At 40.2% G+C, this 144,179-nt stretch overlaps 1 protein-coding gene across 3 annotated transcripts; it reads left to right on the top strand.

Annotated features, from left to right (window-relative positions):
• Nucleotides 1-30,669: 30,669 nt before the first annotated feature.
• Nucleotides 30,670-143,561, top strand: syk (spleen tyrosine kinase). 3 transcript variants are annotated; one of them, XM_052019902.1, is made up of 14 exons: nucleotides 30,670-30,950; nucleotides 76,222-76,687; nucleotides 86,438-86,598; nucleotides 93,842-93,980; nucleotides 99,032-99,113; nucleotides 100,704-100,753; nucleotides 105,964-106,032; nucleotides 113,674-113,764; nucleotides 115,735-115,912; nucleotides 122,715-122,918; nucleotides 124,081-124,270; nucleotides 125,688-125,828; nucleotides 132,053-132,165; nucleotides 139,090-143,561. In XM_052019902.1, the coding sequence occupies exons 2-14, from the start codon at nucleotides 76,286-76,288 to the stop codon at nucleotides 139,163-139,165; spliced, it is 1,896 nt and encodes a 631-aa protein (XP_051875862.1). In that variant the 5' UTR covers nucleotides 30,670-30,950; nucleotides 76,222-76,285; the 3' UTR covers nucleotides 139,166-143,561. The 3 variants fall into 3 exon arrangements, with proteins under 3 accessions (XP_051875862.1, XP_051875864.1, XP_051875863.1); XM_052019903.1 differs by lacking the exon at nucleotides 30,670-30,950 and adding an exon at nucleotides 37,122-37,276; XM_052019904.1 differs by lacking the exon at nucleotides 105,964-106,032.
• Nucleotides 143,562-144,179: the final 618 nt, after the last annotated feature.

The raw sequence follows: 144,179 nt of genomic DNA, 5'->3' as shown, positions 1-144,179 counted from the left end.
GACTACTAGTGACCCCAGCTGGCAGAATCTGGATTTGCTTCATCAGAGGCTCACTCATTTGTAATCCCAAAATACTGTACCTGGCACAAAAATAATGTTGGGATGTGACTAATTAATTAAGGTTGAGAAATGCACAAGAAATGGTTTAGTCTAATGTTAGTGCACATGACTTAAAATGTTTTGTACAGTTCCATTGCTATTTTGTCCATTTAATTGATTTGCAAATGTCAGGAGAGTACAGCTCTGTTTACAAAGCAGGGAGAAACTTTCACTGTTCACTTTCTTAGATGAATTTTAAATTGGTATTATTGTTACTTTTCTAGAATCTCGCATCTGTACCACATGTTAAGAAGAGCGAAATTGCCCTTAATGGAGGAATAACTAGTAAAAATAAGAAGCAGAAGAAGGAGTGGTCTATTCAGCTCCTCATGCCTGCTCCACCATTCAATAAGATCACAGTTGATCTTTTACCTGAGTGCCACTTTACTGCACTGTCCTCATATCATTTGATTGCCTTAATATCTAAAAACCAATTGATCTCTATCTCAGCCACTGAGCCTCCATAGCCATCTCCGGTGGAGAATTCCAATGATTCACCTGCCTTTGCATGAAGAAATTTCTTCTTAACTCTGTTGTGAATGGCTGACCCCCTATTTTGAGAACATGACTCCTGGTTCTAGACAATTCAGCCAATGGAAACATTCGCTTTGCACTCACATTGTAAAGCCCTGCAAAAATGTTACACATTTCAATGAGACCAGGATTATTCTTTCCACAACATGTGAATGGTATTGGGAAGGTTTGGATGAGACACTTAGATATTAAGGGATCAAGATAAATGGGATTACTGCAGGAAAATGACACTGAGGTAGAATATCAGCCATAATTTCATTGAATGGCAAAGCTGATACAAAGGTTCGTATGACCTAATCCTGCTTCTATTTCTTATGTGGGCCTGGGAAGTATTATTTTTAAAATTGTTCTCAAACTTTTTTTTGCATTTCTGTTATGTTAATCCACATTTGACAGAAGAAATCTAAGAGGATCAGGATCCCACTTAGAAATAGGACACTGTCTGTAACTCTACTAAAGCAGATCAAATGTAAGGTTCTCTCAGCATGCAGATGGTGATGCTTATAAAATGGCCTTTCTGCTCACTGGAAATTGTAGCATTAATATGCTATTGCTCTATCCTGAACTAGTCATGTGTGACATCATGGTCTCTAAGGCGGAGGTGGATTAAAGCTATATTGAAAGGTCAATTTAGATTGTGTCCTCAACTAACAGGATGAAATCATAAGTTTCTGGGTGAGCTGGAAGAGTGCTACATGATGAGTCTGGCTGACTTTCCTCCTATCCTTTCCCCGCTATTCATACATCTTTTGTTCCTCTCTAGCTCACAACATCCATGGTTACCTGTTTCACACTGACATGGAGACAGCTCAGCAAAATATTATGTTATCAGGTAAACCAGAACTGCAACTTTTCTTATCTATGATGCATTTAGATTATTACAGCTCAGGATAGAGTGAGCTTTAGGAACTTCTAGAGGAAGGAATTTTGGAAATGATTTGGTCAATCACACCTGATCTACACTCTGAGTTTACCATTCGCGGTAGGCATTTCATCTTTATACTATTCCAATCACGTGGTGTGATTACAGATTAATGACTACAGACGCTGGAAATCTGGAGCAACACACAAAGTGCAGGAGGAACTCAGCAGGTCAGGCAGCACCTATGGAGGGAAAGGAACAGTCAACGATTCAGGTCGAGACCCTTCATCAGGACTAGAAAGAAAGAGGGTAGAAGCCAGAATAAGAAGGTGGGGGGAGAGGGAGGAGCACGAGCTTATGGGTGATAGGTGAATCCGGGGGGAAGATAGGTAGGTGGGGAGGGGGAAAGTGGGAATGATGCGAGAAGCTGGGAGGTGATAGGTGGAAGAGCCAAAGGGTTGAAGAAGATGGAATCTGATAGGAGAGGACAGTGGACCATGGAATAAAGGGAAGGAGGTGGGGAACCAGAGGGAGGAAGGTGTGGGTGATGGGCAGGTCGTGAGGGTGGGGGAGGGGAAGGAGAAGGGGTAATGGGGCCAGACGGATAAGGGAAAATAAATGGGCAGGGGGAAACAGAGGGGAGTGGTTACTAGAAGTTAGAGAAATCATTGATGGTGTCAAGTTGGAGACTATGTGCCACGTGCTAATGGAAGTAAGAATAGAAAGATCTGGCAGATGAATGTGTGGCTGAGTGACTGCTGCAGGGGGCAGGGCTTCAAATTTCTGGATCATTGGGAGCTCTTTTGGGGGAGGCATGACCTATTCACTAAGGATGGGTTACACCTAAACTCCAAGGGGTCCAATATCCTGGCAGGAATAATTAATTTAGCTGTTGGGAAGGGTTTAAACTAATCTGGCAGGGGGATGGAAACCAGGATGTTAGGATACAAGATGTTAGGATAGAGGAGGAAGTTTATAGAAACAAGTCCAAGATAGTGTGCAGTGAGGATGGTAAGAAGGACAGGCAGATGAAAAGTCAGGATAATTTGCTGAACAATAGAAGTACAACAAACCAGGATGTTAGGATACAGGATGTTAGGATAGAGGAAGAGGTATATGGAAACAAGTCCAAGATAGTGTGCAGTGAGGATGGTACGAAGGACAGGCAGGTGAAAAGTCAGGATAATTTGCTGAACAATAGAAGTACAACAAAATCAGTAGCAGATACTGGCCTAAACGTACCATATTTAAATACACGTAGCATTAGGAATAAAGTGGATGACCTAGTGGCACAACTACAGATTTATAAATATGACATTGTGGCAATCACCGAGTCATGGCTTTATGACAGATGTGATTGGGAACTAAATATCCAGGGGTACACAGTGTATAGGAAGGATAGGTGAGTAGGCAGAAGGGGTGGTGTGGCCCTGATGGTTAGTAATGATATAAAATCAATAGAAAGGAAGGACATTGGGTCAGAAAAAGTGGAATCCTTATGGGTGGAGCTAAGAAATAGCAAGGGTAAAAGGACAATAATAGCAGTTATATATAGGCCCCCTAATAGCAGTCAGGATGTGGACTATAAGTTGCAGTTAGAAATAGAAAAAGCATGTCAGAGTGACAACGTTAAGATAATTATGGGGGATTTTAACATGAAGGTGGATTGGGAAATCCAGCAAGGCAGTAGATCTCAGGAGAGTGAGTTTGTGGAATGTCTACGGGACGGCTTTTTGGAGCAACTTGTTGATGAGCCCACCAGGGCATCGGCTGTTTTGGATTGGGTGCTGTGTAACGAACCGGAGGTGATTAGGGAACTAAAGGTAAAGGAACCATTAGGAACTAGTGATCACAATATGATTGAGTTCAGTTTCAAATTTGTGAAGGAGAAGCTGATAACTGGTGTATCAATATTTCAGTGGAACAAAGGAAATTACAGTGGCATGAGAGAGGAACTGGACCAAATTGATTGGAAGAGTAAGCTAGCTGAAGGGATGGCAGAGCAGAAATGGATAGAATTTCTACAAGAAATAAGGAAAATGCAGGATAGATATATTCCAAGAAAAAAGAAGGTTTTGAATGGAAAAAAGGCACAAATGTGGATAACGAGAGAGGTTAAGTCTAAAATAAGAGCGAAAGGAAGCAAGAATTAGTGGGAAAACAGAAGACTGGGAAACTTTTAAAACCTGCAGAAAGAAACTAAGAAGGTCATTAGGAAAGAAAAGATGAATTATGAAAGGAAGTTGGCAGATAACATTCGAAAGGATACTAAGAGTATTTTTAAATATCTGAAGAGTAAAAGAGAGACACAGATTGATATAGGACCAATCGATAACAGTGCAGGAGAGATAATAATGGATGATAAAGAGATGGCAGAGGAACTAAATGAGTATTTTGCATCGGTCTTCACTGTGGAGGACATCAGCAATATACCGGATAATCAGGGGTCTCAAGGGATGGAACTGAGTTCAGTTAAGATCACTAGAGAGAAGGTGCTAGGGAAGCTAAATGGACTAAAGACAGATAAGTCTCCCGGACTGGATGAGGTGCATCCCCGGGTTCTGAAGGAGGTGGCTTTAGAGATTGCGGAAGCATTGGTGATAATTTTCCAGAAATCGATAGACTATGGCATGGTTCCGGAGGACTGGAGGGTTGCAAATGTAGTTCCGTTGTATAAAAAAGGTGGGAGGCAGCATAAAGGAAATTACAGACCTAATAGTCTGACATCGGTGGTGGGAAAGTTATTAGAATCAATCCTCAAGGATGAGGTTATGGAATACCTGGAGGTGCAAGGAAAGATAGGTCCAAGCCAGCATGGTTTCGTGAAGGAAATATCCTCCCTGACCAACCTATTGGAGTTTTTTGAGGAAATCTCAGGTAGGGTGGATAAGGGAGAGGCTATAGATGTTGTATATTTAGATTTTCAAAAGGCCTTCGACAAGGTGCCGCACAAGAGACTGATTAATAAGATGAGAGTTCATGGAATTACAGGTAGGACAATAGAATGGGTCGAGCATTAGCTGGTTGGCAGAAAGCAAAGGGTGGGAATAAAAGTATCCTGTTCTGGTTGGCTACTGGTTACTAGTGGTGTTTCGCAGGGGTCGGTGTTGGGGCCGCTACTTTTTACTTTGTACATTAATGATTTGGATGATGGAGTAAATGGTTTTGTGTATAAGTTTGCAGATGACACCAAGATAGGTGGAGGAGTAGGGAGTATTGAGGAGACAGGAAGGTTGCAGAGAGACCTAGACAGTTTAGGAGAATGGGCAAGCAAATGGCAGGTGAGATTCAATGTTGAGAAATGTGCCGTTGTACACTTTGGACACTGAAATAAATGGGCAGATTATTATTTAGAAGGGGAGAAAATTCAAAGTACAGAAGTACAAAGGGACTTGGGGGTACTCATGCAGGATACCCTAAAGGTTAACCACCAGGTCGGATCGGCAGTAAGGAAAGCGAATGCTATGTTGGCATTCATTTCGAGAGGTATAGTGTATAAAAGTAGGGAGGTGTTGATGAGGCTCTATAGGGTACTAGTGAGGCCTCATTTGGAATACAGTGTGCAGTTCTGGGCCCCATATCTTAGGAAGGATGTGCTGATGTTGGAGAGGGTTCAGAGGAGATTTACAAGGATGATTCCCGGAATGAAAGGGCTTACATATGATGAGCGTTTGTCGGCTCTTGGACTGTACTCACTGGAGTACAGAAGAATGAGAGGGGACCTCATAGAAACATTTGGAATGTTGAAAGGACTGGACAGAGTAGATGTGGCCAAGCTGTTTCCCTTGGTGGGTGAGTCCAAGACCAGAGGGCACAGTCTTAGAATTAGAGGGTACAGGTTTAAAACAGAGATGAGAAATTTCTTTAGCCAGAGGGTAGTGAATTTATGGAATTCTTTGCCATGTACAGCAGTGGAGGCCCGATCATTGGAGGCGTTTAAGGAGGAGATAGATAGGTATCTAATTAGTCAAGGTATCAAGGGATATGGGGATAAGGCTGGAAATTGGGGCTAGAAAGGAACAGTGTTTTGTTTTTTCTTCCTTCAGCTCATGGAGCAGACTTTTTCCCCCATTTCTCATTTCTTTTTTCTTTTTCTTTTTCCCTTTCTTTTCTTTGGAGCAGACTCGATGGGTTGAATGGGCCTACTTCTGCTCCCTTGTCTTGTAATCTTGTGAATACGAGGTGTTGTCAGCACTGTAATACGTAATGTAAATTGGCTATGGATAATCATTTCATTAGTATAGCTATTCCATCATGACACTAAACTACAACAAAGCATCCTTTGCTCACATTGTTCATCGCTGTTATCACTTTAAATGATATTTGTTTTGCTGTCAGCCTTACCTGTGTTGTATTTATAACAAGGTATGATTTCCACAGTGAAGCACACATTACACAGATACAATAAATTGCCACGTAGTGACTGATAAATTAATTAACTTACGTATGGAGGAGCCTTGACTTAAGTAAAACCCGGTGAGTTACTGATGCGTGCTATTCCTGTCTCAAGCACTTGCTGATTTTAAATCAATGGCTACAGGTCAGACAGAATTTTTTTTCCTTTAGCTCATGGAGCAGACATTTTCCCCCATTTCTCATTCTAATAACAAATTATAAAAATGCTTGTCTAAAAATGGTTTCACCTTCACTAGCAGATAGTCTGGAATAGGAAGTGACTAAAATGCATTAGTTATGTTTTTTTGTTCTATAAAACAAAAAAAGTTTAACATTGGATAACACTTTTAATGCTGGTTGACATCCTAGAACCCTTCTACATATTACTGAATATGAGTTTTGAAAGGAAGAACTGATTCACGGATGAACACTCAGATGAATCCTTTGCATGGAATATCATACCTACTGCAATAATTCTGTCATTTTGGTAAGGAGAGCTCCAGTGTGAAGTATAATAATGGCCAAAAAAATCTTCAATAAACAAAAGGGCACTTTAAAGTGGCACTGCATCAGTCTTATGCAACACTCCATTGAGCAGAAGGTGAAAAGCACTATGTACAATAGAACACTACTTAGGCAGTAACTTGGGTTCGAGGATGATTGGCTTCCACTCCATTTTTCCATTTGGATCCTTGGATGACTGATGAGCCAACATGCACACTGCAGACACTCCCACACAGCACATCTTTGATGGAACTGGTGGGTGGGTAGTTTGGGAGGTGGTACACTCCTTTTTGCCTTTTGTGCTGGGCTTCTGTGTGTTCCCAACCAATGGACCCAAAGTTCACAATACCACACTGATTGTTCCTTCTCCGCTTTAATAGTTATGGGTCAGGTATTCCCAGGAATCAATGGGAATGTTGCATATTTTTAAGGACATCCTTGAATCTTTTCCTCTGTCTACCTGGTAATCCCTTCTCATGACAGAGGCTGGAATAAAGTGTCTGTTTTGGGAATCTGATGTAAGGGACCTGATCATCCTAGCCAATTGTATGTAACTGGGACCCCAGCGCTGGGGATGTTGGCTTGGTGAGGATATGGACATTGATTCACTTATCTTTCCAGCGAACTTGCAAGATTTTTCAGAGACAGTACTGGTGATATGTACAGTGGTGCGGAGTGCCTGCTTTAGTTAGTCTGGTCTCAGAAGCATTTATGAGGTCAGGGATCACTGCTGTCTGGTGGACCATAAGTTTTGTGCCAAGTTTGAAGTCATGATCTTCAAAATCTTTTGACCTCACTCATCCAAAGACCACACTGGCAGGGTGAAGATGGTGGTGATTTGCATCATTGATGTCTACCTTCACAGAGGGATGCTCTTGCGATATGGCAAGTAGTCCATGATATCCAGCATCACACAATAGACCTTTATTGTCACAGGGTGGTGTTTTCATTTCAGATTCCCAGCATGCACATGTGTCTTTCTGATTTTCTGCAAAAGGAGACAGTTGTGGTAGTTGGAAGCCACAATGATTTTGGCCCTAGGACATCACTGCAGAATGAATGAATCTGTGGTTAGCTTAGAGGAAGTGGATGAGTGCACTAGCTTAGCTGGTGACCTCTCCCATGCAGTTGGCACTTATGTCTTACTAAAGTGAGGTTTTTTGCTCTGCAGAAAGCTATCCAATGCTTCAGCTTCAAAAGAAGTGTCATATATGGCAGGTAGCAAGGTACAAATAAAAACACTCAATGTAGAATTACTGCATATTTCATTCTTTAAATTCTATAAAAAAATCCTAAAGGTCTTTAACAGATCTGCCCATTTATCATGCATACATGCAAAAATAGAACAGCAGTAAACCCAAAAAGGATGTGGTCCGCTATAGCATATGGTCAGTAGAATCACTACATTTACGCTTACCTTCTTTATGCGCGCAACAGCAGCTTGAAGGCTTGCTATTTTTTCAGAGTTGTTCCATTGCCAGTTGAACAATTCCACTTCAAAGAACTCTTATTTTACTTACTTTTCTGATCTCATGTGGCTCACATTAGATATAGGGTGTGGATTTGGGGTGAGGATGGGGGAAGGGAATGGTGCCCTGATGTACTGGGTGCAATTAAATCCTAAATGTATTCAACAACAATGCCATTTACAGAATGTCTTAATGTTGTAAAACATCCCAAGGTATTTCTCAGGAGCAAGATCAAACAAAGTTTGAAGCTAAGCCATGTAAGGAGGTATGAAGGCCAATGAAAACTTGGTCAAAGAACACCTTCCAGGAGGAAAGCAGGGTAGAGATGGAGAGATGCTAAGGAAGGGAATTCTGAAACTGAGAACTTTGGCAGCTGAAGCCATGCCTGAGTTGTAGAGCTATTAAATTCGGAGATGAACAAGGGATTAGAATTAGTGTTCAGGTATCTGAAAGGGACCTATGGTTAGAGGAGATTACAGAGATGGCATGGAGCAAGACCATGGAAGGATTTGAAGACAAAAATTAGCATTTTAAAATCAAGGGTTGTTTAACTGGGACCAAGTGTACATCAGCAAGTGCACAGATTATCGTTGAAATGAACTACACATGTTAAGACAAAGGCAAAAGAGCTTTGAAATGATTTAAAATAGTGGAGTAAGTAAGTAGGATAAATTCTCATCCTATCAGATTTTTAGATGCTGGAAACACACAAATCCGAAAAGTGCCACATTTTGCTTCATTTTATTTCAACAAATGAAAAGTTTGCGTAGTTTTTACCCTGTTTGCTAATATTTGAATATGGATCTCTGAGTTGGAAAATTTATCTATATTAAACAGAAGAAAAAGTTTTCCATTGAATGTAAACAGCACTTATCTAAGTAAATGTGAATACTAAAAGGCCGGTAAGTAATAGAAGTTTGAAAACAATTACATTGTTTGTGCAGAACTGCATCTTGGAATTCTTGTACCATACTTATAACACTGCATTTGTATTTCCAGAGGGAATACCTCATTAACCAACCACATTCCTCACACCCTAGCACATATCATAGCTGCCTGGATTAGAGCATATGGAATATGAAGAAAGGCTTAAGGTGCTAGGGCTTTATTCACTGGAAAGGAGGAGGATGAGAGGAGACATGATAGAGGTATATAAAATATTGAGAGGAATAGATAGAGTAGACAGCCAGCACCTCTTTCCCAGGGCACCAATGCTCAAGACGAGAGGGCATGGCTTTAAGGTTATGGGTGGGAGGTTCAGGGGAGATGTCAGGGGGAAGTTTTTCACCCAGAGAGTGGTTGGTGCATGGAATGCACTGCCTGGGGTGGTGGTGGAGGCAGATACATTAGACAGGTTCAAGAGCTTGTTGGATAGGCATATGGAGGAATGTGAGATAGAGGGATATGCGGGAGGAAAGGGTTAGATAGTGTGAGGGTGGTTTGATGGACGGCACAACATGGTGGGCCGAAGGGCCTGTTTTGTGCTGTATGGTTCTATGGTTCTATGGTATATCCCCACCAATCTTCCAATTTCCCACATACTATTTTTTTCTTTGGTTGGATATTCTCATGAAACCTGAAACCTGATACAATGTAAGAATTATTATTCCTTTTCCCTCTTGGAAGTACAGCTTGCTACCTGTTAGCACCCCTACACATGTTTTGAAAGGGAATCCACTTTCAGGGTTTTGTTTTCAGAAGAAATACCTGTAAAATTTACAAACCCACACCTAATTTCCCTTGTCAACAAATAAGGTGGTTTATAACTTTCCATGTTGCTGGGGAGCACTGATATACAGAGCCCCAGAAGTGGCTAACTACTTTTTCCATTGTGCATGGAGGGAACATCCTCTATACCAAAGGCTCAGCTCACTTGAAGATGGTTCCTGTGATCTCATGTTCCCAAAGTAAATGGTTTAGTAGATAATATATCCTGAAAAAGTCAGCCTCGGTTTCTTGTGCTGAACATGCAATATATGTATTATAGGAGCAATTGTGCATTGAACTCAACTTCTGAAATTTAGTTCCATCTACCCCATTAACTGTACTCCCATGATTTCCCACAATTTGATTTCTTCAAGTTACTCTCTCAACTTTGGAGTGTCATATTAGTACTTCACCTGTTCTGCCAGCAAGCACCTTAAGGTAGTTACATAAAATTAGGTCTGCAGCATAAATTAGATGAGCATAATTAAGGCCAATGAAGCAAATAAATCAAGGTGAAAAAGATCTGAAAACCTACAAACCCAACATTCCAGTCAAAGCACCTGTCTGTGCTTGATTGTGAAGTCTGGTATTGGCACTAACTCTGACACAGTTCATAAGGCCAAGGAACTGATAATATAACAAAGCAAATAGGAGCAGGTGTTGGCCATTTAGCCCCTCAAGTCTACTCTATCATTCAACAAAATTGTAGCTGAACTTTGGCATCAGCTCCATTTTCTTGCACTAGACCCAGAACTCTTGGTTTCCTGAATATCTTTCTTTAAGGATATTGCCCAACCGAAAGCAATTCCTTCCTTATCTTTTCTGTTGCTAAATATTAATGAATAACCTGTTTGACTCTTTACTGAAATCATCAAAAAGCAAGAAACATGTTATGTATGGGCTAAAAGGTCCCATTTCTGTTCTGTACAATTCTATGATGCTAGAATAGAAATTGAGGTGTTGTGCTTTTTTTGTAGGCTCAAAATAAATGTAAGCAAACTAATTTAGTAGGGAGATAGTCTGTGATCAGTTTGAGTCCTGCAACATCTTAATCTCTCCATGCTAACTCATGCACATTCACCATCTGAAGGCTTCTCCTCTATTTAGCTTCTAGATTACAAGTGGTGCCAATGCATGTTTGGAAGTTGGGCCTCTCTTCCTAAAAAGATAAAGTCACATTTTTTGGCACTTGAAACGAAGGAGTGGAACAAGTGTTAGCTTTTAGGGTGAGGCAGAGGTAGAGCAAAGATTAGCTGCGGAAACCAGCTACATTTGTGATCCTCTGCCATAAATTGTGCATGGGTGCCTCCTGTAAGAAATATCAGAGAAGGCACAAAGTATGAAGAAAAAAGTGGAATGAAGCATGGCACAGTAATTGTAGGAGAATAAAGGGAAGCAGTAGGGATGGGGGAAGATGGGGAGCATTGTGAATAGGGAGGCAGTAGAGGTGTACACAGAGTTACAATTCATACCTTGTGAGTTTATTGAATGCCCTCTATGTTGCAGCCATACCTGAGAGCTACAATTCTGGCACGAACCTCTCTTGAAATATCTGCCAACTGCTGTTATTCAAAGGGTTTTCTACCCATTAAGTGATGGAGGGACAAGAAGATAAAATAATCTCTTTTCTTCTCTACAGCCCAGATTGGAGCTTCTAATGTCGCACCAAAAAATGAAATCTGATCATCAGTTTGCACCCATTTATTTCTTCAGAAACTTCCCTCTTATCTGAATCCCTCTTTGAGATTTTGGTTGTCTGTAAGTAGCAATACTGAGCCCAGATTTCCGTTGCTTCCTTTCCTCCAACCGCCCTCACAATGAATAGTGTGGGTAACTGCACATTGAGCTTGTAATGATGTGGCAAAACCAGTTTCATTTCTTGGTGCACAGATTCACAAAAGATTATGTTCTCATTCTGATAGGCATTTTCTATAAAGATATGCAACCAAGAAAGCATCGAATTTAGTTCTGGGTCACACAGGCAAAACGCATCATAATAATGTCTGCATCTACACTCTGGATCTGAAATTTGGCTTTATTGAAGTCATAGAGTAGCATAGCACAGAAACGAGCCCGTCAACCCATCACATCCATCCCGATCTTCTGCCCATCTACACGAATCTGATTGGTCCGTATTAGGTCAGTACCTTTCTATGCCTTGCCTATTCAAGTGCTTGCTAAAGGTCTCTTAAGCGTGGTGATTGTATCTGATTCCACCATCTCCTCTGACAGCACATTCCAGATATCAACAATACTCTGTATAAAAAACTTTCCCTTCAGATCCCCTTTAAAAATTCTTCCTCTTGCTTTAAACCTATACCCTCTTGTTTTTGAAACCCCTGCCATGGGATAAAGATTTTGACTATCTACCCTATTGATATTCCTCTTATAATTTTATATACCTCTATCAGGTCACACCCCCAGCCTCCTTTGCTCCAGGGAAAACAAGCCCAGCCAATCCAATCTCTCCCCATAACTAATCGGGAGCAAGAGGCGAACGAGTGGAAGCAGCTGAGGAGTTTCGAACAGATACTTTTTTTTCTTCTAACGGTTCGGGGATAGCGGGGAGTAACTGTGCAGGCGCGTGATGTCAGTCGGTAGCACACGAACAGTTTAAAAAGAAGACTGCCATAACCAGCGGGCAGCATCGGAACGGGCAGCGGAGTGAGTGGGAGCAGAGTGTTTTGGGCTTTGGCTCAAGGGGCTTCGGCGAAAAGGGGCAAGGTGGGAGAGTAGCTGGTAGGTAAAGGTAAGGTTTACCTGTTATCTGTTATAAATTTTTAAGTAGGATAAAACTAGGTAGGGAAAGAACTAGTTTAGCTGGAGGACATGGTGGTGTGCTGCAGCTGCTTGATGTGGGAGCTAGTGGACCTTGCTGTGGTGCACGATGACCACGTCTGCAGTAAGTGCTTGAGGCTGAAGGAACTTCGACTCAGAATTGATGACCTGGAATTGCAGCTTCAAACACTGTGAAGCATCAGGGAGGGAGAGAGTTATGTACATCGGGAGACAGTCACCCCCCCCCTTAGAGCAGGTACTTCTGGGGTCCAGGAAGTAGGTAGAAGGGTGACTGTCAGGGGAAAGAAAAGGAAAAAGAAAACGAACAGACAGACAGTGCAGAGGACCCCAGAGGCTGTTCCCCTCAATAACAGGTTTTCTGCTTTGGAAGCTGTTGAGGGGGATGACCTGCAGGGATCAAGCAGCAGTAGCCAGGTCTCTGGCACTGGGGCCGATCCTGCTGCTCAGAAGGGAAGGGAGGAAAGAGGAAGGCGGTAGTGATAGGGGACTCGATATTCAGAGAAACAGATAGGAGGTTCTGTGGAAGTGAGCATGAATCCCGGACGGTATTTTGCCTCCCAGGTGCCAGGGTCCCGGATGTCTCTGATTGGGTCCATAGGATTCTTGAGCGGGAGGGAGAACAGCCAGAAGTTGTGGTTCATGTTGGTACCAACGACATAGATAGGAAGAGGGATGAGGTCCTGAAAAGTGAGTTTAGGGAGCCAGGCAGAAGGCTGAAGAACAGGACCTTAAGGGTAACAATCTCGGGATTGCTGCCAGTGCCACGCGATAGTGAAGGTAGGAATAGGAGGAGATGGCAAATAAATGCGTGGCTGAGAAGTTGGTGCAGGAGGGAAGTTTTTAGATTTTTGGATCATTGGGATCTCTTCTGGGGAAGGTGGGACCCGTACAGAGAGGACGGGGTACACCTGAACCCAAGGGGGGCCAATATCCTTGCAGCCAGGTTTGCTAGGGTGGTTTGGAAGGGTTTAAACTAGTTTGTGAGGGGGATGGGAACCAGAGGGGTAGGTCAGAGGAAGAAGGGGTTGGGGAAAAGTCAGATCTAACAGGCAGAGCGGCTTTGAGGAAGGAGAAGCAGAGTACAGGGTATAAAAGTAGAAAGGTGGATGGGCTAAAGTGCATTTACTTAAATGCAAGAAGTATCAGGAATAAGGGTGATGAACTGAGAGCTTGGATAAGTACATGGGACTACGATATTGTGGCTTGTGCAGAGACTTGGCTGTCACCAGGGCAGGAATGGATATTGAATATTCCTGGTTTTCAGTGTTTTAAAAGGGATAGGGAGGGGGGAGAAGAGGAGGAGGGGTGGCGATACTGGTCAGGGACACTATTACAGTTGCAGAAAGGGTTGATAATGTAGAAGGATCCTCTCTAGAGTCAGTATGGGTGGAAGTTAGGAACAAGAAAGGAGTAGTTACCCTCCTGGGAGTATCCTATAGGCCCCCCAGTAGCAGCAAGGATACTGAGGAGCAGATTGGGAGACAGATTTTGGAAAGATGCAAAAATAACAGGGTTGTTATCATGGGAGACTTCAACTTCCCAAATATTGATTGGCACCTGCTTAGTGCCAAAGGTTTAGATGTGGAAGAGTCTGTTAAGTGTGTCCAGGACGGATTCCTGTCACAGTATGTTGACAGACCAACCAGAGGGAATGCCATATTAGATCTAGTATTAGGTAACGAACCAGGTCAGGTGACAGTTCTCTCGGTGGGTGAGCATTTGCGGGACAGCGACCACTGCTCCATAACCTTTAGCATTGTCATGGACAAGGATAGGAGCAGAGAGGACAGGAAGATATTTAATAGGAGAAAGGCAAATTATGAGGCTATAAGACTAGAACTTGAGAGTGTAAATTGGGATGACATTTTTGAAGGGAGGTGTACTACGGAGATGTGGTCGATGTTCAGGGATCTCTTGCAGGATGTTAGGGATAAATTTGTCCCGGTGAGGCAGAGAATGACTGGTAGGGTGAAGGAACCATGGCTGACAAGAGAGGTGGAACAACGAGTTAGGAAGAAGAAGGCAGCATATATAAGGTGTAAGCAGCTAGGATCAGATAGGGTACGTGAGGAATATAGAGTAGCAAGGAAGGAACTTAAGAAGGGGCTGAGGAGAGCAAGAAGGGGACATGAAAAGGCCTTGGAGAGTAGGATTAAGGAGAATTCCAAGGCTTTTTTCTCATACGTGAAGAGCAGAAGGATGGCTAGAGTAAAGGTAGGTCCGATTAGAGACAAAGGTGGGAGGATGTGCCTGGAAGCTGTGGAAGTGGGTGAGGTTCTCAATGAATACTTCTCTCCAGTATTCACCAAGGAGAGGGGCCTAGATGACACTGAGGACAGTGTTGGTAAGGTTAATGTTCTAGAGCATGTAGATATCAAGAGAGAGGATGTGTTGGTGCTGTTAGAAAATATTAGGACTGATAAGTCCCAGGGGCCTGACGGAATATTCCCCAGGCTGCTTCGCAAGGCGAGGGAGGAAATTGCTGAACTGTTGGCTAGGATCTTGGAGTCCTTGGTGTCCAAGGGAATGGTACCGGAGGATTGGAGGGTGGCAAGTGTTGTCCCCTTATTCAAAAAAGGTAGTAGGGATAGTCCAGGGAATTACAGACCAGTGAGCCTTACGTCTGTGGTGGGCAACCTGTTAGAAAGGATTCTAAGAGATAGGATCTATGAGCATTTAGAGAATCATGGACTAATTATGGACAGCCAGCATGGCTTTGTGAAGGGAAGATCTTGCCTCACAAGCCTGATAGGGTTCTTTGAGGAGGTGACCAGGAAGATTGATGAGGGTAGTGCAGTAGATGTGGTCTACATGGATTTTAATAAGGCATTTGATAACATTCCTCATGGTAGGCTTCTTCAGAAGGTCAGAGGCCAAGGGATCCAGGGAAGCTTGGCTGTGTAGATTAGGAATTGGCTTGCCTGTAGTAAGCAGAGGGTTGTGGTGGAGGGAGTGCATTCAGATTGGAGGGCTGTGACTAGTGGTGTCCCGCAGGCATTGGTTCTGGGACCTCTACTTTTTGTGATATTTATTAATGACTTGGATAAGGGGGTGGAAGGCTGGGTTAGCAAATTTGCAGACGACACAAAGGCCGGTGGTGTTGTGGATAGTGTGGAGGGCTGTCGAAGCTTACAGCGGGATATTGATAGGATGCAGAGCTGGGCTGAGAAGTGGCAGATGGAGTTCAATCCGGAGAAGTGTGAGGTGGTACACTTTGGAAGTACTAACTCCAAGGCAGAGTACAAGGTTAATGGCAGGATTCTGGGTAGTGTGGAGGAGCAGAGGGATCTGGGGGTTCATATTCACAGATCATTGAAAGTGCCTCACAGGTGGATAGGGTAGTTAAGAAAGTTTATGGGATGTTAGCTTTCATAAGTCGTGGGATCGAGTTTAAGAGCCGCGAGGTAATGATGCAGCTCTACAAAACTCTGGTTAGACCACACTTAGAGTACTTTGTCCAATTCTGGTCACCTCATTATAGGAAGGATGTGGAGGCATTGGAAAGGGTGCAGAGAAGATTTACCAGGATGCTGTCTGGATTAGAGAGTATGGATTATGAGGAGAGACTAAAGGAGCTGGGGCTTTACTCATTGGAGAGAAGGGGGATGAGGGGAGACATGATAGAGGTATACAAAATATTAAGAGGAATAGATAGAGTGGACAGCCAGCACCTCTTTCCCAGGGCACCAATGCTCAATACAAGAGGGCATGGCTTTAAGGTGATGGGTGGGAAGTTCAAGGGAGACGTCAGATGGAGGTTTTTCACCCAGAGAGTGGTAGGTGCATGAAATGTGCTGCCTGGGGTGGTGGTGGAGACTGATATGTTGGGCAAGTTCAAGAGATTGTTAGATAAGCATATGAAGGAATTTAAAATAAAGGGATATGTGGGAGGAAGGGGTTAGATAGTCTTAGGCATGGTTTAAAGGTCGGCACAACATGATGGGCCAAAGATCCTGTATTGTGCTATATTGTGCTATGGTTCTATAACTAAAGTCCTCTAATCCAGGCAACATTGTAGTAAATCTCCTTTGCACTCTCTCCAGTGTTATCACATCCTTCCTAAAGTGCAGCAACTAATAGTCCCAATGCAGCCTAACCAGTGTTTTGTACAGTTCTAATATTCTATAACCCAATCTATGAAAGCAAGCATGGCATATGCCTTCTTCACCACCCTATTGACCTGTGGTGCCACTTTCAGGGAACAATGGACTTGGACCCCCTAAGTCTCCCTGTTCATCAACATTCCTTAGTACCCTACCATTTACTCTGTGTGTTCTACTCCTACTTGACTTCCCAAAATGCATCAGCTCACACTTATTGGGATTAAATTCCATCTGCCAATACTCCACTCAACTTTCCATTTGATCTATATCTTGGCTTAGACAACTTTCCTCGCTATCCACACCACCACCAATTTTCGTGTCATCTGCAAACATACTAATTGTACCTCCAACATTCACATCCAAAGTCAATAGAACTAAATTTCAAAAGCAGGTATAATATATGTGACCCACTATATTGCCCTTTTTGCAAAAGATTAATTAATACCTTGTGCAAATTAAATAACAGCTTTGTCTATTCTCTTGAAATGGTCCAGTTTGATTCAATCAATATTCTCAGTTTGGTTTGGCTTCAAATCAACAAGGCAGTTTCAGACAATATAAACATTGAATTCTCTGAAAGTCGCTTATGATCACAGAAACAAATAGTAAACTTGTGCGGTTATGTTCCATTGAAAGCAAAGTAGTTGCAGACAAAAGAAACCACACAGCAAACAGATGGCATAACTTTCAAATGTGCTGTCAGACTCCTGTTGTTCATGAAAAAAAATACAACATATTACAGATGATGAACTACCTGAACATTTACATTTTGAATCTACACTGGAATTGTAAAAGTAAGTCTAAAAAGACATCAATCATAATGAAAACATCATTCTCCTTATTCCTTAGTTAGATGAGCATAAGGTCCTTCATCAATCATGGCAGTGGTGCTGTAACTTTCCCTTTCTGCCTTAAATAAGTGGAACAGAACAGTACAAGTTCACTGTATGCACAGTGTTCCTGAGTGCTCCACATGTTGAGATCACTGGGTTGGTTACTTTGGTAACTTTGACGATTAACGTGTCTTCATTTAACTACTAATATGGTTCTACCTGTGTCTGAGAGACCTGCAGCTGTGAAATCTGCTCTCTGAAATTGGCTACAAGATAAATAAACTCTATGGAACATTTTTGCATGAAGACTTTGCCCTTTCGGGGCTCTGTAAAATGTTTTATGTTGTCCTTATAACCACCAGATTATAAGGACTGTGTTTATTTCTTTGATTTCACCATCTGAAAAGTATGGATAATAGATTCAAAAAACACAGGATGGGAAATGTCACCCTCTGTGCTATCATTCAAGCAAAGCACTTGATGTTTCTGACTCTTGACTACCAAAGACTCGGTTACCATGACAAATAATAATGATGAGTAGAACAACCTTGTCTGGCATCTTGGATAAAGATTGAAGCAGGGGCACTTAATGGCAGGAGTGAAGTGATGTTTCTAGGGAAAAGCACCAAATGTCAGTTCGTGTAATTGAGTATTTCAGTTAAGGGCCTCCCATTGTAACCTGTCAAGTATCCTTCCAGTATTAAGAAAATATATTACCATTTGGGTTGGTTTTATTATCCTAGTGGTTCAAGCAGATTGTGTTTTTTTCTTTAGCTATATTTCACAAAGAGCTTATCATTAGTTATTGTATTTATTAATTTTTCTCTTGGTCATCTACAGTCTACCCATATTCATGCCATCCACAAATGAAGTGGTTAAAAAGCACAAATGCATTTTGTACTGAAAGTCATGTTTGTCTCACCAATTAACAAAGATTTCCCATTCTGCTATTGGCCCTTCCTCACAGGTTGCCCTGAGGCTCTGAAATCCATGTGGGTAGCCTATTAACACAATGATTTTGCTGTGATCCCTCATCTAGCTGCAAGTGAGGAATATCAATATTACTTGGTAGTTGTGTACCTCTAAAATATGCAAATTTGTATCTGTGTCTTTGTTGTCACAAATCAGTGTTTGCCACTCTTCCTCCAAGCTCAACCATAATGTAACAATTGTCTTAAAATACTTATGGCTCCTATATCAGCTTGTGATAAAAATGCCATCAGTTAGTGTATAAGTATTTCAAACTTTCAGATGGAGGATGAGTGATGGTGTACAGATGGTCTGCAGAAATGAATGGATCATGTAAATCATATTCTTCTTAAAGAGCAGAATATGCAACACAGGCTAATGCAAAATACTGTGAAGCAAGAAATGCAAATTGTACAGTCAGCATGGAGATGAATAGATGCCATTTATCAGGATTTCACTAAAGCTTGACTGAAAGAAATGTTGATGGTCTTAAAGAACAATGCCAAGAATCTTAATTTTTCTTTGGATTTCCTTTCTAAAACAACAGGATTATTTTTGAAGTCTTCAATATTTCATAAAGCAAGTATGTTTCTGGCCACAAAACATTTCTGCTGCTGGGGTGGGCCTTCAAACCAATATTTCAATGAGGTCTAAGTATTATTAAAAGTGAATTTTGTTTTCACGATCAATGTAGATGGAGTTTTTCTAACACAATATAATAGAATCATGGAGTCATAGAGAGATACAGCATTGAAACAGATCTTTCAGCCCATTTAGTCTGTGCCGATCATCAATCACCCATTTACATTTATCCTACACCAACACATTTTATTTTCCCCACATTCCCATCAACTCCCCCGAGATTCCAGCACTCACCTACGCACTAGGTGCAATTTATACTGGCCAATTAACCTACCAACTCGCACACCTTTGGGACGTGGGAAGAAACCGGTCCTTGCAGAGGAAGCCCACAGGGTCACAGGCAGAACATGCAAACTCCACACAGACAGCACTGGAGGTCACGATTGAATACAGGTGGCTGAAGCTGCGAGGCAGCAGCTACACTGTGTCACAGCTACACAGATCTACACTGCTACACAGATCTGTCCCACTGTGCCACCCCAGAATTAATGGAGCATTGCAAGGTAGAAGAGAAACCAAGTGACATAGAGTTCATCACTTTTTGTAGTATATGTAAACTTTAGACCATGTATTTTATATGGCCCTCAGGAAGAAACTCAAAATTTGGAATTCATTGCTATTTGTATATCTATGTTTGTAGACAAACTGTGATCCAGTTGGACAACAGAGTAACGTAATGCACCTGCTTTGTAATAATGAAATACCGACCGGAGCACTCAATACATAACAGAAGCTTGAATACTTAACACGTATGTAGGTTAAATGTTCTGCTTTACAAGTAAACCATGTATATATGTATTGATGTATATACATTCTGCCTTAATGCAGTTGTGAAGACTTTACACACTGGCAATGAGGATAGGATTACACGTTGCTTTTGTTTGATATAAAAACTGAAAATGCTGGAAAAACGCATCAGATCAGGCAACACCTACAGAAAGAGAAACAGTTAACGTTTCAGTTCTGAGACCCCTCATCAGAACTGAGAGAGAGAAATTAGTTAGTCTAAGTAGCAGAGACAGTGGAGGAGGGTGATGGGTGGAACAAAGGGGAGTTTTACTAAGAGGGTGAAATAATGTGGCACTAAAGGGGCAATTAAGATGAGATTAAACTGCTTTGTCCACTCTGTCTACACTTCTTGCTGCCTCAGAAAAGCAGCCAGCATAATCAAAGACCCCACCCTGGAAATTCTCTCTTCTCCCCTCTTCCATTGGCAGAAAATACAAAGCTTGAAAACACGCACCACCAGGCCCAACACACCACAAGACTCTTGAATGGACCTCTTGTATGTTAAAGATGAACTCTTGACCTCACAATCTACCTCAATATGCCCTTGCACCTTATTGTCTACCTGCACTGCACTTTCTCTGTAACTGTAACTGTAACACTATATTCTGCATTCTGTTATTGCTTTATCCTTGTATTACCTCAATGTACTTATGTTTTGAAATGATCTGTATGGATGGCTTGCAAAACTAAGTTTTTCACTGTATCTTGGTACCTGTGACATTAATAAACCAATACCAATTCCAATATGTTATTATGTAAGCAAAATTAGATAAGAATTTAAGACATGCAGCGTAGGCCATTCAAATCAGATTATTGGTGATCTTTTGCCTCAGCTCCACTTTCCTGCACTAAGTCCCTATCCCTTGATTCCAATAATATAACAGAACAGTTTGTTGACAAAGCTGGATCCAAGAAATTATCAAAGACAAAAGCACTGGGACCCCTATTGTTTGTAATGCTTTGGATGTGAATGTAGGAGGTAGATGAGTAAGTTTGTAGATGACATGAAAATTGGTGGAATTGCTGATAGTGAGAAGGATAGCTGTAGGCTGCAGGATGATATTGATGAGTTGGTAAAATGGGCAGAGAAATGGCAGATAGAATTTAATCCTGACAAGTGTGAGATGATGCATTTCGGGAGCACTATTAAGGTTAGGAATATACACCATGAATGGTTGAGTCCTAAAGAGTATTGAGAACCAGAGGAACTGTAGTGTAAAAGTTCAAACGTCCCTGAAGGCAGCAGCATAGGTAGATAAGTCTGTTAAGAAGGTATGCAGGATACTTGTCTTCATTAGCAGGGCCAGAGAATCTAAGAACAGGAAGGTTGACTGAGATAAAATGACAACTGAAGTTTTTGAGAAAGCACTTTGAGCAACATGATAGGTTCACTTTTTTTGACAAAATCCCCTTACTAGTCATTCAAAATATAATGGACATAAAATCCTGAGAAGTTTGTTATTGGTTGTTTTCTAACCAATTATCTTGTTCTTGATCTGTACATTCCCCAACTCGACAGTTCTGATTTGCTTCTGTTATACTTTTGAGTCAATAAGTAAAGACCAAGGGCACCTCCAACAGCCATGTCCCAAAACAATGGCAGCAATAGAAATGTTGCCACAGGAAAATCACATTGAAAATCTCAAGAATGTCACAAGGATAGCTCTTCTCAGGCAGCACCTCACAGACAACCTGACTGTCCCCAACCAACACAAACAGTAGAATGTCCACAAGGTGTGGACTGCCCTGAAGTTTACCATACTTAGCATCTGTGAAAGGAGTTAGCTTCTCTAACAGAAAACACCAGGATTGATTTGATGAGAATGACAAGGAAATCAGGAACTAATTAACTGCAAGCTCAAGACATTGTTGGATTGGAAGATCCACCTCAGCTCAAGGGAAAAGAAAGAGCTTCATAGGCATCTGAAGTCCAAAAGAAAATCAGTGACTCAAAGAACAGATGGCGGGTGGAAAGAGTGCAAAAGATGCAGCAACTCAGTGATAATCATGACATGTATGGATTTTTCAGACCTATCTCAAGCAGCTACATGCAAGGTCCATCTCAGGTTAGAACCAAGGACAGGGGAAAACTTATTAAGGACAGAGAGGCAGACAGAATACAAGATCAATCATGACACCTCATTCAATCATGATACTGTCTTTGACATGAAAAGCCTGCAGGAAGCTAATGTCCAGTCTCTCCACCATCCCTGACTGAGAAGAAGTTAAAAAGATCATATGCCAACTTAAAAACAACAAGGGCTTAGGTGTAGCCAGTATCCTCTCTGAACAGCAAGGCTTGGGAATAGGTGGTATCCTTTCCGAAGTTTTAAAACTTGTCTGGGGCAACTTCTGTGACAATTTCACGACCTTACCTCTTACATCTGGGTAGGGCAGGACATAGCTGAGTATCACATCGCATTTCAAGAAAGGAGACAAATGTGATTGAGGTAACTGCAGAGGAGTCTTCCTGCTGTCTGCCACAGGGAAAGTCATCAGCGAGGTCCTCATCAACCACCTAACTCTAGTGCCGAAGAGCTGCTCCCTGGATCATGGTGCAGATTAATCGCCATATGGGGCCCATTTTGACTTCATAAAAACCCCGACAGAACTATTTGGGGTGCAGATTGATGTTATTGTGCTCACAGTTTTTCTAATCCTTTTCAGTCGCACTGCTGCATTCCAGCTCCAACAAACCTGCTGCTGGAGTGGAGCAAATCTACAAGACTATTGGGAAAATTTACAACCTACAGCACCTTAAATACTGAACCAAGGTAACCACAACCTCAGCAGCTGAGCTGTAGTATGCAGAAAAATATCGGCTTTTGAGTTCTGAGGCTGAGCCCCCAGTCATTATCAATGTATTTACCAGAGGATACGAGAAAATGGGCCTTAAACTCAACATCCACAAACAAGGTCCTCCTACAACCTATCCCCACTGTACAAAACTGTACATGATAATAAAGGTCCATGATGAAACCCTGGAAAATGGAGAACATTTCCCATACTTCAGCAGCCACCTCTCAGCAAGGGCTGAAATCAATGATGAAATTTACTATAGCCTTCAGCGTGCCAACACAGTCGTTGACTGACTGAAGAAAAGGGAGTTAGAGGAAAAAGACTTCCAATCTGGCACTCATAGTCTATGAGGCAGCAGTGATCCCTGTCTTCTTATATGTTTCTAAGACCTGGACTACTTACGGCAATCAAATCAAGGCACTGGAAAAATACCACCCATGCTGTCTCCACAAAATCCACTAAAGTTACTGGAAAGGTAAGGGAACCAACATCAGCACTGTCTCCCAGACCAACATTGGTCATGCTCAGCCAGCTCCTTTGGGTAGGACATATCACTCATGTACCCAACACCAGACTCCCAAAATTGGCACCCTGTTCTGAGCTCTGTTGTGGGAAAAGAATATTTAGTAGACACAAGGAAAAAAGTTCAAGGAAGTTCTCAAAGCCTCCTTGAAAAAGTTGCAACATTCTCCATTGACTCCCGGGAATTTCTGTCCTGTGAGAGCTCAACTTGGAGAAGCACTCCGGAACTTTGAGTCTGTTCATTAGGGACATGCAGAAGCACAGCTTAAACAGTGGAAGGTGTGCATTACTTCCTAAACTACCCACCCATCTGTCCTGGCAGATATTTCCTGTCCCATTTGCGGCTGTATCTGTGGTTCCCATATTGGCTTCATAGTTACCTCAGGACCCACAGAACTGATGTGGAAGCATATCATACTTGATCCCAAAGGGCTGCCTACAAAGAGGAAGAACAATCTTGTAGAGATACCAGTAATGTTTTTGCAGTATTTTAATATTATTTTCTTACCAATGTAGTAATAGCTCAGTAATGGTCCAGTTAAGCCAGAAAGGAAGTGCAAGACCTGGCTGATGGATGAAAATCAGGGGAACAATTCTGAAATCTTTAAGCAATTGGATGAATTGTTTTTTTTCAAACCTGGCAATTCTTCTCTATTTTCTAAGTTAGTTATTTAAACCTTGTAGTCCATCAGTGTGAATCTTGCTCACAGTGGCCAGTGGTTTCAAATGATCAGAATCTGAGACATCATTGACTTCAGCAAGGATTCTAGGCCTGTAGATTAGGTAGCAAAAGGTAATTTTCAAAAATTATTTTGTTTTAGTTTAATGCTTTTAATTATTTTGAAGTACCTTCATTTTGTTCTTAATCTCTTTATCTGAAGTTTTTTTAAAAAATTAAAACTTATAATAATGTTTAATTTTTTAATTATTTCTTTACAATTTATTATTTTTAAATGCCAGAGACATCTAAAAATCCATTAAAATCCATGGCAGCTTTCAGAGCAGGGAAAGCTCCACACTTAACTCTACTTTTGGCAAAGCCTGTCAAGGCTGTTTTGAAGGTAGGGCCTTGCACTACTGCTTGAAGTCGAGTTGAAATCCGCACCATGCCATCCAATATGAGATTGTGGAAGGCCATAAAGATCAGCCTTAAGCCAGGTAAGCACATGCAGGAAGTGTTGGAATTGATTTGGGACAGCAGACCTGGTCCAACAAAATACAGCCCCTTGAATATTCATTGTAAGTATTTCTTACTCCTTTAGGTGGCACTATGGCAGCTGCTTCTAATATTATTCTTGTCAGCCCATGATTCATACAACCATCTTCTTCTGCTTCTTCTTATGAAATCCCTCGGGATCGAAGTTAACTTGTTTCCACTCCATTTTGTGGGTTCTGAGATAACCAATGAGACCAAAGAGGGAACTAAAGTCTTCCCAGAGGAGGGAGGAAGTGCCTGATTGGAAGGGCAGATGGGTGGTTCGGGAGGTGGTGCACTACTTCTGCTTTTACGCAGGGCTCCTGCATGCTCTCAATGCATGGACTTGAGATTGTCAGTCCTTTCCTGTAGGCTCCATCTCTACTTTTATCAGTCATGTGCCAGGGATTCCCAAGAGTTGGAGGCGACATGCAATTTCCAAGGAAGATTTGAACACATCCTTGCATCTTTTCCTCTGTTAATCTCTTTCTGTGACAGCGAATGGAGTAGAATATCTGGTATTGGTATTGGTTTATTATTGTCACTTGTACCGAGGTACAGTGAAAAACTTGTCTTGCAAACCAATCATACAGGTCAATTCATTACACAGTCTGTTTTGAGAATCTGGAGTCAGGCATGCAAACAATGTGGCAAGCCCATTGGAGCCAAATCTGCCCGTTGGTGTGGGAGAGGACAGTGATATTGGTTTGCTCATCCTTCCAGTGAACTTGGATAATTTTGCAAGGGCAGTGTTAATGTTATTTTTCCAATGCTTTGAGATGCCTACAGTAGGTAGTTCATGTCTGAGAAACGTACAAAAGAACAGGGATTATTGCTGCCCAGTAGACAATGAGTTCTATGTACTCATGCAATAGCTATTATTTCACTGTCAGAACATGCCATCTGGGTGACTGTCGACAAAATGCTTATTATTGTCATATTTTCTCCCTGCAACTGATATGTCTAATGTTCAAAATAATAGTTTAAACCAAAGGTAACTTTCAAAAAATACATTTTAAACATATTAATTTTCTTTTATACATTTTAGTCTCTTCATTAATGCTTTACTTGAAGGCCGCAACTTCTTCCAAAGACTGAGCTAGCACTTAATGATTTTGAAACTGGAGAACTGGAGAAGGTTTGGGATTGGAGAAATGCAATCCAAAGACATGGCAGGAGAGTGGTGGGATACTCTCCACTTGACTGGATGACTGTGGTTCCAAGAATACTCACGAAGCTCAGCACCATTCAGGACAAATAGGCTCACTTGAATGGCATCTACATATGAACACAGAACATAGGACAGTACAGCATTGGACAGGCCATTCAGCCCATGATGTTGTGCCAATCTTGATACCGATTTATACTAAATGTCCTCCTCCTGTTTATCATCCATATCCCTCCATTCTTTTCATATTCATGTGTCTATCTAAAAGTCTCTTAAACTCCACTAAAGTGCCTACTTCCACTACTACCCCTGGGAACCCATCCTAGGCACTTACCACTCTCTGTGTAAAAAACCTGCCCCTCACATCGGCTTTAAACTTCCCCCCTCTAACCTTGAAAGCATGAGCTCTGGTGTTTGACATTTCTACCCTGGGGAACAGATTCTGACTGTCCACCAGTCTATGCCTCTCATAATTTTAAAAACCTCTATCAGTCTCCCTTCAGCCTTAGGTGCTCTAGGGAGAATAACCCAAGTTTGTCCAACCTTTCCTTATAGCTCATACCCTCTAATCCAGGTGGCATCCTGGTAAACCTCTTCTGCATCCTCTCCAAAGCCTCCACATCATTCCTATAATGGGGCAACCAGAACTGCATGCAATACTCCAAGTGCGGTCTACACTAATGTTTTCTATAGCTGCAGCCTGACTTCCTTACCCATATACTCAACACCCCTACTAATGAAGGCAAGCATACCATACACCTGTTTTACCACCTTATCCAGTTGCATAGCCACTTTCAGTGAACTATGGACCTGGACGCAAGGTCCCTCTGTACTTCAATGCTATTAAGGGCCTACCATTAACCATATACTTTCTCTTTTCATTCGACCTCCCAAAGTGCAACACCACACACTTGCCTGGATTAAACTCCAGCTGCCACTTCTCTACCCATATCTGTAACTGATCTATATCCCGCTATATTCTTTGATAGCCCTTTACACTGTCCACAACTCTGCCAGTCTTGGTGTCATCCACAAACTTGATAATCTACCCTACATCTTCATCCAAATCATTGACATATATAACAAACATCAGAGGGCCCAGCCCTGATCCTTGGAAACACCACTGGTCATGGACCTCCTGCCAGAATAACAGTCTTCCACCCCTACTCTCTGTCTTCTATGGGCAAGCCAGTTCTGAATCCAAACTTGCAATTCACCCTGGCTCCCATGCATCTTTATCTTCTGAATCAACCTACCATGAGGGACCTCATCAAATGCCTCACTGAAGTCCATATAGATAACGTCCACTGCATTACCCTCATCAAGCACCTTTGTCACCTCCTCAAAAAACTCAATCAAGTTTGTAAGGCATGACCTGCCCTGCACAAAGCAATGCTGACTGTCCCTAAGCAGGCCATGCCTTTCCAAGTGCACATAAATCCTATCCCTCAGTATCCTCTCCAGTAGCTTTTCCACCACCGAGGGGAGGCTCACTGGCCTATAATTACCGGGATTATCCCTATTTCCCTTCTTGAACAAAGGCACCACATTTGCTACTCTCCAGTCCTCTGGGACCTCGCCTGTTGCCAGTGAGGACACAAAGATCCTTTTCAAAGCCCCAGCAACATCGTCACTTGCTTCTTTCAATATTCTGTGATATATGCCATTGGGCCCTGGGAATTTAACCACCTTAAATGCTTTTCAGAAGACCCAGCACTACCACCTCCTTAATCTCAAATGTTCCAGCACATTAGCACGCCCCACTCTGCTTCACTATCCTCCAAATCCTTCTCCTTGGCAAATACCAACACAAAGTACATATTTAGTACCTCAGCCACTTGCTCTGACACCAAGCTCAAATTCCCTCCTTTATCCTTGAGTGGACCTGCCTTCTCCTTACTTATCCTCTTTTTCTTAATGTAAGTATAAAATGCCTCGGGGTTCTCCTTGATCCTGCTCGCCAAGGACATTTCATGGCCCCTTTTGGCCTTCCTAATCGCCTGCTTGAGCACTTTCCTGCTATCTTTATATTCCATAATGGCCCAGTCTGACTTTAGCTTCCTAAACCTTACATATGCTTCCTTTTCCTTCCTGACTAAGCTTAGGACCTCTCGGGTCATCCAAGCTTCCCTTACCTTACCATCCTTGTCCTTATTACTTACCAGAACATGCCAACTCTAAACTCTGATCAGCTAGTCTTTAAACAACTTCCACATGTCAGACGTGGAATTGTCCAACAGCAGCTGGTCTCAATCAATGGCCCTTAGCTCCTGTCTTATCCTGTCTTAATTTGCCCTCCCCCAATATAGTACCTTCGCACAAGATCCGGTTTTATCCTTACTCATAACTATCTTAAAACATAATGAGTTCTGGTCACTATTCCTGAAATGTTCACCCACTATCAGGTCTGTCACCTGGCCTGGCTCATTTCCCAAAACCAGGTCCAGTATTTTCTCTCCTCTTGCTGGACTCTCCACATACTGTTTCAAGAACCCTTCTTAGATGCACTGAAGAAATTCCACCCCACCTAAGCTTCTTGTATTAAGGAAGTTCCAATCAACACTAGGGAAGCTAAAGTCTCCCACCCTGTTGTTTCTGCATCTTTTCATAACCTGTCTACATATCTGTTCCTCCACCTCTTTGTGGTTTTTGGGAGGCCTATAGTATAATCCCATCAGCATAATTGTACTTATCCTATTTTTGAGCTTCACCCAAATTGCCTCTGTGGGTGAGCCCTCCATATGTCCTCTCTGAGTACTGTTGTGACATTCTCCCTTATCAGTAATGCAACCCCTCCACCTCTTTTACGCCCCTCTCTATCACGACTAAAGCAACAAAAGCCAGGAACTTTGAGCAACCAGTCTTGTCCCTCACGCATCATGCATCACCTTAAAAATTCATTCCCTCCACTACTGGTGCACAGTGGCTGCAGCATGTACCATCTACAAAATGCACTGTGGCTATACACCCTGGCTAATTTAACAGCACCTCCCATACCTCCTACCTCTACCACTAAGAAGGACAAAAGCTTCAAGTGCATGGAGACACCACCACCTGCAGGTTCCTCTCCAAGTTGTGCATCATCCTGACTTGGAACTAAATCGCCACTTCTAAATCATCACTGAATCTAAACCCTGGAACTCCCTCTGCAACATCACTGTGGGAGTAACTTCACTGGAAGGATTGCAGTGGTTCAAGTAAATTCCAAATTGAGGGCAATTAGGGATGGACGATAATTGCTAGTCTTGTTAGTAATGCCCAGATCCTGAAAAAATTATAAATGGAAACAGTTTGCACCTCTATAAGGTCAGGAATTTCCAACAGGGCTAGTTTAGGTTTTTCAGGAAATGTTTCCCTCTGCTTGGCATTTCAAAGAATGAGGAAAAACCTTTTTCAAACATATAACACAAACAAGGGGATGTAGCTGCAAAATAAGGGGCTGGTCATTCAAAACTGGGGTGTATTTAAACCTCTTCTCTCAAGGTAATGAATCTCTGGAATTCTCTGCCCACGAGGGTGGTGGAGACTACATCACTACATCATTAGGGAGTTGAGGCCAGCATAGATCAGCCATGATCATATTGACTGGCGGGGCAGGATTTAGGGGCCTGGTAGCCCATTCCTGCTCCTACTTTCTTGTGTTCTTTTTGTATTGATCTGAACAAGTGTCCAGACTTCCATGGGCAACAATATGTAAAATGCATGCAAACAAAAATTAGGATCAGGTATGTCAGATTCCATGACATTCACCTTTATTAATGTTCTGCATCACTGCCCAGGAGGTGCAGTTTGCCAGGACCTCATCAAGAGGGGAAAATTACTTTGCTGAGGAGACTCTACTCTCCGAGGTTCTTTGTGAGATTTTTGGTCCTATTATTATGCTTCTTGCAGGTATTATGCTTCTTGCAGGTATTATGAAATATCTTCACACATTTCCTCAGGAACCTATTACATTATTTTGTATTAGCCTTGAAAACATTTCATTTTGAGATATTTACTAAGCTCAGAAATGAGGGCTGAACAGTAACACATTTTAATATATGCAGGAGGAAGTGGAGGAGGAGGTTCTTCATGTTTCTGTTTTCCCACGAACTTGTTGGTTAATAAGTTGCGTTGAAAAGCATGGGCCTGTTTGATTGGTTCATGTGTATTGGGTGTTGTTCTTGCTTAGTTCTTTTTCTGAGCAATGTCCTGTGAAGCTTTGTTAAGCTTCCTCTCTATATCTGAGCTATATATTATGATTAACCAAACAGATATTAATTATTGAATCAATTATATTTGGGTGTCACAAACATTAGGAACATGTGACAATTTTGAGTGTAAGGTTTTCAATTTCATATTTTCAAATTTCAAGTGCATTTTTGAAGTGAATTGTCATTCCTGTGAACCAAATGCAAATTTCATTTCATTGAATTGTTCAGGTCAACTTCAACACTGCTGACCATGACCTTCTCAATGCAAGGAGGGATGGACAATAAAATAAAAACAAAAATTGCTGGAAATTCTCAGCAGGTCAGGCAGCATCTTGGGAGAGAGACACACACAGAATTAATGTTTCAGGTCAAAGACCTTTCATCTGATTAAAGATGATAGGCCTGAAGTATTAACTCTTTCTCTCTCTTTCTACATGAACGTCGCTTGGCCTGCAGAGTATCTCCGGCATCTTCTCTACTATTCCAGACTTCCAGCATCTGTGATTATTTACATGTCGATGGACAAATAAAATGCTGCTGTACCAGCTTTGCATTCAGATAATTTGAGAATTCATTGTAGCTGATGCAAAAATATGATAATTAAACATTATTAGTCTCACAGGCAGCAGTTACAAGTTATGTACGATGACAGAGCTGAATGTCCTATAATACAAATCTCAAAACATAAACAAGATTACTTAAGGTTTGTTGTTGTGGAAGGATATTCTCAGAAGTGTAAGAGTATGATTTGTTGAATTAAATATACCAGTGTAATTAAATATGATCCCTTTGATTATTTTCAATTTATTCATTTTTGGGGGGATCTAGACATTGCCAGGAAGGTCAGCATTTATATACCTATCCCTAATTAAACCTGTTGGGTGTGATAACAATTGTATTCACAACAAATTAACTATCTTTTGGGCAGATCTGCACCTTTTAAAGTTGTGAATTGGTCCGGGGATACATTTCAGGCGAGGTGTGCTTGTCGATTTTTGAAAGGAGGAAGTTTTCGAAATAAATTGACTTGGGGAAGTTAGAATGAGGACTGGACTCTAGACTGAAAGAGGAAGTAACTGCCCTTTTCTGCAGCTCTCTCTTTCGGTGTCCCAAACAACTGAAACTTCAACATACATTCGGGGGATTAAATTAAGAGTGTGGAGTGTTTGTTTCTTTTCAAAAATTCCCGCCGAAGAGTCGTTGAATCCCTCATGTTCTTCCCTAAGGGTTGTTTTGTTGTTGAGGTCTGCATCGTTATGATGTAATTTATATAATTATCAAAAACGGAACTTTAATTTGTTATCTTTTAATATGAGCCGATCGGCTGGTGACTGAAAAGCAGAATCGGCGAGAGAAGGCGACACAGAGGTAAGCACATTGGAATTAAGGAACACACCTAAGGAAAGGCTGGGGTCTATAAATGGCCCCATTTGTGTGCATTATCTTAACATCACCTATGGTTATGCGATTTTGAGAAAGCTAATCATAATTTTTAATTTTTAAAAAAGTTAATGTTGTCTTTTCCAAGTTTTAACATGTTGTATAGTATATTCACAGAACCTGCGTGTGAAATAGCGTTTACAACATACCAATTTAAACCGACTTTCCCTCTGGCACTTCTGCAGCCAGAGGAATGGGGAAGTTGGCTTGTTGCGAAGCCTTGCCCCCGCATATTGGTTCTATGGCCAGAATTAAACTGTACATTTTTTATGACAACGAATAAATTCTGAGAAGTTCTTTGTGCGATACAGTCAACTATCATCTTAGCAGGAGGACTTTGATCCAGTGCAGTTGGCAGGAGCGTTGATTGTGTAGCTAGAAGGACAAATTCCACTTGCTGTAAACTTTTGGAAGACCATGGATAGGTCTGGAAATGACACTGACGCGGACAAACCTGATGTAATCATTGAACAAACATTTAAGTGGTTGTTCCACAATATTTCCTAAGCCTCTGAGAATTGAGTATCACAATCTCAATTATATTTTAAAAGCAAAGGACTAAAAAAATGTAATAAAACAGAAAAGGGCCAACCAGTGTTAGCGGAGAAAGGCAACAAACTGGCTTCTTAGACAGCGAATTTTCGCCCACCAGATGAAGGATTAGCAGCGAGAAGTTAGCGCGACTGTTCTCTCTGATTTATTCCATGTGGCACACTTTCCGTTTTCACTTTCGTTAAATTCGTCGTTTTTTCAGGGCAGTTAATCTCATTCAGCGAAAGCGGTATTATTAGTAGTCGAACAAGTTTGTTGGAAACCAAAGTTTGGTGGGGGTGGGGTATTGTTTGGGAGGCTAGTCTGCATCATTCGCCAATCTCCTTCCAGTTAAATGTAGTTTGAATTTAATGGTTTGCTCATCGTGTGGGTCAGTTTGGGGCGCTGGATGGGAGAAGCGTTAGCAGTCAAGGTCAGAGAGCCCACAGCATTGGTAAGGGGAGGGTGAGCAGCCAGAAGTCGTGGTCACATCAGCACCAATGACATAGGCTGGAAAAGTGAGGAGTTCCTGCAAAGTGAGTTCAGGGAGTTAGGCGCTAAGTTAAAAGATATCTTTATTAGTCACACAGTGAAATGCATCTTTTGCGTAGAGTGTTCTGGGGGCAGCCCACAAGTGTCGCCACGCTTCAGGCAGCAACATAGCATGTCCACAACTTCCTAACCCGTAACTCTTTGGAATGTGGGAGGAAACTGGAACACCCGGAGGAAACCCAGGAGGTCACAGGGAGAACGTATGAACTCCTTACAGACAGTGGCTGGAATTGAACCCAGGTCTCTGGCGCTGTAAAGCATTACACTAACCGCTACACTACCGTGCCTGCCCATAAGGGACAGGACCTCCAGGATGGTGATCTCAGGGTTGCTACCCGTACCACGTGCGAGGCAAGAAATAGGAAGATAGTGCAATTTAACACGTGGCTGAGGAGATGGTGTGGGGGAGGGGGGGCTTCAAATTCTTGGATCATTGGGCTCTCTTCCAGGGCAGGTGGGACCTGTACAAATGGGACTGTTTGCACCGAACTGGAGGGGGACCAATATCCCTTCAGGAAGGTTTGCTAGTGCTGCTCGGGCAGATTTAAACGAGAGTTGCGGGGATGGGGGTGGGGGGAGGTGGGTGGGAACCAGAGTGGCAGGGCAGCAAGTGGTGTGGCTGTGGCGAAAGTAGATGTTAAGCCTATAAAGACAGAAATCGACAGGTTGATGAGCATGGTGGGACTAGTGTTCTGAGATGCATCTATTTCAATGCGAGGAGTATTGTAGGTAAGGCAGATGAATTAAGAGCATGGATCGGCCACGTGGGATTATGATGTTGTAGCCATTAGTGAGACTTGGTTGCAGGAGGGGCAGGACTGGCAGCTCAGTGTTCCGGGGTTCCGATGTTTTAGACATGATAGAGAGGGAGGTATTAAAGGGGGAGGGGTGGCATTACTCATGAGGGAAAATGTCACGGCGGTGCTCAGAGAGGACATATTGGAGGGCTCGTCTACTGAGGCAATATGGGTGGAATTGCTGAATAGGAAAGGGATGACCACATTAATGGGACTATATTACAGACCTCCCAATAGTCAGCGGGATATAGAGCAACAAATTTGTAGAGATAGCAGACGGTTGCAAGAAAAATAAGGTTGTGATAGCAGGTGATTTTAACTTTCCACATATTGACTGGGACTCCTATACTGTCAAGGGATTGGATGGGATAGAGTTTTCAAATGTGTTCAGGAAAGTTTCCTTAATCAATATGTAGAGGTCCCAACTAGAGAGAGTGCGATATTGGATCTCCTCTTAGGGAACGAGACAGATCAGGTGACAGAAGTGTGTGTAGGGGAACACTTTGGATCTAGTGATCATAATTCCATTAGTTTCACAATAATTATGGAGAAGGATAGGACTGGTCCTCAGGTTGAGATTCTAAATTGGAATAAGGCCAATTTTGATGACATCAGAAGGGATTTGGCAGGCATGGATTGGGATAGGCTGTTTTCCGGCAAAGAGATGCTTGGCAAGTGGGAGGCTTTCAAAAGTGAATTATTGAGAGTTTGGAATCTGTATGTTCCTGTTAGAATAAAGGGCAAGGCTAGCAGGTTTAGGGAACCTTGGTTATTGAGGGATATTGAGGCCCTGATAAAGAAAAAGCGGTTCATATCAGGTATATGCAGTTAGGACCAAATGAGGCATGAGGAGTATAAGAAACGCAAGAGAGCACTTAAGGGAGAAATGAGCAGGGCAAAAAGAGGACATGAGGTTGCTCTGGCAGACAGGGTGAAAGAGAATCCCAAGGCTTTCTACAGATACATAAGGAGCAAAAGGACAGCAAGGGACAAAATGAAGATCAGCGTGGTCATCTATGCATGGAACTGAGAGAGATGGGAGAGATCCTAAATGAATTTTTTGCATCTGTATTTACTCTGGAGACAGACACAGACTATAGTACGGAGGCAAAAGAGTATTGAGGTATCCGGACGAGTATCCGGATTACAGAAGAGGAGGTGCTGGGTATCTTGAGGCAAATTAAGGTGAATAAATACCCAGGGCCCAAGAAGGTGTTCCCTTGGACCTTGTGGGAGGCTAGTGCAGAATTGCAGGGGCCCTGGCAGAGATATTTATAATGTACTTAGCCACGGGTGAGATGTCAGAGGACTGGAGGATAGCTAATGTTTTTCCATTGTTCAAGAAAGGCTCTAAGAATAAGCCAGAAAATTATAGGCCAGTGGGCCTGACGTCAGTCATGGGTAAATTATTGGAAGGTATTCTAAGGGCAGGACATGTATGTATTTGGATAGACAGGGCCTGATTAGGGATAGTCAACATGGCTTTGTGCGTGGTAGGTCATGTCTAACCAATCTTAAATTGTTTTTCGAGGAGGTTACCAAGAAAGTCAATGAGGGAAAGGCATTATGAAAATACGTTTAGAGTAACTTGATAAAATTAAAAAGGAATGGGAAAGAGAACTCCAGATACTTTTACCCACAGAGACATGGAAGAAAATTCTTCAATTAGTTAATACATCTTCAATGTGTGCTAGGTACTCTTTGATACAGTTTAAGGTGGTTCACAGGACCCATATGTCCAAGGACAAGTTAGCCCGTTTTTATTATCATGTAAAGCCTATATGTGACGGATGTAATTCGAAGGTGGCTTCCCTGACACATATGTTTTGGTCTTGTCCCCCTTTGGAAAAATATTGGAAAGACATTTTTAATGTTATTTCATCTGTATTGAACGTTGATTTACAACCTCATCCTATTACTGCAATTTTTGGGTTACCAATGATGGAATCTCGCCATTTATCTGCTTCTGCTCGTCGTATGATCGCCTTTGTCACATTAATAGCCAAGCGATCCATTTTGTCCCACCACTTTTCGGTGGTTTTCTGAAACTATAGCACGTTTAAACTTAGAAAAAATTAGGAGTGGTACTGTTGATCCTTCGCTTAAATTTGAGGAAGTTTGGAGTCCACTTATTCAATATTTCCATATGATATAAGCAGACCTTTTTCAGATCTCTTTCAATAATCCTTGAATACAGAGGAGCGGAGTTTATGACATTATAATGATTTTTTTAATTGAAGAAATATCAGTCCAGTTTTTTTTTCAAAGTTTTTGGTTTCTTTTGGTTTATTATCTTTTTTTTGATTTGGGGGTTCTTTTCTCATATAATTAAATCTCTTTTCAATCTTTCCTTTTATATTATGTTCACTTAAGAGAGCGGGAGGTCTAGATTACTTTCTTTTACTCTTTGTGATTATATATATTAACTGTTATGATTTTTACCCTGATCTCTTTGCACCATGTATTATTACTGATGTTATATATATTTTGTACTAACCTGAAATTAATAAAAAGATTGAAAAAGAAAGAGGGAAAGGCAGTGAATGTTGTCTACATGGACTTTAGCAAGGCCTTTGACAAAGTCCCACATGGGAGGCTGCTCCAGAAGGTTAAGTTGCTTGGCATTCAGGATGAAGTAATCAAGTGGATTCAACATTGGCTTAGCGGGAGAAGCCAGAGAGTGATAGTAGATGGTTGTCTTTCTGACTGGAGGCCCAAGTCTAGTGGTGTGTTGCAGGGATCAATGCTGGGTCTGTTATTGTTTATCATCTATATTAATGATTTTGATGATAACGTGGTAAACTGGATCAGAAAATTTACGGATAACACCAAAATTGGGGCCGTAGTAGACAGTGAAGAAGGCTATCAAAGCTTGCAGCATGATCTTGACCAGTTCAGTAAATGGGCTGAAAAATGGCAGATGGAATTTAGTGCAGACAAGTGTGAGGTGTTGCACTTTGGAGGACAAACCAGGATAAGACTTGCATAGTGAATGATAGGGCTCTGAGGTCTGTGGTGGAACAAAGTGACCTGGGAATACAGATCCACAGTTCCTTGAAAGTGGCGTCACAGGTAGGTAGGGTCGTAAAGAGAGCTTTTGGCATTTTGGCCTTCATAAAGCAGGGCATTTGAGTACAGGAGTTGAAATGTTATGTTGAAGTTGTACAAGACGTTGGTGAGGCCAAATTTAGAGTATTGTGTGCCAAATTTAGAGTATAGGTGACCAGAACAAAATTTACAAAGATGTTGCCAGGACTTGAGGACGTGAGTAATAGGGAAAGATTGAATAGGTTAAGACTTTATTCCCTGGAGCGCAGGAGAGTGAGGCTTTTCCCCCCAAGGTTGGGTGAGACTAGAACTAGAGGACATAGGTTTAGGGTGAAAGATGAAATATATAAAGGGAATCTAATGGGAAACTTCTTCACTCAGAGGGTGGTGGGAGTGTGGAACGAGCTGCCAGCAGAGGTGGTAGATGCGGGTTCAACTGTAACATTTAAGAGAGGTTTGGATAGGTACATGGATGGAAGGGGTTTGTAGGGATATGGTCCGGGTGCAGGTAGATGGGGCTAGGCAGAAGATCAGGTCAGCATGGATTAGATGGGCCGAAGGGCCTGTTTCTGTGCTGTGTGACTCTATGACTCTAGTCGTGATGGGATTGGAGGGAGGTGGAAATACACACTGCTGCAGCAAATGCATTTGATGTTAATTAATGTTCTTGTATGTCGTCTGATTCATCAATTTGGTTTGTAAATATTGCGTGCAGTCTGACTGTTGTAACCGGAAACCATCTTGTATTGGAACAGGGACAGTGACTGGCAAAATTTTAACTCTGAGCGATTTAGGCCTTTTATTTTAAGTACTTATCATTTGCATCGCGCCCTGAACAATTTGAGCTATACCCCAAGGAAAATTCCTCACTGGTGTTTAGAGTCATTATTTTGAGGATGTGAACCCAAAAGGATACAGATTACAATTGCAGTTACAAAGAGTTTATAGTTTTACATTTACGTTGGAATGACGGGTTATTTTCTCGCTTCCTCGCTTCTTTCTTCTGTAGGCACCCAGCGAGATGAGAAAATGCCACGTTTTTTTTTGCGTTGAACGGTGACCGCACTACAAATGCACGGCAATAGTTGTGAAAGGCGTAGGGACATTTTCAGTTCGTAAAAGGCGGGCTATGCATGCAAGCCTTTCTTTGGGTCAATCTATCGATGCACAATCTATAGTGCAAACGTTGAGTTCAATGGTAGGAACATACTATTTGCGTTTTGGCTTCAAAGGAGCTCTCTCACCTTAATCTCAGACCCCAGCAGGAACCCATACATTTCGGTGTAGTGCCCAGAAAGTGCTGCACCATCACGGTGCAATCTACAGGTAAGATATAGTTGCAGTTTAGTCAGCTGAATTTGAAAGATCCAGTGACACTTTTTTTCTGCAGCAGAGCTGTGGTTATTAAGGAAACAAGAGTATTTGATTAATTGTCTCGTTGCTATTTATTGTTGGCCACCATATTATGAGAATAGTTACATTATAGAAGTAATTCCTTAGTTTTGAACACTTTGGGATTGCCTGAGGATGCATTTCCTTTTAGGTTTCTTGCCAATGTTAACCTGCATTGGGGCCCGCCTTGGCATTGTAAAAGGTTGAATATGGAAATGTTAATCTCACACATTTTTCAATTTGCATGTGAAAGTCGGGTGGCGTCAACGCAGACGGTCTGTTCAACCACCTGATCACCGGCAAACACAAACCTGCAATCCTTAGAATATGGGGACAATCTCTTCTGGATTTTGTGAATATTTACATATGTAATTGTTGGGGAAAAACTTTGTCTATCCCCATATTCAGATGTGTACAGTTTTCTCTTCAGCAAGGCGAATAGTTCTGCCCAGGTAATGAGAGTGTACTTCTGTCTGATTGCAAACCAGTCTGCATCTACCGATTTAGATCATTAGCTGCAATGTGAATCTAGCATTATAAAACGGGGTCTCGACAGGGGGTCAAAAACCAAGGGGCATACATTTAAAATAATTGGTAGAAGGATTAGAGGGAAGATGAGAAAAGACATTTTTCACCCAGAAAGCGCTGGGGTTGGGGAATTCACCGCCTGAAAGAGTGGTGAATGCAGAAATCCTCATCAGATTAAAAAAAAACTTAGATATGTACTCGAAAAGATCCAGGCTGGAAGGTAGGGAATGCTGGGTTGTTCTTAGTGCAGAATGGCCCCGTGTTGTAAGTTTCCTGTGATTCTGTCAACCCTCAATTTAATTACTCTGAGAAAAAACACAGCTCATTTTTAGCATGCCAGCTTGTTGTATGGGACAGAGTGACCTGTGTAAACTGAAATGACCTTGGGAGAGGGAGCAAGGTGAACTGGTGAAATCCTGTCCACCTCTGTGTAATCCAGGCCTCCAGCCTGTCTCACTGCTCAACGATGATGTTAGGCTGGAAGTCATACTGCACTGCCTGCAGGAGTTCCTCCGCGTACATCTCCAGCCTCCGCGTACATCTCCAGCCTCCGCGTACATCTCCAGCCTCCCCGTCATCTTGTTAGTTAATGCTGAGGAAAACCAGTTCCTATGATGTTGATGTGAGCCCTTTATCACTGTATAAATAATTCTGGCTAGTCGTGCATTGCCTTCCTCCATCAAGTATATAAAACTGCTTAAGCGCTGATTCATTCTACAGAGTCATGATTAAACAAGGAATAAGAAGTCCAAGGTTATTTCCTAAATTGGGCATGAATGTAGAATCTGAGGAAAATAACAGAAGTTAAATTTAGCTGACAGTTTGCGTTTTGCAATATTTTAAGAAAATGGAAGTGTGGGCAGGTGGATTGCAGGATTTTTTTGGCACACAAGATCATTTAAATATTCAGTGAATTTGTTTTAATGCTACATGACCTGTAAGTTTTCAGTGAATCTGATTTAAACAGAGCAGGTGCCATGTATAATCAGTGAATAGAAGTCAATGTACAGAATTTGTATGTTCTAGAAAAGCATACTTGTTGATTTTAAACTAAAATTTAAAAGCATATTTTTCCATTATCTAGAACATACTTGGAGGTTTAGCCATTGATATTGAATTTGCAAGGGAGCGTGAATTTATTCCACAGCTTCTACTCCTATGATGGGTAACATTAGGCAACTGTTAGTTTAATGGAAGTAATCTATACTTTGACAGTTTGGATAGAAAATACATTTGCATGATAAAATTATAAGCTAATTCCTCAATGAATAGAAAATCTACTGCAAAAACTTCTGGTGTATAGTATATTCCTTTAAACATTAAATTAATAAGCATTTTCTTTCATTTTTGATGATTTATTAGATATGGCAAAATGATGTGTGTAAACTGGAAAATTTCCACCAGTCATATGATGCAACTAATATTGGAAAATAAGTGTGGTCAATAAGAAAAGATATCACTAATTTATCACTATTAATTTTTGTGACTGACTCTTTTTAATATGATGCCAATGTAATCACTTTTTAATTTACTTGTGATTGGTACCAGTGGAATGGGATTTTGTTTAACTATATTGCAGAAGAACACAATATGAAGCTTACACTGATAAATTATTTAATGACCACTTATTATGGAAGTCTTTTAACAAATCATACAATAATAATGTTTTAGAAATACGATAATGCTTTGCTTTTGGTTTCATTCTCAGGACAAATCATAATTAACTTTACAAAATGACTATTGTTCTTAAAGCTGAGGAATAATTGAGTTGTCAATTGTAAATATAAATACAGATGGATATAACTGATATCAATACTACAGATTTTAATAGTAAATTGCAAATTAATTTACATTTGATTAGTGGGTTATGTAATAAAAGATATGAAAGTATCCTTACAATTGCAATTAGGAATGACAAGGACACTGATTGTCAAAACAGAGAAGCTGAGACCAATCTTAATTTAAGGTTTATGGGATAGACAGCTTCTTGAAATCCATTGATCTTAAAGTATGAATTTTAATGCTACTGAAAGTATCACTAAGTAATATCAATAATTGCTTCTACATATTTTGTTATAAAAGTGATATTTTACTGTGAACATTCTCATTTGCAGACAGTTGCATATATTTTTTGAATGTCCTTACAACAAAAGTGTTTTAAAAACACCAACAAAATTTTCAGTGATTTGTTTGTTGAAATTAACATGGAGTTGACCTTTCATGCCTGTTTAATACTTGGATGAGCATTAACTTGCGTGAAATTCAGCTTTTGTTATAATTTATTTTCCATTGCATTACATGAATGATGGGAATTAGTGTGTTATTATATCAAAACCTGACCATTAGATATTCTAAAAATATTGCAATTATTTTGATTTAATGCAACTGGATGTCATTGATTAATAAAATATGTGCAAAGTTGTCTAACAGTGTTAATGTGCTAGACACAATATATTTTTGATATTGTATAAATGTAACATTTATCCTTAAAAAATCTCCTTAATTGTACCGTACAATTAAATAACTTTAATGAGAGGTAACTAAATATTATTTAAGTTAAATGTGCATGTGCACCTTCCCTTACTGTGCAATGGTATTTGTACAATTTGCTCCCACTATTTATATTCAGATATTTCATTTTGTTTTACTAAATATGTTCCAAAAGATTTTAAGTTATTACATGTCCAAAGAAATTTTTATTTTATATTGGGAATAGTTGTTCCTCTATGTGCAATTGTTTTTATGTATATATGATTCAGTTTATTTTCATTGAGAATTTAACTACACATATAAGCCAAATTTAAGTTGCCATCAGCACTGTTCTTACTAACACTTAACACTTGCTGTCACTTTTTCTTGATTCATTGCAGTAGATTAGGTAAATAAAAAGATCCTCAAAAACTTTTGCTGATCCGAAGAGTAAATATGAAAGAAATGTTTAGGGTGAAGTAGGAGATTTATTTACTTTTTTTTTAATGGAATTACATATACCAATTATGTTTTATTAAAGGCTGCAGTCCTTTCCTGTCCTCATCCCCACACCCCTCAGAGCCCTTAACAGAGCTAGAAATCCCGTAAGTCTCAATCAGCCAGAGGCCTTGTGGTCTTTCCATTGGGCCAAAATGTCTCAGGCTAACCTGGATCACTGGAAGATGGGGCCACCCACCAATGCAAAGACCAGGAGATATGTCTCCCAGTGCACACTTGCCTCACTTCCTATTGGGTGTTTGGAAGATTGGCAATTCAATGATCATCAGAGGTTTTTGCTAATCCTCCCACCTTCCAAACTGGAATGATAGAGGGGAAAAAAACTTCAGATGATGTAAGTCTGAAATAACAACAGAAATGCTGGAAATACTCATAATTCGGCAGTATATGTGGAGAAAAACAGAGCCAACGTTTCTCCATTTCTCTCTTCACAGATGTTGCCTGATTTGCTGAGCATTTCTGTTATTTTCTGTTTTCGTTACAGAAATCAGAACCATAGAACAATTAGAGCACTGCAGGAGGCCATTTGGCCCATTGTTTTCAGGCTGGCTCTCTACAAGGGAAACTCACTAGTTCCATCCCTTCGCTCTATCTCTGCAACCATGCAATTTTTTCCTCACCATATATTTATCCAATTCCCTCATCAAGGCTACAATGGAACCCACCTCCATCACATCTGAAGGTAGAGCATTGCAGATTCTAACCACATGCTGTGTAATAGAAGTTTTTTTTTCTCATATCACTCTCTTTTTTCCCCTTTATTTTGTATCTGTCACCTCTAATCCTTGACTCTTCCACTTTGTCCAGATCCCTTTTTACTTTATATACTTCTATCAAGTCTTACCTCAGCCTTCTCTTCTCTAATCTGTCTTTGTAAATATAGTCCCTCTGTCAGGAACCACTCTTGTAAATCTTTTCTGGATGCTCTCTTATACCGTCATTCTTCCTGTAATGTCGCAGCCAGAAATGAGCACGAAGTTCACTGCTGCTTCTCAGTTGTAGAGATCAATTCCCTGCCACCATGTTTAAAACAAAATACAGTGAAAACAGGAAGATTATATTGTATTGCTATTGCTTTTCAAATTATATTTATGTTGTCAAACTGAGATTTAAAGTTTAGATGCATTGCAATAGTTTTGAAGCTGAGCATAAGCCTGGAGTCTCTTGAATCTACAACGATGATGGTGTTCTTCCATAATCAAGAGATTTTGGACTTGAATAATAACTATGTTCCAGTCTGTATTTGATTCAAAAATTGCAGCAACAAGGACCTAAACTGTGTTGTGAATCAATCACTTTGTTGTCACTGAAACTTTTTGAATATACCAACATGAACCTCATAGTTGGAACCAAAATAGCAACCCAGGCCAGTGTTAAAACAAGATTTTAACCTGTTTATTTCCTTTGTAACGCCGTAAAGCTAGGACATGTCGTTTCTCAAATATACTGCAACCAAAATAATGTACATGTTTTGAGTCCCTTTGAATTTTGATGCACAAATAAAATTGATCATCTCATTTGTAAATGTGAATAACAGCAACAAGGTTCAGACAGGGCCCGTGAGGAATATAGGGTAGCGAGGAAGGAACTTAAGAAAGGGCTGAGGAGAGCTAGAAGGGGACATGAAAAGGCTTTGGCTAGTAGGGTTAAGGAAAATCCCAAGGCCTTTTTCAAGTACGTGAAGGGTAGGAGGATGGCTAGGGTGAAGATGGGTCCGATTAAGGACAAAGGTGGGAGAATTTGCCTGAAGGCGGCGGAAGTGGGAGAAGTTCTGAATGAGTACTTCTCTTCGGTATTCACCAGGGAGAGGGGTCTTGATGACGCGGAAGGGAGTGCTGGTAGGGGTAATGTTCTCGAGGTTGTTGATATCAAGAGAGAGGATGTGTTGAATTTGTTAAATAATATCAAGACAGATAAATCTCCGGGGCCTGATGGGATTTTCCCCAGGCTGCTTCGAGAGGCTAGGGAGGAGATTGCTGAACTGCTGGTAAGGATCTTTGAGTCCTCGTTGTCTACGGGGGTGGTGCTGGAGGATTGGAGGGTTGTGAATGTGGTCCCCTTGTTCAAAAAAGGTAATAGGGATAGGCCAGGGAATTATAGACCGGTGAGTCTCACGTCTGTGGTGGGTAAGCTGTTAGAAAGGATTCTAAGGGATAGGATTTATGAACACCTTGAGAATCATGGACTGATTAGGGACAGCCAGCATGGCTTTGTGAAGGGAAGATCTTGCCTCACAAGCCTGATAGAGTTCTTTGAGGAGGTGACCAGGAAGATTGATGAGGGCAGTGTGGTGGATGTGGTTTACATGGATTTTAGTAAGGCATTTGATAAGGTTCCTCATGGTAGGCTTCTTCAGAAGGTCAGAGGCCAAGGGATCCAAGGAAGCTTGGCTGTGTGGATTAGGAATTGGCTTGCATGTAGAAAGCAGAGGGTTGTGGTGGAAGGAATGCCCTCGGATTGGAGGGCAGTGACTAGTGGTGTCCCGCAGGGATCGGTTCTGGGACCTCTACTTTTTATGATATTTATAGATGACTTAGATGAGGGGGTGGAGGGCTGGGTTAGTAAGTTTGCGGACGACACTAAGATAGGTGGTGTTGTGGATAGTGTGGAGGGCTGTCGGAGCTTACAGAGGGATATTGATAGGATGCAGAGCTGGGCTGACAAGTGGCAGATGGAGTTCAATCCGGAGAAGTGTGAGGTGGTACACTTTGGAAGGACAAACTCCAGGGCAGAGTACAGGGTAAATGGCAAGGTACTTGGCAGTGTGGAGGAGCAGAGGGATCTGGGGGTTCATATTCATAGTTCATTGAAAGTTGCCTCACAGGTGGAAAGAGCAGTTAAGAAGGCCAATGGGATGTTGGCTTTCATAAGTCGCGGGATTGAGTTTAAGAGCCGCGAGGTGATGATGCAGCTTTACAAAACTCTAGTTAGGCCACACTTAGAGTACTGTGTTCAGTTCTGGTCGCTTCATTATAGGAAGGATGTGGAGGCATTGGAGAGGGTGCAGAGGAGATTTACCAGGATGCTGCCTGGATTGGAGAGTATTGAATATGAGGAGAGGCTTAAGGTGCTAGGGCTCTATTCACTGGAAAGGAGGAGGATGAGAGGAGACATGATAGAGGTATATAAAATATTGAGAGGAATAGATAGAGTAGACAGTCAGCGCCTCCTTCCCAGGGCACCATTGCTCAAGACGAGAGGTCATGGCTTTAAGGTTATGGGTGGGAGGTTCAGGGGAGATGTCAGAGGGAGGTTTTTCACCCAAAGAGTGGTTGGTGCATGGAATGCACTGCCTGGGGTGGTGGTGGAGGCAGATACATTGAACAGGTTCAAGAGCTTGTTGGATAGGCATATGGAGGAACATGAGATAGAGGGATATGCGGGAGGAAGGGGTTAGGTAGGGTGAGGGTGGTCTGATGGATGGCACAACACGGTAGGCCGAAGGGCCTGTTTTGTGCTCTATGGTTCTATGGTATTCAAATTGCGTCTTTAACGCTGTGTTTCACAGGGGCATTATCAAACAAACACTAAAGGGGAGTTGAGCTGAATTAAGTTCACTGCAAATATTGGTTCTAAATAGAACTGCTGGTATTCATCCACTCACTGGTAAGTCCTATCTGCAAACATGGCCTTTACAAACTCACTAATATTACCTCCATCAAATGGGAAGAATTGTGGAGCACTGTTCTTGAATTCAGCTGCCCACAGAAATTTGTCTCCATCTTACACTTGCTTTGTGACAACACACAAGCCATGATCTAACCAATGGTCTACAACAGAGCTAATCTCGGTCAAGATCAGTGCCAAGCAAGGCTGCGTCATTGCCCTCACACTTTTCTCAGTGTGTGTTGGACCTCACTTCTGCTAGGTTTCCTGTTGGAGTGAAGTTGAGTTATAGGACTAATGGTAAACTGTACAGTCTGCACTACAGAATCAAGGTTACCCCAGTCTCTGTAATCAATCTACAGAATGCAGATGACAGTTGCCTTCAGAGGCCCAGCTCCACACCAGTGTCAAATCATTCACTGAAGCATGCGAGAGGATGGGACTTGTACTCAATGTCTGCAAGACAAAGGTTGTCCACTGGACTGCTCCTGCTGTATTTTGTTTTATTTCAAAAATAGACTTTATTCATAATAAAAAATATATACAAAGGAAGAAACGGTGCAAAACCCTTTTACATTCATGGTTGTTGCATTCAGTAGTGTAAACTTTTAAAGAAAAAAACTACAAACATAGCACCATTGCCACTCAAATGGCTCCCTGAGGTGATACCCCTTTAACTGTTTGAGGGGCTTCCCCACCCAACTCCACCCCTTCATGTGCAGTAGCGGAAGGAGCCTATTCAGTGGTCCTTCCCCACAAAGCCTTATCATTGGCTGCACCGAGCTTCAGTATGTCCCTCAGCAAGTACTCCTGCCAGTCAGCAGCATTCCCTTACGGACATCTCGCTGTGTTGGAAGACCAATAAGTTTTGGGCAGAAGAAAGGGCATCCTTCACGGAGTTGATGACCTTCCAGCAGCACTTGATGTCTGTCTCAGTGTGTGTCCCTGGGAACAGGCTGTACATCGAGAGTCCTCTGATACACAGCTGCTGGGGATGAACTGGGACACGGACCCTTGCATCCTTCTCCACACCCTCTTAGCAAATCCACAGTCCATTTCTTCCCCACCGCAGCCATCCTGAGGGCAGTGTACATTGGGGGTGATATGTCATCTGTAGAGGAAAGATCTGACTGTGAGGCACCTCTCACCGCCAGTCAAGTGAGGTCTTTGTACTTGTTCGCCAGATCTGGTGATGAGGCGTTCTGCCAGATGGTGTGAACCGTTTGCTCAGGGAACAAACCCACAGGATCCATAGTGTCCCAGTCCTGCATTGTGTGCAGGGCATTATGTGCAGGACATTCTGCACTGACCACTGCCTGATGGATTTGTGGTCAAAGGTGTTTACTTGGAAGAACTCTTCCACAAAGGATAGGTAGTGTGGCAATGTCCAGCTGACTGGGACGTTGTGTGGTAACAGGGCCAGGCCTATCTTCTGCAACACCAGGGACAGGTAGAACCTTAGCACGTAGTGACACTTGGTGCCCACGTACTTTGGGTCCACACACTGCCTGATACAGCCCACACACAGGTGGTCATCAGGATGAGGGCAACATTGGGTACACTTTTGCCCCCATTCTCTGAGGACTTCTGTAGTGTGACCCATCAGACTCGCTCCACCTTGGATTCCCAGATAAACTGGAAGACGTCCCGGGTGATTGGCAAGGCAGAGGAGTGGGAGACAGGCCACACCTGCGCCAAGTACAGCAGTCCTGAGAGCATATCGCACCTGATGACCAAGTTCTTCCCAGTTATTGACAGAGAACGCCATTTCCACAGACCCAGTTTTTGGTTTACCTTTCCAATCTGCTCCAGCCAGTTCTTGTTACACGCCTCAGCCCCTCTGACCCAGATCCCCAGCACCTACGGGTAGTCTGACCTGAAGGTGAAGGGGACGTTGGATTGGTCAGGCCAGATTGCTCCCACTCAATGACACTGCCTTCTGGCAATAAACATTAAGGCCAAGCCCCTTGAAAAAAATGAACTAATTCCCATACCTTGGCATCCACCTCTTGGTGAAGCCGGACATTGATGATGAAATTTGCCATCACCCTTAACATGCCAGCACAACCTTTGGGTGACTGAGGAAAAGGGCATTTGAAGGTCAAGACCTTAAACCTGGCATATAGCTCATGGTCTACAGTGCTGCCCACCCTCCTGTATCCTTCTGAGACCTGGACTACCTATGGCAAGCATGTCAAGGCACTGGAAAGATATTGCCATCGGTGTCTCTGAAAAATCCAACAAATTCACTGGAAGGATAAGTGAACAAATATCATAATTCTCTTCAGGGCAACTTCCCCAACACAGAGACTTTAATCACATTCAGTCGGTTTCATCAGACAGTCCCTGTTGTCACTCTGCTCCATCAGTGGACTCCATGCTATGTCTGGCTATGGAGACCCAGCTCAAATGGGGCAATCTGTCTCTGCAATCATAACATCATAAATCCTACACTAACAAGGTCTGCTGCTGAATCAGAATCCTCAATCATCACATTGGTAGAGATTTGGTGGAAAGAGCTAAATTAAGTTGTTACTCTTTGGCACACATATTTTACTTTATTTTAGTGTTTTAATGTGTTTTTTTAATGGACTTAACATTGTTTTTAATTATTTAGTGTTTTAATGTTTTTAAACATCTCTGCATATCAGAAACATTTAAAACATCTTTTCAAACCTTATTGATGGGAGCTGAGACTCAGCTCCAGTCTTGCCTCCTGCCAGGGGCTGACAGGATTTTCCAAGGTTGGCACCTCAGAAGTATGCTGCCAGAGGCCTCAAATGCCTTGTTGACACCTGAATGGGGAGTCCCAGGACAATTGGACTCATGCACCTGTACAAGGTTATTCTTCTGTGGCATTCCCTCAGGATTGAGGATGACTTGCTGCTACTCCAGTTTTGAGGGTTCTGAAGTGACCGATGAGGTCAATGTCTGGGAACAGGGAGAACATAGAATGCAATGGTCACATGTCTGGGGAACAGGTTGACGTTGCTGAGCACTTAGATTTTACAGAACATCTTGAAGCAGGAAAGAGGATTTTAATGATTTCACAGAGCTTGCACAAAAGGCAGGGGTGCAAACGGCAGAGCCACTAAATTTGAGGATGACCAAGAGGCCAGAATTGGAAGAGCACAGATATCCTGGAGGAATTTACATAAAGGGAAGGATGAAGTTATGGCGGGATTGGAAAGTGAGGGTAAGAATTTTTAAATGAAGTCATTAAGTAAGTCAGAGATAATTGTTCAGCAGGACTTAACATGCATTAGGTGAACAATAGATTTGCTGTATGCTGAAGATAAGTAATTTGACAGTTTATTTGTGGTTGGATGATGAAGGGAGATCTATTGAGGTGGAGCTGGTGTTGTGTCTATATGTGTGAAACTTATGTCATATTTTAGGACAGTGTTGCAGAGGAGCAGTCTGTATATGAGAAGTAGAAGGGCAGAAAGCATAGAAAGGGACCAGGAGAGGGGACACCAAAGTTTATGGTGCAGTTGTGGAAAGAGAAACTATTGTAGGCAATTCTCTGGCTAAAGGTTGAAAGATAGTATTGGTACCTGGTCATTTCACCCAGTTGGATGACGGTGAAGGCCAAGCCCCTTGGAGGAGGATAATGACATCCTTGTCAATGGCTGTGGATAGAACAGGAAGGAATGAGAGGGATAGATTTCCTTTGTCATAATCATGAGTAACTTTGATAAGAACTGTTTTGATACCACGGCAAGGAGATTTCAAACGACGAGTGCCAGAAAGATGGACATAATTTGGAAGGTGGCAAATTTATTCAAGTAATTTGGAGAGCTTAGGGAGGTTGGAGATGGGGCAGTAGTTTGTAAAGAAGAAAGCGTTGAGGGTTTCTTGTCAAGTCGCAATAGTTTATGGGAAGGGGAATGACAAAAAGAGGAAGGAAGGGAGGTTGGGTTGCAGCAGTTAAGTGGGAATGGGGCCGGGAAAGTAGGAAGTTGGTCTAAAATGGAATCAAAGAAGGCCTGAGGAGTGATAGGAGAGAAACTAGAGGAAAATGAACAGTGCACATGGCTCATCATGGTCCATATTTGAGCTGACTAAAATAGGCAGAAGATGTTAGATTAGGAGTAGTCATGTGGTGTGCTGAAATCATATGAGTATTGGAAATGTTGTTTATTGCATCCTTGCTAATGGCACAGGCAGTGTTAGGAAAAGCAATTATGAATCTGGTGAATCTTGCACAGAGCAGAGTAACATAACGATAGTGAAGGCTGATTGATCTCCTAAGGTATGAGCAATGCAAAACTTTCAAAACATCCCCCAGGTCTGAAATGGGGAAGCTCACTTTGTTTAATCATACTTTCTTACATGCAATGCAGAACACAGACCTTTGGTTACTCTCTTCTAGGCACAGTGTCCATTTCTGCAATTTTATTGTAAGGTTCTGAAGGGCAGTAATTTGCAAATTTGTTGTTAAATTCTCATGGTATATCTTTAAATAATGGATCAGAACTTGCTGCCAGCAGGAAGCTGTCTGCGCTCACTGCTAATTTGCCAATACAGAGGCAAAGCTGGTGCATCACAGCTCCAGCAATCATGTTCAAATCTGACCTTGGGTGCTGTCTGTGTGGAGTTTGCATGTTTTCCCTGTGACTAGATGGGTTTCCCTGGTGTACTCTGGTTTCCCCCACATTCCAAAGATGTGTGGCGCTGGTAGGTTAATGGGCCACTGTGAATTGTCCCCTTGTGTGAAGGTGAGTGGAAGAATTTGGGGGAATTGATGGGAATGTCAGAAGAATAGATTATAGGGAAAATTAGTGGCGGAATGGATTGCTCTGTAAACTGGCATAGACTTGATGGGCTGAAATGGCTTTGTTACATGTCATATGGAAGTATTATTCTTTGCCTTTACCACTTGCCCTGATTGTCAACTTGTGCCCTCCCAATTCTAAATAATGAAGTCCTGCATATTGTTGGGCCTTTCATACAATGTAATGTCGTTATGTTAGGCAGATCAGCGCAAGCTCCACCTACAATCCTAAGTCACAGTTTATAACTAGGGAGTTGTCCATATAGGACAGAGATGGGGAGAAACTTCTTCACTCTGACAGTGGTGAATCTTTCGTATTCTCTACCCCGGAGGACTATGGAGGTTTGGCCTTATGTTCATTCAAAATAGGGATCAATAGATTTCTAGATATTCAGGGAACTGAGGGATATGGAAACAGTGCAGGAGGTAGAAGGTCCAGCATTATCTGGATGAATGGTGGACTATGCTCAAAAGGCTAGATGTTCTACTCCTGCTCTTAGTTTTTTGCATTCTTACCTACAAAGTGGCTGAAATATCTTTGACAGTTGGTGGAAGCCACTTCCACTGGACAATCAGAAGCACTCGGATCTCAAAAATAGACAAAAAAAACTGTTACAAAGTAGTCAGAAGTTAAAATTCAGTCATCTTCAACACTTTTAAACAATTAAAAACATTAAAGAAAACATTGCTAATTAAAATGATTAATCATTTTAACTCAACCTTGTCTTACAACTATGTCACCTCCCCCCATTGAAATGAATGGCCTTGCTGTTTTTGGCACCAGCCTAACCTGGCATCTCCGCTGCACTAACTGCTGGGAGTTGCAAGCTCTACATGGAGTCCAATGTCAGAGCACAGCTGGGAAATTACTGGTGGAGCTTGGTCAGCAAGTTCAGGCAGTGGGAGACTCCAGACATGCTGACAATTAGGGAGTAGATGATGGCAGTCCACACTGAACATGGACCGTCCCTGATTACCTCTGAAGATCGTTGCCTGCTATGTTATCACTATCTGATACACTTTAAATAGAATGTGGAAAACCTTCCTCTGTCCTTCTTGCCAATGGAACCATCTTTAGATTCAGAATTGCAGAGATACAGCAACGAAATAGACCCTTCAGCCCATCAAAGTCCATGCTGACAATCAAGCAACTATTTTTACACTAATTCTACCCCTAATCCACTTCATGACTTAAAGTTCCCATTAACGCTTCTCTCCCCCACCTCCCAGATTCTACCATTCACCTACACACTAGTGACCAATTAACCCACCAGCCTGCAACTTTCAGAGATATGGGAGGGTGACCAGAATACCTGGAGGAAACCCATGTGGTCACAGGGAGAACATGCAAACTGCACACAGACTGCATCCCAGGTCAGGATTGAACCCATGTCACTGGAACTGGGTAGCAACAGCTTTTACTAGCTGCGCCGGCTGTGCCACCTTAACTTCTGCATGTTTATTTTTTAAACACCTTTTGAACTTTTATGTGTCTACTGGGGTAGAAAGCATCCAATAAAAACAGAATTATTCCTTACTGCATAAAAATGAACTTTATCTGAATTTGTTTACTTAATGTTTGAATAACTCATTTAGCTTTGTGGATGTAAAGCCTAGGTGATTATGTTTCTGCTGACCTTACGCAGAAGGAAACTTGACAAGAGTATTTTGAAGAGGCATCCTCAATAGTTTTTAATGTTCTGTACAGATGCATCCATTTCAAAGACTTTGTGTTTTGTCTTCAGGGACCTATTAGCAAATGTGATTCAGCAAAGGGATCTAGTTTTCATGAAGAGCAAACTGATTTGTGGACAAGCCTGTACGCTGATCAGCATCAGTTAGAATGAATTTGGGAATTTTGAGGAAATCTCATTGTACATTATTTTCATTTATTTTCAGGATCTGGGTCACTGGCAAGATCTACAGTCATTGTCCAAAGTGGGTCTGGTGGGCCAGCTTCTCAAACCCTGCTGGTGGTTTTATACAACTGAGTGTCTTTCAAGGGCATTTCAGACTCCAGTTAAGGGTTAACTGAATTGGTTTGAGAACAGTCATATAATGGTAAAATTGGTAAATTGTTTTATTATTGTCACATGTACCAAGGTACAGTGAAAATATTTGTTTTGCATGCCATCCATGCAGATCATTTCATCACATCAGTGCATTGAGGTCGTACAAGGGAAAACAGCAGCAGACTGAAAAATAAAGTGTTACAGTTACAGAGAAAGTGCAGTACAGGTACACAATAAGGTGCAAGGCCATAACGAGGTAGATTGTGAGGTCAAGAGTTAATGGCAAAAAATTAATAGCATCAATTTTCTTTTAAAGGACATTAGGCTTCATTTTTATGGATATCAGTATTTTAATTCCAGATTTTAAACCTTATGTAAAATTTTAAACTGCCTTTGAGTTCACATTCCCTGGATTAATAACCCAGCCCTCTGGTAACCAAAGCAATAATTCACAATATAACCACTGACTATTGCACTACCATGTCCTAAAAATAAAGACACTATAGTCATTACATGTGCCTATTTTAGATGTTGAGTCTGATGCCAGTTGTGTGAAAACAAATTAATCTTGACTCACTGGAAGAAAGAAGTGCATTTATATAGCACTTTTCACCATGTTTCTAAAGCCAATTAAATCGTTTTGAACCGTAGATTCTTTGGTAGTTTGGGAAAATGTATCACCAATACCCACCGTAGTAGGCCGTATCTCAAATAACAATGAGTCGGGGTACAGGAAGGAGATAGAGAGCTTAGTGACATGGTGTCATGACAACAACCTTTCCCTTAGTGTCAGCAAAACAAAAGATCTGGTCATTGACTTCAGGAAGGAGGGTGATGCCACATGCACCTAGTCTACATCAACGGTGCTGAGGTCGAGAGGGTTAAGAGCTTCAAGTTCCTTGGACTGTGAACATTACCAAAGCCTTGTCCTGGTCCAACCATGTAGATGTCATGGCCAAGAAAGTGCATCAGTGCCTCTACTTCCTCAGGAGGCTAAAGAAATTTTTGGCATGTCCCCTTTGACACTCACCAACTTTTATCGATGCACCAGAGAAAGCATCCTATCTGGATGCATCACGGCTTGGTATGGCAACTGGCTCTGCCCGGGACCGCAAGAAAACTGCAGAGAGCTGTTTCAACACCTCCCAGGAAACCAGCCTCCCCTCTATGGACTCTATCTATACTTCTCACTGCCTCGTAAAGAAGCCAGCATAATCAAAGACCCTACTCATCCAGGACATTCTCTCCTTCTTCCCCTCTCCCATCAGGCAGAAGATGCAAAACCCTGAAAGCACGTACCACCAGGCTCAAGGACGGCTTCTATCCCGCTGTTATAAGACTATTGAACAGTCCCCTAGTACAATAAGATGGGCTCTTGACCTCACATTCTACTTTGTTATGGCCCTTGCACCTTATTGTTCTATCTGCACTGCACTTTCTCTGTAGCTGTGACACTTTACCCTGCATTCTGTATTGTTTTACCTTGTACTACCTCAATGCATTGTGTAATGAATTGGTCTGTCATGAACGGTATGCAAGACAAATTTTTTCACTGTACCTCAGTACAAGTAACAATAATAAACCAGTTCCAGTTCCAATTTCTTATGATTGTATATTTCCTAACACTTGTAACTGTGGTCTGAAGTGGGCTGTCCATAAATTCCCCACACTGCAATCCAATTTCACAACCTAACCTGTCATGTGTTGGTCATAATCATTTATATTTTACTTCCTTGTATGCCAGAATCATTTTTTAAACATATTAACTTGAACAAAACTCTAGAGAAAAGAAAGTATGGGATAAAGAGGAGAGAAGTGGCAAAAAAAAGGGGGAAGTAGAAGTGATATGTTTTCGTCATCAGGAACAACCAATAAAACCCTTGAAAGGGTGTGAAGAAAACTGAAAGTCATGTGGGCCAGATTAAGTACAAATTATTAGACTATCACTGTAACTTGGAGGTGAAGAGGAATAGGAGAAAAGTCAATAGGAAGGACTCCAAAGTTAAAGTCGGGTGTTCTAGGACTGTATAAAGTTGATGTGGGTGGGGTGGAGTTGATATGGACTGTTTAATGAATGATATAAATAATTTAGTGCGGCTGCAAATGAAGTCCCAGGGAACCCATGAAACACTACTACCTCGTTAATCCTTTTATTTTTCATTATTTATTTATTTTGTAATTTATTGTAATTTTATGTCTTTGTACAGCGCTGTTGCCACGAAACAATAAATTTCACGTCATTAATCAACCTGATTCTGACTTGAAGGGTTGACTATCAAAAGAAAGACAGCGGAGGAAACTGCTATGGGAATGAAGTTCCAGGAAGTGTGCAGGGTCAGTCATGTGGCAGGAAAATGCAAGCAGCAGTGACATTTAATATGATTCATGTGGTACAAGAGACGTACATTGTCCCAGGAATGGGTTGATTCTAGCTGAGATCCACTGACTGAAGCAAATGATCAGTTCAACTGATTGGCCAACCAGAAGCACCATACGTAGTAGCAAATGGGAATGCAAATCGATCATAGTTACTGCAATGGTTAAGCAGCTGAGCAAGAAAAGTGACACAGCAGCTCAGCCTGTTGTTTGGAGGCAATCCCAGAATTTGCAAGCTATAATCGAGAAAAGATCCGATGTTAACTTAAAACTTCTATTGAAGCAGAATGACAACAACCAAGCCTTACAGTTTTGATGTCAGAGCAATCCGGAATTGGAAAATCAAATTTGAACTGAAATTGAGTAGAATGAGCATCTGGTCTCTGAAGCTTTGAAGAATAAAAATTGTTCTTGTTGAAACTTATTTAGAGGGATTGCAGGATAAATGTTGGTGACCTGCTTTCCTTTGTTGGTGATTGTAGAAGTATGGGTCATGGTCTCTGTATATTGGGGTCATAGTCTGTATACATTAGGGCTGAGATGAGGAGAAACTTTTTCCCTCAGAGTTTTGTAAATCTTCAGAATTCTCTAGTCCAGAAGCTTGTGATGCTCAGCTGATAAGTATATTTGAGATAAAAGTCAATCGATCTTTAGGCAAATAAATCAAGGGGTGTTGGGATCCAGCAGGAAACTGGAGTTGATTTAAAAAAAAGTTCAGAAATGATCTTACTGAACGCCAGAGCAGGTTCTAGGGACCTTGTGGCACGATTGTGCTTCCTTCCCATATGTTTTTATGCTAAAGGGAACCTGTATGATTCCAAAATTAGGAAAGTTCCTGAGAATGTAAACATTAAAAGACGGATTTCTCAGTTGGTGTAGTTGGAAAAGTGGGCTATTAAATTATTGCTATTAAAATTATTGAGTGAAATCGTACAAAAATCTTTCACTCAGATTTTTACCCCAGCACTAATATGGCCTACTTGCTTGTAGTTGAAGAGAAGAGACCATAATATCATAGATAAAGGAATTGCATAATTATTAAGATGGCAAAATAAAGAGAAAGGATGAAGTTCTTACGACATGATAGCTCCTAGCTCCAACTAGTTGAGATATCACTGCCATGGGTCCAATGGCCTAAATGACTACTTTTTTGCACTGTAAATTGTTTGATTCCATAATTCTAAACAGTCCAATTTGAAGCTTTGTACTTTGCTTCCTGAGTTGTGATAAATATTCAGAACTCCAGTTGCAATTTGTGGCTGAAAGTAACTCGGGTAGAGTTAAAAAAAAAGCTATGAATATGTTAATATATAACATAAAACCACCTATGTTTGTTGGCTTCTAACTGAAGAAGTATTCAGAAAATATGTTTCCTTATCTGTGAACAGCCAGAGAAGTACTTTCTCCTTGTTTCAGAATCAGCATAAATGGCAATTTAAGCTGTCAGATGTCTCTAGCAACATTGATCCATTCTTTCGAATGTTTTCTTCCTTAATCCTTTCATAAACCAAAACCCTGTTTTTTACATGAAATGTGCAGCCACTATCTTTCCATATCAAGCAGACTAAAGACTTTGGCTGCTGGATTGATCCTACAAGTTTTGAGTAATCATTCCCCTCACCAGCCCACCATGAGAGATGATCAGCCCAAGTATCCATAGAACAAATCCTTGAAGTCTCCCAGAAAACTCAGCCACTGGCAGAAATAGTGTACTTTATGCTCATTACATGAATCCCCAGAACCACAATGGAACCACAATGGAAATTTACATGATCTCAAGCTTATGAAGGGTAGTATAAGTGCAGCTGGCTAGTGGTGTATCAGAATAGCAAGACTAATGTTAACAAGTGCACAGCTGAGGGCTTCAGAGCATCTTAGCCATAGCAGGCACAGTCTCAGCTGCCATTGCAGAGGTAAGAGTGGGTGGCCTCACTTATGGTGCAAATGTATGGCACTTGCTCATCTTGGGACCACGTAGCCTCCCTGTGTTGCAAATAGTCTGGTTCAGTTTGAGATTTGCCAAGCAGGGGGATGGAATCTGTGGGTAGGGACTGGATGTTTTGAAGGGACTGAAAACAATGACTTCAGTCTTCTAAATATTTAGCTGGAAGAAATTTCTGCCAAGGGACGGCATGTGGATGAGAAATAGGAGAGAGCCAAGGGTGAATTCCTCGGGGATACCAGTGATGTCAGCATAGGTATGGAAAATAATTCATTACAAGTAATTTCTTTGCAACAATAGGATAATACAAATGGAGGCAGTCATGTGCAGTGCTGCCCAACTGGAAACATAAAAAACATTATTTATTGCTCTGAAATGGGGTGATTCATGCTTTAACAGAGGCAGGAACACGATTAAAGGGATTCGGACAAAGAGCTTTCAGAAAATTAGATACGAATTTGGGTGGCAATAAAGCAGTCAAGGACTTAGGAGTGAAATGGGAGAAAATGCAGTAAATAGACTTCATTCTGGGTGCCAGTCTTTACCTGGAGCATAGGCAAGTCAAATATAAGCTTCTCTCCTTTACTTCAACACACGTCTGTGAACATATTGAAAAAAAACACACAATAATGCGTTTTCCATGTCTCCTTTTATCTGTCCTTACGGCCTCCCTGAGTAAGCCTGTCCTGTGATTAGTGTTATAGTATGGGCCAGTGATCTCTGGATATTCCTCTGAGATGCTCCAAAAATGTTCTCCACAGAACTCTAACAAGTGGGTGGCAGATAAAATCAGAAAATGTTGTCTACTTGTGAAAAGTAAGTTTCATTACCTACTGTTTACCAATTAAAATTGATCAAGATTAATAATTACATTTGATCATAGGAATACTTTACTGTGGGAATTAATTTAAATGAATTAATAACTCATGTTGGAGCATTAGATAAATGGAGAATAAACAGCTATGCACAAGTGAGTTTTCAATAATCTGTAAATCCCAAGAGCTTTCTGAATACTATAATGGCATACTTTATTTCGCATAATTATCTCTTTCCACATAAATCGTTTATGGGCAGACAAGTATCCAGGATAAAACATATAGTAGGAATAAAAGTAGATGTAAAATTTATATCTTTCCAGATTTTTAATTTTGAAATCACTGATTCAGTATGCTGACATAAAGCAATATATTTATGCTGATAAAGTCTGCACTCTGATATAATGTGGATTTATTTTCAGCTGGTAACTCAGTATGAATGTGCATTCTGAATCTAAATTGTATAATTATGGATCCAATTCTCACTCATTAATTAAAGCATTCTTTTATGAGCTACCTTGGCGAAACAAATTGTTGCACACAATGTGTAATCAGTGACTGAAGTGATGTTAATATAATGTGACGAGATAAAAAATACTGCTGGAGAAGCTTGAGGGAAGGTAGAGTCATGGAGTCATACAGCAGGAAAGCAGGCCCTTTGCCCACCAGGTCCATGCTGACCATCAATTACTATCTATTCTAGTTCTATTTTCCAGCCTTGTATGCCATGGTGTTTCAAGTGCTTTTCAGAATACTTCTTCAATGTAGTGAGAGTTCCACCATCCTCTCAGACAGCATGTTCCAGATATCAATCAACTTCAGAGTGCAAGAATTCTTCCCCAAGTACTTTTTAAATCCTTTCTTAAAGTTAGCAATGAGATGTTTACTTCATATTTTCCTTTCTGACATGTAATATTTTGCTGATTATTGTTTGGCTTCAACTGGTTTAGTTTTCCAATGACTACATCTTTGTCATACACTTTCACCATGTGATGATTAAAGCAGGGGCACATTTCTGCAATTCTCTGATGCAAATGCCAGGAAGAATTTAGAAGGAAGATTTGTTGTTATTTATGCAAAACATTTCATATCTATTTCAGATTGCCCCAAAACACTTTATATCAAATGAAGTTACTTTAACATTAATTGTGTTCTATTTACATCACTAATAAACATTTTTTTTGTATTTGGAATCTCTAGTTCTTTTTTCACCATCTGATGCTTTCTGCAATTAATTTTGCAAGTTTCTTCTTCATGTCCTCATTAAACCTAGTAGAAAGTTCTTCTTGTTATTTTTTGTAGGGCCTAGAGCTTAAGTTGTTTTTTGCAATTAATAAATCAATGCACAACTTTCCTTTGTGTAGAACTCAGTTTATTTATATTTTTAATGCAATGTAACTCTGATGAAAGAAATCAGGATGTGTTTCATTTCCTGATACTGTGTATATGGGACATATAGGGGTCAGTTTTCTTATTGAAGCAAATTGGCCACGGGGCCACTGCTCTACTGTCTACTAACTTCAGTGAGAAGCTCTGTTGATTTTGGTGGTGAAACCATACTTGCATGAGCCAGTCAACCAAGTACGTAGAATCAAAGTGCTCATAGGTATCTCACTGCTAAGGAGAGTGGTAAAAGGAATGGGACAGCTGCTGAAAATAGGCAGTGGTACCTTTGAAAGAGGAAAGCTGGAAGTGTCAAGGGTAAAAAAAGCAGCATATTCCACACCAAGGAAACTTTGGTGGGCTATTCCATCAGCAAGGAGATGAAATTAACAAAGATTTAGAAGCTCCAACCCTAAACCCTGAAGAAAATATGATATCCATATCTGCTTCCAGCAAATAATAATGATACAGTGATTGAGTGGTGTAAATGGTGCCTCCCAAACTGTACGAACCATGGTTTGTGTTTGGACTTAGTAGCAGATGAAAATTTAAGATTCAAATATTGCAAATCAGTGTGGATGAAACCGTTTGAAATAGAGTCACGCCATCAGCTGGATATTTGTACAAAACCCACCCTGATTGTTCAGGGTATTGAATTCTGCCGGATGGGTGATTGAATTGTTATTACTGGATTCTTGCATATCCAGTCACGGATGAGGAATGCAACCAATAAAATTAAAAATCTGCATTAAAAATCAAAAACCTGCAGATGGTCGAGATCTGAAATCAAAACAGAAAATGCTGGAAATGCACAGTATCAATGGAAAGAGAAATAAAACCAACATTTCAGGTTGAATATCATTCATCAGAAGGTATAGAATACAAAAGCAGCAAAGTCACTTTGAAACATAAATAAGTAGTGTTTAGGTACCAGAGTATTGTGTCTAATTTCGGCCATTATATTTTAGGAAGAATGTGAAGGGCTTGGTGGGAGGTGGGGATGCAGGGTGGAATCAAGGGGAGGGGTGCAGAAAGTATTTTCCAGTCTCGTTCCAGCCATGAGAGATTTGCCAGGTGAGGTTGGGCTTGTTCTTGCAGCAAGGAGGATGAGAGGCGATCTTGTCTACCTGGGTTTCTTCACCCTTGGTTTACCTTTCCTATCCCTTCTCCCACCTGATTCCATCTGCCCTTCATCCCTCCCCCTGTCTGGTTCCACTTATCACCTTCCAGCCTCTCTCACCCCTCCATCTCACTTCTATATACAGGCTATCTTACCTCTACACCCTCAGTGCTGATGCAGGAACTTGACCATCCCTTTGCCTCCAGTGATTCTACTTGACCACTGAGTTCTTCCACCAGTTTATCTTTTGCTCCATATCCCCAAATCTGCAGTCTCCTGTGTCTCAACATTTATTTCACCTTGAGAAATCTCCCTCTGGTCTGATGGGTGCAGCTCAAGGGATGAGTTACAGAATGGGGTAGTTACTGGTAGCATGCTCCATTGGTGACAATCTTGAAGTCACTTGTCCTGGAGACATCTTCTTTTAGTTTCAAGTTCTTATTTTTATGGAGGTAAAAATAATTATAAAGATCTTCATTTACTGTCAATCTTTGTGCCTGAGTATCCCTTTCTACTTTTACACAGCTAAAAATACCATTAACTCAATGACTGAAAATCTGTGGCCGTACTGATGCATTCTCCCTATATTTTTAGCAGCAGGAGTTCCACAAAATATCTGGAATCAAGGCTGATATTTGGATGCAGTGGTACTTCGTGTTGAGCTGAATTATTCAGGGAACACTTTGGAGTGGAGTTTCTCTCAGCCTTAAATAGCGTTCAGTAAAAACCTATCTGTAACAGGACTCATCGTGTGTATGATGATACTAATGGTGGTATAGTGATTAATTTACTGGATTACTGGACTGATACAAACAATCCAGAGATGTGAATTCAAATTGTACTAAGGCAGCTCAAGAATTTAAATTCAGTCAAAAAGTTATGTGGAATTACCAGGTCACAGTAGTGGTGACACAAAGCTACTGGATCACTGTAAAATTCTGATGATTTCCAGAATCTCTGCCTTTATATTAATATTTCAGTACTGGGCTTGTTAGATATGCCTCTGGTGGCATGGTTGTCAAGTATGTAAGCTAAAGGAATTTAGCCAGTGCTTGCTGAATAAGGCTTGTGATGTTTTGGCAAAGTTTGAAATGCTATATCAATGGAACATTGGTGTAGGCCACTAACTTTGACAGGTCCGTGGCTGTAGATTTTGAGGAGTTGCATTTTTGGACACACACTGAGATAAGGAGGGCTGCCACGTTAAGAAGTAAGAAACATCACACAAGTAAAAGCATGCAGATGGCTAAAACCAAAAATTACTGATTTTCAAGTGAGGACAAAATAGTAGTTTCTGCAATGACTAAGCAGCATCAGTATGTTGAACAAAATCAAAATTACTTTTTGGATTGAATACATTTCATCATTGATTTTACTCTTCACACCACCATATCTATGTTTAGCTTAGATGTCATGGTGCAATGAGTTATATTCCACTGAAGGTTTTGTAATGAACACAACCATTCCTTTAACTTTAATAAGAAAATCTTTCAGGGTAGTGTCATGTGTAGACAGGAAAGAAGATACATTGATTGATAATGCAAGACTGTAAAAGACTGGAGTTGTTTCCTATAGAATCCTCAGCTATGTCACAACACCTATGAAGTGCTAACCTCATGTGTGATGTTATAATTTATGCAAATGTTGCAATTATAAAAACTTAAGCCAATAGAGAAGTGAAACTGTTGATTAATCTTTTTGTTTCAATTATAGAATTCAGTTGTTTAATAGAACATACAAGAAAGTGGAAGCTGGCTTTTGAAACAAAATGAGTAGTAACTATTTTGTCTTTTTTTTTGTTTTGTAACTTTTGTAATTTAGTTGTCAGAGGTACCATTCTGTTGTGAGGAGTTGATTAGGCTTGCCTTAGTTACTTTCAGAAATATGCGTAAGACATGTAAATTTATGCCTAGTTCATTTTGTTACGTTTTCTGCTCTCTCAAAAAGGGGTTGACTATTAGCTGGGGTGAAGTTTCATCAGGCAGCCTGCAGTACCTTACACAAGCCTCTATATTAATGGGGAAACTAACCCCCCACGACAGCCAGTTTTCATGCAACTGTAAAAATCAAGGCAGGATAGTACTTTAACTCATTTAAGTGCCTCCACCAGCAGCTGACTGATTTTTTTTCCCAGGGAGCTCCTAATTAACTGCACAGTATTTCACTGTTTGATGGTAAATTGGACTCAGCTGCCCCAATTAAAATGCTAATTCCACTTAAAGATCCATTGGACAATCTAAGTGCTAAGAAGGCATGGACAGATCAAGACCATACTAAGAGATGGATAGCAGAATTGGACCAGTATCAAAGGTCTGTTGTGGTCAATAGTGTCTCAAATACATCCATGGAGTGACAGAACCAGGAGTGTCAGGGTGAGCAAGAAATTTGAAATACAGGTGGAAAGTTCCTGAAAAGAGTTATGATATCAGAAGAGAAGGAAGTGCTGCTGACGTTATTGATGTGACCTCAACCCTGTTGCAAGTGGTGATGGAGAGCTGGAAACATTTCAATGGCTGCACCACTTTGGTCAAATTAAGTGAAGGCACAAGGTGCATACACATCCCTAACACCTATATCCATTCAGTTTTAATGAAAAGGTGAATGAAATAGCTGCTTTGTACAGAATAATTCCCTCCTTCTCCATTCTTTATGTTACTTTTTAACAGCAAGAGTGAATAAAATATGGTAACTTTACAGTACAGCCTGCATCTAAAAGGATAATTATAGTGGATTGCCTGCAGGCACTTTGATATCATTCAAGTCTAAATTAATTACTAGTCTTTCTGTTCATTCTTTTTAAGAGAAAATGTTGCTGATTATAATGTTTAATTTTAGGCACATTAATTTTGCCTGTTTCTTTAAATTCACTAATTTACACATTCACATTAGAGCCTTGATTCCTCTCAATTTTGTGATATTCTTATTGTATGTTCTGTTGTGGATTAGTACAAAACATTTGTTTAATGACTGTAGCAATTTTCTTTCTTAGTATAATTTCCCTTGCTTTTTCCTCCGGGATCCTTGTTCATTTTGATGCTGTCTTTTCCATATGCTTGTAGAAGTTTCAACTGTCTGTTTTCACAGTTCTTATTTATAGTCATTTTCTAACTTCTTGATGAGTTACTTTTGCTACTTTCTAAAACAGTTTTATTCAGGTAGCCCTGAAAAGAGCTTTGGCAAAATAATATCATTTTGATGCTGACTGATATTCCAAGCAGAATGTCAATCATACCTACAATTTACTGGCATCCAGCACACTACTACTTGTGAAAATTAAAGCAAAGATTGCCCTTAGTTCAGATCATACAGATTTGAAATGCTTTGGGTACCATTTTGAGTACCATTACAAGGAAAGTCTGTGACCTTTAAGCGCTTTAAAACAGGAGCCATTTGTTGCTTGGATACATGAGATGTCAGAAAAAGCACTTGAGGTAACACAGTTGTTATGGCTATGAGATTTCCTTCTTTTGTGAAGTCCTTATGCCTACATGACAGATGACGCAAATCAACTAATGTTACCTCCCGAGCACCACCAATCGGCAACATCACATTGATTTGAAGATAATCACAATAATCTCACCTCACCAATATGGCCCGGATGAAAGAATGGCCTTTAAATAAGGGAATTTTTAAAGAAAATATATATTCATTCAAGGGATGTGGGTTTTGCAGGCTGAGCCAATGTTTAATTGCCCATCCCTAGTTTCCCTTGAAAAGGTGGTCATGAAAATCCTTTAGAATTGCTGCAGTCCTTGAGATGTGGGTATACCCACTATGCTCATTAGGGTTGGAGTTCCAGGATTTTGACTCAACAGTGGTGAAGGAATGGCAATATATTTCTAAGTCAGGATGGTGTGTGGCCTGGTGGGTAACTTCCAGGTGGTGGTGTTGCTGCCCTTGTCCTTCTAGTTGGTAGAGGTCGTCGGTTTGGAAGGAATCTTGGTGAGTTTCTGCAGTGCATCCTGTAGATGGTACAAACTGCTGCTACTGTGCATTGGTGGTGGAGTGAGCAAATGATGAATACAGTGTCTAATTATCGTGTTGTGCATTCTGCATTCATGGATTCCTTCATTACCCTTCTAGCAGAAGCTTGGAATTTAGAAAGCTTGAAGACAATGTTTAGCAAAACAAAATGGCAAGAGTTCAAGGCTTGTGCACTTTACAATGATCATATGCCTGTCCATCTCTGCAATTTGTTTTCCAGTGACTTCTTTCCAAGTTGGCTTGCTGGGGAAAAAGGCAACAAAAAGGGTAATGATAACAGAATGGAGGGAAGTGCTGCTGACACATCATTGCCACCTGAACCCTGCAGCAAAGCATTAATGGGGAGCTGGAGATGTTTCAGTGGCTGCACTAGTTTGGTCAGACTAAGTGAAGGCACAAGACCCATGCGCATCTCCAGCATCATCCATATCCATTCTGTTTTAAAGAAAAGGTGAATGAAATAGCCACTCTATACAGAATAATCTTAAAACACTGATTTCCCAGTGGATGCAGACACATTGGTGATAGACTACTCACGTGGTATAGAGAAGGCAACAGATTACTGTGATGGTTGAGAGGTAGTAACTGGGCATTGGTGGCCTGGCTGGTGAACCTGGCATGAGATAAGATATGTTTATTAGTCACATGTACATCGAAACACAGTGAAATGCATCTTTGCGTAGAGTGTTCTGGTGTTACCACGCTTCTGGCGCCAACATAGCATGCCCACAAGTTCCTAACCTGTACATCTTTGGAATGTATTGGTATTAGTATGGTTTATTATGGTCACTTGTACCGAGGTACAATGAAAAACTTGTCTTGCATACTGATCATACAGGTTAATTCATTATACAGTGCAATTACATTGAGTTAGTATAGAGTGCATTGAGGTAGTACAGGTAAAAACAATAACAGTACAGAGTAAAGTGTCACAGCTACAGAGAAAGTGCAGTGTAATGTGGGAGGAAACCGGAGCACCCAGCGGAAACCCATGCAGTCACAGGGAGAACGTACAAACTCCTTACAGGCAGCGGCCGGATGAGTGACAGTAGTCTGAACCAGCTGGCTGTGCACTTTTGGAATGCCATTGGTGGGAGCACAAATGCTGTTGAACTGAAAAGGGACCCATGAATCTTCCTCCATTAGACATTTGATGTTCCTTTGCTGATCCATCAGATGGCTCTGCAATCCAGTGGAGGAGATATTGCACAGCTGATGTCATTCCCTCAAAAGGCATGCCAATATTTGATAGTTAGGTGGAATTTCTTGCAATTTTCAATTGAAAGGCAAAATAACTTGGTTGTGGTGAGGGGAGGAAGCTAATAAAAGATATGTATGGCAGAACAAACAATCCATTGAGAAATGGAGGCATCTGAAAGAGAAGATTACAAGCATACCTTCACCCATCCTGCTCCAGTGAAGGGCTCCATTACACCCATGCACAGGTTGGTCAGCAAATGCTCCTCCCCGCCTAGATTTTGAGACTAGAAGGGAATATATTATTTCTTCCTCCTCTTCATTTTAAGCAGTCCCTTGGGATTAAGGATGACTTGCTTCCACTTAGATTTTGTGGGTTCTGAGGTGACTAATGTGGGAACTGCAGACTCTTCCACAGATTGGGGGAGGAGATGGTTGATGGGGTAGCTGGATAGTTTATGAGGTGATTTGCTCCTTCCGCTGCTTACTCAAGGGTTCTGTGTGCTCCCAATACATGGACTCAACATTTTGAGTACCATCCCAAATGCTCTATCTCCACCTTGAGTGATCATGAACCAGAGAGTTACAGGATTCTGTGTGGATGTTGCATTTCTTCAAGGAAGCTTTGAGCATGTCCTTGAATCTTTTTCTCTGCCCACCTGGTAAGCTCCTCCCATGACAGAGTTTGAAATGGAGTGTCTGTTTCTGGAGTCTGGTTTCAGGTTTGAGAATGATGTGACTTGCCCAATGTCACCAACTGGGATTAATTAGGACCTCAATCCTGGGGCTGTTGGCCTGGGAGAGGACACTGACATTAGTTCAATTAACTTTCAGTGAATTTGGAGGATTTCGTGGAGACAACACTGGTGATACCTTTCCAGTGACTTGAGGTGCCTGCTTTGGCCTTAGAAGCATATGGGGGAGCAGAGATCATTGCTGTCCAGTAGGTTATGTGTTTTGTGCCAGGTATGAAGTTTTGATACAACAAAGGCAGACACTGATGATGAAATTCCCTGTTGTGCTAGTACAGTCTTGGGTTGATTGAGGAAAAGGGTAATTGAAGGAGAAGACCTTGTGATGTTTACCACCCCACCAACCACCTTCAATGCCATCATCTGAGGTAGGTCACTTTGTCCTGCAAAAGGGACAAAGTGAGGCAACTGCTGTAGCAGAAGAGAGTGTGTCTGTGTGTGTGAGATAGCGTTGTAGGCTGGCTTGTAAAGATGACAGCACTGACATTGTAGTAGAGAATTCCATAGGTTCACCATCCTTTGAATGAGGAAATCTGTTCTCATCTCAGTCCTTTATATTCTACCCCATATTCCAATTCTTAGCACAGAAGTTCTGACCCAAGTTGTCACATCTGAAGAATAAGATAAGGTAGGAGGTAGATATTAGCAATGTGGCTGCCTTTATAGGATGTCAGCATCAATAGGATGTGAGACAGCAAGAAAGAAAACAAAGCACATTTTTCAGTTACTGAGCATGATATTAGCAACTCTTCTTATCCTGTAGCTGAACTCAGAATGGCCATTGACAAGCCAGAAGGTTTAAATAGATCAGGCATCTGGACTTGATAGTTCTGACCATACAGAAACCACAGTACAGGAAATCATGTGGATTCATCACCCACTCCCTTGTAAGTGTTCTTTGTTTTTTTGGAAAAAAGCAGAATGTGTAATACCGACAGAAATGTCTGCTAAACTGCAGTGTAAATCTATGACTAAATATTAGTTGGCATGTTTAGAGGTGCATTGCTTTGTATGTTCATGGCAAGTCCAGAACCGTATTGTTTGAGAGCCCACTGCTGAAAATTGAATTGCACATGAGGACCCAAGCATCTTGCATGGCTGAACAGCTCTCACACATTCAAGGCTTTCCTTCATGTGCTCTGCCAGTTTGAAGAACACAAAGCAAACCGTGAAAGGTCATGGTAGAGGCCAGAGCCAGGATTTGAGAAGCAGAGAGCCTGGGACTGAGGGAGTGGATTAGAAATTGGGACCCATTAGTTGATGTACAGATCGGGTTGGAGGGTTGTTGTACTGGAGAATGCAAACAATGGTTGGGGTGGGGGGGGGGGGGTTCTTGGTGGGAGGTGGTGTTGGGTAGAGAGAAGGGTTGTGAGTTTAGTCAGGAGGGTTGCTCAGGTGGCAGCAGAGTGTGAGGTTGATGGTGGTCAGGAGCCTGAAGAGCCAAGTAATTCATTAGCTTAAAAGGATCCATCTAAATGAGGTTCACACAGTTTGTAATGAACTCTGACAGGTCCTCTTTATGTACACTAGAGCAGACATCCCTAGTTCTGTGAAAACCTGCTTCTGCGTCGGCCACGCATACGTGCTTGAAAATTTCAGAATGAGTGTTCAGACATGCGACACTATTGCACACACCCAGGTTCCTCCATGCATTGACACATCAGTGCACTGAGGCCCAGGATTGAAAATCACGAATTTGCAACTTGGATGACATCCCAATTTTACATTAGTTCCAGGTGAGCAACTGAGTCACCCTATAATCAATTCTCTTGCTTACATGATTTCACCTAAAAGACCCAAAATACCACCCCAACATTCTGCATTACTTCAGCTACAGCTGTGTGTATCCGTTGATGTGCTCCTCCTTTATTTTGCACTATTACAAAAAAAAACATTCAGGAACAAAGAGTGTTCAACCAATGTATTTCCTATTCTGTGCTATTTGAAAACAATTTTACAGTCAATAATTACTTCTGCTTTGTGTTAGTATATTTACTGTATCTTTTTAATCCCATCCTGTGGAGTAAGCATGCTGGCTGTCTGGATTTTTGGTCTTTCATAGGATTGAAGTGGTCCCAAAATTCCTTCTGCTGAAGATGATCCTACAGAATCCTTTGCTGTGGCATTGCCCGGCCATACCCTATTCCTGGAAACTCCACTCTCACTTGCATGTTGAAGGACGAGATGATGGCTGCATAGGCCATTTATGTTTTCTCTTTAAGAGAAAGAGGCCTTAATTGTGCTTGCTGCTTTCTCAATGGGCATATTCTCAGCATAATCAGTGATATAAGCCCTGCACTTTTTCCCCCAAAATATATATTATTCATAAAATTTACAATATATTATACAATATATTCCTTTGTGGTTGTTCACATTATATATTCATTGTGTATGGTATCTGACACATTAGGGTGCCTCCTTCCACACAGTCCCTTCACTATGATGTAATTTTTTTCCTGTGGGTTATATTTTGCAGGTTCCAGGTCCTCAGGGTGCATAGCAAAAGGCCCTTAAACTGTAGCCATTTCAAGTGAGCCTTTGCAATTGCTGCACCAGACTTCATTGCATCCCTTGGCATGTAATCCTGAGTCCTGGAGATGGTAAATACCATGGTGTGGAAATAGTGGAGGGAGTGAATACTTAGGATGGCAGATGAGTATCAATCAAGCAGGCTGCTTGGCCCAAGGTGGGGTGGAGATTCTGGAGTGTTGTTGGAGCTGCACTCAGCCAGTCAAGGGAAAGTATTCCAGCACTTTGTAGATGCTGGAAAATCTGTAGGGAATCGGGAGTGCATTCTTCAGCACAGAATTCCCAGCTTTTGACCTTGCTGTGTGGAATCAATTTTTATATTGTATATTTGCTTAAGTTTCTGATCAATGTGACCCAAAAATGTTGATTTTGGGGGACTTAGAACAGAGAACATTACAGGACAGTACAGGCCCTTCGGCCCACAATGTTGTGCCAACATTTTATCCTGCTCTAAGATCTATCTAACCCTTTCCTCCCACATAGCCCTCCATTTCTCTATCATTCATATGTCTAAGAGTCTCTTAAATGTCCCTAATGTATCTTCCCCCACAACCTGACAAATGTATTGCCATTGAATCTCAGGGGATGATGGTTAGATTTTCTCTTTTTGGAGATGGTCTTTACCCTGGCGCTTACGTGACGTAAGTTGTGTTCGAATGTTGTCCAGGTCTTGCTGCTTGCAGGCATGGACTGCTTCATTATCTGAGGTGTTAAGAATGGAACTAAACACTGCAATCCTCAATGATCATCACTACCTCTAACCTTGCAATGGAAGGAAATGCGTTAATGGTGCAGCTTAAGATGGCTGGGTGCAGGACGCTGAATGACCAAGTCCTCCAGTGATGTTCTGAGGATAAAATGATTGATCTCCAGCAACTGATACCATCTTACCCTGTACCACGTACCTGGTGATTAATGTCACTTAGGACACTGTTCACACCGCTTCTGTTACTTTGTTGATTGAGGGTAGAATGATGAGGTGATACAGGTTGGGATTGGAATTATCCTGCTTTTTGATGACAAAAAAATGACAAGAAAATCTCCTTTGTTGCCACTTAAAGGTGGGGATGTGGAACATAACTATTCAGCATTGCAGATGGGACCTTGTCCAAGCCATTGCCTTTGCTGTGTCCACAGCGTTCACTGGACTGAACCAAATTGACTGAAGACTGGCTCCTTAGGATCTGAGAAGCAGGCTGAGATAAATGATCCACTTGAAAGTTCTCAGTGAAGGTGGTGACCAATGGTTCACCCTTGTGATTTGCACTCACATTCTGGGAATAATCAACCACCTCATTAAGGGCTGGATGTGACAGGGCTACAGAGCTTTATCTAATCCGTTGGCTGTGGGATTGCTGTAGTTTATTACTTCCACTGTTTAATGTGCATGTAGAGACAGTCCTAGGTGGTAGCCAATCTATCCGTAGATATATTTTGTGTGCTCCTGACACATCCTCATAGATCTTGTTGAATTGCCTGATGGTACTGGTCATGTATGCTGGGCCATGAGTTTACAGATTATGGTGAAGTTCAATACTTATAAATTGTGAGGAGATGTTTCTTCCAACTGGATGGGATAAGATGTTGAACACTTACGACTGAGATAAGGAGAGATAAGATATCTTTATTAGTCACATGTACATCGAAACACACAGTGAAATGCATCTTTGCGTAGCGATTTCTCGGGGCAGCCGGCAAGTGTTGCCACACTTCTGGCGCCAACATAGCATGCCCACAACTTCCTAACCCATATGTCTTTGGAATGTGGGAGGAAACCGGAGCACCCGGAGGAAACCCATGCAGACACAGGGAGAATGTAAGTACAAACTCCTTACAGACAGCAGCCGGAATTGAACCTGGGTCACTGGAGCTGTAATAGTGTTATGCTTACCGCTACACTACCATGCCTGCTTTAAGATTACTTAAAGCATCGGATTACAAATCTTTGGAATTCTTCAAAGGTGAGATCAGTAGATTTTCAAACATTAAGGAAATCAGAGGGGATGGGGAGCAACGCACAAATTGAACCTGAGTTACAGGGCCAACCATGACCTATTGACTGGTAAATTGGGCTTGAGGGGCCATATGGCCTACCACTGCTTCTATTCCCTATGTTCCACTTCCGCAGTTGGGGTCATTAGTGGGCCAGAGCACCTCCCTGGCTTAGGAAAACATTGCCTTGTTTTGCATACGTGTAGTATTTGAATTTGGAAGTGCTTTATGACTTTGAGCCGCAAAGTTTGTTGACATCATTCTTCTTGAAAATAAAGAGATATGAGAAGTTCCTTACAGTAATGTGATGCAGACTCTCCATTACGAAGACATGGAGTGTCAAGTTATGCAGTATTGGGCATTTTGTACCTCTGCTTAAATTAGTGTGAAAAAGCACCCAAGTATGAAGCAACAATCACAACAAAAGCATTACAATGCATCAATTATTTTTAAATTCTGGGGTGGATTTTACCTCTAGCTGAATTATGAAATTGAGAGTCCAACTAGGTCTAAAAGAATCGAAACATTTTCAAACTGCCTGGGCTTGAGCAATCTCATGCATTTTTAGAAATGCTGCGTGGATCGATTATTGCAGGTCCACAGCTGATCTTCAAAACTGCCTGGTTTCTATCATCAGCAACTGACGACAGGGTCCCGTATTAGACCAGGATAACAATATAACAATCATCCGCACTTAATGAGGATAATGGAAAGAAAAGAGTTTAGTTGCTTGTAGCCCCTAAAAATACGTTAGCAGAATGAAAAAGCCTGCAAGTGCTTTTTTTTATATAGAACAGGAAATTATTCTATTTCTTGACATGAACAAATGGGTAAAAAATTTGAGGGAGGGGGGTTCCACCTGATTTAGTTGAAATAACTTGGACTGAATGAAGGCTTGTAAATGCATATTTTGTATTTTTAGCAGTTAACCCATGCAGTGCATTGATCAGCTGGCTGCTTTGGTTATAAAGGAACAACCACAATTCTGAGACCTCATTTGAATCCTGCAAATTCTAATTGCTCATGCTGAGACTACTCACCTGTTTAGTGCCACAGGAAGTTAAACTGTGAAGGAAATGGGCAGCAGTCATGGCTCAACCCAAGGTGGAAGCAGGATGGGAGAAAGAGAGCAAAGTGAGTGTGGAGTGATGCATCAAGGTCGACAAACCTGCGGTACCTTTCGAGAGCTCACTTGTTCTCATGAGCCTTCATTGGGTATATCATGTCCTAGTTCCACTGACTTGTAGTCGGATTTGCACAGCACATGCTTTAACCAATTCAGGCTTGTATGTGTGTCATATTTTGCATATGAAAAGATGCCTGTTTCCTGAAGTAAGCACACACTTCGGTCACCTGAATGTGGGCCTCTGAGTCCTGCACCAGGCTGAATCTCAAACTGAGTCCATCACCCTTACCTTGAGACCATCACTTCTATTAATACCAACTTTTCAGCAGGTTAGAATTGACTCTGTTGTATTCTCCAGTAACTGTGTGACTCTTTGTTCCTCTCTTGGATTGTTCTTTAAAGTAAGCCTATATTTGCAAGTAATTTTGCATTTGATATATTGTAAATTTCAGGAGTCACTGATTAGCTGCAATAAATTAAATCTTGGTTTTTAAATTATTTGTGGTGCTCCGTCGAAGTGTTCCATTAAAATTCTCTCTGTGCTATTTAAAACAATATTAATAATAAGTAAATTAGCAACTGCATAGAAATAATCTGAAAAGGAACGTAACACTAAGTAGTATGCTAAGAATAGTTTGCAAATCCCCTGGTTCTTGATTAGTGGAAAAAAATCTACAGGACTGTCAATTCATATGTCACTTAGACATAGAGTGAAAAAGTGGCAGAGAATGAACTATTTTTATAAAAGTAAATCAGCCGTCATTAATTCAGTGGTGCTCTCAGAAGTAAAAATAGATCTTACCTGGAGAATGCCCTGAATATTCTCAGTATTTTCAGAGCGACCTGTCCAGCATGCCCTTCACCTTTCACATTATCACAACATCATTTAACTAATCCCAGTTGGCACTTTTAGACTGAAACCATACATGTTCTGAAAATAGCACAGATTAGTTTTCACAGAATAGTTATTATAGGTTCATGCTGACTAATTCCCAGCTGCTGTGTTATTTACAGGCTGGTTCTGAAAATATATGATTTACACTTCCTGTGATACACACCAGTGTCCTTAGGATTGCCAAAATTGGGCTGCACTGTCAGCTTCCATATTGCCACAGAATGCAATGTTAATGAAGCTAAGCATGTGAGCTTGTAGACCACTGACACTAATTATTAGAAATCAAGTTCAAGAGGAATATTTTTAAATGGACATACACTACTTGCTGGAGCCAGTCTCTCACCTCTTGCTCGACTATGCATGACTGTGTGTCCAGTTTGCAACACAGACTCCACATTGCTTTGTAACCCTGGAAACTCTGTAGTACTGTTGGCCCATGAAACTGCAATGGCAGTATCTAACCACTTGCAGAACATGACAGAAAAATTGCAAGAGCTACTTTTAGTCCAAAGCTGATGACTTCTAAATAGTTTGCATGGCTTTTGTAAATCAGCCCAGCTAGTTCAAAAAGTAATAGTTTTGAGAATAGAAAAACAAAGGTAATGCTGCATTGGCAGAATGCAATTATTCAAGTGTGCTGAAGCAGAAAATTTAAAGCAGTTCACTGGCACCGAGTCAACAATGCAGCACAACATTCTCTATTGAACTGTTAGTGGATTTTCAGGCCCAGGAATTCTACACCTCTTACTTTAGTCAATCTCTTCCATTCAAAATATGTTTTTTAAACAGTCCTTTGAGAGTGTGAAAATGCTTACTGCCAATGTAACTCATATCCTTTACAGGTGCTGCTTGATTGTTTTATCTTTTTAATTCATCTTTTTATAATTGATATGATATAACGAGACAAATATAATTTAGATCAGATATGACACATTCTGTTGCTTTGTTAGTTTGATGAAGAGCTGTAATTGGAAGTTCAGTTCTGTCCATTTTGAAAACCTCTACGCTGTTATAGCTTTTATTTTTATCCGTGATGCAACACATTTGTGGTGTTTGATGAGAGAGGACATGTTATGAAGGCAATAAAAATACTAAAATCTCCTTTCTTAATCTGTAGAAGAAGCAAGCTATTTTTGACTGAGGTCTAGCTCCTGTCTAATCCACTGCATGTTATTGGTATAAGTCTGGTCAAAGTCATCTGCTTTAAGTTCATTTAATCAAGTGGGGGGTGCCCGGGTGACTCCTGGTGCTCAATGCTGGTGGAGCCTGGCCCATTCATTGTGTTGATGTGTGCATACAATCACCAGTTTTTCATGTGAAGAAAGTCTAATGGGATGGATGCACCTTTCAGTTTTTATTAGTGTGCTGATGCTTAATTCATCTGGTGTACAAATGCTAAACAATTCTACATTTCAATCTTAAGTATAAGTAGCATTGTCTCAGATAACAACAATACAGAAAAGAAAATTCTACATTGTAATAGCAAAGTGAAGGAGTGGAACAGAGTGTGAACAGATACTGCATCATTCCAATCTGACTGTCTATGTTCCATTAGATTTAGAATTCTATTTGGGTTTGTGTCTGTGTTATGCAGTTCCTTAATAGTTGGGTGTTGCACAGGTGAAATTTCTGATGCAACAATTTAAAAGCTATTATACTAGTGTCCAAAATATATTTTTTTCCATAACCCACGTGCTGCACTACTTATGAACACAACTAATATTAAACTGTGATATCTGAGGTGTGAATATTTATGGGGTATGTGTGTTCCAAATAGAAGTAAAAGTGACTTAAATAATTGGCTCATTGATTGTACTGGGATTGAAAATTAGCTGTCATCTTGACTGAGTTAGATATACCTACAGGATGGTCAATAATTTATAAGTAACTCTGTATTACTGATCAAAACTTAGAGTTTATGAAGTAAGCAGTAAGGAATAAATCTGTTTTGTTACATAAACAGGGAACTGGGATATAATGCTTTACTTACATCAAAAAGTAATATCATGAAATAATGAATACTGTGTAGTGAAACTTTATCGATTGAAAAGGATAATCAGCAAATACTCAATTGGCAGAGAAATACCCAATGTGGATGTTGTGGCTGAAATGTCCATATCAAAGTAATTGAGGCATTGAAAGGTGCACAGATCCGATATATTTCAGGATTTTATAGCCTTTATAACCCTGGAAACTCAGCAATTTTACCAAGGCTGAGAGGGTGATGGCAGATATATATGGATTAAAAGAAAACCCAGCATTGTGCCAAACTGATTCCATGTGCAGGTGATGTGGTGGGACTTTTAATCTTTATTGTCTGCTGCAGAACACTATTCATAACAGCAAACTCAAATTTATAGTCAGTGCCTAAAGGACCTGGGGCCAGATGGAGATGAAGACATTATATTTAACGGAGCCAGGCAACGAAATGGTAAGGAGTAGGTAGTTGCAGTATGTTTCTCATGATGGTCCAAAGATTGCTAGCTGCAAAATGGTTTTTCTACATGTACAGCATATTAATGCTTAAAACATAACACAAGATTAGAGCTTATTGGGAGCAACTTTAACTGAAGAATCATACTGGGAAGCACAGACTTTACAGACAGATGGTACGCTCTGGGTGGTCCAAGGCAATTGGGAAAAGTTGGAAGTTGGTTGGCTGAGAAGGAACCAAACAATCCATTGCAGGGTAGGGTGCAGGGATATTGGGGGGTTGGGTGGGGGGGAGGGGGGAGGTGAGAGTAGGGTGAAAGGACTGGCTCTCACAGGCTGACATCAGGCCAAAGTGTTTTTTATAGCTCTTGAAGGAGTATTCATGGTCCCACAACCAGAAAACGCTAGTAAGAAACATTTGCCATTTCTGAGAAGTCTCTTGGTTAGGTTGCACAATGCTAGTACATGCCTATACAGACCCACACTCTGCGCAAATTACCTCAAAACTTTAATTGGGATCTTATGTTACAAAACTCCACTTTGCACATCCCAAGTGACAGGCTATTGAGCTGCTCATCTCAGTAGATGAACAGATGTTATGTCAAGGCTAGATAGGAAGACACGGAGAGACACAGCATGGAGACAAGCCCTTCAGCCCATTGAGTCCACACTGGCAAACAACCGCCCTTTTACACTAATCCCACGTTCATCCCATTTTCTATTCTTCCCACATTCTCATCAAATTCTTCCCAGATTCTACCACCCGCCTAGACACCAGGGACAATTTACCGGGCCAATAAACCTACCAATTCGCATGTCTTTGTGATGTGGCGGTGGGGGGGGGGGAACTGGAACACCCAGAGGAAATGCACTCAGTCACAGGGAGAATGTGCAAAACACCACACAGTCAGCACTTGAGCTCAGGATTGAACCCAGGTCTCTGCTGCTATGAGGCAGAGAGTCTAGCAGCCACTGCCTCTCAGCCACAGTGCTGCTTCAACCACAATTCTAGTATTCTATCTGTATATCAGGGTGCACCCTCAAAATGTAATCGCAACTCAGAAATCTTGCTACGGTTATATCCTGTCAAAGCCATTTTCTCTCGTTATCTTAGAACAAAGTAGCTGCATGATGTATAGTCATTAACTAACTCCCACCTTGGTGTACAAATTGTATATGTGTCTCATCACCTAATGCTTGCATTGATAGTGGACATGTTTGCAATGGTGTAAGTGCTCCTTCAGCTTCTAATTTCTCAACATGATTTTTCTCCTGGTAAAATCAGGTAGCAGGTTGACTTCACAAATAAAAGTAGGAGCAAGCTTTCCTAGTCCAGCAGTGTCATCCAAGGTGCTCTGACAGGTCTTTAGACAATCCTCCAAGATCTCTGTGGTCTGCCAACTTTGGTTCTGTTAGTTCCACCATTAGCAGGAGGTCATTATTCACTTTTGCTAGTGGAAAACTCGCTGGGCACATATGCACTGAATTGCTCCTGAGTATATAGGTTAACCACACATTGAAAGGTCCAACAATCTCATGTTTTACTGGGTAAACTAAAACACAAAAGAAGTTTGCTTCTTTGAGCTAACTGCAGTGTTCTCATCCCCCAATATCACTTGCATACTCAGTAGAAGCAATGTACATTAGGTCCTTTAGCTTCATGTAGAATTCTCCTGTTGACATGAAGATGGTTTGAGACTGAATAAAATCAAACTTGGATGAATTTGAATGAGTGTCCAATTTGAATTACCAAATAATTTAAATTGAAGTACCTTAATTAATTTTACTAAATGAAAGCATGTTTGTATGCTAAAAGCACAATATGTCCCCCCATGCACATAACAGTGGAGCAAGGTTTAATACTCAACATAATCCATTGGGGAAAGGATTGTAATCATGAGCTAGTTTCTGCTCAGACCTACCTAGTTAAATTACCAATAAAAGTGGGAACTCAGCTGATTATAGTAACAGATGTGTGAGGTGGTAAAAGATTCAAATAACGACATATAGAATGATTTTTTGAACTTGGTTAAAATGACAACAGATATTGATTTTTAAGATCATTTAAATAAGTACCTGAAAATTGGGCTCAATGCATGAATTTCAATGGCAGTCTGTTAAGTAAGTGCTATTAGTTTTATTCTTCTACACCAAGTAATCATACAACCAGTTAGCAGGTTGCAAAGTTATAGTAAATTAGATTTTGGAACATTCCAACTAATGATATATAAAGTGCTATACATCATGAAGAAAATACTGTGAACAAAACATCCATTATATATGTGCTTTCATTATTTCTCTATTCTTATATAAAATATTTGTTAAGAAATGTGGATCATTGCAATTCAAAGGTTTAATGCTTGTGTTTTTAAGTAGACAATGGACATTATAATGGTAACAACCTGTTCTTATCCTTCTTTCAAGGCTAGTCCAGGAGTTCAGAAGGCCAAAGTATCACTTGTGCCAGATATAAATTTCAACAAAGAAAATGGTGGAGAGAGTAAATCATCTACCCTACTTCTATGGCAGCATCACACGAGATGAAGCGGAGAGCTTCCTGAAGCAGGCTGGAATGGCTGATGGCCTCTATCTGTTACGCCAGAGTCGCAACTACCTCGGGGGCTTTGCCTTATCTGTGGCATATGGTAATAAGTGCCACCACTATACAATAGAAAAAGAATTAAGTGGAAATTATCTCATAGCTGGAGGAAAGTCCCACAAAAATCCTGTGGATGTTTGTGAGTACCATACTGAAGTGACTGATGGCCTTGTCTGTCTTCTAAAAAAACCATGTAATCGGCCAAGTGGAATTGAACCAAAAATTGGACCATTTGAAGACCTGAAAGACCATCTCATCAGGGAATATGTTCAACAGACGTGGAACTTGCAGGTAGCAAAGACTTCCTGTTGGATTCTTGCTTAAATATTTGTGTGTGTGTGTGTGTGTTGTGTGTGTGTGTGTGTGTGTGTGTGGTGTGTGTGTGTGTGTGTGTGTGTGTTGTGTTAGCTACAGAAGTCGAAGTCCATGCATAATTCACTACTTATGTGAAACTCATAACTTTCTCCTTATGCACATAGTTGGAGTGCAAGCAACAGGAATACAGCCTCAGAATGTTCCTTTTAACATAAACAGGAAAGAGGTCAAAGGAAAATGAAAGTAAAGGAATACCAAGTTCAAAGGTTGTTGTGTGACATGACAGACAGATTGATTTTGGTTGAGGAATGCAGATAAAAAGGTTGTTACAAATCCATTAGGCATAAACAGATGTTTTCGATAAGTCTGTTTTATAACAAGTGTTCACTCAGATTTACTGTCAAAATTATGGCGAGTTAATTCACATGCCGTAATTAATGTTTAAATTGTCTGACAACAAATTATGTTGATGAGGTACCCCAAGAAGTGTGAATCATTGCGAGTTGCTGAATGATTTGTGCCATATCAGCATAGTCTTACTAAATTATACTGTATATACATTATTACAAATTAACACATATGCCTGGAACTAGTGAAAGTTAGGAAGAGTTAGCAATGGGCATTGCTACATATGTATCAGAATTCATTAGAAAACAGATAGTGTCAGAGAACTGAAGAACAATCAATGTAAGTCCTATAAAAAGACGAAAAAGTACAAAGAACTATAGATATATTAACAAAAAGGAAACGTTATGGAACACTTAATTAAAAACCTTACAGAAAAACAGCTGGAAACTGAAAATATTTTTAAAAATGTCAGCATGAGATCCAGACGAGCAGGTCATGCTTGACTAACCTTTATTGGGTTCTTTGGAAGAAATAACTAAAAGAGTGGATAAGGATAACAGAGGAGTTCGAAGTATTTATATTTCCAAATATCTGGAGCCACAGAACAGACAGTGGAATAGATACAAAAACAAAACACTGCAGATGCTGGAAAATATGCAAAACAAAACAAAATTCTGGAAGTATTCGATGTCAGCAGTGACTGTGCGGAGAGAAACAGAACAGAAGAATGAGCAGCAAGCTGGTCAAATTCCACCTTAAAGCTAGTTAGATTGTCAAAGTGTGGGAAGTGATGCTCTGCAATGATCAATCTTGCAATCTTTATTTATCATAATTTATGTAAACAATGTAGACATAGTAATGGAAGTACAGTTTTAAAATCTGCAGTTGACACTGACTTGGGGGGGGCGTGGGGGAAGTATAGTTAATGCTGACAAAGCAGGCAATGGAAGAGAATATAGGTGGAAAATGTATAGCTAAGTCTGAAATAATTCATTCTGGTAGGAAGAAAATGGACTGCCCATTGTTCTTACAATGTAAGTGTCTAAATATGGTAGAGGATCAGAGGAAACTGAGGATGGGAATATGAGGTATCTGCAGGTGGAAATATAAGGATCACCAAAAGTAGTTACGCAGCTTTTTTAGGCCTTTTAAAATAAAGAACAGAGTATGAATTGAAAAGCTGATAAATTATGTTAAATTTGCATTGAAGCTGTTTGTGAACAGTCTGGTTTCCACATTATAGAAAAACTGATATATGAGTACTGGAGAAGGGGCAGAGAAAGATTTAAACCAGACTAGGTGTTTATACCAAGCAAAATGACTGAGAGATGACCGAATAAAGATTACGAAATGGTTTCATTGAGTAAATGTAGAGAAGTCGTTTTCTTGTAGCTGAATATATGGTCAAGAATGAACCCAACAGGGAATTCAGGAGAAACTTCTGTAAGCTGAGGATGGTTGAACTTAAAGGAACATTTGAATCAGACAGCTTAGACATATTGCTGGCTGCCCACAGAACACTCGACGCAAAAGCATGCATTTCACTGTGTGTTTCGATGTATATGTGACTAATAAAGTTATTTTATCTTATTCGACAGGAATCTTGATGAACACATGAATCATTATAGCATAACTACTCTGCATAAAAATAAAAGTTTCTTCATATCCTCCTTGTAACCCTTGCTCAGAACTTTAAAACTATATCTCTTGAACTCTGATTCTGACAAAGGTTCTTGGACCTGAAACATTATCTCTTTTTCTCTTTCCACAGATGTGGCCTGATCTGCTGAGTTTTCCAGCATTTTTAGTATTTTGAAGGGGGTTAGATGAGAGTGGAGAGGGTCATGTAGTGCAGCAACACCAGCATGGATCGGTTGGGCTGAATGGCCTGTTTCCTTGCTGTAACCACTTTGTACTTTGCAAAGCATGCAAGAGGTAACTTGGATAGCACTGGCTCACCATTTGTGATTGTCATCAGCAGATCCTGTTCCCCCACAAACCTCAACATAATTTCATCTTTACACAGAGCCAATGGAGTTAATGAGAAGCTTAGTCTGGGTTTAGAAAGAAGACCACAATGAAGCTATGCTGCCTTTTTAAATTCATTCTCAGAATGTGGGTGTAAATGGCAGTACAGGCATTTTCTGCACATTCCTCACTGTTATCAGCAGGTGATGATGGGCCTTCTTAGCAGTTTGATTGTGCAAAATGATTTGCACTGATGTGGGGCTGGACTTGTATGAAGGCAAATTTTGTATAAACGCTTGTTTCATTGCCTGAAGTTATTAGTGAACCAGAGGGACTTTTTCCCCAAGGGTTTTATTTCCAGATTTTAAAAGAACTGATTCTCTGAAATAATTCACATGGTTTGAAATATTTTGAATACAGATGAAAGGTCTCACTTGTGATATGCAGGGTGAGTTTTTATAATTAAAAAGAAAATTTTGAAATGTGGACTCCACAAATCCCCTTTTATAATGGGCTAGGGATCTGTGATGGTTGATATGTTTCTTTCTGTTTGTTCATGATGATGCATTTCCATCATCAAACATCAAAAACTATTATGGATATGACATAATCATGTGGTTATTGTTAGAAGGCATTAAATGAGCAATGCCCTTAAGAACAACTGGACACATTAGCACACTCTGACCAAGACCAGTGTATTAGTGGTAAACAATGAGTAATATCTGGGTAGATGTTTGAATTTGATTGCCTGTACTAAATGTACCAGGTAGTAACGAACACACACAGTACCCTGCTTCGGAAATTCGTTTCCATTGACTTCAATGGAGCTGAATTATGGAAGTGGAGCACAATGTGTGTATGTTCTTATCTTGTTTAGTCTACGCAACCAAGGATTAAATTCAATCCTGATAAATTGCTTTCATTTACTGTCATGAAAAGGCATCTGTTGTCACACTGCTAAGGAGAACTGAATGACAATTATTTTAGATAGTTTCCTTCGTCATCTTTTGGAGTGTGCCAGCTGTGGCTCATTGACAACAATCCCTGATCTAGAAGCTTGTGGATTCAAGTCCCTCTTCAGGGACTTGAGTGCAAAATCCGGGCTGACACTCCATCACAGCATCCACTTTAGCGCCGTTCCCCAAAGGATGGCATTCTGACAGTGCAGCATTCTCTTCTTATTTTATGAGATTTCAAGAACATAACATATTAAATCTTGTCTCTTTTTTACTGTTCTGTTTGCTTGTTTTCCTCAATCCAGTCTTTCTTTTTCAATTTCTTTCTCTGTTTGTACCTGATTTGACATTGAATTCACCCTCTCCTAAGTATCCTGCTTCTCAGTCCTCTCACAGTTTATTCCTCAATCCTTAATCTCATTTCTTTGGGAGGTTTAGTATTTATTCTGTTATTCACCAAGCTCCCAGCTTCCAGTAACTCACAGGATCCCACCTGATCACAGCATCGAAGGAGACCATTCAACCCATCAAGTCTGTACCAGCTCTATGTGCATTCCAGTTAGTCCCATCCCCCAAACCTTTCCCCACAGCCATGCAAATTCTTTTCTTTCAGATACTTATCTGGCTTTCTTTTGAGCTCTACAGTTGAATCTTCCTCCACTGCTATCCCTGGCAGTGCATCCCGGATCCTCAAAACAATGTAAGAAATAGTTTCCTCATGTCACTTCTTATTCTTTACGAGTCACCTTCATTCTATGACCCCTGGTCTTGACTTCTCTGCCAATGGGAAAAATTTCTTTCAATCCATTTAGTCTATCCCTTTCATGATTTTAAATGCCTTTACCTCCTCTGTTCCAAGAAGAACAATATCATTTTCTCCAGAATATCCAAATAATTAACATTTCTGCCCTCTGGAATAATTTTGGTAAATCCCTCTTACAACCTCTTCAAAGCCTTCACATCCTTGCTAAACAGTAGCACCCAGAACTGAACACAAAACTCCGGTAGGGGTTGAACCAGTGTCTTATGAAGGGTCATCATGGCTTCCTTGCTCTTGTACTGTATGCCTCTATTTATAAAGCCCAGCAACCAATATGTTTTTTAATTACTTTTTTAATTTGCTCTGTCCGTTTTGATGAATCCCCAGAGCTTTCTGATCTCGTATCCCTTTTAGAATTGTGTTCTCTGGTTAATGTTGTCTGTGCTCATTCTTCCAATCAAAATGTAACACTTCATACTTCACCTGCTCCCATCCACCCATTCTACCAGCCTGTCTTTATCTCTCCAAATTTAATATTATCTTTCTCAGTTTATTATGCCTCCAGGTTTTGTTTTAGCTGCAAATTGTATTCTTTAGACCAAAGTTCAAATCATTAATGTATATTTAGAGAAGCAATGGTCCTGGTATTGATATCTGGGTGACCTTTACTGTATACTTCTCTCCAGTCTGAAAAGTGCTGTACCCCCCCTCACTTCAACTGCCAAACTCCAGTCTCTTATTCTCTCTATGCACCCTCACTCTCTTTCTCTTTGTCCTGTGTTTCTCTCTCTGTCTTTCTGCCTGTCTCTCTCTCTCTCTTCCCCCCCCACCCCTGTTGTTGTCTCTTGCCTTTCACTCTCCTCCACTCAGTCTCTCTAGCTGTATCCTCCATTCTCTCTGTTTGTCCCTTTTTCTCTATCCCTATGCCTCCCTTCCCAAACCCAATATCTCCCTCATGCAAATTTGTAAGACTATGCAGAAAATGTTCTCAATTAGGTATAATGGGGTTGTATTCCCCTTGGAGATTCTCAACACAATATCAGTGGAAGATTGACAGGAAACCTACGGAACAAATAAAGAGTGCAGGTGTAAATGCAACAATGACATTATGAGAATTTTAATTCACTTTTAAAAATACATAAATTATAATTAACTTGATTTTTGTTGATTATTTATCATAAAATTATTACTAGCTCACTTTTGTCCCTTAGAGAACAAAATTCTACTGCCCTCAGCCAATATTGTTGGCTCCTAGTTGTCTCCTGCTGCTTTGCTGCACCCCTGCCCCCTCCACCTCACCCCGAAGAAGCCCAATAAAATGCTTAATCAACACTCTTTATCAGTTCTGGATTATTAATCCAGTCATATAACAACTACAACACAGTGCCCACTGAAGCTGCTTGAATGGGTTACATCCTGGCTAACATTTATTCCCCCAATCAACTCCTAAAAATGATATAGTTCATTGCGATTTGTGGAAACTTTATTCATTACAAAAGTGCCTAAAATTCAAACAAGCTTTAATGGTTTTAAACCTCTTATGGGATTTCAAGATCATGAAAGGTTCTATATTTTTTTTCTGGTAAGAAGCACAAGGCATACCATGCATGGAAATAATGCCCCAAATGTAAAAAAAACTAGTTTTATAATCTTTGTATATAGTGAATACATCATTTAAGTACTACTACAAATAAAGATAACTGAATAAATCTGATATCATATAAGGATATCTATTTCAGTTTTAACTGTGTCACATTGCCAACGCTCCTTTCAATTTGCCACGATAAATTTGATGGAAGATTTCTGCAAATGCTGATGAAAGAATTTGAAACCCTTTCACACATTACTTCTGCAGGGTTCCTTCCAATCGTCCACTGATATTGGGGGCAACGTAGGGATAGACAATAAATGCCAAGCTTGCCAGTGATTGACATCCACACAAGATTGAATTAAGAAGACACTTCCAATTTCTTTCTTATGTCCAGAAATAAGTATGAATTTTCATTGTTTTTGTTTCCTTGCACATCTAACAGACTTGTACCAAAGTGGGAATCTTGGATATGTACAAGATTGAGATGCGGACATTAGCAATGTTGGGTATGGTTTCCATAGAAATTGTAATGACTAAACTAAATGGTAATATTAAAAACACAACATGAAAGGTTATGATATGGAATAAGCAGCTCAAGTTGTGTAAACTGTAAGTGGGTTAGAAATTTTATGACTAGCCATGCATCCACTATGTAATAGATATATGTGATGCAATTGTACCACAGAAAACATGGTGCCACACTTTTCCCATGATAACTTTTTGCCTTATAAACAGAAGGTGAATAATTTTAGTTAAAATTAGTTTAAAATGCTTAGCGTTCTTCATTCATGAACTTAATTCACTTGTCAGAAAAGATGATATTTATCCTTCCACCACATTTTCCATTTTTATTGCTATATTGTATGAATATCAGCTGTAAGAATGCACAAGTGCATTTACTAATCCTTGTTAGAAATGAGAACTCTTTGGAAAATTTCTGCATATAATGTGATTGAAAAGCCACCAGGTGGTTCATAGACTAAAATGTCAAGTGATCTAAAGAAAATAAAGGAGAAAAGATAGCTTCCAGACATGGCATAGTCAATTTAATTGCTGTGTTATAGCCAGACGAATCGCTGGAATAAGGAATCAAAAATCAAAGTGCTTTGTAATGGAATTCATCTGTTTTCTCACTGATCCCTTATTCGCTTTTTTCCACTCAGTATGGAATCCACCCTGTAATTTTATTCATTGTGTTGATTACTCATTGTGTGAAGCAGAGTTTTCTGCGATTTGTTCTATGAATTTATTTTAATGGTTTAAGCCCATATCACTTTGTTCTGTTGCTATGATTTGATTTGATGTGTTTCAGGAGGGGGCAGGGATAAAATGGTATGAATGGTGTGTTGGGGTGAAGGATGAACTGGGTTCAGAGGAGGAATACACAATAAGTGCTGGAGGAACTCAGCAGGTCAGGCAGCATCCATGGAGGGAAATAAACAGTTGACGTTTTGGGCCGAGACCCTTTATCAGGACTGGAAAGGAAGAGGGCAGAAAGAATAAGAAGGTGGGGGAAGGGGGAGGAGCACACGCAGGCAAGGGATAGGTGAGATCGGGTGATAGGTGAGTCCAGGTGAGAGGAGGATGGTAGAGGGTGGGGGAGGGGGAGAAGATGTAAGAAGCTGAGAGGTGATAGGTAGAAGAAGCAAAGGGCTGAAGAAGAAGGAATCCGGTAGAGGGCAGTGGGCCATGGAATAAAGGACAGAGGAGAGGAGATGGGCAGGTGATCAAGGTGGGGGAAGGGAGCCACAGGAATAAGAGAAGACAAAAGGAGTGGTGGTGGGGGAAGAAAAAGAAAGGGTAGAGTTACCAGAAGTTAGAGAAATATTGAGGCCATCAGGTTGGAGACTCCCAAGGCGGAATATGAGGTGTTGTTCCTCCAACCTGCGTCTGGTCTCAACATGGCAGTAGAGGAGGCCATGGATAGACATGTCAGTATGGGAGTGGGATGTGGAATTGAAGTGGGTGCCACCGGGAGGTCCTGGCTGTTGCAGCGGACGGAGCGAAGGTGCCCGACGAAGTGGTCACCCAATCTGCGTCGTTCTCACCATTGTGCAGGAGGCCACACCGGGAGCACCGGATGCAATAAATGAGGAGGAAGTGGCTGTGAACTGAGATTGTGATGGAGCAGAGGCATTGGATTGAGTGACTGCTTTACACAATTGTGGACTACAGCATTATAACCTGTGGACGGTGATTATTAATGCATTTTAGTGTGATGATCTCTACAAAGGATGTAGGACCTGGAAAACAACTGTAAATGTCTTCAAATGTCCTAAATAAACCACAAGGAACAGTCCTTACGGAGAGTCTCAACTAGGAAGTGTAAACTAGAATACTTAATTTAAATCCAAAGTATGTACAGAAACAGCAGAGGCAAAAGAAAGATAAAGATTGAAGAGTGTGTGTGTGAGAGAGAGAGAGAGAGAGAGATAAATTACTTAAATCTTTTAATTTGATCAAATCACCAATAATATTTACAATCTGAAGGAATGAGGCTCCACATCTATGAAATGTAACCTTTGGTACTATAGGGATGGTTTGACAACAAATGAGATATCAAGCCATTAAAAATTCACTTAAATGTGAATGCACAGCTCCAAATTTTACTGATGGAACTAGTGGATAAAAACTACAACTTCATGTCATTCCACATGATTGAATGGTGTGTGATAACTTTTAATCCCTAAAAGCAAGTTGATTGGAGTCAGGTGAGATGTAAAAAAGATAACATTCACAAACCCAAACCCAAAATGCAATCAACTGGCCTGTTTAAGAATTGAACTTGGGAGAGACGATGCCCAGGCAGTCTGCCTACTTACTACAGGTGGTCAGGAAAGTAAGGAGCACAGTGAAGATTGAGCATCATATCTAAATTCACAAATAGGTTTAACCAAATTCTGCCTGAATTTCCAGGATTTGGGAAACCCAGCAGCTGAAAGGAAGCAAGGACAGTAAATTACTAGTTATTGGCAAGGAGGAGGACAAATGCTTCTCCCAGTCCCCAGGTTTACCTGCTTGCCAAGGAAGGACCCCTTCTCTTTTCATCAAACCACCTTTTTGTCCCAATGAATGGGAAACATACCCATCCTCCATTAGCAGGTACAGATTTCTTATGACTCCAGGCTCCTCTAGATTCTTGGCTTTCCTCACCAAAACCATGCACCCTCCTTTTGATGTCCATTCCCCCATTACAAAGCAGAGGAAAATCTTCTCACTTGTTTCCTAAATTCATCCAGACACTGATAGGACTAGCGAGGATATATTTAGGTGGCAAGCATTTGTAGGTGGTTAAGAGAGGGCGCTAGCTGGAGCATTTAGTTCCAATATGGTGATGTTGGCATCCATCAATAATATACCTGGACTGGCATCATGAACTGTCGGCACATTTCCAGACAGATATGTGTCTATGGACGAGCTAACACCTTTAGCATTGTATCTTCCAGTGTGCCTCATGCTAGGATGTGCACCAGTGTGTATTGGACACAATTCTCAGCCTGAAGCAGCACCTGTAGTGCCCAAATAACTCCATTACAGATCTGAACTTTACACCTTTAGTTTTCAAGGTCGATGTGAACATATGCAGCAGCATGCATCCCTTTGAACTTAACATTAATTTGCCAATTGCTTACCCATTTTGCAGGTTTATTAAAATCTTCGTGTATTTTATTGCAGTCCACTTCTACCTTAACCATGTCTCCAAATTTGAAATTGTACTTCCATCTTCTGCATCCAAATCTTTCACTGTCTTTCATTGTGAACAAATCTTTCATTGTGAACAACAGTGGTCCCAGCATAAATTACCACCATTTTTCATTCTGAGATACTACCTAACTTTTACCCATACACTCTCGTTCCTATGTTGTAGCTATCATACTGTCCATTCTCAGAGGCATCCCCTATGCAGTAAGTCCATAATGTGGTAGTTATAAAAGGTCTTTTGGAAATCCAGGCATATTGTATCTACTGCATTTCTTTGGACTGATATTGAGGGACAAGATATTTAATTTCAGGTGTTTTGTTTTTTAAGCACTATTTGTAAAATGGGTTGAAGTTAGATATGAGTTTATATATAAAGCAAACTTTCTCATTTCTGTGTACAGGGGGATGCTCTTGAACAGGCAATCATCAGTCAAAAGCCACAGCTGGAGAAACTAATTGCAACAACAGCCCATGAGCGAATGCCTTGGTTCCATGGGAAGAAATCCCGAGATGATGCTGAGCGCTGCATGCTCAGAGGCACACGGACAAATGGAAAATTTTTGTGAGTAAAATAATTAAAGTTGAAAGGTTCTGTACATTTCTCTAAGTATCCATGAGGCTTTTGCCTGTGCTGTGAAGTGAATTAGTTCATTCAGTTTAAAATTATTTTTCAGTTAACTGTAGGTAGTTGCCAAAAAGCAGCTCAGTAATTTGAAATTGAAGTCCTGCTTGATCACTAATTAACTCCTGTTACTGCTCACAATGTACTGACGTTGCTTGCACCTTCCCAAAACAGAACTTTCAAAGCCGTGAAACTCAGTATCTCTTCGATTTAGGGCACATGGCCTCTATTAATTTTTCAGTTTCTATCTTACATTAGTTGTGTAAATTTGCAGAAAGCATTATCTGTTCTTACTTTATTATTAGGGGAATATTAAACTGGAGTTATTGATGGGGCCCTAATTTAAAAGGCAAAAGCAGGGAGAGAGGCTATGAATAACTGAAGATTGGGACTGATTTCCCTGATGTTTTCCCCTGACAAAAGCATTCATTTCATTTTTCAAATTACTATTATGGATGGAAGTGCAGTGGTGGAGGTAGTTGAGCCGAATGTGCCAGTGGCGAGTACGGGCCCAAAATATCAATGCTAAAGACTCCTGAAAATGAAGCCACAGAGTTATCAGTTTCAGGAGTGCCTGAAAAGGCTTGGGTGGGTCTAATTATTGGAGAAAAGAGACAAGGGACCTTGCCACTAAGCTGAAAAGACACTTGTCTGTTAAGCCTTATATTTCCTTCCGGTCACCATGCAGATCTTTGAAGTTTGGTGCTAACTTATCAGCTTATCTAAAGCAAGGCCAAAGTAAAGTTTAAATAGTTTTAGCCCCAAACAAACCATTCAATGAGCTGAGTTAAGGTGAACTATGTGTCACTGTAAGGGCAGGGATGAGGCAAGATCTTCTCTGAATGCTGGAAAGTCCCAACACCATTTGTGGAGAGTTCGCTTCTCAGGTCTTTAATCGAAATTCATTTTTTAATTCATACTAAGATATCTTTATTAGTCACATGTACATTGAAACACACAGTGAAATGCATCTTTTTGCGTAGAGTGTTCTGGGGGCAGCCCACAAGTGTCACCACATAGCATGCCCACAACTTCCTAACCCAAGCATCTTTGGAATGTGCGAGGAAACCGGAGCACCCAGAGGAAACCCACACAGACACGTGGAGAATGTACAAACTCCTTACAGACAGCAGCCAGAATTGAATCTGGGTTGCTGGCGCTGTAATAGCATTACACTAACGGCTACACTACTCATTTTCCTAGCAGCACCTTTTATTCAAAGGGAGGGACTGTGGTGAGATGGTGCCCAGTTTCACCCTTCTCTGGTGCTGTGTTCTGCCAAGAAGATGTCATATACTGGGATTGCCCTGGACAGAAACTCAAATACATTTGTGCCTGGCCAAGGATGGTACACTGTAACTCCAGTACTGGGCCAGGAAGTTTCATCCTCTACCTCCAGACCTGACACTCTTGAGAACTCTGCATTGTTAACTTGAAAGGTGAAGCTTACAAAGTTCAAACTTGATGTTAATGATGTTACACACTGCTAAAGTGAAAGCAAATAGTCTGTTTTCCTTTCTGCCCTCAACCAGCATTGTCTGATGATGTATGTCTGCAATACATTTGAATGGAAAATATTTGAGCCCAGATGAATTTTTGGGTCTGGTTAATTAGAAATAGCCCAAGGAGTATGTGTGTATCCAAGATTTCATAGGAGCATCAGCTCCTATAACGTATGAGTCCTGCAGTCATGCCAGTTTGAATCAGTAACCTGATTGGCATTACTATTGTTTCATTTAGACGTTGTACACTTCAACCTGTTTTCCAAGTGGAGTTGCTTCTGATGGACATTTTGGGAAAACTTGACAACTCATGTCTGGACAATTGAATACTGAGGAACCATGGCTATAAGCTTTCCTATCTGTTAATTTTTAGAATTCAATAGATAAGATATGATGGGGATACCACTGACTTCTGTACCTGAACTTCTGACAGAAGATCCTGGAATGTAAAGTTCTGACCCAAGAGTGTTTCTCTCTAAAATTTACACAGTGGCCCCTGGTGTTATACATGCCTATTATCTAGCTACCTGTTGGTCAATAAATAAAGATGGAGTCACTGGTCTGACCATGCCAATGATTGTAAGAGTCAACTCAATGCCAACGGGAAGATTAAAACATGGACTATGTAACTAACAAAAAAATCAATTGTGCTCAAGTTGTTGTCTATATATTTAGTGGAAGCTTGTGGTTTTGTAGCTCAATGGAAATCTATGTACATATACTTCCTGCACTGACCTGTGGTTAAGTGCAGACAGGTGCTAACATTAACTATGCATTAACAATAACAGTGGTTCTTAAAGCAGTGCTTGCAGAACCTCACTGGTAAGCTCAGCTTGTGTCAAGTGAACATAGAATAAAGTTGCAAATAGGGAAAGTTTTCCTTGATCCTCGACATCCTCTCTGCTCCAATCCAGACAAAATGTTGTCACCAGATATCAAGGAAGCAGATGCTAACTGGCATCAGTGGTCTGGTGTGTGAGAGAGACACAGAATCACATGACACCATTTGGAAGGCCACATGCAGAATTGGAAACACATCACCAAACAGAATAAATCAGTGGCTATTTCTGGTTTTAAATCAGATTAGAATCAGTACAATTAAAAAAAAACTGTTTCCATTTGCTTATGTTTTGATATTAGCTTACTGAAGTAAATAGTTTGGCAAAAGATCCAGAAGAGGCATGGAAAAAAACTTGTCAATGCCATAAATTGTTATATTTGGAATGCACTGCCTGATGGGGTGGTGGATTGATATTTAAAGGAGAATTGGATAAATACTTGAATGTGAAAGAATTACAAGTTTGAGGGAAAAGATTAGATGAGTGGGATTAACTGGATGGCCCTTCAAACAAGCCAACGCGGGCAGTTTGGACTGAATCATAGTATGGTTACAGCACAGAAGGAGGTCATTCAACCCATCGTGTCCATGCCAACTCTCTATAAGAGCAATTCATCACTTTCACCCCTCCCCACCTCTTCTCTGTGGTTTTGTAAATTTTTCCTTACCATATATTTTTTCATTTCTCACTTGAAGGCCACAAGTAAACCTGCCTCCACCACATATGTGGGGTGCGTTGCAGATTCCAACCACACACTATGTAAAAACGTTTTTACTCATGTCGTTCTCAATTTTTCTCCTATATCTTTCACCTCTAGTCCTTCACCTCTCCACCAATGCGAACAGCCTCCCACTGTGCATTCTGTCCAGGACCTTCATCATTTTATATACTTTTATAAAATCTATAGTCCCAGCCTCTAGTCATCCCAGGAAGCATCCTCCTAAATCTCTTCTGGACCTTCTCTACTGTCCTCATGTCCTTCCTAAAATGTGGCAACCAGAATTGAATGCAATACTCCCGTTTACACCAGACCAGTATTCTATGAAGGTTCAACATGACTTCTTTGCTTTTATATTTTAAGCCTCTATTAACTCTAAGCCCAGAATTTTGTATGCCTCATTAACCACTTTCACAATCTACCCTGCCAATTCTAATGTACCCATAACCCAGGGCTCTCTGCTTCTGCACCCTTTTTAGAACTATATCCTTTATTCTCTATCATCATCTTCTTACCAAAATCCATCACCTCACATTTCTTTGCATTAACCTTCATCTGCCATCTGTCTGTCCATTCCACCAGCATGTTTATATCTTGCTGCCATCTTTCACTGTCCTCATCACAGTTCACAATATTTTGATTTTGTGTCATCCACAAATTTAGAAATTGAGCCTTGCATTGCTAACTCTAGGTCATTAACATAGACCAAGAAAAACCAATGGCCCTGACACTGAACTCCAGGAATGCCACCATTCACCTCCAGTCCAATATCAACCATTCACCACAATCCTCTCTTCTGTTGCATATCCATGTTATTAATAGCTCTTTCATGCAATGTGCTTCAACTTTGCTGATAAGCCTGTTATGCGGCACCTTATCAAAAGTCTTCTGGAAATCCTTTCTTCTTTGCATTACCATTCAAGGTTTTTATGAATAATGAACCAATTTGCCAAACTATCATATAAAAAATCTGGAAGCAAAATTATGTGGCTTAGAAGGTTGCTGTAACTTGTACCCATGATTCTCCAATGCACCCAAGTCTTCATGGCTATCCATGATCTCTCATTCCAAGTGAAGTTCCTCTTGTATCGGGGAGAAATTTGCAGCTCTGTGGCAGACATGTAAATAGACAAGCACCCTGTCCACCTGAAACAGGTGGGACATTACTTTCTAAATCTGGACCCTCTCCTATTGTCAGACCCCAATGCAAAATTTATGCACAAAAGGATGAAGCTTGCATTGCCTAGTTATAGATATTATAACTACCAATTGTTGCTGAATTGCATCAGCTCTGCACTTGAACCTACCTTCAATTTAGCTTGACACTGGATCCAAATAGCATTTGCCAGACTGACCAGCAAGCTCACTGCACGTTTAGTTATTTAGAACAGCACGGAGGCTGAAAATCTTGTCCAGTTTGAGTGAAGTTGCATTTTTCCCCTTAATTACAAAAACAGCAAAACTGCTCATAATTTCCCCAATTCTCCTGCATGAGAAAGAGCAGCAGATATTTTGTGGTTCCCAGTTGGACTTTGATTGCACAATCTTTAAAGCAGTGTCAAGGGGCTGGCAACAGACATGCGACCTGGACCCTAACTGCAACAGAGGAAGATTTGAATGGTACTAAATGAATGTGGTTGTATTAGCACAAGCAAAAAAGAAGTGTTGGCCACTGAAAATAGGCTACCTGTCAGCCAGAAAAAGTAGCCCATTGACAACTGCTAACAGGGATTATTGTCACATTTTACATAAAACTATCAAAGTTTATTTAAAGTTTGTTCTCAAGAATTTGGTACTGGAAGCCATAGTAGAGTAATTATTACAGAACCAGTCAAATGTCACCAATTTTACTTGTGTGGTAGCTTGGGCCACATTTTAAGTATGTACTGGGTGATTTGTTTTATTTTGTTCAATTAAGGATCATTAAAATTGTTGCATGCGATGTCTTTTTTGTTTGTCTGACTTGGTGTCCTTAAGATTGCATGAAATAAATTGGTTACTGTTTCACTGTAGTGCTGCTGTCAGTTAAAGTAGAGAATAAGTTGAACAACCTGTGGTTTGTGCAATCATCTTGCTTTTGCCTTTTGCACCTGGTTCTGTGGTTGGCCGGAACTAGTGGGTGAAGAACAGATGTCAGTTATATCAAAAGGCAAAACAAAATCCTTCAAAAATTGACCTGAGAACAAAATTCTAAAATAACCTTGCAATAAATCATGATAAGTAGATGATTTAGGTAGATCATTATCTTGAGTTCTTTGTTAAATGAAATAATTTTTCATTAAGGTGAAAGTGGCAGCGGTTAGCCAATCAGTTGTCCTAGAGGAAGGGAAATGACCAGTTACTGTACTTTGAATAGTCACGTAGGAATAATGCTATATGACTATAATAGGAAAAGTACAAGTACTTCTGTCTCATGAGTAATTAGTTCAGAGATAATCGGTCAAAGATTATGCACCATTCTTGTTAAACCTGAGTATAGAAAGATAAACCATGCACGATTAACAAAGGAAAATATTAAGTCAAACACTAAAGCATACAAAGTGGCAAAGCTAGTGGTGGACCAGAAGACTGGGATTTTTTTAGGAATCAGCAGCAGAGAACTATAAGGTTAATAAGGAGGGATAAAATTGGTTATGTGAGTAAATTGACAAATAAAATCTTACAACACGTGTGGTGGGCAGACCTGGTGGGCTGAAGGGTATGTTCTTGTGCTGCACTCTTCTGTTCTGTGTTCTGTGTTCTAAAACAAATGGCAAGAACTACCATGGCCGTATAAAAAGAAAGTGGGTCACTCAGGTGAGCATAAGATTAGGGAATTAATAACAAGAAACAAGGAAAGGTACAGATTATTAAAACCAATACTTTGCATCAGTTTTCATGGTAGAGAACACTACAAACATCCCAAAGATCACAGATAGTCCAGTTTCAAATAGAAGAATTTGTAACAATCCTATCATGAGAGACAAGATATTGGAAGAACTAATGGTGAGACCAAAGGCAGACAAGTTGCCAGGACCAGAAGGCCTGCATCCATGGGTTTTAAATGCTGCAGAGACAGTAGAGCTATTGGTTGAAGTTTTTCAAAACTCACTGAGTTCCTGGAGAGTACCAATGGATTGGAAAATTGTGAATTTGACACATTTGTTCAAGAAAGATGGAAGAAAAAAGCAAGAAACTCCATGCCAATTATTAGCTGTTGGGAAGATGTTGCAGTCGATGATCAAGGAAGAAACTGCTAGTCATTCAGATAAGCTTAATGCAATCAAACCAGGTCAACATGGTTTTATGGAAGGGAAATCATGTTTGGCAAGTAGAGTCAATAGAGGGGAAGCTGTAGATGTAATACATTTGGATTTCCAGAAGGCATTTGATTCAGTGGCATATAAAAGACTAGTGCACAAGTTAAGAATTCACTATATTGGGGAAGTTTATTAATGTGGACTGAAGACTGGTTATCACATAGAAGAAAAAATGTTGGAATAACTGGGTCTCTTTTAGACAGGAAAGAAGTATCTAGTGGAGTGCTCCAATGATTAATCTTTGGCCCTCAATTATTTACTGCCAAATGGAATTTAGTTTTGGAAAGTGTAAGGCCATGCACCTTGGTACAAAAGAAAATCAAAAGGCAGAATGGAGAAAGTCTGCTAATGAATGGAGTACAGAGGCATGAAATGTATAACATTAGCATGCAGGCACATCAAGTAAATAAAAAGACAAACTGCACATTGGCCTTTATTGCTATGAGTTTGGAGTTTAAAAACAGAGAAGTATTGGTACAATGTGTTGGCAAGGCAGCACCTGAAGTACTGTGTACAGTTTTGGATATTCTAGCATTGGAGACATCCAAAATAGACTCACTAGTCTAATTCCTGGGATGAAAGGGTTGTTGTATCATGAACAGCTATGAAAATTAATCTTATGTTCTTTGGAAATCAAAAGGCTGCAGATGCTGGAAACCTGAAATAAAAGCAGAGAATGCTGGAAATACTTAGCATCTGTGGAAGGAGAAACAGTTAACGTTTCAGGTCCCGGATCACTTCCTAATAATAGATTCTCACACAATAGAAGGCAGATTTACATAGTGGCTTTGCATGAATAATGATTGCAATTCTTCTTCTTTCCAGAATAAGAGATCGTGATGACAAGGGATCATATGCTCTCTGTTTGTTTCACGATGGCAAAGTATATCATTATCGAATTGATAGGGACAAAACAGGCAAGCTATCCATTCCAGATGGGAAAAAGTTTGACACTCTCTGGCAGGTATGATAATATAGAGAACATTTTGTTTTATATTACTTCAATATTCATTCTCTCAATGTTTCCTTATATCTACATTGAAACATATCTGCACCTAGTTTTCGAAATTAATGGATGTTATCAGTAAAAAAAGCACCTTTTCAGCACAAAGTATAACAAAATTATTACTATGGTAGCTGTCCTTATCCCCTTTTTAAAGAAAATAGCCTGACTTTTAACCCATTTAGGAACACAAAACACAAACAACTCTCCCTTTCTGTCCTGTTATAATGTGATAATACACTTCAAATTTACACCAATGTTATTGTGTGATAATACACAGCAATGAACTATATCAGCAACCATGCTAAGAATAGCAGATAAAATTAGTGCTAGATTATTCTTAATTAAAGTTACAATTTAATAAATAAGCATAGGTAAAATATCACTGATCAACCTATCAATTTTAGGTATTATTTTCCTTCACTTGTCTGAAGTTTCCATCCTTCTATCATGAAGCTGCATTTTCATGAGTATCTGCAGAGAGGAACCTTTGACTTACTGATCCTTTGTATTGGACCTGATCAGATTATTTGACCTTGGAAAGTTTTCCAGCTGAACCCATCAGAGTCTTCACAGATATTCATATATACACACTATCCTCCAATGCTTAAAATTAGTGTTTTAAATTGAAATTTTGACTAATTTTAAACTTCTTTATTCTAGAGATAGTAAAGCCAATTAATGAATCCCCATCACTATTCTGATAGCCCTTAAATTAATTGTTAGCTGGATGTGAGAACTGGAAAAAAGAAATGCACTCTTCCAATACCACGTTAGATTTCACACTTCTTCTTGAAAAGTTACACGTAACCTCCCCTTTGTATTGCATGGTTTAAAACAGAACATTGTGCCATTTTGAAAATTTCACTGTTGAAACAAAACAAAGTCTTTAAAACTGGTTGGCTTGTTAGCAGAAGTTGAGTACAGCCCAGTGGTTAGATGCTTGATTGATTGAGCCCAGTTCCTCGATTCTGGTGGTTGGCATACTGTCAGTGGGAAGTAGTAGGTGAAAAGATAAGATTAAAATTTTAAAATATGTACATCTTGTAATCTATGAGAAGTAGTGTGCTGGTGATAGGACGTGAACTGTTTCAAAATGCAGACAGGTTTCAGAATGCAGACAGTGTTTTAAAAGTGAGATGGCCCTGAGGCACAAAACATCAACCTTGCCTATAGTATTAATCGCCCCACCCCCCCCATCAACTGCATTGCAAGAGAGACGACTGATTGACTGCAATACTCATGTTTTCTGTAGATAATTCATTTTCATTTCATTTCAGTACAATGGATGGCTTTAATATTTTTCTTTCATTTCATGCCCATTAATAACTTCAAAGTAACTGATTGCATAACAAGTGGTTCAAGATGATTCTGAGATGTGTAGTAAGGGATTGAATGCTCTCAGAAGCTCATCCGATCAGCCATTATGTCCTCATCAAAAATACTGGATATGCAAAATAGTGATTCCAGAGAGGTTACAGCTGTAAAATGAGAGCAAATTCCAGCCAAACTCAGCAGACCAGGCAACATCTGTGGAATGAGAAACACGGTTAAGGTTTCAGGTCAAAAGCACTTCATCAGAACTGGGACCAAGAGAAAAAACAAGTTTTTAATTGCAGAGAAATTGGGGAAGAGGTATGAATAGCGCAAGGTGAATTTCTGTGATAGGCTGAGGCCAGTTCAAATCTGTTAATGGGATAAAGGGAGAGTGATTACATTTGTTTGTGTTTTGTGTTCCTAAATGGGATTTGCCCAGCAGGTCAAATGTACTAATGCAGAGAGAAAAACTGACCCAACATCACAAATGGATATATTACAACAGAACTGGACAGTTTTGTCGAAGGGCAAGGATATTGGAATATTAATATACTCCTGAACTGAATGAAATCTAGTGAAGTTAAAAATCCTATTTTGAAAAAGAAGGACCTGAATTTATTTCAGGTTTTATGATATCTCTCAGAACCATTTCATTGTTGCTTATACAAATGTGGTAGCTATTTGGCACATGGCAAATCCCTCAAAGAATGATAAGTTTAACAACTAGTTAATTAATTTCACAGAAGAGTGTTGAAACTGAATCACCGAACAGATTTCAGTTGTACAGCAAAACTCTACAGCAACATATTATCAGAACATTCCATGTATTCTCACCTTTGATCTATTGCCCAGTGCTTTATAGAATTCTCAAACATTGGTGGTTGCTTAGACATATTTCTCTTTCATCACGTATGTTAAAGATTTCATATCTATAATACGATATTTTTTGTCAGTGTTATTGCATCTAATAAAACTATTTTTGTTTGATCTGTTTGTTTGAACAACACCATAGCCTTTTAGATCACCTTAAGAGCTAAATTTTAAGTTCTTATTGATCCAACAGCTTTGTAAGCAACATATAACTGTGGCAATAATAACAGGAACCACTCACAGGTCAGGCAGCATCATTGGAAAGAGAAACAGCTAACATTTCAGATGGAAGACTTTTCATCAGAACTGGAGAGAAAGTAAACAAACTAGTATAAATTTGCAGAGAAGCGGGGGAGGGATGGATTGGCTGCATAAAGGAGTGAGGCCAGGTTTGCTATGAAGATAAGTTGTTGAGGTCATTCTGTCAATGGATTAATGAGGCCAGTTAGAGAGTGAGAATACATCTAAGCCAATATCACAGATGGATGACCTAGAGCAGAAATGGCCGGTTGTGATACAGACAGAGAAAGCAGGTGGCAGAATTCATTATTGATTCCAAAAGGCTGCAGTGTGTCCAAGCAGAGGATGAGGTAGTGTTCTGCAAGCTGACATTGGGTGATGGTTCATGAAGAAGGAAGATATCTCAGAGGTACCAGTGAAGAAAGTCTCATCATTGGAGCAAATATGACGGAGATGGAAAAAATGGGAAGATGGAATGGATTCCTTACAGGAGTAGGGTGAGAGGAAGTACAGTTGATATATTTGTGGGAGTCTATGTGCTTGAGGTAGAGGAGAGATTCAGGAAGGGAAGGGAAGAGTCAGGCCATGAGTTAGACCGTGTGTAGAAATTGGCAGCAAAACTTACTAAGTTTTTGAGTTCTATCTGAGAACAGGGAGCAGTATCAATGCAGTTATTTGGGTACCAAAAAAAATCCTTTAAAACTTTCCCCCATTAACTCGTCGACTGGGTGGGCCTCTACACTTATCCTCGCAGCAACCTTGTCCTCACCTCACCATAGATTCCAAACCATCCCTCCCTCACCCTTTCTGTATCATAAAAGCAGTTTATCTTTTCTCTTTCCCTGGTCTAATGTAGTGTCTTTGACCTGAAGTATTAAGTCTGTTTCACTTTCCACAGATGCTGCCTGGCCTGCTGAGTATTTCCAGGAATTTGAGAAATTATTTTTTTAAAATTTTATGTAACCATGGCATCCCTGGCTTCATTCTGTTACTAATATTCCTTTTGTCCAATCTATCCCTCCCCTACCTTCTCTGCAACTTAGAACTAACATGTTTTCTTTCTTTTTCAGTTCTGACAAAGGGTCCTTGACCTGAAATCATAACTCTGTTTCTCTTTCCACTGATGCTGCCTGACTTACTGTGTGTTTCCAGCATTTTTTATTCTGGATTTCCAGAAACTGTAGTGTTTTGATTTTTGTTTTTAAATTTCAATAACTTTATTTTAAAGTCTCCCCTAAGGGAGATTTTAAAAAAAAAGTTATTTAAATTTAGCTTTCAGTTCTTAATTATTTTTAGCTTTCTTCCCTTTTTACATTTCGTTCTCCCTTGAGGTCAGGTAATCACTCAATCTCTGTGTTTCATCCATACCTTGGCTTCCTTCGACAGATAACCAAACTTCTCTACTTGACCATTTCTCAACCTTGTCCATTTCCATTAAAACTCAGCTTCTCTAATCAATCCAAGTCCAATTTCATTCAACGGCATCTTGCCCACTCATCACCAATGATGGTGATGAGTGGGCAATGATGGTGATGGTGATTCTTGTACCTTGCCCAGCTACAAGAAATCAAATGTTTAAGGAAGAAGAGCAAGGATCCTTGTTGGTTTCCCTTGAAAATTTCCCTACAGGTTTCATTGAAATAGATTTCACTTTTTTTCCTCTCAGTATCTGTTTCAGTCTTCCCAATGTTGGATTGCTTGAAGACTTGAGAAATGCCATTCTGTTGAAACCAATCTCAGTTAGACTGTGGGCACCTAGGTTTGGTGAAGGCTGCAAAAATGGGTTAACACACATAGTTACAACTTTGCCAGGAGTTGAATATTTCCATGCAGAATGACACACTGGCCTACAGTTTTCACAGGTTGCGTTGATTTATATCAGCACAAATCACCTGAAATCACCCAAAACAAGTGCAGAAAATGAAGGACTTCAATCACAACACAAACTGAGTTTCTGTAGGCTTTTCCAAGACCAAACTGGAAGCTCACTTTGCTCCTGAAACTGGCTGTCCCTCCAACAATGCTAACCACCTTTGTGAAGTTTTAAATATTAAAGTAATGTTTGCTTTACTGACTGCTACATATCAATGAAACTAATCATTGTCTCTGTACAGTTTCTTGAAGTCATTTCTCTTACTGAAAATGAGTATTAGATTAGACTGTCTCACTAAAATTGTTTATATTATATGATAATTTCATGTTAAGCTCTATTTGTAAAACAAATTGCCACTTACAAATGTATTAAAGAATACTTATTAATGTAGGTTGAAATAATTGTTCTAAAACACTGCTCAGTTGATTCATGGACAATTTTATGTTCAGTAATTTGCACGAGTTTGAATGGTAATTTGAGAAAAACAATCTGGTGAGTAGCCTAATATGAATCATAATTCAGATGGTTGATGGTACTAAAAGCAAAACCTCTGCTCCAAATCTTGCCATCATTTGTGTGGAAGTTCAAGTGTGTGTGTTTTGTGTTTCTCGTGTGAGTGTGTTTCGTGGTTCGTGTGTAAGTGTGGGTTTTGTGTTTGCGGATGACATATTGTGCTTTGTATTTTTAACTTAATGTAAAACTTTCTCTCCAGATGGTTGACCACTATTGTTACAAGTCAGATGGACTTCTTCGTGTTCTCACAGAGCCATGCCCAAATCCAGACCACCCAGTAGGTACGTTACTGCCCTTGCAAAGTTACTTTTTCTTAGAGGTGGAGTGAATGAGAACAGGTACTTGTTGCACAGGTATATAAATAAAAATTTCAATAAATATGAAACTGCTCTTCACCAGAAAATTTATCTAGACAATTGGCTTCATAAAGTTTTTTTTTAAAAAGACTGTGAGTGTTTATTTCCTTCCTCTCCCTTTTACTCCTTCCTCACCCAGAAGTACTGAGGACCACCCTGAGGACCACAAATTCATGGCTCTGTCTCCTCTTGGGGGTATAACCTTTCCTCAGACACTGGCACTGCACAGGCAAGCCTGTTGCTCTTGCCACAATAAAGCCTTCTGGGTTTATTTTGTCCACCCATTGCCCGAGAGACTGTGATCAATTCTTTCTTGGTGGACTGAGACTAACACCTGGCCTATTTTGATTGACTCGACCTAATGCTACACTGACCAGTCTCCAGCATTTTCCGGTGACGCTGGAAATCTGAAATAAAAACAGAAAATGTTGAAAATACTTAGTTGGTCAGACAATATTTGTGGAAATAATTCTGAGATTAGTTGTAAGGTGTAATTAGTACACAGCATTGGCTTGATAATAAAAGTAATGGAATTGGAGGGATGGTTTAGTAGCTCTATTCTCAATAAACATGTTTTCCAATGCTTTCAAATATAAGTTAATGCTTTCTTATCCCCAAATATCCACTTGCACTATGAGTAAAAATATGTCTTTTGAAGAACTAGAATGAATTTTGAATGTTGGGATATATTTATCAAATTACGTTGTATACTGGATCAATTGCAATAATATTACATCCTCATAGTATTTTTATATTTCCTTATGACATTGAATCTGTGCCAGCTCTTGGACCAACTCCATCAATCCCATTCCCCCATTTCCTTATTTCTCACACACATACCCATTCTCCCACCAGCAACCTAAACCAGGGGTCACTTAATCTACCAACCCACATCTCTTTGGGAGGTGGGAGAAATTGGAACACGCCAGGGTAACACTATGTCAGAGGGAGATGTCACAGGGAAAATGTGCAGACTCCACATAGCAGCACCAGAGGTCAGAATTGAACCCACATCACTAGTACGGTGAGACGACAACACTACTAGATGTGTCACTATGCCACTTAATAAACCATTAATGAATAGAGTTTAAGAGGACTACAGGAACATGAGTGGGGGGGGGGGGGGGGGGGGGGGCGCGGAATCATTTCAATCAGTCCTGGTATTTTCTGCATTTTTTAACCCAGCTTCCTTCATCATGAATTTTTCAGTGTGGAGCTGACAAAACTGTTAATTCCTGTGACATTTGCAACTTAAACTAAATTTTCAGCCTATCGCTTACACATTTACACCATAAGTTTGCTGAATATAGCACACCACTGTGCATGTGAACATCATATTGTAAGTTTAAGCTCCTCTGAAAATTATGTTGATTATTTCAAATTGTGCTTTGTTTTAATCATGAACTTTCCACATTGCCTTTATTCAAGTCATATTGAAATTCCACACAAAGAATGACAATGTGTGAATATGGAATCATATTCCATTAATAGTGTTGCTGTGATCTTTTTGTCTAGATTCCCTCGGATTAACTCCAGCACCACCAATTCCAAGTAACCATCCTCGGGTAAGGATAAACCTAATGCCAAAGTGAATATCTTGCAGGGTCTTTCAATCACCACAAATTTCAAATCACAACAAAACTTGAATTATGGTGCTTTAACTCTGGAGGCCTCCTGGAAATAAAATTATCACCAAAATAATATGCAGTACAAACAGTGGTATATACAGTATGTAAAGTAACATTTTAGTTCGGGTTACTCAAATTTCTAAGTTACTTTCTGCTCTTTGCTCCTCTTTTGCTGGTGGTGTAGTTGGTGAAAGGTCACTGTCACTTGCCACTAATATAATTTTTACTCTATATTTGGGGAATATTCTTGTCTTATCTTTGTTCATCGCAGAAAAATATTGATGAAGACAAAAAAAATTACTATATTTGGAATTGCAGAATTGAATCCAAGGTCTGTGAGAGCTTAACAGACCACTGATAATTCCACATCATTTTAATGCAATAAGCCAGTGCATCTATTTCTTATGCAAAATAGATTTTAAGTTCTTTCCACTCACCTACAAACTTTGATTTTCACACATCAAGTCCTTTAGTGTACTCATCTCTGGCCAGGTTAATAGATGCGTTATGTAATCTGCAGTCTCCAGTGACCTTATTCACCTCGTCACTCTTTCAGTATTAATTGTATGTATAAAACAGTCACAGCTGGGGTTTTCTGCTGTACTGTTTGAAAATTTGATTCGTGAAGATGTAATTCACGGTTTATTGCTGCATTATAGTTCTGGGAGTTGCTTCCTTTTGCTGTTCATTAGAGATGTATCTGCAATATCCTTGCAAGGTGGGGATGGAAGTTTTTATTTCCTGAAGGACACTAATGAACCAAATGGGCATTGACAACAAACCAAGACTAGTTTTATATTTAGGTGGGTTTAGATGGTGAGATTTAAACTCAAGTTGGTGGATCATCCAATCTTCTCAATTATTAGTCTAATGATGGACCCACCAGTCCAGTAAAGCAGCCACTCTACTCCACACCCCTGTGCTCAAGCCAAATCAGATGCAGAGAGCGAAGAGATGGAAAGACTTCTAGGATAGTAACTTTTAAAATCTTCAGCAGTAATTAAAAGGTAAAAGAATGAGTCTCTTCGCAGGTTAAAGTTACTTTTCAGTTTTCAGTGCTGGAGGGTTTGTTTAGTAGCATTTAAGATTTCCACCACATTAAGTGGTTTCTTCATGTAGAGTGGACATGTCTAATTTTTTTGTGGTGAATTTAATCCATGTTTATACAGTACATACAGACATCCATATGAAGGTGAGTCAGACAGCCACATATCATTTTTGGGAATAAAATACCTGGGAAAGCAACTTCTGCTTTCTTCATTTAGCTGCATGTGTGCCTGTTGAATTGGCTGTCCTATTTGCACAATAAATAATAGACACTGTTAGTCTCATCTTTATTTTGTAACAAAATCTGACAGTTATCTTTTTCCAAAAGATTATTTTGCTTGAAATCCTTATTCGCTCTTAATCTTGGTCACCCAATTGTGAACAATTTTCCTTTTTCAACTTTATCAGTTCTCCTTTTATTTATTCACTCATATGCAGTGGGTATTGCTGTATTTATTGTCCGTTCCTTATTATCCCAGAACAGAGGAAGCAGTTAAGAATTATCCACATTGGTGAGTCTCTCAAGGTTGAAACAGATAAAAATGGCAGATTTCCTGCCCTGAAGGACATTAGGGAATCAGATTTAAACAATTTGGCAATTTCATAGTTCCTATTAATAAGGCCAACTAATTTTTTTTTAAATTCCAGGTTTCATTATTTGAATTTAACTTTGCCAGCTGCCAAGTGATTCAAATTCATGTCTCTGGATCAGTAGTTTAGACCTCGGACTGCTAGTCCAGTAATTTAAACACTACACTATCCTTTAGTTTTAGGCACCTTGAGGTGACATAATTGAAGTCTTCAACTTTTTCAGTAACACTTAGTCCAACATTTTTAACCTATCTTCACAGTTAAAATTCCCAAATCTAAGTCCCGTGCTTTACTCTGCAATGCTCATTTGCACAGTGTGGTGACTAGAACTACACACGATGTTCTAGATGGGGCCCAGCTTATATAGAAACATTTTTATTTTTAATTTATCATTTTAATATTTTTATTTACATTCTATTTGTCTGCCAGTTTTATTTGCAGATATGTACTTGGATGACAATTCAAGTTTATTTATAACAGAAACTCAATCGTTTTCTATTCTGATTACTATCCATGTGATAATTTCATCCCTTTTTTGCTTAATTTTTCTAAATATCGGTTAATTTTTTTGAGTTGGAGTTCTTTAATCTATACTTTTTTTCTGCTTTCAGTTTATACCTAGAGGTGATAAAACCATGGAAATCTACCATTTTCTTATTGTTTAGCAACTTATGCCATGCTCTTCAAACTTAGATATTCATCTTGTGTAAAAGTAGTTCCACTGCCTCAAAAACCATGAATGTGATTGCAAATTGCTCAGTATTCCAGGCAATTTACTTTAAATTCATAACTGCAGTCTAAGATGGTTTTAATAGGTAACATTAAATATCAGCAGATGGATCTATAATAAATAGTCATTATTCACATTGAAATTAATTGATATAGCTACAAACATCATTTCCCCTGGAATATATAGTCAAAGGATTAATTTTGTGTTTTTTAATAAGTCTATAAGCATACAAAATGACTGGGGCAGTTGTTATTGCAGTGACAATGATGCTAGTACTTGATATATTTGTTAGTTAACATTGTTTGAAAAATGTTATAAAGCTCATTGAAATCCATTTATTCACTTTCAGACTTAGTTTCTGCAGTGTAAATTTTCTTGGATGCCCTATCTAACAGGTTGGAGCCAATTCAGGAATTAATTCTGCCCTGCAAATCCTCCATATCCCAATTCTCCTTTAAATGGAAATAAAGCTAATGAAAAATGACAAAGAATCCATTAAAATCAGCTTGCAATAGCACCATTTGGAAAGGATATGACAAAGAACAGTGCCAGTTATGAAATTGAATGTCAGAGGTGCCTCATTATGAAGTTGAGGGTCACGTTTTTCTGTTGAGTGCCTCTTGGAACATTTGAACTCAGAAGAATGAAAAGAAAATGAAAGAAAAATGGATACTTCTTGCATTAAATTTCTTTAGAAGTAGCTTTTTTCCATGACTGTGGGAACTGTTGAAGGTAACCAGATAGTGGCAAAATGCTGAACAGCTACAGTAGAATTAGATTAGGCCAAGGCTGACTAGTGTATTGGAGTTCCTCTTTTAACAAGCAGCAATAATGCAGAAGTTGAAATGTGATGTGGACAGGCAGTTCCCAGGTTATGACGGGGTTCCATTCCTGAGAACTGTTTGTAATCCGAACTTGCTCCTAAATTGGAAATGAACAGAAGCAGGTGTGACGGGAGAGCCAGCAGGCACAGGAAGAGTGGCTATCAGGCAGCCTCACTGACTCAGTGAGTGAGTGAGTGAGTCTGCTCAGCGCTCCCAGCTCTAGTTGGCTCGACCCAGCCCCCAATTGCCGCGGGTGGTGGTGGGGGGAGGGGAATGGGGGTGGGGTGGGAGAGAAGGCACATGGAAATGTCCCATTCCCACATTGCAGATGCCTGCACCTCCACAGCAGCTGGCAAATCCATCCCCATCCATCCCTCTGGGCTCCCAAACACTCAGAGAAGCCAAGTATTAGAAGTCACAAATTTTGGTCATTATTGTCCCCTGGCACCACATTCCAATCTACCAGCTGAAAGCTGCCCTTTCCATGCTAAAGCTACTGCTGTTCCCTTCTGTCTGGACAGAATACTGCTACCACTGGCAGCTCTTCATTGGCTGCTGCTACCAGTACTATGGCATTAGAACCACAGGCATATATACAATGAAGGGTTTGCTTGGAGCACCACGACCTGTTACAATTGACAACCACCCAGTGTGCCCTGACCACACCATACTGAGTTCCATATCCATAGTCTACACCTTCATTACATTCAGAAGGACTACACTAAGGAAATAAACTCCTATGGATTAAGTGGTGTTTTAAACTCCCTGAACATTAAACTAGGCTGAACAATATTCCATAGACACAAGGGGCTGCAGATGCTGGAATCTGGGCCAACAACAAAATGCTGGAGGAACTCAGCAGGTCAGGCAGCATCTATGGAGAGGAGTGGACATTCGAGACCCTTCATCTGAACTGCCCGATCCAGATGAAGGGTCTCGACCCGAAACAGCGACCATCCATTTCTTTCCACAGATGCTGCCTGACCTGCTAAGATCCTCCAGCATTTTGTGTGATGCTGAACAATATTCCAGGTGTAATGAGGGGTCTCTTTCTTCCATTGTCTGACTGTGCTGTGCCATTACAGGTCAAACTTGGCTTGAAATCAGACTAAGTAGCATTGCTTATTTCAGTGCAATATGATTATAAATGTACTTATCAGCCAGTGAAAAGCAATGGAAGGACTTCTGCCATGGGAACACATACCACTACATCATTCCCAGTGCTAGCTTCTTTTGGAGCTTTGGGTGGTCAATATTAGTACACCCTCTCCCAGGAGCAAACATCCTTTAGTCACCCCTGAGACAATTAGATCATCAGGGTACGGTCACTGACTGGCACTAAGGTAAGTTTCATACTTAATTTTATCCCTCAGGCCCCTCCCCCCGTACTAACACAACCCCACACCCCACCCGCCAATCCCCACACCAATTTCTTCCCCACTGCCCTTGAACAAATTCTGAATCCCTGATTGGCTCAGCAACACTGAACTCACCATCAACTCTTCAAACTGCAAATTCTCCAAAGAAGTCCGCAATCTCAACCCTCTCCCTACCCCTCTGTACTTACCAGATCATGCCACTCACTCCAAGCCCAACTTAGACCTATGATCACCAACCCTCTCTCCCACCAACCCTGGCCCCGAGCAGCACATTTTTATCTCTGTAAAGGGCAAAATCCATTCAGTAGTGCCCAAGATTGAAACAATTGTTGGCACAATACTGCCAAGGCCATTAGGACAGACTAGGATTTTTAGGTTATCACATTTTATCACTGGCATTTCCCTACTAGTTTTATTTCCATTTAAGTAAGATTTGCAACAGAAGAAATTTTTGGAATGGTTTGAAATCCAAAACAAATGTTGTGTATTTGTCTTTGAAAAGCCAATCATATATATAAAGTGTACAGATACTTAAAACAGAAATTAAATTTTCCTGTTTGAAATTGTGGTTTCCAGCATGAGGGAGAAGGTGGAATATTCTCCAGAATCAAATCCTCATCCTTTCCAAAGCCTGGTTTCAAAAAGGTGCTTGACTCGTGTAACTATTTCACAATTTTCCAAAGGTTTGGTGGGTTGTTGAGTCCCTAACATCATGTTTAATGCATGACCTCAACTAATATTTGGATGCAGCTACTAATAAAATCTGAGGTTGCCTTCTCTCTGCACTTTTTACTAACCATTTTTTAAGAACGTGCAGAAATTAAAGCATGCAAACTCAATTTCCTATGCTATGAATTAATACAATAATAATAATATTAATAATAACACAATGGGCCTTCATTTTTAAGCATAATTAATTACTCACTGAATTTAGTCTTGATATGTCTCCACTAATACAATGAGGTACATATAATATCCAAAGATGTCCTGATATATTGTAATTTAGTATACTTAAGCTGTTTAAATGATAGGTCTTTAAGCTGGTGGTAGGGACTGAATGTCTGTGACACTCTTGCATTTTTGAGAGCAGGCATGCTACAAGATTCTCCTGTCGATCAAGATTACAATATAAAGACACATGGATACTAAGAGAACGAAATGTTGATGCTTAAGGATGCACCACACTATTCCCCTCATTTTTGGAGCAATAGTACAATACAAATAACATGTCGTGATACACATTTAATGGGCAACAACTATAAACTTAGTCTAGTCGCTTATTTTTGGAGGCTTCCTGATCTCCTTACAGGTGTAGTTGTTGAATAAATATTTGGACTGTTTTGAAAGGTTCTGTTTCTTTGTCAGACCAGCTCACATTTGATACTTCATTTCTTGATTCCTGTATTGGACCCAACATTAACACAACTTCATGACTAAGGGATTCTTCACCCAGACTTGCTTCATCTCTGGGAGAGATCATTTGACCTAAATAAATAATTCAGATTTTGTCATCAGCTTCAGCCAAATACCTCTTGGTTTACAAACTTCTGCTATAATTCCTATCTCCAACTTGTGTGACCTTGACTTGCTTGGTACGTAAGTCAATGAACTTGTTTTGCTTGAAATTCTTTCTTATTAATGTCATAATGGCATTTTTGACTCAATTGCTTCTGTTCAATCTAGAGGTCAAGTTCGTTTGAACAAACATACAAATACGCTCCTAATCTTTTCCTTATCCAGAATTGTACATGTGTGAACTGGGGTAGCCAGCAGGGTTGTTCTGTACTTCAGCAAGAAATTGGACAAGCTGAGTTATAAATGCTCCTTGAACACTTGCTTCCTGAGAACTCCTTGATTAGCCTCTTGGCTGCTTTGTTATTACTCTACTCCCTATACACTCATGACCGTGTGGCCAGATTCTGCTCTAACTCCATCGACAACTTTGCAGATGATACCACCGTTGTAGGCCGTATCTCCAACAGCGATGAGTCGGAGTACAGGAAGGAGATAGAGAGCTTAGTGGAATGGTGTCATGACAACAACCTTTCCCTCAATGTCAGCAAAACTAAAGAGCTGGTCATTGACTTCAGGAAAGGGGGTGGTGTACATGCACCTGTGTACATCAATGGTACTGAGGTCGAGAGGGTTGAGAGCTTCAAGTTCCTGGGTGTGAGCATCACCAACAGCCTGCCCTGGTCAAATCACGTAGATGCCACAGCCAAGAAAGCTCACCAGCACCTCTACTTCCTCAAGAGGCTAAAGAAATTTGGTTTGTCCCCTTTGACTCTCACCAACTTTTACCGATGCACCATTGAAGCATCCTATCTGGATGTATCATGGCTTGGTACGGCAACTGCTATGCCCAGGACTGCAAGAAGCTGCAGAGAGTTGTGGACACAGCCCAGTGCATCACGGACACCAGCCTTCCCTCCTTGGACTCTGTCTTTACCTCTCATTGTCTTGGTGTAGCAGCCAGCATAATGAAAGACCCCACCCACCCGGGACGTTCTTCTCTCCTCTTCCATCAGGTAGAAGATATAGGTGCCTGCGGGCACATACCACCAGACTTAAGGACGGCTTCTACCCCACTGTGATAAGACTATTGAATGGTTCCCTTATACAATGAGATGGGCTATGACCTCACGACCTACCTTGTTGTGACCTTGCACCTTATTGCACTGCACTTTCTCTGTAGCTGTGACACTTTACTCTGTACTACATCAATGCACTTTGTACTAACTCAATGTAACTGCACTGTGTAATGAATTGACCTGTACGATTGGTTTGTAAGACAAGCTTTTCACTGTACTTCAGTACAAGTGACAATAATAAACCAATACCAATACCAATATTGTTCTTCAACTTGCATGTAGTACCGGAGTGAACAGGAAAGCACAATCAAATTACAATGCAAGGATAGGTGAATGAAGCAATGTCTTCACTGATTATCTCATCCTGTTTCTAACTCCTTAACCCAAATTTAGATCTTTCTAATGGTACTTAAAGTAACTTCCCATCTTTTGCACAGCATTAGACATATTGCACTTTGCATGGTGTGAAAATATTTGTCATGCTGTATGCTTTTGACCCAATCCCTGTCAAGAGTGGTGCTGTTTCTGCACTTGTGTATCTCGACATTGCCTTCTTTTTCAACTTCCAGGATATTTGTCACTTCAGAGAACATGTCCATTCAGTTGATATAAAAGCTCTTGAGCTCTGTCATGCATGCTGAGGCTCCTGATATAACCCGTCAGGTCAGTCATGTTATTCCACACCCGTTCAACAGCGACATGGCTAGGTGTTGTGAAGGTCCTGTGATAGATCAGTATCACTGTCCCTTGTCACTCTGCCTTACTGTGCTAGGTAATCATGCAGGCACACGCAGAGGCCTTTGGCAAACAAGATTGTGTGTTGAAAATCAGTTTTGGTACTACAAACTCATCTTTTTTTGCCAACTGAGTCATCAATGTCCTTAACAATCCTGAAGGTAAACCACCATCCTCTTCACCAATTTGTGATGCAGAGACACAGCATACATATATCCAAACAGTGACTAATACAAGAGGCAGTGGTTTATTACAAGATCAGGACAGCATGTTGTGTCTTTAGGTTGTTGACACAGACTGAGTATTACAGACTGTCCATGCCAGCATCCATCCATGCAGCACAGAAATTGTTGCAGCTTGAATTTCACTATCAGCTTGACAATCAATGCAGTGAGAGTGACAAATTCTGCTCTAATTGCCATTTTCACTGAGAGATACGTATTTCTGTTCCAGATGTTACAAAAATGCTGTTGTCCTTGCCATTGCCCTTGCACATAAAGAAACAAGTTTGAAGATCCAAATTTTTGGAAGTTGTTGATTTTCTAAAATTATTTTTATGCAGTGAAGGGGATTTCTTCTGTTGCGAAAAAAAAGAGCATTTTTGAAGATTACTGACTGGACCACTGCTTGGGTGCTCCTGTTGTTTACAATGCTCGGTGTAAATTTTCAGTGTTATCCTGTATTCACACACTGAATGTCAACAATCTGTTGAAAGTGCCCAAACTGAGAAGCGAAATGATAAAATTATAGCTGATGCTGCTAGGAGCACATCTCAGATCCGGCCCAAGCTGCCGGGAAAACTAACAAAAGCTGTTGGTCCAACAAGGGTGCCAGTGCCATCCAGGAAGTAAACTAAATTACTGAAATGAACTGACTAAATATTTTCTACATCTCCTTCCTGCCTGTGGATTCGGACCTGGATCACTGCCGAAACTCTGCTTCCACCATCTGGCCGTCAATATGCCATAGAGTCGTCGAGTCAGGCAGCATACAAACAGTCCCTTTGGCTCCTTGACTCCTCCCCGGACATCAAACACCCAATTGCACTACGACCACACTAATACTATTTATTCTCCCCAGATTCTACTATTCACTGACATGCAGATAGAGGCATTTTATAATGACAATTAACCTACCAACCCGTACATCTTTGGGATGTGAGAGGAGACCGGAGCACCTGCAGGAAACCCATGCAGTCACGGGGAGAATGTGCAAACGCCACACCCGAAGTCAGGATTGAAGCTATGTCGCCGGAACTATGAGGCAACAGCTCTGCTAGCGGCTCCACTGTGCCTTTTCTTGAACAGGGCCTAAAGGATAGTAACTTCGGTAAAGACTCCTGATGAATGGGTTCCTAAGAATCTCACCCGGAGGCCTACCCATAGTATGCTATGTGTGATTGATGCTTTTGTCGGCGATGAAGGATACCAGAGGTTGTGATCTCTGCATAACACCATGGATATTTTGATCCTTATCATTTATGTGCATTTGGGCACTAATTACGGAATCAACACCATGTTGCATTTAATTGATGCAGCAACAAATCACCTCTGTGGTTGCACACCCTCAGTCCCTACTAGGACCCAACTGAGGATGGGCCAACCTTCCCCAGAGGAGAACGAATCATTCACTGGTGCCCATTTATATCTCATTCAATTTTTCATTCCATCGTTAGTGAGTATGATAATTCCCTAATGTTAAGATTACCCACATCAAGCCCAATAGCATTCAAACTATGTTTAGTCTGATATATCACTCCTAAAAGATAGACAGCTTCATTTGTTTAAGTGGGTTTGCATTCTGCCTCTTTCTTTTTGACAATTAATCTCAATCCAAGTACACCCAGTGTTGACAGCCCTGGCATCGAACACTCCTAGCTCCTTCCTCATTGGTAGCAGCGTCGGCAGATGCATGGGAGCAGATGATTTGCTTACTGACCAAATATGGATCAGGGGAACAGTTGCAATAAAAGCAGGACAGTGCAGATATTAGATAAATAGCCATAAATTATCACTTGAGCCATGATTTTTCATACTTCAGGTAGTTTTCCCTAGAACAGAGGAGGATATTTGGCCTAATGAACTGGCTCTTAAAAGTCCTGTTTCCCTACTTCCCTTTGACCTACTTTCTTACACGCTATCCACCTATACCAGGAACAATTTATAGTAGTCAATCAGCCTACCTACCAGAGTGTCTTTGGGATGTGGGAGAAAACCAGAACACCAGGGTTGCAGGGAGAACATGCAAACTCTACACAGACTTGAGGTCAGGATCAAACCTTGGGCACTGGAGCATGTGGTAGCAGTACTACTTGCTGCACCAGCAGAGAAATGCCCGCTGGGAAATATAGTGTAAAATCATTAACAGTTTAAGTAATTCTAGTAAGTGGAGCAAACAGAATTACCAGGAGGAAGAATTCAGCCAAGAAATCTTAGCCAATGGGAGCACTAATTAAATTATTTTAATTGTTTCCTCATATGCTTTGCATACTCTTACTCCTCACCTTCCACAAATTACATTAATGTTACAGCAGGAAAGAATAATGCTTCCTGGTTGGCAGCATTGTGTGGGTTGGGCAGAACAGGAATGTTGCACACAGAGGTACAGCAGTCCCAGCTGAGCTCCCAAGGGCAATTTTAGCAGATTATTGCTGCTGTAATCAGTCTAGACAAAGCAACCCAAGAAGGAGGAAAGCATCTTTTGTTGCAGAAGACATATAGGTCCTTGCTGAGAAAAATATCAATGTTTGATTACTTTATTGCTGATGATCTTTCATCCCCCACAACTTCTGCCTAAAGCCATTCACCTCAATACTCTATTTTTATTTAAAAGCATATAAAAACCATGAAATCTGGAGCACAGACACACTGATGAGAAAGGTGTGTCTTTTAGCAATGTTATTAGTGGGAAGAGGGAACGCTCTGGTGGGTCGATTGAAATGATGACTCTGAAGAAACTGATGATGCACTGCCCTCTGCTGTTACTGATGTTAAACACACTGCAATATTTACGTGACATTAATTTTTAGTTTTTTGAATCTAGGAACAATTTTTGTCCAGCTCATCACAAGGGTGGCTAAAATTCTTATTCCTTGCACATTTTAAAACTGCTGCAGTAGAATGAGGAAATGCTGACCTGACCTCAACACCAAACTGAAAGCTGTCTATGAATCAAATCCCATGACATGACACATTTGAATCAGAATTAGAATCAGGTTTATTATCACTGACATATGTTGTGAAATTTGTTGTTTTGGGACAGCAGTACAGTGCAAGACATGAAGGTTACTATAAGTTACAAAAATAAATAAATCATGCAAAAGAGGAATAACAAAGTAGTTTTCATGAACAGTTCAGAAATCTGATGGCGGAGGGGAAGAAGCTGTTCCTGAAACATTGAGTGTGGGTCTTCAGGCTCCTGTACTTCCTCCCTGATGGTAGTAATGTGAAGAGGGCATGTCCCGGATGGCAAAGGTCCTTAATGATGGATGCCGCCTTCTTGAGGCACTGCGTCTTGAAGTTGTCCTCGATGGTGGGGAGGGTTGTGCCTGTGATGGAGCTGCCTGAGTCTACAACCCTCTGCAGCCTCTTTCGATCCTGCACGTTGGAGCCTCCCCACCTGGTGGTGATGCAACCAGTCAGAATGCTCTCCACTGTACATCTGTAGAAATTTGCAAGAGTCTTTGGTGACATATCTCCCCAAACCCCTAATGAAGTAGAGCCGCTGGCAGTACTTCAGTAATTCTCTTGCAGTCTTGTACTGTGAAAATAAACACGAATGAAAATAAACATTAAGAAAGTGCAAAATTTTGCTGCTGATTCTAATATAGTGAGCCTGGTGTCAGGGAGGAATTTGCACAGGATCCTGCTTTAGGTACTTCTCCAACATTAAAATTCAGTTGATTTAATTCCAAATTACTGAGAAAGTAAGATAAGTTCCACAAAGAGAAGAGGGAACAAGTGCTTGCATTTGAACAACAATCCTTGTGGAGAAGCACGTCCAAACTCTCACTGAGAGAGGACAGTTATAGAAAGTTAATGAGAGATCAAAAGTACAATCAAAATACAAGATTTTAAGAAACTTTGTTTGAGGTGCCTACTGTGTTAACAAGCCATGGCTTCCATCATATATCACTTTAAGAGAGTGGTTTATGTACAGTGAGCTGCTCATAAATTCTGAATGGAACCACATACAGGCAGTCATACCTGACCAGGGCACTTTTAAAAGCATCAGAGAGTAAACACAGGTTAGTTGTTAGTAACAGTTTCAAGAATAAAAGTAGTTGAGAGAGGCAATGGCAGTAAAATTAAGGGGGTTGGGACAAATACTTGAAGAAAAAACATCATCTCAGTGGGGAGTTCAGTCCTCAGGAACAGAGGAGAAATGAGCTGAAGGACTAGGCAGTGAGAGAATTTCTGAACAGATTACAGTTGTGAGAAATCAATTTGATGAGGGCATGGGGAGAAATTGTAGAGCACAAAGGGTTTAGGGTGGATTTGTGAAGAAGGTTAGGAAGACGCATTCCTGTGGCAAATCACCTCTTGAGCAACATTGCACTTCAGATGCAAACTCACTCGTCAGCAAACCATCAAGACTTTCACAGTTAGATTATTTTGAATCTGGTTGACTGATTTCGACTTCAAATAAGCAGAACAGAATAGAAATAAACTAAATGGCTATCTTCTCACAAGAACTTGTAACCTAACAATTTTTTTCTTTTAATTATGTGTTGGTCTTTCATTAGCTCCTATATGTACTGTTTCACTGCATTTCACTGCTTGCATTTACTTCCTTATACGGGGCTGGCACATTAGGCACTGACGACTTGTGGCATACGCTTTATTTACATGCTTGGAATACAGTGATCTCGATAATTTACTATATTTAATCAATGCAGCTCTCCTTATCAAATGAATACATTATAATAAGACCTAATTAACATTGATGTGTATTTGTTTAGAAATCAACAATGGTTGATCGTTCTGCTAGTGCAGCAAATCTTAATCCATACATGCCCAGGCCCAATAGACAGGCTGGAGGAGCAGAAGCAGGTGAGCCATGATTCTGTATTATCTATTAACAATGAACTACTCTATCCAGCTAAAATAAAAAGTAAGTGGATGACATTTCAGTAGTGGGTCAAACATGTGAATGTTGCTGCAATAACTTCCATTTATGAGTATCTTTAACATAGCAAATTATCTCAAGGCACGTCACAGGAGTGTTTATCAATCAAAAATTCATGCTGGCACTCATAATTGCAGAAAATTATTTTTATCCATTGGCTGGTCTAACGATCCCTATAATCAGAAAGTATATGCAAGATAGCAATAGAGCACATGCGTGATCTAAGCAGCAAAAGAAAATCTCTTGTTTAACCTTACTATGGAGTCTGCTCATGTGGAAAGCCATTTCTGTGCAGAAGAGTCCCAAAGTCATTGTACTGAACTTTCCAAGGAAGGAGATTATTTAACTGACATGGAGAAGAGATCTTGTCCCTACATTCACGATTGCTCACCCATGTAAAACCCAACATACGTTGGCACTATTTGGGAGTGGCCAAAGCTTCAGGATTCTCAGGAACGCATATCAATACTGGAGGCCAACAAGTTGAAACTGAGTATGACATCAGCAAAGATCATTAATTACCTTCTTGCTATTTGTCTGACAAGGACCTCTGAATTTACTTTTAATGAATACTAATCCTAGTAGATGGCTCACTCTCTACAAATCCTTAGAATAAGTTGGTCTGCCTGTTTGGTTATAGTCATGTCTTAAAATATTGCATCCCGCAAGACTCTGGTATCAGATTATCCAATCTTCAGTGTGATTCATTCTGATCTTTATTTCCATGGATTGCGGCACCATCCTTGGCCATTCAAGGAACTTATAGAAGATGGAATAGTACAGCACAGGAACAGGCCCTTTGGCCCACGATGTCTGTGTTGACCATGATGCCAAATTAAACAAAACCCATTTGCCTGCACGTGATCCATATCTCTCCATTGTCTACATGCCTCTTAAAACGCTGCTATCATGGTTACTTCCACCAACATCCCTGGCAGTTAGAGGCACCTACCACTCTTCTGTTTAAAAGAAACCTAACCCACACATCTCCTTTACACTTTCCCCCTCTCACCTTAAAGATATGCCCTCTAGTATTTGACATTCCTACCCTGGGAAAAAGACTCTATCTACCCTATCTGTGTCTCCCATTATTTTATAAACTTCTATCAGGTCTTCCCTCAGTCTTCGGCACTCCAGAGAAGACAATCCAAGTTTGTCCAACCTCTGCTTATAGCTAATATCTAACGCATTTTTTAAATTTTGAAATCATACGCATTTAGATACTCCCAAGTGAAATACCCATTGTTTCTTTTTCTTACCCCATCCTCCCTGTCCAAAGTCTTTTCTCTTTACTATTAAATCTCCTTTGCTAACTGGCCTCCTGATATTTGAGATATGCTGACTGGAGTATTATGACCATGAATTACGTCCTGCACCCCATTACTGTGTTTCATTTTTAACAGTCGAATGTTTTAAAATTAAGAGTGAAGGCAATACAGATCTCCCCCAGCTGTGTTGTCTGTGTTGTTCTTCAAGTAACATTAAAGTCACAGAGATGAATTTCCATGCGATTTTCCACATTATCCATCAGAACTTTATCCCAGGAGAGGCAACTTTCCTGTTGCTGCTATGATAGAAGATTTAGAGACAACCACACCCCCTCCCCATTACTACCTGCTCCAACCCTCTCCTCCCATCCCCACAGAAATTCACTCTCACAGTCAAATATCCAGCCAGCTCCTTCCTAAATTTCAGAAAATCCACTGAATGTTTAAAAACCAATAAGTAAAACATAATACATGAGCTATTAAACCCATGGTCTGAAATGAAGCTGCAAGTAGTACAGGTTGATGCTGCCAAATTGCTTCACTATAAAAAGCTAAAAACTGCTGAATAGGTGTACTGGATTAACAGAATTGAGTTCAATACTGAAGACATCTCTGCCACACCATAGGTGCCCGGAGAGACGCCATGCCAATGGATACGAGTGTCTATGAAAGCCCTTATGCAGACCCTGATGAGCTGCAGGGAAAAACGCTTTACTTGAAAAATGATTGCCTCGTACTGGAAGAGAAGGAACTTGGATCTGGTAACTTTGGTACAGTAAAGAAAGGAGTTTACAAAATGAGGAAGTAAGTGTTTACATATTTGGATGGAACAAACTGATATCGCAAAATACAATGTAAGCTGCTTGATGGAGAGTTCCATTTCCTCAATGTTGTGTTTTAATTAAATTAAGGGTCATTTTCACTCACTAGAGATGTCAGATGGCTTAATTCTAAAGAAACTAACAAGTAAAGCATATAAGTAATACCTAGGGTTAAATTGAACAATTTATGACAATATTTAAACAATTTCACATTATATTTTCATAATTGTGAAGGATATACAGTATTGCTTGCATTTTATCCTTCCTGGCAAAGTGTTGGTGTGAGAAAAGTGGCAGTATTATATTAGCTTGATAATGTATCATTATTAGAGTAACTGGCTACTGGAGGTCAAATATCAACATATATTGTCATGATACAGGGCTAGGATGTGTTCAAAACTTTTAAATGGGGTTTTGGGATTACATGATTCTGTCCATTTTACTGTCAGAATCACAAACTATGGGCCTTCAAATAGATTAAGACCATAAGACAAAGGAGCGGAAGTCGGCCATTCGGCCCATCGAGTCTGCTCCGCCATTCTATCATGAGCTGATCCATTCTCCCATTTAACCCCACGCCCCTGCCTTCTCACCATAACCTATGATGCCCTGGCTACTCAGATACCTATCAATCTCTGCCTTAAATACACTCAATGACTTTGCCTCCACAGCTGCCTATGGCAACAAATTCCACAGATTCACCACTCTCTGGCTAAAGAAACTTCTCTGCATCTCTGTTCTGAATGGGCGCCCTTCAATCCTGAATTCGTGCCCTCTTGTACTAGACTCCCCTACCATGGGTAACAACTTTGCCACATCTACTCTATCCAGATCTTTTAACATTTGAAATGTTTCCATGAGGTCCCCCCTCATTCTTCTGAACTCCAAGGAGTACAGCCCAAGAGCCATCAAACGTTCCTCATATGTTAACCCTCTCATTCCTGGAATCATTCTAAAGAATCTTCTCTGAACCCTCTCCAACGTCAGCACATCCTTTCTTAAATAGGAGCTCAAAACTGCACACAGTACTCCAAATGAGGTCTTACCAATGCCTTATAGAGCCTCAACATCACATCCCTTGCTCTTATATTCTATTCCTCTAGAAATGATTGCCAACATTGCATTCGCCTTCTCCACCACCAACTCAACCTGGAGGTTAACTTTTAGGGTATCTTGCACGAGGACTCCCAAGTTCCTTTGCATCTCTGAATTTTGAAATTTCTCCCCATTTAAATAATAGTCTGCCCGTTCATTTCTTCTACCAAAGTGCATGACCATACACTTTCCAACATTGTATTTCATTTGCCACTTCTTTGCCCATTCTCTTAGTCTATCCAAGTCCCTCTGCAGACGCTCTGTTCCTCAACACTACCTGCCCCTCCACTATCTTTGTATCATCGGCAAACTTAGCCACAAAGCCATTTATTCCATAATCCAAATCGTTGACATACGTACAACGTAAAAGAAGCGGCCCCAACACAGACGCCTGCGGAACACACTGGTAACTGGCAGCCAACCAGAATGGGATCCCTTTATTCCCACTCTCTGTTTCCTGCCAATCAGCCAATGCTCTATCTATGCTCGTAACTTTCCTGTAATTCCATGGGCTTTTATCTTGTTTAGCAGCCTCATGTGTGGCACCTTGTCAAAGGCCTTCTGAAAATCCAAATACACAACATCCACTGCATCTCCTTTGTCTAGCCTGCTTGAAATTTCCTCAAAAAATTGCAATAGGTTTGTCAGGCAGGATTTTCCTTTAAGGAAACCATGCTGAGTTCAGCCTATCTTGTCACGTGCCTCCAGGTACTCCGTAACCTCATCCTTGACAAACAACTCCAACAACTTCCCAACCACCATTGTCAGGCTAACAGGTGTATAATTTCCTTTTTGCTGCCTTGCACCCTTCTTAAATAGCAGAGTGACATTTGCAATGTTCCAGTCCTCCAGAACCATGCCAGACTCTATTGATTCTTGAAAGATCATTACTAAAGCCTCTGCAATGTCTACAGCTATTTCCTTCAGAACACGAGGGTGCATTCCATCTGGTCTGGGAGGTTTATCTACCCTTAGACCATTCAGCTTCCTGAGTATCTTCTCTGTTGTAATTGTGACTGCACACACTTCTCTTCCCTGACACCCTTGAATGTCTGGTATACTGCTGACGTCTTCCTCAGTGAAGACTGATGCAAAATACTTCATTCAGTTCTTCTGCCATCTCCTTGTCTCCCATTACAATTTCTCCAGCGTCATTTTTCTATCGGTCCTATATCTACTCTCGCCTGTCTTTAACTCTTTATATACTTGAAAAGCTTTTAGTATCCTCTTTGATATTATTGCTAGCTTCCTTTCATAGTTCATCTTTTCCTTCCTAATGACCTCCTTAGTTGCCTTTTGTAAGTTTTTAAGAGCTTCCCATCCTCTATCTTCCCACTAATTTTGCTTCCTGTATGCCCTCTCCTTTGCTTTTACTTTGGCTTTGACTTCTCTGTCAGCCATGGTTTTGTCCTTTTTCCATTCGAAAATTTCTTCTTTTTTGGAATATATCTGTCTTGCACTTTCCTCACTTCTCACAGAAACTCCAGCCATTTCTGCTCTGCCGTCCTTCCCGCTAAGTGTCCCTTTCCTGTCAACTTTGGCCAGTTCCCCTCTCATGCCACTGTAATTTCCTTTACTCCACTGAAATGCCAACACATCAGATTTCGGCTTCTCCTTCTCAAATTTCAAAGTGAACTCAATCATGTTGTGATCACTGCCTCCTAAGGGTTCCTTCACCTTAAGCTCTCTAATCACCTCTGGTTTATTACACAATCCAGTACAGCTGATCCCCTAGTGGGCTCAACAACAAGCTGTTCTAAAAAGCCGTCTCGTAGACATTCTACAAGTTCTCTCTCTTGAGATCCAGTACCAACCTGATATTCCCAATCCACTCGCATGTTAAAATCTCCCACAATTATCATAACATTGCCCTTCTGACAAGCCTTTTCCATTTCCTGTTGTAATTTGTAGTCCACATCACGGCAGCTGTTTGGAGGCCTGTATATAACTGCCATCAGGGTTCTTTTACCCTTGCGATTTCTTGACTCAACTCATAAAGATTCTACACCTTCTGATCCTATGTCACCTCTTTCTAAAGATTTAATATTATTTCTTACCAGCAAAGCCACGCCATCCCCTCTGCCTACCTGCCTATCCTTCTGATACACTGTGTATCCTTGGACGTTCAGTGCCCAAAGACATCCATCCTTTAGCCACATCCCAGTGATGGCCACAACATCATACCTGCCAACCTGTAGCTGTATTTCAAGATCATCCACCTTATTTCTTATGCTGCGTGCATTTAAGTATAATACTTTAAGTCCAGTATTTGGTACTTTTTGCTTTGATTGCACGGCAACTCTATTGCACTGCATCTCATCCCACTGGTTGCAAATTTGCCCCGTCACCTGCCTGTCCTTCCTGTCCCCTTTGATTTATTACTGTTTCCTCCTTCCTCAGCCCTATCACTCTAGTTCCCATCCCCCTGCCAAATTAATTTAAACCCTCACTTAAATTGATATCATTCTGACCTTCCCAAAATGTACAATCCCAAAGATCCATTATCAATTTCTCTTCTTCTCTTTCAACTGCAGATAGAGAGTGTTGTTAATCTCCCATTTTGAGTCCTCCCAATAGAAATTGTGCCAGCTGAGATTACATGTTACAGGTCTGGGCAGGCAGATGTTGTAATTTTTATAGGCAATAGTAGCATTCAAGTATCTTATCAACATTTATAATGTCACCTTTGAGAGTAGGATTGACAGACTATTTGGCTATGGAATGCATCACAGCTGGTCTTAATGTCAGTTACCATTTGTATTCCATGAAGGACCAGAAGATAATCAATAATGTTGACCTGGCTCAAACTGACTTCGAGTCAGATGTGAAAAAGTATCATGGACCCCACTTCAACATCATAGCATCCTGATATGCACTCCAGACAGCCTTGGCTCCATGTGCAGGAATGGAGCAGAAAAGTTGCCACACTTGTAGTATTGTGTGCAGTTCTGGTCGTCATGCAATAGGGGAGGGATGTGATTGCACTGGAGAGAGTGCAGAAGAGATTCACCAGGATGTTGCCTGGGTTGGAGGACATTAGCTTTGGGGAGAGGTTGGATAGGCTGGGCTTGTTTTCCTTGTAGTGAAGGAGGCTGATGGGTGACCTGATAAATTATGAGAGGCATAGGTAGTGTAGATAGTCCAAATCTTTTTCCCATGATAGGGTATCTAAAACAAGGAGAGAGAAGGGAGTTTTAAAGGGGATTTGAGGGTAAGTTTTTTTTACACAAAGAATGGTTGATATCTGGAAAACTCTGCCAGAGCAGATGGTGGAATCAAACATAATTACTGTATTAAAGAAGCATTTGGACAGACACTTAAATAATCAAGGCATAGAAGGATATGTTCCTAATTTGGGCAAAAAGCATGGATGTCATAGGCCAAAGGGCCTTTTTTTTGTGCTGTATGACTCTGTGACTCTCTGACTCAAAAGTTGATTCATCTGCTTATTCTGATTCTTCCCATGGTATGATAATTTTTTGACACTATTTGTACACCTCAAACTTGACACTTGGGTTAAATAACAGAGGGGAATGTTATAGAAAAAAGAGAATGGTCAAGGCCATTGAACAAAGTAGCAGTCTGGGTTATAATAAACAAAATGAGAAAGGAAGGAACAAGGTTATTAATAGTGACGCTGCATCATTAAACATAGTTCAAAAATGATGCAAAGCTAAAATTAGAGGTGTTATATCTGAATATACATAGCATCCCATAACAAATTGGACAAACTAATAGCACAAATAAAATACAAATGGGTTTGACTTAATGAATATTAACAAGAAATGTTTGCTGGTGATGAACACTGGGAATTAGAATACATTTGGGACAATCATCTGGAACAGTATGTCATGACACCTACTAGGGAATAGCTATTTTATCATGAGACAAAGTAAATAAGTGATCTCATAGAAGAACAATCAAAAATGATAGTATTTTGTGAGCAATTTCCAAGAGACAAGTGTCAGTGGGAAGCAAATGTCTTAAATTTAAATAATTCCAATTATCTGGTTATGAGAGATGACCTGGCTGAAGTAAATTAGGAAATTAGATTAGATTAGGTTACATTATAAGGTTTGTAAGGAGAAAACTAAAGGCAACCACAAATAGAAATATTTTGAAATTCTCAATGAATATTCATTGCATTGAAAACACATGAAGTTCAAAAGTAAATTGATTCGTCACACCTAACTAATGAGGTTATTTAGATTAGACTAAAATAAAGGTTTATAATGTTGCTAAGAAGAATTGCCAAGACTGAAAATTGGGAGGGATTTAGGAAGCAGCAACAAATGACCAAAAAAACTAATAAGGAGGGAGAAAATATATTCTAAGTTAACAAGTAATACAAAATATGATTGTAAGAGCTTCTGCAACAATATAAATTGGAAGAAAGTAGCAAAAAATATTCTGGGTTTCTTGGAAACAATTATAATGGTGAAATTATAATGGGGAATGCAACTGAAGCATTAAACAAATATTCCTTCACTGCAGAAGGCACAACAAATATAGCAGAAATGGAAGGGAACCAGGGTTCTAACAACAGCAAAAAAGTTAAAAGTAATTGATATGATTAGAGAAATTTCTGGAGAAATTAAGGGGACAAACTCTCTGAACCTAATAGCCTGTATCCCAGAATTGTAATAGGGGACTTAGGAGTTCCCTCCAACCAATGGATGTGCTACATCTAGATTTTTGAAAAACATTTGCTATGGGACCATAAAAAATGTTGTTAATAAAATAGCTTCTCACAAGGTCAGGTGTAATCTATAGGCATGAGGAGAAGATTGGCTGAAGGTCAGAAAATAGGGAATAGGAATAAAGAGGATGGAGTCATAGATTCATACTGCCATGAAAACTGGTGCTTCAGCCCATCGAGTCTGTGCCGACCATGAAGACCCATTTACTCTAATCCCACATTAATGCCGCTTTTATTCTCTCCACTTTCCAATCAACTTCCCCCACATTCTGCCATCCACCTACACACTAGGGGCAATTTACAGTGACCAATTAACCTACCAATCCGCACGTCTTTAGGATATGGGGGGAAATCAGAGCACCCGGAGGAAACCCACGCAATCACAGGGAGAAAGTGCAAACCCCACGCAGACAGCACCCCAGATCAGGAGTCACCCGGGTCACTAGAACTGTGAGGCAGCAGCTCTACTGGCTGTGCCAATGCTGAGAGGCTATTTCCGCTATCTGGAGAGTCAGGAACAAGAAAGCATAACCTCAGGATAAGGGCTGGCCATTTCAGATCGAGATAGGAGAACATTTAATGAACCAGAAGTTGGTAAATCTTTTAGAATTCTCTACCTCAAAGGACTGAGGATACTTAGGCTGACATTATAATGTTTGGAGGCACTAAGAGAAATGGAGGGTGCAGTGATCAAGCAGCAAGTGGGCTTGAGGCTTATGATCAGCCATGACCTTACTGGATAGTGAAGCAGATTCAACTGAATGGTGGGGCTGACTCCTGTTCCTAGATCTTATTCTGTAACATAATCACCAATAGAGACAATAATAATCAATTTATCTACAACATACACATAAATCTTCTCAGAAAATTTGGTATAAGGATCAAGGCTTTAACTTTGCATCTTGTATCGGGGAAATGTAAATTGTGACTTGACAGCCTTTTAATGCATGTGTCAATGTTTGAAATCATGGATTTGGATTTCTTTCAACAGGAAAAATATAAGTGTAGCAGTAAAAGTGTTAAAGAGCGATGATCCTGCAGTAAAGGACGAGTTGATGAAGGAGGCACAATTCATGCATCAGCTTGATAACCCTTACATTGTCCGCATGATTGGCATCTGCGAGAGAGAGTGTTTGATGCTGGTGATGGAACTCGCTGAACAAGGCCAGATGAATAAATTTCTAATGGCTCACAAGTGAGTTTGATTTTTCAGTATAGGTGTTTATTCTGGACTTTTAAACAAATCAATTAGCTCTCCAAAGGCCTGTAAGTTTGAAGGCTTTCAATCACATATTCAAGTATAACCAGGCCAAAAAATACTTATGTAATTTGTCTATATACCAGGTCGCTAAGTGTATGAACTGAAGCAAAAGATTTAAAATGATTAGTTTCAGTTACTCTGCTTCTGGGCATGAATGAAATGATTGCCAAACATCAAACCACATTTTGTAAGGACTGTTGTTACTAAATAGCAGGTAACAGTTAATAACCTGGGCAATTATTAGCCCAGCAGACTACTTTATGAATTAGAAGCAGCATTTAGCACAACTTGTAACTACTGCTTCTAAAGAACCAACCATTCCAACAAGTCCTCTGTAGAACTGCCTGGTTGTTTCATGGGAGAGAACAGAAGAGAATCCATTGTTGATAAACAGATCACAATAATGAGTAAGTGTTATATAATAGTAAATCATCTCCTGTTTACCTGCACTTTGTATAATTGTTGCAAATATACATTGTAGACACATTCTGTGCATTAATAAGTTCAGGCTGTCTTCCAACTTATTTGTTTTAATTACATGTGGCAGTTCCTATAGACAGCATTCTTTACGTAGTGGGTTGCAGTTCAACAGTTACCATCATCTTGCAATAGTTTGCATTGGTTTGTACAATATCTGGTGTTAGATGAGATTTAGTTTCCTCCAGTTAAACAAGGAAATACTTAAGCTGTTTTCTCTGACCATCATTACAAACTCTTTTTCCAAGATACCAAGTTAATCATCCATCCAGGCTAATGGTCAGGGTGAAAGTGGCTGAGTTTCCATTCATCTCAAAGCCAGGCATCCAACTCTAAGTACTCTATTCCGCTTTGATAACATTATCTTCAGCTGTGTCATTATTCTCATCCGTGACCTTGTCACTTCCCTGCACAATCATTCCAGTGCTCCCCACTATGTCCATCATCCCTCAAATCTATATGCCTGCATCTGTTGGTCTGAGTAAAAGCTAGATAAGGCAATAAGAAGGCATCCATAAAAATAGAAAATCTGTATGCTGCAATATTTAGAATTATTGATAGTTCATTTTCTTAATTTCTCCTCAGACAATATTTTAATAAAAATGTCCTGCATTTTCAGAGACGTTAGCTTAAACAACATAGTTGAATTAGTGCATCAGGTGTCCATGGGCATGAAGTACTTGGAAGAGAAAAACTACGTGCACCGAGATTTAGCTGCAAGGAACGTTCTCCTTGTAACTCAGCATTATGCTAAAATCAGTGACTTTGGCCTGTCGAAAGCCATAAACTCCGAGGAGAATTACTACAAGGTAAGTTGTAGACGAGTCCTTTATTGATCTCAGTATTTCTTGAATTTCAAGCATAAATTTCCAATGTTGCAAAATACGTAATAAATGATGGATTATAACTGGACTGGCAGTTCATCCAATTCTTAATAAAAGCCTTTACTCTCTGCAAACTCTGGGGTGCCTTTCACTTGCACAATTAACTTGGATCAATCATCTTTTAAAACAAGAAATGATGCCAACCTATCTATTTCTATTTGAATTTTTGAGCTTATGTTTACAATTTCTTCACAATTGTGTCCCACCCTACCCTCTCACTCAGCTGTCTGTCTGGGCATTCATTTTCACCCCTTCCTTTTTTACACTCCACCATTAGCACCAGCCATCCTGCCCCCCTTCCCCTACCTCTCCCCATATCTTCAATCTACCTTCCCAGCATCAGCTTTAATGACAGAGTTTTCAAATATATTTACGTGAATGTTTTAAGCTAATTCTTTTGAAAAAATTGGAACTTAGTTGCTCTGCTTATTTGTCAGGTACCATTGTGTCATTAAATATTTTATATGTGCATTTTAAATGTGCATTTATATCTATTATTTACAGTTCATTCATGGCAGCAATACATATTTCACAGCATTGTTCATATCTTTGCTCCTTGTAATTTGTTTCTTGGCCTTGCATGCCCACCCACTTTTTTTTTAAAGTTAAAACTCTTCCAGAATTCTTCTTTAGTGCACTTAAATTCTTTATATACAATTAATGGAAATTATTTTTCACACTAGAAAGAAAAGATTCTGGAATTTCTTCTTCCTCATTCTTATATTTACTTCCAAATTCCAAATTGAATCACAGTTAATTTCATTCTTTAAGCAACATTCTCTTCCCAAACCCGTTTGTTTTGGAAGCTCTCTCCCAAACTCCCAATGCCCCCTTCCCTTTAACCATGTCTCTTGTTCCTCGTCATTTCCAGTGTTACCTTTGCTGATTCCTTAATGTTAAAACATTTTAACCTTCAGAGGGTAAAAATGGACACCAATGGATATCAGCCATAAGATCAGCTAACATAGAAGATAAAAATCCTCAAAATAGTGGAGAAGATGAGTGCTACTCGAGTTTCTGGTGAAGACATGTTTGAATTCAGTTGGTCATTGAAATGAATAAGCACTCCATTCCATGGCACTAATGTGCCATAAATAGGCAGTGCTTCTGACTTTCCCAGTCTATGCACATTCACTGCCTCCATGTTTATATCTCAGATGAGACTGCAGGAGTACTAATTACACCTTGTTCAAAATAAATAGATTTAAGAATTAGTGTTAGTACTAATGTGCAGCATGCACAATTAAGTAATTATTATGATACTGCATTTTATTTTTGGTAGGAAGCCAAGTGTTACAATATCACCAGTTTCTTTCTCTTGTCCTTTTAAAATTTATTTTAGGCCAAAAGTACAGGCAAATGGCCAATAAAATGGTATGCACCAGAATCCATTAACTACTACAAGTTTTCCAGCAAAAGTGATGTCTGGAGCTTTGGTGTGATGATGTGGGAAGCATTTTCCTATGGACAGAAGCCATACAAAGTAAGTTTTGTTCTAATATAAATAATGTAGCTCGTTTCATGAATCATGCACCTCCTTCAGCTAAAATCAGAGGGTGTTACTGGGATGCTATGATGTTATTGAAATCAATGCTGCATCTTATGATGGACAAGGAAACAGACTTGAGTGGTGTTGTGTTAGTCAGCCTTTCTTCATGAGACTCCCACATGTGAACATTGTAGGAATCAGGGGTAAACCATTTAGCTCGTTGACTCGTATTCACTGAGATTGTGGCTGAACATTCATAAGTACATTTGACTAGCAAAAATATCACTCTCAGATTTAGGATTAGTAATCGACCTTGAAACTTTCTTGTGTCAAGGCTTGTTTTCAACTTCTGTTCTGAATGTTGTTGAACTTTCTGTTCTGAATGTTGTTGAATGTGTCGGACAAAGGACCATTCAACTAACTTATAACAATAAAGCTCTTTATTACTACTCACTATATTAGATTAAACACTTCCACAACTTATTACCATTTGTGAGCAACTTCCTTATGGACTCAGATCCAGATATTATTCAATCTGGAGCAACTGGCCAGGTTCATTCCAAGGGCTCTGAGCTCAGGGTCTTCTTAATGACAGTTGGCCTCGAGTTATTGCTGCTTAGGTCTCCAATGTTCCTTATTCCAATCTTCCAGAATGTTCACTGTTTTCTCCTTCTTAGGATCTTTATGATACTGAGATCAAACAGGTCACATCTGTTCCATTGTTCCCTTTTCAGTCTCCTGATTTGGAGACCTTGCAACCACAATGGCTTAGCTCACTCTTAGCAAATGATATCTGTTGAATCACACAGCTGATTCAACTAACTTCAGTTGTGAAGAGATACCTAAACATTTGAAGTTTTACTTCCCTTCTTCCAATGAACTGGTGGTCACAATAGAGTAGGTTTCTTTTCACATCATGCTTTATGGAGATTTAATGTTGTCCATGTGGCTACAATAGCTTGGTCTGGAGGTTAATAAATATGTTCTGTTGTTTTCAGCTCCCCCAGTAGTGGAGAAAAGGTTCTTGCAATCCAGCCTATCTATTTCTTTAAAAATCATTGAGCCTCAATCAACACCTTTTCTTTTATATTCCAGGGAATGCAATCATACTTTAAATAACCTTTCCTTGTAAGCTAACACTTGGAGTCCTGGGAAGAATAAAGAAGCTACGTTTTTCTTTGAAATTGTGTCTAGATGGAGTGGAGGTACAGATGGATCTAGGGCTATAGGTACAACCAACACTAAAATTAGCAATGCAAGTTAATAAGGCCATTACAAAGAAAGCAAAGCACCGTACTTCATTTCTAGAAAGATAGAACTGAAAAGTAGAGATCATTTAAACTTATACAGAAACCTGCTTAGACCACACTTGGGAACTGTGAACAATTCTTGTCTCCTAGGATAAAAAGGATATAGAGACAATGGAGAAGTTGGTTAAATGATTTAATATAATTATACCTGAAATAAGATGTCAAACTTATCCGTAAAGATTAAACAGACAAGGGTTTGTTTATATAGAGAACAGGAAGCTGAAGAATGACCTAATAGAGGATTTCAAAATTCTAAATGGGTGTGGTAGGGTAGATATACAGTAGGTATTTCCATTTCTAGCGAGGGGGGTTGGTCAGAACTGGGGATAAGAGAGAATGACAAATATATTTAAATGGGGAATGAGGAGAAACTTCTCTACCTAGTGAGTGGTTAAAATATGGATCTCACAAACAGTGGGAGTGGTTGAGATGAGTAGCATAGATGCATTTAAAGGTAGGCTAGATAAACACACGAGAGAAAAAGGAAGTTTATGGAGTCTGATGAAATTCCCTTCCTCTCAGCCTCCCTATTAGTTGCTTAATAAGACCTTGTTTGTTAGCCAAGCTTTTGGTCAGCTGCCCTCTCCTAGTCTGGTCATGTTTTGTTTGATAATCATTGTGCAATGTCTTGGGATAGTTTGTTATGTTAAAGGCAACATATAGAACATTGTTGTTATTGTTGTTGATGGCTATGTAGGGCAAGAAGAGTTTCATGGGTAAACACCAGTTTGGACTTGTTGCATTGAATTACTTATTTCTGAATTGCAAATACAACGTAAATTTATGTTGTCTATTCGTGGATTTCAATTATAAGCACCTTTAACAATTGAAAAATCCCAATCAAATCCAAAGGCTCAAGACATCCGTTAAACACTCCCTTCTGACTGTATTCTTCAATTGATGAGGGTCCATTTGTGTCTGCAATTCACTGCAATAAATTGTTAATCTTCACATGTGGAAAAAATATGCATGCATTCTCCTCAATTACATTACATTTTCTTAGCTTTGCTAAATTATGAATGTTAAATCAAACTTCTTTCATTTGCATCTGATTTACAAATGTTTCCAAACCTTCCTGCCAGTGACCTCAGACTGACCCTCAAGAGTATCCTGAGCAGAGAGGGCTCTTCCAACTCAATCATCAGAAGATGTTCACACCAGTAGAAACATTACGATAGCAACATTTAAGAGGCATTTAGATAGGCACATAATATGCAGGGAATGGAGGGGCATAGACCACATGCAGGCAGACGGGATTAGTTTTAATTGACATCATGGTCAGCACAGACATTGTGGGCCGAAGGGCCTGTTCCTTGGTTGTACTGTTCTATGTTCAATGTTCTAATGTTTTGTGACTATTAACCTGCAAAATACAGTGTCAGTGTCTGAGGTGAGTTGGCATTAGGCCCTTCTGCCTAACAGAAACCTCCTGGTTATGCCTTGTTTGGCACAAGTGCATCTCTCCACCTCCCACATTCCCCACAATGCTACACATAGAGAATAAAATTCACGTCTGCAGGTTCCAGATTACAAACTAAGCAAGAGTACCTGTATGAGTCCCACCAGTCCTGAGATGAGTACACTTTCCTCTTCTGGAGTCTCAGGTCATACAAAATGAAACAGCCCTTCAGCAGACCAAGTTCACATGAATCAACAAGCATACCTTCACACCAATCCCATTTTGTTCTCCCCACATTCCCATCAATTCTCCCCAGATTCTACCACTCATCCACACACTAGGGACAATTTGCAGTGGGCAGTTAATCTACCCGCAGATCTGTCAAGAAGGATAATGGGAACTCCTGGCCTTCTGCAAGGCTACAAGCTGTACATCAGGCCTTATTTCAGTGGGTCAGACTTAGAGTTGCCTCCCCCATCATCCCAAACAGAAATTAAAGGAAATCCCTGAGCCTTGGTTGAGAATTTGTACACTTACAGGAGTGCACGTGAAGAGCCTAGAAAGTCAGGCTCCATCCTGTTAGGATGGAGCCCGACTTTCTCGGCAATACATTTGTTTTGTCAGTTTCACTGCATGGTTCGCAAATAGTCTATTGGCGCCAATGGAAGTGAAGAGAACATTTTTAGAAAACAGATTGACATCATCTTCACTTAAACCCCACAACATTTTATCTGTCAAAATATAGAAACTATCAAGCATTATTGGGTAGCGTCAATGTATTAACAACTTCCTATCTTTAAGATAATTCTGTATCAGTGTTTTCTTTCTCACACCATTCTAATACTCAAGTAAAACTGTAAATAGTGAAAATACAGAAGTGTTGCTATGTAAACAATCTGTTGATGATGCCTTTGTAGAACTGATAAACATACTGCATTAGTAGTGGATTTCATAAGGAATCTCTTTGCAGGTTGGCTGAGTTAGAACTTGCTGAGTAAATGCAAGAAAGGCTGCAGACAGCTCCAAGTGCTGTTCGGGTGTGCTGGCCCTTCAGGGTGTCATTAAAACCAACACTGTAACAACTGGATCTTCAATCTGCAGACCGGTAGTCACTGGAGTTACCTTCATTTTTGGTTGGAAGCTGACTGGATCGATAGAGTGGCTAACCCAACTCATTGAGCTCTGTAGCTTCTCCGACACAGAACTCCACTCCTTCAGCCAAGTCAGAATATGTATTATGATGGGCTAAATCCCCACAGTCTATCTCTGGGGAACACCATTTACCACATCCCACCAACCACAGAAGACTCCCTTTATCCTTACAGTCTGTCTTCCATCTCCAATTATCGATTATCAACATATCGCAAAGTTAACATTGATAATGCATCTTTTTTATCTTTTTGGATAATATTCTTGAGGCACTTTATCAAATGACTTGGAAGTACATTTATACAACATCCATGGTTGGTCCTCTATCCATAATGGCATTGATCTCACAAAATAAATCAACTAGATCTATTGTTAACAAATCCCTGCTGTCTCCCTTGGGCCAGCTCATTTTCTATGCACCCAGGTAAAAGAATCCAGCAAACTTCTCTGCAAAGGCTAAAGAAATGATAATCATCTAGGTTGTTCCTTTATTTAAGAAGGGCTGCAGGGATAAGCCAGGTAGCCACAGGCCAGTTAGCCTTTAGTCAGTGGTAGGGAAAATAGGATTTATGCACATTTGGAAAGGCGGGGGTTGATCAGGAATAGCCAGCACAGCTTTGTGTTAGAGAAATCCATATCTCACTAATTTGATTGAGTTTTTTGAGGGGGTAACTAAGAAGATTGATGAAGGCAAGTTGGTAGACATTGTCTATATGGACTTTACTAGGCATTTGACAAGGTCCTGCAGGGTAGGCTGGTCCAGGAGGTTAAGGCACATGATATCCAAGGGTAGCTGGCTAATTGGATTTAAAATTGGCTTTGCGATAGAAGGCTGAGGATAGTGGGAGAAGAATGTTTTCCTGATTGGAAGTCTGTGACCAGTGGTGTACTGCAGGGATTAGTGCTGGGACCTTTGTTGTTTGTGATATATTTGAATGACTTGGATGTAAATGTACAAGGTTTGTATTCGTAAATTTGTAGATGACACAAAAATTGGTGGTTTTGTGGATAGCGAGGAAGGTTGTCTAGGGCTACAGCAAGGTATAGGTTAGATGGAAAATTGGGTGAAGCATTGGCAGATGGAATTTAACTCAGATAAGTGCGAGGTGATACGTTTTGGGAAGACAAATAGCAATGGGTCGCATAAATAGTAGATCACCAAGGAATGTTGATGAACAGAAGAATTTTGGGGTTCAAGTGCAGAATTCCCTGAAAGGGTCAACACAGGTAGATAGGGTGGTGAAGAAAGTATATTGCATACTTGCCTTCATAGGCAGGAGCATGGAATATAAATGATGGGAGATTATGTTGCAACTTTACAAAACATTGGTTAGGCTGTATTTGGAGGATTGGTTGCCACACTTTAGGAAGGATGTGTTAACACTGGAGAGAGTACAGTGGAGGTTGACCCAGATGTTGCCTGGAATAGAGGACATTAGTTATGAGAGGAGATTGGATAGGCTGTGCTTGTTTTCCCTGGAACAATGGAGGCTTGAGGGGTGACCTGATGGAGGTATATAAAATTATAAGAGGCATAGATAGGGGAGGTGGTCAGAATCTGTATAGTAGGGGTGTCAAAGAGAAGAGGCCACAGTTTTAAAGTGAGAGGAAGAATTTTTAAAGAGGATTTGAATGGAAAGTTCTCTCTCTCTCTCTCTCTCTCCCTCTCTCTCTTGAACACATAATTCTTTAACTAATGACCAGATCCCACATCCTCTTTCTTATAATATAGAAGCCAGCAACTTCAGCGTAAAAGTTTTTTTATGCATTGCCATTTGTCATTAACTTCCCTGACTTAATTTTAGATTCACTTGATCCACTACTGTTATATCCTCAACATTCATTATAAAAATGGTTAATTTTTGTCCACGAAGGTCACGTAAACGTTTGCGTTTAATTAACCTATTTGTCCATTTTCACTTCTCAGCCAGCAACAAACAAAGGGTCACAGGCTGTCACATGGAAGTGCAACTGTAGGACAGAAGAGCTGTTGCTTCTGCCTCTGCTTCTGTCTCAAGGCCTGTTGCTGGGTGTGCCTGTGTGTTGTGTCATATGATACAAGTGGTCTGGGGCAACATATTCAAGCAAGCTAAGTCCTTGGCAGATGTAGTACATTTTAGGACGCGTTATGCCTACCTTTGGCTGAACATGTGGGGGAAATTAGCCCAGGTGTGATAACAGTAATGAGGTGAAAGGTTTAGACTGATCCCACAAGGACTATGAACCTTTGACCTGAAATGATGGGACATGAACTCCCTACCTGGCATCTCCTGTTATTACCACTTTGCACATCTAAGATTAAATGCTCTAAAATATTGTCCAATATATTTGCTTGCAAAATGCCTTATTTATCTACACAGGGAATGAAGGGCCAAGAAGTTGTACAAATGATCGAAGCAGGCCAGCGACTGGATGCACCAGCCAGATGCCCAATTGAAATGTTTGAATTGATGAGAGAATGCTGGACATACAAGTGAGTTTTCTCCCTTTTCTCAGCTAGATTCCTAGCAAAACAGAAGGCCTAAGTTACATGTGGTTGAGATTTTTTAAGGTAATGCTACAGAGGATACTGAGTTATTTTACACCCTCTGCCCTCTGTTTATTCGAGATATTGCTGATTAAGAAGTATGAAATGATTCTTCACTATCCTCTGATTTCATTTATAGGGAGATATAGTTTCTGGAGTAATTATATGATGCAAAACTAAAGTGCACTCTAAGGGTTACAGAGGTAGGTCAGGGTGGAGTTGATAGACACGTGAGAGAGAACAGACTGTGGGGCAGTGGGATTGATGGGCTGGCTCTGGGGCCTAACATTGATTCAGTGGGCTTAATGGCATCCATCTATGTGTTAAGAAAACATGAGAATGAGGTCTCTGGTGAAATTTCTCTTCTATTTTGGAATCCTTAAACATTTGTAATAAATACATTTTTAACATTATTATAAGACAAATAAACCTGTTAATTATGAAGTCAGGAACTTTTGTTCCTCTGGGTATTGAACATCATCCAGAATATTATCATATCTCTGATGCAGGAATCAAAGTCTTAAAAAACACAAACAGAAAAGAGGAAAACCTTTGCACTAAGCTGTGATTAGAACTATTCCAATGAAAGAAAACATTGTTGGAAAGTTTGCTTTATTTAGTTAAGTTTACTGAGTAATCTTAACCAATTTCTTAAGGGCATGGACCCATAATACATTGTGGAAATTGATGGAAAAATTAAAAGGGCTCAGCAGGACTCTGCTGGGTTACTCAGTTCATACCAGCAAGGTGAGCTACAGTTGGAACAATTAATCTATCAAGTGACTTCACGGCTCAGTGCTTCCTTGTGTAATCAAAGGGAATTATTCCCTGCAATTCCCAGTGGAGGTTATTATGAAATAAATCATATACAGGGAAGTCATATTTAGGTAGGTAGAAATTTCCCTTTGTACTTTGTTACATCTAGGGTTGATTATTCCAGTGCTTTCCTGAACAGCTTTCCCTCTTACACTCTCCCTATCACTTCCAAGAGAAAAAGCAACCCAGAGTCACCTGACAGGACACTGATTCAAAAATAGAAAGGATTGGGAACCTGGCAAAGTTAACTGGAGATGATTTGGCAGTAGTCCATATTACAATAGAAGAGGTTTTGCATGTGTTAAGATGTATGAAGATAAACAAATCTCCAAGTCTGGACAAGGTATATCCAAGAACACTATGGGAAGCTAGAGAAGAAATTGTGGAAGCCCTCGCTGAGATACTTGCAACATCACTATCCTCTGGCGAGGTGCTGGAAGACGAGAGGATAGCAAATATTGTGCCTTTATTTAAGAAGGGCTGTAAGGATAGACCTGGTATTTATAGACCCGTTAGCCTAACATCCGTGGTAGGTAAATTGCTGAAAAGCATTCTGAGGGATAAGATATACTTACATTTGGAAAGGCAGTGATTGATTAGGGCTAGCCAGCAAAGCTTTGTATTCCGCATTTGATTGAGCTTTTTGATGAAGTGATGAGGAAGGTTGATGAGAGAAGAGCAGTGGATGTAGTATATATGGATTTCAGTAAGGCTTTTGATAAGGTTCTGCATGGTAGGCTGCTCTGGAAGGTTAGATCGCATAGCATCCAAGGAGAGTTAGCAAACTGGATACAAAATTGGCTGGATAGTAAGAAACAGAGGGTGATGGTGGAAGGATGTTTCTCATACTGGAGGTCTGTGACTAATGGTGTGCCCCGGGGTCGGTGCTGGGCCCATTGTTATTTGTCATCGATATCAATGATTTGAATGAGAGTATATATGAGGAATTGTTTGTAAGTTTGCAGATGACACTAAAATAAGTGATGTCATAGACAGTAAAGAGGAGTATCAAGAATTGTAGCGTGATCTTGATCAGCTGGATAGGTGGGCTAAGGAATGGCAAAAGGAATTTAATTCAGATTAGTGCAAAGTGTTACATTTTGGAAGGACAAACCAAGGTAGGACTTTTACATTGAACGGAAGGGCTCTGGATACTGTTGTAGAACAGAGGGACCTTGGAGTACAGGTACATAGTTCTCTTAAAGTGGAGTCACAGGTGGACAGGGCAGTGAAGAAGGCTCTTGGCATGCTGGGCTTCATCAGTCAGGGCATTGAATATAGAAGTTGGAAGGTTATGTTGCGATTGTATAAGATGTTGGTGAGGCCACACTTGGAGTATTGTGTTCAGTTTTGGTCATCCGGTTATAGGAAGGATGTGATTAAACTGCAAAGAGTGCAAATAAAAAGATTTACAAGGATATTGCTAGGACTCGAGGGACTGAGTTATAGGGAGAGGTTAGACAGGCTGGGCCTTTACTCCTTGGAGCATGGAAGAATGAGAGGTGGTCTCCTAGAGGTATATAAGATCATGAGGGGCATAGATAGGTGAGTTGTCTTTTTACCAGGGTTGAGGAATCAAAAAGTAGAGGACATAGTTTTAGGGTTAGAGGTGAAAGGTTTAATAAGAACCTGAGGGGCAATTTTTGTTTTTACACAGCCGGTTGTAGATGTATGGAACCAGCTACCAAAGGAAATGGTTGAGGCAGGTACACTAGATACATTTAAGAAGTATGTGGACAGGTACATGGATGGTAAGAGTTTCGAAAGGTATGGGCCAAGTGCTGGGAAATGGGATTAGCTTGAATATACATCTTGGTCAGCATGGACACATATGGGCCAAAGGGCCCTTTTTCCGTGCTGTACAACTCTATGATTCTAAGAGGTAACTAAATGCTGAAGACCAGAGCAGCGGAAAGCAGGACTCCCAAAGAAAATCAGGATATTGAAGAAACCAGAAAATGATAAGATTCTCATAACATATACTTTTGAGACTCTTGTGATTTCCTAACCCTTGATGAAAGAACCTGAAAGATACAGTATTTTAACTGTTGTTTAATTGCCTCTTGCAGAATTTCTGCAACTCCTTCCCTTAATGTCTGAAGACAAATTTTCAACAGGATGAGCTATTTGGCATGTCTTTGGGAACAGTAACTGCAGGGAAGTTCAGTCAGCTATTCAAGCACTGGTTGCTCTTACCAGCAGATGCAGAGAAAACATCATGGCAAACATTATCCACAGAAAATAAAGAAAATAAATAATAGGACACTTGCAACATGTACATTATAGAAGCAACAATGTGCATTTCTGTGGCACCTTGAACATGGCAAAACATTTAAAGATGTTATACAGGAAGAATTATCAAATAAAATTTGACATAAAGTCATATAAAAATGTTATTAGGACAGGTTATTGAAAGCTTGGTCAACGAAGCAAGTTTTAAGGAACATTATAAGGGAGGAGAGAGAATAGATCAGATTACTGAAGCTGAAAGCACAACTTCCAATGATGGAACAAGGGTAATTAGGTTGTCTTAGGTGCCAGAATTTGATGAGAGCAGAGTTCCAGGTATTTTAAATTAATTAGAGATTTAGATAAGGGTGTGGAAAAGGAAATATTTAACAGCAATATTTTAAAATTGGTACATTTCTGGATCAGAAACCAATGCAGGATAACTTGAAAAACTGTGGTGTATGTTTGGATATGAGCAGCAGTTTGTGGTGAACTGAAATTTAAGAAGAGGGCAAGGTGGAAGGCTGTTCAGGACAGCATTAGAATAGTTACCTGTAAAGTCATGGATTCATAAAGTTGTACAAAACAAAAATGGTCTCTTCACCCATGTCAGTGCTGAACTTCTTGCCCATCTACGATAATCCCATTTGCCCACATTATGTATAACAAAATATGGAAGAGAATTTCTACCCATCTATATATGACATAACTATATATAACTTTTTAAATAACATCTTCTTTTGCTTAATCTGTTAGCATTTTTCAGAACTTTGCTTCTGTTGATTCTCTTTATAACTACCTGTTACCTCACTTATCTTCACAAACTCATTGGAAGGACAAGTGAACCAATGCCAGCACCCTCTCCCAGGCTAACATCCTTAGCAGTGAGACACTAGATCCTCTCGAATGGCTACATTGGGCAGGCCATGTCAGACAACAGGGACTCTATTCCCAGCTCTGTCAAGGGAGGAGGTTACTTGGCAGATGGAGGAAAATATTCAAGCATGTGCTCAAAGCCTCCTTGATGAAATGCAACATCCCCACCGATTTCTGGGAACCTTTGACCCAAGACAGGTCAAAGCAGAAAAGGAGGTTTTGGGATGGTATTGAGTACCTTGAGGCCATGCATCGGTGTGCACAGGACCCCTGTGTAAACAGCAGGAGAGCAGCACCTCACAAACCACCCATTCCCCTCCCCCTCCCCACCCCAAACTCCTCCATCAGTCATCACCTTCCATTTGTGGAAGAGTCTGCAGTTCCCACATTGGCTTCATTCGGTTACCTCAGAGCCCACAAACTGGAGTGGAAGTAAATCATTCCTGACCCCATTGGACAGCCTAAGAAGAAGTAAAACAAAGAATTACCCTTTCGTAATTTTATTATCAATGCTGGGAAAATTGAACTGACAATAATTAGAGTCATTACTGTTTTTAAATTTAGATTATTTTTGGCAGAGGTATTTTGACTTAACCATTCAATTTTCTAAATAGTTGACCACGAACCAGTCGTGCAACAGAGCTCGCCAAAGAATAACCTTCACTGTACAAATGAAAATTGCTGAAATATAAAGCAAAAACAGAATATTTAGCAGGGCAGGCAGCATATGTGAAAAGAGAAACATCCAATGCTTTGGGATTGTGACTCTTCGTCAGAACTGGGAAAAAAAAGATGCAAGTAGGTTTTCAGTAGGAGGGAAGGTGGGGGAGAGATGTATAGAGCAAAGGAGATGTCTGTATTAGGATGAGTCAAAACGGGGACAGTTACCAACTCATTAAACTTTTATGTCTGTATAATGAGTTGTTGATGGTAAGGCAGCTGGACCTGTCCATCAGGCTAGACTTATGCGCGTAGGATAAGAAAAAAAACAAAAAAATGGAAAATTCTGAAAAAAGACTAAGCAGGTCAGGCAGCATCTGTGGAAAGAGAAACAGTTAATGTTTCAGATAAGAGACCCTTCAGCAAACCCAAGAAAGAGAGAAATAGGTTAGTCTGGGCAGTAGTGAAATGTGAGCGAAGCCAAGGGAATTTCTCTGATAGAGTGAACATGTAGCAGGTAGGATAAGGTACTACAGTTATGTAATTTGTTGCTGACGTGGTTCTGGAAAACTGGGACATGTTTAGCAGGCCAAGCTAGAAACAGAGAGGAAAAGAGAAAAGGATGGCAGATGAAAATGGCTCTTATACAGACAGGAAGAAAGAGCATGCTATCTAAGGTTAGAGAATTCAGTAGTAAGTCTGGAAGCCTGCAATGTGCCGAGAGAGAGATGAGGTTTTGCTCCCATTTGGGTCTTATTATAACAGCGCAGGAGACCAGAGACAGAAAGATCAGAGGGGGAATGAGGTGGTGAATTAAAGCGGCAGGCAACTGGAATCTCAGGGTCATTCCTGCAGACACAAAGTGATCATCCGATCTGCATTTGGTTCCTCCAATTGTAGAGGAAGCCACATTATGAAAGCCGATTCAAGTGACTAGATTGGAAGAACTGCAAGTGAGTCACTGCTTCACCTGGAAGACTATTTGGGTCCCTGGATGGTGGGAAGGAAAGAGGTAAAAGAACAGTTGTTGCACCTCCCTGCATTTGCATGGGAAAGTGCCATACCACAGGGAATGGTAGATGTGGTGGAAGAACGGACAAGGGAGTTGCGAAGGGAGTGATCCCTCCGAAATGCTGAAAGGAAAGGGGAGCATGGGTCTACTGGTGGAATCTGGTTGGGGCTGGAGGAAATTGTGAAAGATGATATGTTGAATACTCAGGCTGGTAGGGTAAGAAGGTAAGGCCCAGGAGAACTCTGTTCTTGTTCTGTCTAGGGGGAGAAGGGCTGAAAGCAGATGTGTGAGAAGTAAATCAGATGGAGTTGCTGAAATATAATTTGTGTTCCTTATTCACAGGGTACTTTTCAGATTTCACGTGCTTGTAATCAGCCACTCCCACGTCATTGCCCTGACACCTGTGAAAATTTGATGGAGCTTTGCAAAATTCCGTGGTCAGCCAAGGCTCACAAATGGATTTGTTTTCTATGAGGCAGAAGGTTGTGGGTTCAAATCCCACTCCAGAGAACTGGGCACAAAATTTATCCTAGAACTGAGCGAATGCTGCATTGTCAAAGGTGCTGTCCTTAAGACAAACTATTAAATCTAGGCCCTTTCAAGTGTACATAAAATGTCCTATGGCAATTTGTGGAAAAGAGTAGGGAGTTCTCCCCTTGACAATTCTAATCTTTCATGGAGTGTCACTACAACAAATTATCGTGTCATTGAACCATTGCTGTGTATGGAATCTGGAGAATGAAAGTTTGTGGCATTTTTCCTGGATCAGTTCAAAAATTACTTCATTGGCCAAATAGCCCTTTGGGACATCCTGAGGTTCTAAAAGATGCCATATTAATGCAAAACTTTTCACTATGACTATATCAGGGCCTCTGACATCCGCTAACTGCTCCAGCCCATCTCCAAATGATAAAGAATAGCTCACATGCTTATTTTTTATGTTTCTAATACCTGTTCCTGCCCATTGCTTTGCTTCTCAATTTTTAAAAAGACACATTAGAGATGCTACTTAAAAAGAAGTTTAAATAGCATCTTTAATGTTGAAAGGAGACATCAAGCAAAAATCAGGAGCATCAGCGAGACACCTGGCTAAGTTCTGCAATGTTAGGATTTTTTCATCCTTCATTGCTGGTGGGAAGTTGTAATATGCTGTGTATTCTCTTTAGTCTGTCAATAGCAGGAGACCAACTGTGACTGGGAAGGAAGTGAGCAGGATACTGCCAGGTTAACACATTGCAAGGTATAGTTATTCTGCATTTTCTATTTTGTCTCTCCAGAGCAAATGAACGGCCAGGATTCGTTACTGTGGAACACAAGCTGCGTGAATTCTACTACACAATCTCAAAGGAATAAAATGCTTAATAAGAATCTTACAGATCCTTTACACAGTATTTGTATTTGCCATGCTGTTCATAAGCAAGTTATACTCAGTGATAAAAATGAAACTGCCTCAATGCATTACACGTGAAACAACTGTGCCAGAAGTTCTTTGAACTATAAAGAGTAGAAAGCTTTATTTCTATCTGGGAGATGAAGACCTTGAGGGGCAAACTGTTTATTCCAGCATTCCATCTATTTACCCTCTAACTTCCAGCAGGTTGTGTAGCATCCACATTATTTAAGGAATTGACCCTTCATTGCCCACACAGAATCCCCCTTAACTGCTTCACTAAAGAACAGGAGCTTCATTGTGAGGGAAAGGTGGTAGGGATCTTACAACCGAATCTCTGGCTTAGGACTGGGATGGTTTAATTTTGTCATAACTACACTGATTTAGTGTCTCCAAGAATTCTAAGGTTGTAAAATTTAATGATAAGGGAGTTCATGTTTTATATGTGCCATAGTGCAAGGCATCGAAAAGCACTTTCACTCTTGGGTCAGAAGTCTGCACGCTCTAATATCTGACAGAACTTGACCAGTAGTTGAAGCTCAGCTGTTAAGCAGATGCTTTGCTACTTGAACCAGTTAGATGGACTTTAAGAGTACCATGGTGTCATTGTAGAAGAGTGCTTTCGAGGTATGTTAGATAATGTTCAATTAAAATTGCAAAAAAAAAGATTCATGTCATTGTTGCATGTGGAATCTTGCTAAGTGCAAAATGACTGCCTTTTTCACAACGTAATAACTATTCAAAGTAATTCACTGTAGGTGGTGCTTCCTACTGAGAGAAAAAGTCAAGAGTTATGTGAATGGAATCACTATTTCATAAATCTTAGCTATTACAAAGTAGTGGACTATTGGAGGAAAAGGTGACATATTGGCAAAAATATTACATTGTGAGATTGGCAGTTAAATGTTAAACATATTCAGGCAGTGCTGTTTAGATTTTCTAACCATGATTTAGAAATAGACACATGGTTTGAATTATAAGTAGGATGATCACATGGTTTTGGAAACAGATGCAGAAGAACATGATGGTTAATTGTATTGAAAGTGCTTTGGGAAGCTGCTTCCATTCCAATTCCACATCTAACATGACCGTGCAAGACTCTGTGCATGTAACCACTTCTGGAGGGTTGCGTTCCTAATCTTAGTACATTGATTACATGTTCAGAGTGATATTTAGGATGGGTTAGTAAGTTTAACTGTGGGACCAAATGATTTTCCAGGCTACTTGAAACTCATGTGAAAAGAGCTAAATGACTGTGAGGCAATTACCTCATACTGCAGCCTTAAGTAGCCTTTTTGGCTGCTTCCTTAAAAGGCCTTATTCACAGAACTTGTCGCCTTGGGTGAATGAATGGATGGATAGAGAGCTTTTGTAAGGATGCCAATGAAAAAGACACATGATATTCCATAACAATAAGAGTGAATGTCCATGGTAGCTGAACAATTGAGGATATGGGATGGTTGAACCCTCAAGATGAGTGAAGTGCTCATGTTAAGAGTGATGTGCTAGAATTGACTGGGAGGGCAGAGTTAGGTGCTTGAGAACAAATGCACATCAGTGAATGGGCCATTACTCACCTTTCTTGCTCTGATAAACTTATTAAGCGGTTTTTAGTACTGAATTTGGAACTTGAATCCATTAAGTACTATGTTTCCAATGTCCATTAAATAGTCAAGTTGAGATTGACTCATACTGTCTTTATCACTCAATCTAATTGGTCAGGAAAGCTGAACAAATATATTATTTCTTCTCACAGTGTACGATGAATCTCTGGAATTCTCCATCTGGGCAGGCTGTGGAGTCTAGATCACTGGGGGTATTTAAAGAGGAGATGAATACATTTTGAAACTTCGAGGAATTGAGACCTCTGGAGATGAGACCTGGGATTAGCCATAATTATATTGAATGGTGGGGCAGGCTTGTGGGACCAAGTGGCACATTTTTAACTAAAATCTTCAGTTAAAGATTAAATGGAAGATCAGTTTACCTGACTACAGTTAAAATACAACAGTGCCTAATACACCGAGATTCTACCAGCAACCTTGTAGCACGTTATATCTATTTACTGTTGCTGTCTATCATATTGAAACAATTTATTACTACTGTATTATTTAAATCATTTACATTTTCTTGTATCCACTTGACCAATAATTCACTAATTCAATTAGATTCTACTACTTTCAGAACCACAAACATCAAATGTTTTAAGATAAAATTGCAACATATATTTAAAGCTTTAAGTATCTTTGCAAGAATCAATCACAAATATTTTTACTTATAAATTGTTACAAACTGTTCCCTGAAAGCCATGTAATTGTGAATTTAAGTTACAAACGAAGTTACTTGCAACATTCAAAAATAATTAGATCACTTTACAGATCACTTTATGTTTGTTTTTGTCTTATTTTCTCAATTGGAAATAATCTTCATGGAACAGTGTTTGGTTAATCACTGAATCACACAAATTCATTGTGCTGATGGCCATGAACAGATCAACATGCCTATTAAGCCTTCCCAGATTCATTTAAGTTCCCCGTTGGAACTTAGTGCATTTAGCCACCTGTCATGAGAGAGGCAAAAAAGAAAACCCAGTATTAATAAAGAAAATTTTGCTCCTGCGAGCCCCATGGACGTTATGTTATTCATAAAGACAATTCCTTTTTATATAAAGTGATATCTGTCCCAGTTAAAGACTGTCGCTAAGAATATTGCAAAGACATTAAGTTAATGAAATACAGTGATGTGCCATCCTACAATTTATGTAATTATGCTTTTAAGCTGATTGAAAATATTTACTAAGTGTTTTATTAAAGTTGTGCCTTTTTAAAGCTGGAATTAATACTGCCGTATCTGTTAGAATGACCAAAGTTGACCTGAAGTTCAGGACCAAAATCTATAGGTAGAGTATAAAAGTAACAAATTGAACGGTTATGGAAGTGTAGAGCTCTCTCACCCTGTCTCCTGGATCAGTTGAAAATACCTGCTGCATACTGGTCAGGAGTTGCAGAGCTGTACTGCGAAGAATTTGCAAATCCAGCCAAAAGGGCCAATAATTGCAAAACATTTAAAAAAAATACTATGATGTAAACCAGTGACCATAGGCCAAAGCAAGTTAATAGTAATGCAATTTCCACATATTTTAATCCATTCTCACCCATAAGTGTATAATAAAAGATGCAGACAAAACCATCAAAAAAAAGACAAAATTCAGGGGGAGTGCTTCCAGGAAATTTTTAATATAATCAGAGATCACCAGTGTAACAGATGAGTATGCATCAGTTTCCTTTCTATGACCCAAAGTTTATAGACCATTTATATACCATAAAATATAGTTCAAATTTAGAAAATGCTTATGCAAGTCAGACCTATTATTAAAGTATAAAATATAAACTGAAAATGGAAACACTCGGCAGGCCAGGCAGCATCTGTGGAAAGAGAAACAGTTAACATTTCAGGTATGAGACCCTTCATCAAACATTTAACTGCAGTTCTGCTAAGGTTTCAGTTCTGAGGAAGGGTCTCAGACCTGAAATGTTGATTATTTCTCATTTCCCAGATGTTGTCTGGCCTGCTGAATTTTTCCAGAATTTTCTATTTTTATTTCTGATTTTCTTATTAAAGTAGATCAATTCAAATCAAATTTAAATCTTCCTTTATTGGGATTACACTGTTTTCTGTGTAAAATGCAGATATATGTCCTTCTTCTGTATTAGCTGCTATCAGTAAGAAAAATTACAAGTGCAGTTCCTACCATTTACGTGTGTATGCTTTTCTGATCTCCATTGTCAATAAATTGCTAACTCTTAACATGTTTAAAACCAGGAAAAGGGCCTGGTGTGATGATAAATTCCCATATCAGTAATTAATTTCAAACCTGGACAAGTTTTGGGGGAACATATTATTGAATCTTACATCTGGCAACTTGTCTGCAGAAGAACCAAGTCATGATTTAAATGTGGAATATTAATGATAATTAGATCCCCAAATTCCTGGCCAACATTCTTAGCAAATGAGGGTCTGTGCAATTTTATAGATTTTCCCTTACGACTTTAAACTCAAACTAGTAAAATGGATGTTATCAAACTGGAATGTATTTTGTAAATCACTTCCTGGTGATGTATCTCCATCAAGGTACCAGCTTGTTTTCTCAATATGATTTAAGTAATTTTAGCTAGGATTGAGGAAAGGGGAATCAATTTTTAAACAAGTTCCATTAATATCAATGATCTTAGATTTGTGGTGACCATTGCTGCATCTCTTGTGTTTATACCAACTTTTTTGCTGGAAATAAGTGAAGAAAAATGTGTGGATTCAATTTGCAAACCTCATTTAATTAAATAAAAGTCTTGTTTGATTTAATTAACTTGATCTGTCTCATGATTAGTTTCTCATTAACTTACTTCAGAAATCAATTCCAGTAACAGATTTGCTAAGTATGAACTTACTGACTGCCAGTGCTTTAAGGCTGACACATGTTGTAAGCTTTATCTTTCAACTTAGAATAGTAAATTATCTTTTTGCCAGCAACTCTGAAGGCTAATCAATAAGTGTCAAATTGTTACAGTGAAATATTACCTGAATTACATAGAATTAGAAATCATGGTACTACCCTACTAATTGGCAGATTTTCAGTCTCATAGGTTTTAGATTTCCTTGTCTGAATTAGTTATCAATTACTTTTTATTGAGTAGTTCCAAAGTAGCCAACAAATAGGCCAACGTAATTAACTCTGCATAACGAAACACCGAAGATCACCTGGCAAGTGCTAGGTGTTTGCATTGCTGTTATAGGTAAGTTAGTAGCAACCCACTGGTATTTGCTTGAATGTTACTGCATAAATGTTGCAGAGCCACTTTGTGTATTAATATTGGCTCATGCAAGCAGTTTAGTGCAAGAAGAAAGTTTTTGTGACACAGTAAGTACCTGCCTACTACTAGGAAACTAGTAAACCAGATTCCTTCATAATCGGGTATGAAA

This window comes from Pristis pectinata, chromosome 7 (assembly GCF_009764475.1).
Source record: "Pristis pectinata isolate sPriPec2 chromosome 7, sPriPec2.1.pri, whole genome shotgun sequence".
In the NCBI taxonomy this organism is placed as follows: Eukaryota; Metazoa; Chordata; class Chondrichthyes; order Rhinopristiformes; family Pristidae; genus Pristis; species Pristis pectinata.
This window is presented reverse-complemented; position numbering and strand designations above follow the sequence as displayed.

Coding starts and splice junctions, on each gene's coding strand:
- syk (XM_052019902.1), top strand. CDS start 76,286: ATGGTGGAGAGAGTAAATCATCTACCCTACTTCTATGGCAGCATCACA. Junction 86,599..93,841: donor CGGACAAATGGAAAATTTTT/GTGAGTAAAATA, acceptor TCTTCTTTCCAG/AATAAGAGATCGTGATGACA. Junction 132,166..139,089: donor AGAGAATGCTGGACATACAA/GTGAGTTTTCTC, acceptor TTGTCTCTCCAG/AGCAAATGAACGGCCAGGAT.